The sequence below is a fragment of the Glossina fuscipes genome, unplaced genomic scaffold, assembly GCF_014805625.2.
Source record: "Glossina fuscipes isolate IAEA_lab_2018 unplaced genomic scaffold, Yale_Gfus_2 114, whole genome shotgun sequence".
NCBI classification, from domain to species: Eukaryota; Metazoa; Arthropoda; class Insecta; order Diptera; family Glossinidae; genus Glossina; species Glossina fuscipes.
In genome coordinates, this window is record NW_023998457.1 from 1 (window position 1) to 109814 (window position 109814).

At 33.5% G+C, this 109814-nt stretch overlaps 8 protein-coding genes across 9 annotated transcripts in view; 3 read left to right on the top strand and 5 right to left on the bottom strand.

Annotated features, from left to right (window-relative positions):
- The first annotated feature begins 2779 nt into the window (after window positions 1-2779).
- On the top strand, window positions 2780-18608 carry LOC119639926 (fatty acyl-CoA reductase wat-like). Its single transcript, XM_038037651.1, has 9 exons — window positions 2780-2818; window positions 13814-13955; window positions 15272-15387; window positions 15503-15897; window positions 16774-16883; window positions 16952-17147; window positions 17245-17520; window positions 18145-18402; window positions 18499-18608. The coding sequence occupies exons 2-9, from the start codon at window positions 13850-13852 to the stop codon at window positions 18584-18586; spliced, it is 1545 nt and encodes a 514-aa protein (XP_037893579.1). The 5' UTR covers window positions 2780-2818; window positions 13814-13849; the 3' UTR covers window positions 18587-18608.
- A 1735-nt stretch (window positions 18609-20343) lies between these two features.
- On the bottom strand, window positions 20344-22656 carry LOC119639871 (dnaJ homolog subfamily C member 3). The gene is made up of 4 exons (XM_038037558.1): window positions 22264-22656; window positions 22062-22175; window positions 21808-22007; window positions 20344-21742 (listed from the first exon to the last, which is right to left on the bottom strand). Exons 1-4 carry the CDS (start codon window positions 22358-22360, stop codon window positions 20657-20659), a joined length of 1497 nt encoding a protein of 498 aa, XP_037893486.1. The 5' UTR covers window positions 22361-22656; the 3' UTR covers window positions 20344-20656.
- A 3420-nt stretch (window positions 22657-26076) lies between these two features.
- Window positions 26077-35583, bottom strand: LOC119639957 (oocyte zinc finger protein XlCOF6-like). Its single transcript, XM_038037704.1, has 8 exons — window positions 35298-35583; window positions 34906-35191; window positions 32709-33566; window positions 32561-32647; window positions 30167-30476; window positions 28107-28267; window positions 27886-28035; window positions 26077-26211 (listed from the first exon to the last, which is right to left on the bottom strand). Exons 1-8 carry the CDS (start codon window positions 35427-35429, stop codon window positions 26093-26095), a joined length of 2103 nt encoding a protein of 700 aa, XP_037893632.1. The 5' UTR covers window positions 35430-35583; the 3' UTR covers window positions 26077-26092.
- Window positions 35584-39130: 3547 nt separating this feature from the next.
- Window positions 39131-42277, bottom strand: LOC119639956 (protein SON). Its single transcript, XM_038037703.1, has 2 exons — window positions 40152-42277; window positions 39131-40090 (listed from the first exon to the last, which is right to left on the bottom strand). The coding sequence occupies exons 1-2, from the start codon at window positions 42219-42221 to the stop codon at window positions 39437-39439; spliced, it is 2724 nt and encodes a 907-aa protein (XP_037893631.1). The 5' UTR covers window positions 42222-42277; the 3' UTR covers window positions 39131-39436.
- A 1239-nt stretch (window positions 42278-43516) lies between these two features.
- Window positions 43517-52318, top strand: LOC119639954 (myotubularin-related protein 13). Its single transcript, XM_038037701.1, has 10 exons — window positions 43517-44045; window positions 44115-44215; window positions 44277-44874; window positions 44960-45705; window positions 45769-46775; window positions 46838-49107; window positions 49172-50069; window positions 50137-50261; window positions 51766-51848; window positions 51914-52318. Exons 1-10 carry the CDS (start codon window positions 43991-43993, stop codon window positions 52004-52006), a joined length of 5976 nt encoding a protein of 1991 aa, XP_037893629.1. The 5' UTR covers window positions 43517-43990; the 3' UTR covers window positions 52007-52318.
- Window positions 52319-55337: 3019 nt separating this feature from the next.
- Window positions 55338-60223, bottom strand: LOC119639960 (glycine receptor subunit alpha-4). Of its 2 annotated transcripts, none has more exons than XM_038037707.1 (7): window positions 60109-60223; window positions 58547-58730; window positions 58235-58461; window positions 58065-58147; window positions 57872-58006; window positions 56048-56346; window positions 55338-55983 (listed from the first exon to the last, which is right to left on the bottom strand). In XM_038037707.1, the coding sequence occupies exons 1-7, from the start codon at window positions 60219-60221 to the stop codon at window positions 55834-55836; spliced, it is 1191 nt and encodes a 396-aa protein (XP_037893635.1). In that variant the 5' UTR covers window positions 60222-60223; the 3' UTR covers window positions 55338-55833. The 2 variants fall into 2 exon arrangements, with proteins under 2 accessions (XP_037893635.1, XP_037893634.1); XM_038037706.1 differs by having other exon boundaries at window positions 56048-56427.
- A 2610-nt stretch (window positions 60224-62833) lies between these two features.
- Window positions 62834-73127, top strand: LOC119639955. The gene is made up of 9 exons (XM_038037702.1): window positions 62834-63010; window positions 66155-67246; window positions 67311-68345; window positions 68436-69571; window positions 69634-70028; window positions 70089-70305; window positions 70375-70596; window positions 70655-71104; window positions 72504-73127. The coding sequence occupies exons 1-9, from the start codon at window positions 62986-62988 to the stop codon at window positions 72630-72632; spliced, it is 4701 nt and encodes a 1566-aa protein (XP_037893630.1). The 5' UTR covers window positions 62834-62985; the 3' UTR covers window positions 72633-73127.
- A 19384-nt stretch (window positions 73128-92511) lies between these two features.
- LOC119639959 (myb-like protein AA) overlaps window positions 92512-109814 on the bottom strand; it is a 23343-nt gene continuing 6040 nt past the window's right edge. Inside the window, exons 2-5 of the mRNA XM_038037705.1 lie at window positions 96830-96982; window positions 93233-94146; window positions 93081-93177; window positions 92512-93003 (exon numbers count right to left, since the gene is read on the bottom strand). Of these exons, the coding sequence (XP_037893633.1) occupies window positions 92858-93003; window positions 93081-93177; window positions 93233-94146; window positions 96830-96982 (1310 nt within the window). The 3' untranslated portion in view covers window positions 92512-92857. The remainder of the gene's footprint in view (window positions 93004-93080; window positions 93178-93232; window positions 94147-96829; window positions 96983-109814) is intronic.

Here is a 109814-nt window from a genome sequence, read left to right on the forward strand (position 1 = left end):
TAAATTTCTATTTCCATATGAAATGGAAATGAAACAAAAGCCCTTTTCAGGGCTACAAATTCTCTTTTGAAGAGATTAAATTTACATGCACATATATGCGAGAGAAAAGGTGCGCAATTTTATTTAAAGAAAAAAAAAATTACCGTCGGCGTAAAAAAGAAATCGAACAATACACAAACCAAATCTTTATTTATTCTTATTTTGTGTCTTCTTCTTCCAGATTGTTTTTTTATATTTCCTTCTTCTCTTTTATTTTTTTCATCAAAAAATGCATTCTATCTCTTTTAAGGTTGATTAGGTGGACCTTAGAAGGGCCGATCTTTATTTTCTTTTCAACTGTTCAAGTTCCTCTTTTTGAAAAGGAATACAATAAAATACAAGACGAAAGATGAAAGACCTCGTCGGTCTCGTTCTAAAGATTGTAAGGACTAAAGTCGCGGGACCTGGGACCGTTATTATGTCGTGCTATGTATTTAAAGCAAGATAAGTATATTTTATTTTCCACTCATTTTCCTTTATATTGCGAGCAGTTTGTTATTCTCTTGTGAGTGTTGTACGAAAGCTGTGGAATAATATCACATGCGCAATAAGTTAACTGGCATGCTTCGACTGTGATCAGGTAACAAATCGGCAAGTCCAATTCGATTTCGAATAGAGGAATAGTAGAGAAGAAGATTGTACATCCTTTCCCTTTTGGATCAAAGGGTCGAACTAGGTAATACACCGTCCGTCATTACCTGCTGGAACTACAGCCTACGGGTATCGAATTAGGGATATTTCGAAAGAAGACGGTCTAGTGCGTAAGTAACTTCCTTTATATCTTTCCTCGGAAAGTATTAAAACGTTTTGAAATTTTTAATAGCTTTTCGGTAATTATTCAGGGAAACAGAAATACCGGGGACGTTTCAACAATAGGCTCTGGAAATACGCGAGTTTAGCGCAACTTCGTTCCTAATCTCCAAGCTTACAATGGAAGAGGAATATTTAATGCATATGTTGGGTGAATGGAAACGATACTTGGCTTTGGTAACCAAAAGGCTAACAAAAGTAATGGAAAGTACCTCATCCGTTCCGTCCGATGGTCAGTGACAATAGATCATTTAAGTTAAGTGTAGCCATTTGAACTGTAATTTTTAGCCGCCAGGTTCGTTAAAAAAACGATTTTGTTTTATAACCTCACGAGATGTTAGGATTTTTATTCAGATCAAGGATAAAAATATTACATGTAAGGATACCTGGAATAGCCGCTGACGCATATTCTGGCAGCAGTAGGGAAAATAATGTTTCCAAATAGAAAAAACGACAATCCTGATAACAACATTGGTTTACATTAATACAGATTTTAAGTGCACTTTTTTAAATATTAACCTTCTGTCAAAACAGAAGAAGCATTACCTCCTCATCTTCTTATAAATATCCGTACACTAAATGTTCTTCTCGTCGCAAAACACTAATTATCACCAAAGCAGAAAGTTGGATTTATTAAAATGTGAAACTTGAAATTTCGGAAAAAATGTTGAAAGACACTCCACGCAACGCCTAAAGTCTAAGCCACAACACTGTGTCTCTGAGCAAAAAAAATTTGTGATTTTTTTGCTCATCACTCATGAGTTAAGCAGGACAGAAGGTTGAAATGCTTTATGGTTACGCTTTATGAAGAGACTCGACTATGCATGTGGAAAAATCGGCCATGCCCTCACAAAGCGATAAATGATCAAATTTTTGTCTTTTTTTCCTCACTTTTTTTAAGTTTTCTGTTTGTAACTCGTAAGACAAGCAAGAAGGAATAAGAAATTCGAGTAAAGATATATTCATTGTCTATCCAAAATAATTAATTTTAAAATAGATATGATGGACCCTATAGCTTTTTCTTAATAATACCAGCGATATGGGTATCAAATAAAAGGACTTGAAGAATAGATTGCGATAAGTTAAATGCGTTAAGTCGAAATTAAATATCGCTGACGTCACCACGTGATGGATTAATTTTTTTGCCATCAAAAAAAAGCATATGAATAGAAAATGGTTTTGTTTCTGCCCATAAAATACAACAAAACAGACGAGATAAAAAATCAGCCACGCCCACAGGATAGTGTGGAGTACAGAACTTTAAATTTTTCGCCTTTTTTCCTTTAAGTCCTTCCATAATGGATGTAAAAGACTCGAACGCTAATTAGAAATATTTATATATATATGTATATATATATACATAGTGTGTGAACGGTCATCAAAATTAAGTTTGTTAGACAAGTCGAAAGAAAGCTTCATATTTAAAATTATTTTTGCTTTGCTTACTGCATTATTTAGACTAAATTGATTTGTTTTTCATTTACTCTATCATTACTAGTATTTGTCATCAAGAGAATATATATAGCTAAGCGATCGATTTCTTTGAAATTTTTAATTGAATTAAACTCTTTAGCTGTTTGATTTTTAAACAAAGCCTATCTTACACACATGCATATAAGCTTGAACAGTCTTTCGCTTCTTAAATATCTCTTAATATATGAATGAGTAAATTTTTTACTCTCTCTCGCTCTCTTCGTAAACCTATCGGTCATTTAATAAACTTTCATTGATAAAAAAAAAAAAAAAAAAAAAAAAAAAAAATTGAAGAAATTTATTCAAGACTCTTAGCTGGCTAATAACCAGCTGGCTATCAATGATGGTAAATGTAATTTGTCCGCGCAAGCAGAAACAACAATTAAATTGAAATTGAAATCTCGGTCGTTCCTTATTTCTTATATTTTTCGTTCGTTAAATTTAAACGTAAATTAAAAAAAATTTCTTCTTTTTTTTGTTTTTAAATTTCGTACAAGTATGTAAACCGTTATAAAGCAAATCACATTTATATTTAATGAATAAAAACCATCATCAATAAATTCTTAAAAACGAGACAGAGAGAGAGAGAGAGAGAGAAGGCCAGAAGAAAAGTCTTTCTTTATGCATTATGGAATAAATATGAAATTAATTAATTCTTTGTGAAAAGTGAATTTAACATTAATTGTTTTTTTTTTTTTTTATTGAAAATGCATTCATTTTAATGTGAATTAATAAAGTTCATGTTAATGAAAAGTGTTTCACTGATATTTAATACAAAGTGTTTAAATATTCATAAATGCATTGACAAAGAATAAAAGAACAAAAATATTATTATTATAATTACCATCTTTTTTTTTTTATTTTTAATATGAGAAAAAAAATGTAAATGCATTAAATCGTAAAGTTTTTGAAATTTTTCAAGGTCAAAATCCACACTTAATGCATAATGAACTCAATACTTTTCTGTGTAAATGTGTAATGTAAAGAAATTAAATTTCATTACTTAGTGTAGTGATAATAACGGTTAAATAGTGACACATGACTTTTATAAGATACGTTAATGAAAGTGCTTCCCTTTCAACTTTGAAAATTTGTAAAAGTTCTTGCAACGATTTAAAAATCTCTCATCGACTCTTCATACCCCATACAAAATTGGGACGGCCGTACGTAACAGACAGAAGGGTTCAAGATAGACCCACCTCTTATTACACCGACTGATCCGTAATCGCAGTCTGAATTGATCTAAGCCTGTCTGTCCGTCTGTCCATGTAAATTTTTCATGTTCAAACTATTGTTTGCAATTTTCGAAATATTTTGATGAAATCCGGCGCACTTGTTTTGACCGAAGGGCGAACACTATTGAAAATGATTTAGATCGGTTCATTTTTTCGACCCCCCCCACATAAATCCCTATTTTGAAAAGTCATTATATGGAGAAAAATTGCTAGTTTCAATATTTGTTATTAAAAGTGGCTAAGTAGTAGTTTTTGGGGCACTTTAAATTGGTGTGGAAACTTTGGACCCGCTGGGACGATTTTCAAATCCCCTCTCATCTAACGAAAACTGAACTTCATACGAAAAAAAGATTTAATTTTTAATGCTTCATGAAGAAAATTATATCATAATAGTAATTTAAGGTAAAAAAAATAAATGTGCCAAATTTTGATCATCTCGGCCCATTTTTTGGGGCCCTAGCCAAATAAAGAAAAGTTCAAGTTTTAATATGTGATAATGAAAATTGACCCAAAATAGTAATTTCATACACAAATGAACTCTTCAAAATTTGAACCATCTACGCCTATTTTTGGGTCCTATCCTATGTAAGGATTAAACTTGTACTATATTACGTTCGTTTTAGGCATGTTTCCCCATAAATATGCACTTGAAAAATTTGCCGTTATTTAGGAATAGAATATAATTTTTGTGTTCTATAATACAAATAACAATTGTGTTAAACAATGTGGTGCAGTGCATTTAATGGTCGGCCTTGCCCGAGTCTAATATTCTTACTTGTTTTGAATATTTTTGATTTCCAAGACAAAGCTTACATTCAATATTCAACGCTGTTTTTATACTCTACACTATTGTTTACATTTGAAGAAAAACAGGAAAAAATACTATAGTGGGCGATGGCTAACCATTAAATACCTTACAGCATTCTATGGTTGTTCACTTTTCAATATGACCCATTATATATATGTATATATACGTTCAATGTATATATGACAGACAGACAAGCAGACACGTTTAGTTCGTATCAGAAATACTTTTTGAACCGGAGTCAAATTGATACAATAAAAGGTTGATCGCTTACAACCTTATGGGTGTTGTATACAACCGCACAGACTAAATATATCAGATACAAGTGGTGTAGGGTAACAAATAGCGATAATTTTCTATTCTCTGTTTGAGATTTGAGTTTTAAAGTTTTCTCCATTAAAGTTTGTGTACGCAACTCCAAGAACCCTTTGCATTGCCATATTGTCAAGTATTTCTTAATGAGCGGATAGGGAAAATATGGATCTTACCGATATATTCTGCCGTTATGATCGGTCAGTTATCATAAAAGAAAACAATACGTATTCTTGTTGTAATTGCTTTGATTTTGCATTCATTTTGTTGAAACTCACCTTACGCCGACAGTCGGGTTTGTCAAAGAGTCTAATACAAAAGCGAAATAAATTAAATACCCTACACCACGTATTGCTTAACACAATTCTTATTTTTATATGAATTCACTATTATGGGTCAATTTTCATCATCACCTATTAGAACTCAGACTTTTCTATTCTACAATGGATCAATTTTCGTGAAAATCCTTATAAGGGTAGGACTAAAAAAATAGGCTGAGATTCTCCAAATTTGACACAGTTGATTTTTTCATATTAAATTACTATTATGAAGTAATTTTGATAATGAAGCATTAAAAGTTATGTCTTTTTGTCGCATGAACCTCTGTTTTCGTTATATGAGCGATGATTCAAAAATTGCCTCAGCCGGTCCAAAGTATTCATACCAATTTAGAATGCCGAATTATAACTACTTAGCCACGTTTATCGAAAAATTTTGAGAATTGCATATTTTTTTCAGAATAAAGCTTTATATGAGGAGTGGTCGAAACAGTGAACCGATTTGAACCCATTTTCAACAGTGTTTGTAAAAAATTTAATCAAAATATCTCAAAAATTTGCGACGTGTAGTTTGAATACATTAGACGGACAAACGGTCAGATAGGCTTAGATTAATTCAGATTATAATTCTGAATCGATGGGTATAATAAAAGGAGGGTTTATCTTAAGCCCTTCTGCATGTTACATACATCTGCAATAACTTAATATACCCCGTACCATAAGTGGTGTAGGGTAGAAACAAGTTTGTTAACTCGCAAAGCTGTACAAGAAAAACGTATCTTGTGACTTTTGATGTTACTATCATGTTTCCCAAAATATGGTTATTCGACTAAAGCCATCATTTAACATCGTACCATTTGTATTCATCTTTACTTCCAATGGGTTTATATAATACATTATATTATTGTTTCTATGTCGAGGTCAAATTCCCTAAGCAAAAATGCTTATAAAATCCATCTCAAAAGTTGTTAAATGTATCGAAAGATAATACAAAACAAGTAAAAATTTTATAGTCAGGCAAGATCAAATAGTTATCCCATACCACTTTGCATAATACAGCCTTTAACTAACTTTCTTAATAATACATCAGAAAGTATACATTATTTTTGTGTCAATGCATTATTGCCATAAATGCCTTTATACTGGAGGGTACTCGAAATGTCAACCTAATCTAAATTTAGAGAACGAAATTTACTTGTTAAAAATTTTATTATATTCCAATTGCTTACGTCATAGCCAATCATAAATTAAAGCTTATCGTCAAAGATGGGCTTACTTTCACGAGAGTCCCTATATAGGGCTTGGTCTAAACAATACGATCTATGTGGCCTAAAATCGTTAAGGTTCTTTTTTATGTGAAATTATTATTATGGACGACTTTTCATCAAGAATGTTGAAAATTGATTGTATTTTCTACATAAAAATTCAGTTTGCCTAGGAACGGTTAATGTGAGAGAAGGTTTAAAACATTGCCCCAACCGAACCAAATGTTTTCTATCACTTTAGAATGTTGAACAACCGTTATATAGCGAGTCTTGTCGAGAAATTTTGATAATTGCAATTTTTTTCCATATAATGACTTTTCAAAACAAGGCATTGTATCGAAGGTAGTCAAAAGAATGGTCCGATCCGAGCCGTCTTTAATCGCGTCCTTGGCCCAAAACAAGTCAATGTACCAGATTGCATTACAAAGTACAACCTGAACACAAGAATGCGTGGACAGATATCACACGGACAGACGGACATACATGCTTAAATCAAATCAGAAAACGATTTTAAATGAGTGTTACCAAGTTTCATGAAAATATCTCAAAAATTATCATCTATGGCTTGAATATAAATTTATATGGGCAGAACGACAGATAAGCGATCAATAAACTAAAACGTAGATCTATCCTACGTCCTTCCATGGGCTATTCAAATCAATATTCTTTGTGCGTAGGGTATAAAGATTTAGCTAACAGGTATTACGAATTCTTTGACCGAAAAATCTAGATCTTATATTATTTAACCTAAAAATCGTAAAAATGATATTATTATGAGTGTTTTTTTTTTTATTTTTTTTTATTTCCTTCTTTTTATGGCTTGTTTAAGACGTTCAATACGTTTAGCTTGTTGAATAACTGTCTCAACTTGTTTTTGTTTTTGTAAATTTGTTACTACCATCTGTAAAAAGAAAAAGAAGAAAAAGACAAACTTGTTTCCTCATCTCAATTACATAACGTCGTAACGCTTTTCGTTTATTCTCTTTTCTCCATTTCAATAACCAAAGGTTTTATTTACGTTTTAAGATTTGTTTATAAAAAAAAAAAAAAAACAAAAAGATATTGATTAATGTCTGTGTGTAAATGCATTTACCATATAAGTGATATAATGAAGATGTAAAAGCGCTCTCCCATCATCCATATGCATGCAGTCGAACGAATAGGATGCTATTCTCATCGTTAATGCGATGTACATGTTTACCGTTAACTAATAAAGAGAAAATACAATAAGCGATAGTCATTTCATTGGGTTCAATCTATGTCCACAGTTAATATAAAAACAAATTTATATATTTATTTAATGGACGAAATTCCAAACGTTTTTTTTTTTTTTTTTTTTTTTTTTTTTTTTGATGATTTTATAGATTGATCGAGTTTATAGGTTGGTTGACTTCTTTGGACAAAATATTATAAATAATATGCAAGTGTTATTGTACGGTGTAATTAGCTGAACATGGTCAACTGATTCATCGCGCTATGACTAAAGATGACCCATTAAAATTATGTAAACTATGCAGAAAGAAAACTTGTTTTCTTGCTTCAATTACATAATAATCTTGTTGTTGTAGTTGTAGTTGTTGTTATTGTTGATTTTCTTTTTTTTGCGCTTTAATCAGTAGATATTTTAATAAATCATTAAAATTCAAACTCTTTCATTAATTTATTAATAGGTTAAGACAAACGCTTCGAGAAATATTTTTGGAAATTTTTTAATTTGTAATCATAAGTTACGCGTTTCTACATCTCAAGATCAATATATTTAGTATGTGGTATTGAGTATTTTGTAGGCATAGAAACAGACATTGGAGACCTTGGATATGTAGTTTGTATTATATCAAGACTTTTTCTTTTTATGACCAACGATTCGGGGAAAGTTTTCTATAAGTGGAATATGATGATGATTAGAAGGAAATAGGCAAACGGGGAGAGAAAGAGAGACCGGCAGAAAACGAGAGAGCGAGAGAGAGAGCCAGACAGACTGAAAGAGCGAGCGAGAGAGAGAGAGAGAGAGAGAAAGGGGTGAGCAATAGGGAGAGAAGTGGTAGGTAACGGGGCCGCATGGAAGATGGAGCCGCGCCTGACAAAAGTCTTGAGATCACAGAGTCAGAAGAGAGAGAGAGACAGAAAGAGTGTGAGAAAGGGAGAGAGAGAGAGATAGAGAGAGAAAAAAAAGGCTGAGCGGAGTGAAGTGGTTGGTACAGGAGCAGCCTCAAAGATGTGCGCCAAATTGTTGGCAAAAGTTACTTGAATTAAATTTCGCATTGCTGACCTACAAAACATACTCCCCACTTTTGGCCACTTCTTGGTCCAGCAAGTTTCGAAAGGGTGATTCAGAGAAGACGAATTTGAATCAAATCATCAAATTATTTCGAAAACTGAAATATATTTTAAAGACATTGACGAAACGTTTTATAGAAAGATTAGAAAAGTGCTTAACTTATTGCATCATTCTTGAAAGATGATTTATGTTGGTGAAGAAAACTGATGATTTTCTTCTTACATAACCCCCAGAATAGTGGAACCATGTACCATAGTACATATGTACAATTACTTCTTAAGCAGTAAATAATTGATGTGGATTAGAAGACGAGGCAAGGCATAAGCTTCAATTACATTTCCATCGTTAAGTAATGAGTAATCATTTCAAAGTCAGTTGAAATCGTCTTTTCATTGATATTGAATATCTACCTCTATTCACCACGTCTTGTCTCTTTGGTTTATCATTCGTTTTGCTGAATAGCGCCTAGAAACGTTGCTAGGTAAAAAAACAAGTAAAAACACTATAGTTGAGCATTGCTCACCATCGAATACCCTATATAGCCATAAATTATTTAGATATTGGTTGCTGAAAATATGCTGTAGGGAAAGTATTCGAAAGACTCGTCCGATCCGAACCGTTTTCAACAGCGTTTGTTCTTGAGTCAAAACATGACAATCTATCAAACGGTAACGATCAGACGTACAGACAAGTTTAAATCAAATCAGAAACTGGTTCTAAAACGATCGGTATAATAAGAGATGAATCTATCTCAAGTCCTTTTAGGTATTGCATACATATGCCCAAACTTAATGTACCCTTATGCCTGTGAGCGTACGTCTCTACTTATATTCGTAGCCCAAATTAAGTAAATTTCTTTCTCAAAATATCTTTACAAAGTTCAATAATTATATATAGATCAGTAGAGTCTTGCTAATCGAAAATCGTTAAAATATTTTATATGTTCCACCCGGTTTTTTGATCTCTTAATACATGCACCTAATTCCCTTTTCACACGATGGATACGTTTCCAAGAGATTCGTGTAAAAAAGTCGTGTAAAAAATTCGTGTGAAAAAAGGTATTAACTGAATTGAAAAATAGTAGATCGCTTTCAGACTTGAAAATGCAACTGAAAAGTACAGTAATAAACAATAAAAAATTCTTGCTAGATTTCACTTAAGAATTGATTTCGTTTTTACACATTTTAATTCATTAAATTTGTTATAAAAAATAAAATATACTTCGAAAAATCACTACGCAAACTAAATTATTTAAAAAAATGCATTACGTTCTTACTTTATGCATAATTAGCGGAATCCCGCTCATATAAGCGTCAAATATACATAATCTAATTGAATTGTGAAAAATGTAACGCAAAGATACAATGAATATTTGTAAGGAGTGAGAATGAAAAAATTCATGGAAGCATCCAAAAAAAAATCCATTAGAAAAATTCAATAAAAAAATACATAGAATATTGAAAATCGTGTTAAAAGAAAACAATTCGTGTAAAAAGCGAATTATTTTTTCTTTTTTTCTTTATTTATGATTTTTCCTCATTTTTAATTAAATTTCGTGTAAAAAAAATTCGCGTAGAAAAAATCGTGTAAAAAAAGATTCGTATAAAAAGAGGATTAGATGTACATTGTTTGCTTGTGGTGGGGAGAAAAGGAATTTGTCAATTAGAGTTATATGCAAATATTATTATTATTATTATTATAAATTTAGCCAGAGAATAAATTCTAAAGCTAAAGTCTTAAAGCACTAGCATCTAAGGCTTTCGGCTTTATATGCAAATAGATGGGCATAAATGTGTTAAATAACCTATATAACGTAGAAGGTGTCGAAAAACCCGATTAACTACAATTTAATGGGTTATTAACTTTATAACGGGCAGAGTTTGCATGCGCTTCCTTTGGTGAAGAGCATGCGATAATACATACGCGTATACATGCGAAAAGCTTTGACATAAATTTTATATATATATATTTTTTTTTTACACTTTCACTTTATGTACTTTTTCGGTCTCAATTTGTTTACCGACTCTACTAACACATCCATGCACGTAACTGTGGACGTTGTGTACGTTCCGTTTATTAATTCGTTCGCATTCATATTTTAAATAAAGAGCTAACAAATATGGTTCATTGGGTAAAATGTTTTTTAGAAATTAATATTTTGAAATCGCATTTAACGCTATTTCGTTAATAAATGTTTGACATATACGTAAAAGTTGGAATATTATTTCTATGATTAAAAAAGCAAAAAACAAAAAATTCAATGATTTACAGTTAGACATCTATACATTAACACTTGTACACACTTACATGCATATTTAATGAGTAAATATATCATACTTATGCACCCCAATCTATGGCGTAAATCCAAAATTTTTGCCTTCTCAATGTAATAATTATAACAAACAGACTTGAGCAGTCATTCATATTCATTCGATGATATTATCAATAAGCAATAATGTATGTAACTTAATGAATAAACTGAATTTCTGAATGGAGATTTTCTAACAGTGTTTCAACTTTTACTGTTTTTTTTTTTGACAGGGTTTTCACTTTCATTAGAAAATTTACAGTGCCGAGTAATTGTTTGGATACATTTATTTTTCAAAATTTGCAGTTCTCCAACCAATGTAATATTTTTCTTTTCTGAATTTTTTTTTATGAATTTTTTCAGTCTCACTGCTCATAAATATGCATTGTAACTTCACGTCATATTTTTAGGTTATGTCGATTGTATGCTTATATGAGTGGAATTCCTCCAATTATGCATAGAGTAAGGACGTAGTGTATTTTTTACGTAATTTAGTTTGTGTGGTCATTTTTCAAAGTATAACTTATTTTTTATTTTTGTGATATATTTAATGAATTAAAATGTATAAGAAAGAAGTAAATTCTTAACTGAACTCCAGCAAGAATTTTTTACTGTTTATTATTGTACGTTCCAGTTGCTTTTTTAGGTCTACTTTTTCATTTAGCCAGTATCTTTTTTTACACGGTTTAGTCTGCATCATATGCATCGTGTAAAAGGAGAATTAGGTACAAAATAATAAAGCAAAAAGTCAATAAATAAGAAACTTACGCCCGATTACGACCGAAACTTTTATACCCATCACCGTTATCCGGTAAAAGAATGAAAAAAAGGAAAAATGTAAATTTGCATATTCTATAATATTGGATGGATTTTTTCCATTTTTGTAGAACAATTTTTTGTAAATTTACATCCTGTAGCCAGGAGCAAAAGACTGCGAAAGCAAAGGTGTTCTCAATGTTGGGCGTTGCACAACCTTATTTATGAAGTCATTTAATGAAATATGCGCCTAATCACACATGCACAAAACGTAGTCGGAACGGATTCACTATTTTTGTAATAAATTTAAAGAGTTTCTATACACTGTACAACTTTGTAATTTGTAACGATAATTTGGCAAGCAATACTGAATTTTGATGAGAATCTGAAGAGAAGCATGAACGCTATGAGTTTGCGAAATCTACTAATATGGATGACCCTATATGAGATCATTCATAGAATATATTTGAATGCTGTTACTGGTGCCTCTGTTGCGGTTTAGGAATAATAAGCACCAATCTCCAAAAAGATATATTCGCCCTTTATGTTGCACTGTAGATCGATCTGAACAGTCTGCCTAAAAAAAGTTGTGATATTTTTGTCAAATCAGAAACCGCTATCTTCATTTCTGCAACCCTGTCAAGTACATAGACAAGCAAGGGAATTTTATACTGACATACTTTCCAGGGTCTTTGAAGCTATTTGGGTTGGCTATAGTTTTTGGAATTTGACTCTTATCAAGAATATATATATACTAGTATAGTCCTTGACTGAGTTGAATGAAAAGTGTGTATATATGCTACTTTTTAAACTATGTAACGCTTTTTCTGCGCGTTACAAACATTTTGCCAAAATGAATGTAAGGCATCTTCCGGTGATGGGCATAAAAAAAAGTGCCAAAGATAAGATATTCGGGTTACTTTAAAGGAAGTGTTGGTCTAACTACTTCCCGCTAGCAAACGCGACAATGTTAGAATTATTAGAAAATTGAAACACGTCGGCATGCAATTCTATCCATGTTCAATGCTGTGCTATGTAAAATATTTACGATATACAACTGTTACGATGCGATATACAATCGCGGTATTGAATGAGAATAATTCACTTACTCTATTTTCGTATATAAGCTAGTCATGGATAATTAAAAAATTCGATCGCGCAAACGACTTTTTATATATAAATTTCTTCTCTTCTTTAATGGGAGAATAAGTATCGATAAAATCTTCTAAGAAAAGTAAAAAAAGGTGTTTTTTTCTACACCTAAAAGAGGCAGGAGTTATTTTTTTTGCACAGTGTTGTATATAAGATTTAACGCATATTGTTTTATGCCTGATGTAAGCACACGTTTTGTTGTTTGTTCATTAGATATTGGGCTATTTATATGTATAAGTGGTAAGTTAGATTTAAATATGCCTGTTCGTGTGTGAGTTTACAAATAGTTGAAGAATACGTTATGCATTTTAATCAATATCGATATCATTTGCGCCATTGTCAAATAATTAAATTAACAAAATTTTCAAAAAAATTTAGTTTACCATATATTGATCACGGACTTCTAGATTACTGGAAGTGTTGTTATTCATTTTTTTTTTTTTTTGTTCCTTGCTAGGCCATGGCTGTAATAATCAACTATGCGTATGTGCCAAAAAAAGTTATAATTGCGTCCACGACATTTCCATGAGTTCTCGAAAAACATCGAATAACTTATAAATATCGTTTTTGTAATGATTTGCTAAAGTTGCGTGCATCATATTTTATTAGTTAGGAAAGGTGCGGATAAGCATTAGTGTTGACAATAAACAGGTCGAATTTGAAGTGAAACTTGAGAAAAGCAAATAAAAGTGCTATTCTGGGACGCGAACCACCATTAAGTATCCTGCACACACCCTATACTCGTTCATATAAGGGTTTTGAAAACAAGACGTTTTATGGGAAGTGGTTGAAAAAGTTCTTCGATCCAAACCAATGTCAATAGCATTCATTCTTGGGCCAAAACATGGCATTTGCGGTCTGTAGGTTAAACAGAAGAAAACAAAACGGACGGACTGATACACGGACCATCTTAAAAGTAAAAGCGATTCTGAATCGATCGGTATACGAAAAGGTGACTCTATCTCAAGTCCTTTTAACTTCTGTATACATCCGCAAATTACAAGTAGTGTGGGGTATAAAAATAAATGAAATAAACTAAGCTTATTTAACCGTTCTTCCTTAGTTTTTTTTTTCAAGTAGTTCTTTGCAATTGTTTTTACAGGCATTTTCTTCATAAGCCAAGACCGGTGTAATCATAATGTATATAGAAGATGTGCTTATAGATGAGAAACTCACCGCATTGCAAAACTTTTACTATGGACAAAATATCTTAATTACCGGCGGTACTGGATTCTTGGGGAAAAGTAAGTAATTTATTTTCAGATTTAATGTAAAATTTTAACTCCATTAGCATAGAACGAAACCAAATCAATCCAAGTCATTTCCAACAGAAATTCGTCCTTGAGGCGACTTATGCCAATGTAACCAATTTTATCAAAATATTCCAAAAATTGCCCTCTTTAGGTTAAACAGAATTTTATATGGACAGATAAATGTAAATCGTCTCAAAAAATTATATTAAATCAAACGATATGATAAAAGTTTGATGTGCCGTAAGACGTCCTAAGTACGTCCGAACAAATTTATTATATGCTGTATAATAAATGGCATATGGTATAAAAATTTGGTTATGTTCCCAAATATGTCTAGTATAAAAGTTAGGTTATATTTCCAAGTGCCTATCATACTCATATGAAGGCTTGACTTCGATGTTAACGAAGGCATATTGGACATCGATAGACGTTTGATTTCGCCGTCGACAACAGCTTGGCTCAACATCGTCAAAAGCTTGCCTGGAACATTAACAACGGCTCGATTCGACATCGATCGTGACTGGCCAAATAGAACAAAAAGCATTCAGGGGAAGAAACAAACTGAGTTATCCCTTACACGCGAAGTCGTGTAGGTTATGAAAGTTAGGTCAGGTTCTCAAATGTCAATCACAGTCAGATGAAGACTTCATTTCGACATCGTCAAGCTTGCACTCGATATCGATCGTGATTGTTCGAATAGAAAGAAAACCATTTAGAAGATGAAACAAGCTGAATATACGCTCCACGAGAATCGGTTTAGGTTATGAAAGTTAGGTTATATTCTCAAATATTGATCAAAGTCGAACCAAGACTTGACTTCAACGTCGACGACAAGGTGTTCGAGATCGAAAAGGCTTTATTCGACATGGACAACGGCATATTCGATATCGGCCGCGACTTACTGAACAAGAACAAAAAGTATTTAAAAAATCAAGTAAACCTAATATGCCATGTACAAGTGGTTTAAGTTCTGAAACCTAGATCATGTTCTCGAATGATAATCAAAGACAACCAAAAACGAATGCAGAGAAAGGTTTTGTTCGACATCGACATCCTATTTATAAGAATTTTCTTAACTAATTCGTGCAAAAGTTTTCCAACGCACTCTTTCGAATTTTGCCTAAGCAATGTTTCATTGTTTTTGAGTTTGTTGAAGAGCCTTGCTATTGAAATTGCCTTCATTGCCTTCATGATTAGAAAAGATATATTAAAAAGTTTTACAAAAACATTATCACTATTTACTTTTTTTACTTTACTTTAAATTCGTTCTAATAATATTTCACTTGTTTTTTTATTGTTTATTTTAGTTTTATTAAATAAATTGTTTACCGCTTGTCCTGGTATTGATCAGATTTATATGTTGGTGCGACAAAAGAAAAATTCAAATGTTACAAAACGCCTGGAAGAAATATTTAACGATCCTGTAAGTAGAAAATAACCGGGGAAAAACTTATTTCAGTGAATTACACAAAAAAAAAAGAAGAAGAAGAATTAAAAGTTCACTGACCATACTTAAAAGGATTTCTTTTTCTGTTTAGATATTCGATACAATGAAGATGATGAAACCAAAATTTCGTCATCATATAATAAGTATACCCGGTGATTGTATGCTGCCCGATTTAGGATTAAGTCATGAAGATCGTCGCATATTAATTGAGAATGTGAATATTGTTTTTCATATGGCTGCTACGGTGCGTTTCGATGAGAAACTTAAGATAGCAATGCAGATTAATGCCACAGCGGCACGTGACATTATGCTGTTATGCAATGAAATGAAAAATCTTAAAAGCTGCTTACATGTCTCAACAGCGTATAGTTATTGTCCGCAAGCTCGTATCGAAGAGAAATTTTACGCTGCGCCGCGTAATACGAAAAATCTAATACTTCTTACTGAGTGCGCGCCCGATAAACTACTCGATAGTATGACACCAGTGTAAATTGAGTTTTCAAAAGCTTTCAAACAAAAAAACTTTCTTATCAAAACTCTTTTTATACCCATCACCAAACAATGAGGGGTAGGGGGAAGCATCAGAGACGTGCATATATTCTTGATCTGCATCAAATCCTAAATTGATTTGTGTATGTCCCTCTGTTCGTCTGTGTAATGTCTGTTGTAAACTTTCCTCTGTCCTTCTTGAAGCTTCTGACTTTAAATTTGGTAGCAACGTTGGAAATTCTTGCGCGCAGGTTGGTACTGAAATGGGGCCAAATCGATCGAAGCACACGCTTACAGCACCATGTAAACTGAGAACACTGCTGTTAGTCAAAAAGAAAAACAATTGGTTTTTTGCTCACATGTACGGGCGATACTGTAGCAGGTGTAGAAAAATGGAAAAATGACCACGCCTATCCAATATTATAGCCTACCAAACTTGAATTTTTTTTTTCAATGCCTTTATAAAGCTCGAGAAAAAAGTTCGAAGACCGCACAAAGTAAACAAATTTTGGGCACCTAAACATGTCCGTCTGCCCGTTTGCGCAACTTTGTAGTATCTGTGGTAAACATTCTCCCGTTAGCAAATATGAAGGTATCGCCTAAAAATTTGCAAAAGAATTTGGAATTGACCTAAACTTTTCAAAGGACACGCCTACGATACCCACATACCTATACGAAAAAGTCTTTTATTTTGAAAACAGAAAAAATCAGAGGCGCGCACTCCATAATATATAGCATGAAAATTTAGTTCTTTTAACCGTTGTAGTTTTTTCTAGAATAATGCTGATGGGTATAAAAGATTCGGTCCCGACCGAATTTAATTTTCTTACTTGCTTCTTTATTTCTTTTATATCCTCATATATAATAACTTAGGCTATTAGGCGAATACCCCAACACGTACACGTTCACAAAAGCCGTGGCAGAGGATATAGTAAAAACGTTTGGTAAGAATTTACCGGTTGGAGTATTTCGTCCTGGCATAGGTAAGTTATTTCTTATATACATTTGAATTATTTAATCTCTTCATAGATGCAAATCTCTTTACACACAGTGATAAGTACGTATAATGAACCAATCTCGGGTTGGATAGATAATTTTTATGGGCCGACCGGGGTTATAGCGGGCGCCTCTACGGGCATAATACGTACTCTACGTTGTAATCCACATGCATTTGCCGACATGGTACCAGTTGATATGTGTGTTAATAGCATTATAGCCGCCTCTTGGGATATTGCTAAAAAATATAAGTATACCTACTTTGCTTACTATATCTATATCTGATGAACGAAAGACTTATTATCAGTTAATTTCTTTCCTTTTTTTCTCTTTTTTTTTTTTTGTTAGCTCCACGGTAACCTTAAAAGAAAATGGAGAAAAACTTATTCAGACTCCCAAAGTGTATAATTTTTGTTCGTCGAAAGAGAATAAAATTACTTGGGGCGATTTTACCAATAAAACGACCAAATACGGTCATATGTATCCAACAAAGAAAGCGATTTGGTATACCTGCTATGCGAATCGTCCAAACCGAATCATGCATTTGTTGTCCATCTTTTGTTTACACTATCTGCCAGCAACTATATTAGATTGTTTTTCGTTGATAATGGGAAAGAAACCGCGGTAAGTTTTTCGAAAACTAAAAGTTTTAGGTTAGGTTGAGGTTAAGGATTAGATTTACGGTGGCGAAAGGATCCCTATACAGTTTGTACGACACGAAATCAAATTGAATTTTTATAAGCTTTTTTTCCAGTTTATGGGCCCTAATTCCATAGCTTAATTGCACACAAAGTTGCAGCTTTCCTTCGCCATTTTATTAAAATTATGGGGGTAAGATTTCTAAAAAATCCAGATATTTTGTGTAATATATAGTTCCGTAGTGGTAAGTTCATATAAAAACAGTGTATAATTGTTGTAGTCTACGGCAAAAATAGGAAATGTGCTAGACAATGTAGTGTAGAGCATACAATAGTTGGCCTAGCCCGATTACAATATTTTCACTTGTTATCCCATATGCCACTCGCAATACGAGATATATCAAAAGCATTTAGGATGGAGGTAAGCTTGTCCGTCCATCTTTCCGTCCATGTATAATATTTTTACGTTTAACCATTGACGTGTATTCAAAATGGTTCGCATCGGAACATTTCGATCGAATACTCACTCTACAAAAGTATACGAGTTTATTTTATCAAAATAAATCAATTTACATTATTTTCTTTCACTTTATTGGTTTTACCGCTTCAGATTACTTAAAACTTATAAGAAGATACATCGCTTTATGCATGTGATTGAGTATTTCGCCATGCGTCAATGGGACTTTGGTATCGATAATGTGCAGGACCTTTGGAATAGTTTATCGGAACGTGATAAAGAATTATTTTACTTCGATATGGATCAGTTAGACTGGGATCGTTTTTTACAACAATACCTTCTTGGTGTACGTCAATATTTATTGAAAGATCCAATTGAAACAAGGTCGGAAGCCTTATCACGATGGAACAGGTATTAAGAAAAAGAATCGAGTATATTTGCTTCCTCTTCTTTTTTTTTGGTCCTTTTAAATTTTTTACAATATTTTATTATAAATATTCTTTTCAGACTCTACTGGATGCATCAAATAGCAAAATTTGCAGTTTTCATTGTACTGGCACAGACTGCATTTTTCATATTTCTAAAAATTTTCTAAATTCATCACTTAATTAATCGCGGGAAAATTTGCCAATAATATGTATATACACATGAATTATATGAAATTGTTAAGGTTTTTTTTTTTTTTTGTATTCTCATTTTTTTAAGTAAATAAAAAAAAAATATTCATTAAAATTTTAATTCCTCTTCCCCTTTAAGATTCATTAATGAAATCATTTTGTGGTTTCGTTATCGTATTTTTAAGAATTACATCTTAGTTAAACCATAGTAATAATGAAAAAAAATAAGTCTATACAATAATAATACAAGGGAGAGATCATTATAAAAAGAAAACAAGTCTAAACATTATATTCGGGTTACGCCGACTATTGAATACCTTATCCTACATTGTCTAACTCAATTCTTATTTTTCGTGTGGACCGCGAAAATTATTCCCCTGTTTATACTCTACTCCAGTCCTAGTACAGGGCATGTTAAGTTAGTGCGGACGTATATAACACCCAGAAGGGCTTAAGATATATATCCGCCTTTTATTATACCGATTGATTCAGACTCATATTTTAAAAACATCTAAGTTCACTCTAAAGCTTCCTCGTAAGTGTTACATACATTACGAAAAAAAAAAAAATTAGTACACTTTCATCCTTTAAAAATAAATAAAAAAGTATAAAACTTAAGTAAAATTGTCTTTAGCTCCACAAAGACTAGTCCGAAGGATCTGTACGAATCTCAGATGGGTGTCCATTTAAAAATATTCTCCAAGTAATCAATATAATGTTAGTTACGTGCAATTTCAGCTTTCTCTTCAAAAACTTAATTTATTAAATACTACAAAAACTTTTAATTTAATTTTCGTAAAACTTCTTTCTTTTCAAAAACTTAATTTATTAAATACTATAAATATTTTTTATATAATTTTCGTAAAATTTCTTTGCGCACTTGTAAAATGGCTTTGTTTTTTCGCTGAAATCCGTTAGCTGGTTTTTTTCTTTACGTCGTTTATAAAAATAACTATCATATATTGAGAGAGTACAGAGTTGTTTTCAATAAATTGCAACGCTTCGAATGCTGTTGAAGTGGTGGAAATTAGTGCCGTAAATCTATTAAAGCAAAATTTATAAAGGAAAAGTAACCATAAATCTGTTAAAGTGATAGAAATTGAAACCGATAAGTAGCCGCAAATCTATTAAGTCTATTAAAGTGGTGGAAACTAAAATCGAAAATAATCGTAAATCTGTTAAATTAGTCATTCATGTGTTTTAATCTCATTTATAATTAGCTTAAGCACTTTTTATCTTTAATTCATCTAAGTGCATTAGCGTATCTTCGTCGTCTACAAAACTATGAAGACTTTTAACCACAAATTATTTAATAACGTAACCTAAAATTGAAAATATTCCATGGGAATTATTACCAACACAAATATCTTCTCTTATATAGTTTAAGATCACGCTCTAAATAAAAAGCCGATAGACAAATATATATTAAAAAAAGAGGGCACCATCTACACTTCAATTATAGACATTTTTTTTTTTTGTTTATTTGCTTTTTTTTAAATTTTTTTGTGGTAAAAAAAAAAAAAGTTCATTATTTTTTTCAAATTTAAATTATATATGTTATATATTTAATGCGTAGCAATAATTTAAAACTGTTTCCTTAAAATTTAAACATTTGTGTATTGTTTGTGGTGAATTTACATTTTGAAACGATTAACCTAACTATTTACACAACAATATAATAAGAAAAGAAGAGGCAAAAGTAAAAAAAGGAAATTTTTCTATTGAATTTAATTAAAACATAATAAAAGTGAGAGCCCGTCAGAGTAGGATGGCACAAAAAAATTATTAAATTAAAAAAAATTTCTGAGAAGATATGCACTAATGGTTATTTCCACAATACTTCATTAATTTCCTTGCGCCAGAGTTATTTAAATTGAATTTTACATCATAGTAGTGGAGTTATAAAACATAAAGGAAGTGTATGTGATTGCGTGTGTGTGTGTGTGAGTAGACAAAGATTACTTTTTGGTATTCTATACCTACTTATTAAAAAGATTTTTGACTAAATATTAAAATATTATTAGTTAACTGGCAAAGTCTTCGGGAGGTTAATTAAAATGAAATTTGAACTGGAACGGTGACCCGTGGTGGAAATGTGCAAACGGTTGTCCACCATGTTGGAAGCCACCTTGCTGACCCTCGGGATCTAAAGGATCTTGACCGTTATCGAATTGTCGTCGTTTTTCCGGATCCGTTAGTACTTCTTTTGCCGCCGCTATATCAATGAATTTCTTTTCGGCGACCTTTTTCTCATCGCCTTGGAAATTATCTGGATGCCATTTTTGTGCAGCTTTGCGATACGCTTTATGAATTTCTTGTTTACTCGCATCACGTTTAACACCTAATATCGCATAATAATCACGACGTTCAGCTCTTTTTTGCTGTTTCTTTGCTCTATCTAATCCCTCTTTGGCACGCTGAAGATTCTCATCAATATTTAGAGCCTCTTGAAAATCATGTATGGCATCATCGTACATTTCCGCCCCAATATAAGCATCGCCTCGATCACAGTAAACTTGAGCATCGCGTAGGATAACTAAGGCGTCTTTGCAATGGCTTAAGGCCTTAGTGTATTGTTCGTCCTTTGTATAACAGGTACATAGCAAACGTTTAATTTCAAAGATAATCATAGGTTCATCGTTTTCGTGCTTTAAAGCTGTTAAGGCTGCGGTAATACATTGCTGGTATTGTTTTTCGTCTCGTGATTGTTCCGCCGACGTTAAGCCTTTTTCAACTTTTCGTAGACGTTTGTAGAACGGAAAGCAGTCTTTATGCTCAGGATCTAGTCTTAGGCACTCGCGAATTTCTTTTAAAGCATTAGTAGCGTGACCAACACGATATAATAGTTTAGCCAATTGATAGTAGCCTTCTGTACTGTCCTGCGAAAGTCTATTGACGGAACGTAAATCGGATATAGCAGACAATAAATCGTCGGTTAGGATGTAAGCATCGGAACGGGCTTGTCGAAATTTTATTGACCATGGAGCAATTTCCAGCAATTGAGTTAACAAAGGAATCGCATTGCGGTAATCGCCTTGCTCCAATAACTCCTGAACAATTTCCCATTGTTCGTGTGCAGGACCTAATCGGGACTGGCTTTCGATTACCACCTCATTGTAAGGCTCCAATTTAAGCTGAAAATTGCATAGTGTAATAGGTGAATAGCTAATTGCCGGAATATTCTGAATAAATCATTTACCACACATTCAAAATCTTGGGCCGCTTCAGTAAATTCACCGCTTTTCATGTAAACACTGCCCCGTTGTACACGAGCGGCTATGAAATCTGGCTTCAATTCTAACACTTGACTGAAATCCTGTATGGCGAAACGTGTTTTGGCCAAAGCCAAATAAATAGTTCCTCGCTTGAAAAGTGTCAAATAATTACTGGGATCGCCCTCTGCAGTTGAAACATACTTGAGTAAAATATAAATTTTATGTATTTAATCCTTACCAACAGCAGCATGATAATGTGTAAGAGCATCACTCAATTGATTGTTTGCAAGAAAACGTTTACCCAATTCAAGATGATTTTCGATGTCAGCTGAACTACTTTCAACCTCCGCACCTTTTTAGATAGCATTAACCGGGTTATACATCAAATATTTCAATCTGAATTTGTGTTATAGTTTCAAAAATCATATATATAAACTAACCTTCCAAAAATAACTCCAAAAGTAATAGTAACACGCAAGCTGTCAACTTCCTTTCTCCTCCTCCCAGCAATAATAGTTCAGGTAATGACAACACCATTTTTTTTCTATAGTGAACGTGTACGTGTGCGTTTCAGTTTTAAAAAAGAATGAAAATAACTCTTTTATGGTTTTTTTTGGAATTTTGCTTTTTATATTTCTTGTATGTAGCTTGTAGCGTGGCAGCCTTCAGCGCCTACTATACAATCGGACGTAATCTCTTCCTTGTTGTTGCTTACGTATTTTCCCTTCCCCACCACAGCTTATTTATTTTTAATAGATACGTACGTACTTGTTTTACTTCTGCTTCAATTGCAGTTTTCTTTGCTAATTTATCACCAGAAATTTTCTAATATATTTTTTTTACCTTCATTTATTATAAATATAATGAATTGGTGTTCGCATTGTTTGCCTTCAATCACACGTCAGTTTTAATCCAAAACGGCAGAGTTGTATTTAGTATGTGGTTATTTCTGATTGGTAGTTTTGGCATTTCTTATCAAGAAATGCATTCAAATGAAGTTTGCTTACACTTAAAGAGACAGAGTAATATGTTTCTTTCCAATTTGAAAGAAAGACTCAGCAAGTGAGAAATCTAGCTAAAAACCGCCCAGAAAGAGCAGCAAGCTTCTACAAAATGTCTAGGCATTGAATCATGGGTCAGAAGGTGACCTTGTGATCATTGTTGACATTGTTACAAGAGTTTGTTAATTCCTTAGACTTCTTCAGTCTGAACTTGTAAGTACATTCCTTTCTGGTGTTGGCCAAGATTTAGAAATTCAGATCAATGTAGTATGATTTTAGAATGAGTAATTTTCATTGCCTGGTGGTATAACTGAAAATTTCAACGTGTCATATTTAGTGCTTTCCAAATATGCAAATCGAATTCCATTACCTGATAAATCAGTAAGGTTTCATTAAATTTAAAATTAATCTTTCATTTTCGATTTTTTATTGTCAATCGTTTTTTTTTTTTAATTTTTTGTAAATTAAGAGTTGTTGATATTTTTGGAAAAAGTTTCTGTTAAAATTAAAAATTATAAAATTATCTTAAAATAATTTTTATCTTTAACAAAAACACTACTCCACTAATTGACTAACACTATCTATCCATTTAGGACTGCAAGATTTTTGTCATTGATTTATTTGAAACGACTTTACACGCGATTTTTTTCGAAGCAAATCAAACTTTTACGTTTTATATTTGGGTAGCCGAGTGGGCAAGAGTCTCGACTAGCAACTTAGTGGTCGTGGGTACACATCTCAAGTGCGGTAAAGTTTTTAATAAAACCGAAAGTCTTAGATGCTAGTGCTTTGAGACTTAGAAATTATTCTCTGGCAAAATTTATAATCATAATAGTAATAATAATAATAATATCGTTTATATTTAAAAATGTTCATTTCGCTCTTTTTTCGATGTTGAATAATATTCTCGTTTTTAATTTTTTGTTTTAGATGAACAGCTTCTAGCTTAAGCATAGTAATGCGTTATTCCCATTTTCGGGATGGGATTTCAATTTTGCCGACTTTTTTCGACTTTGTAGGAATTGATTATAGGAAGAAATCATGTGGTTTTGCATATATACACAGAAATTAAACAAAAAAAAAAACTCGTAAGTAGATACGACACTAACTTATTTTAAATTTAGAAGTTATTTATCTAATCTTCCTTTATTTTGTATTACCTTAATTCTTTTTTATGTTATACTATTTAAAATTTTCTTCTATATTCTATATTATTTTAGAAAAAATCCACCTGAGTGGCCGAAGGCAAAGAATTTCGATTAACAATTCAATCTCAATGAAATCTCAATAAATGCGATAGAATTAGATTAGATGCTAGTACTTCAAGACCTTAGTCTGAAAATTTATTTCTCTGGCTAAATCAATAATAATATTAATAATTAATTGACAAACAAGCAAGAAAGACGATTTATACCCAGTTTTATACAAAAACTATTGTAACAACATCTTACAAAATAAGCATTTTCTAAGCTAAAGTAAGCCTGTAATGTCATTACCATTTTTCTGGATTGACTTTCAATTTTTTTTTTTTTTTTTTGAGTTAAGAGTCGTTTTGTGAATTAATAAAACATTTCAAATTTTCCTTTCTTTAAATAAATGGCTCACCAAAAAGTGCGTTTGGTTTTCATTTAATTCGCGAATGGTTTCACATATATAGAAAGGGCAGCTTACTAAGTTCAATTTGATCCTTGCCTTTCGTGTGGTTATACATAGCCATTTTAAAAAGGCAAATAGGTCTGCGAACGCGATTGATAAACCAAGGAGTCTGTATTACGTTACATTTTTGGAATGCAAAATATATTACAAAGATAACAGCTACAGTGTTGTATATTCGCTTTTGTCAGAAGTGTACTCTACCGTAGACAGAAATTATAACAAGTAAGAGTCGGGCAAGGCCGGCCGGCAAGTTATTCACTCATTTTGGTGATAATACACCAAAAGTTACACATTATTTTAATGCAAAGACATATTTTTTATGCACGTCCACATATTGGAGGAATCCTTATATGCGATGATATTCAAAAAGTTGATCTACCTGGTCCAAATACGGTAGGGTTCATTTCTATGTTAACCGTTTACTATTATAAATTAATTTTCACCCCTTTTACCTACCTTTTCACTATATAAAGACTTAGTTTTCGGTTATAGGAGAGAGGTTTCAAAACATTGCCGCAGTCGAACCAAATTTTTCATAACAATTTAGAATGTGCAAATAACATTACACAGCAAGTTTTGCAAATATTTTTCCACATAACGACTTTTCAAAATAAGGTGTTGCATGGGGAATAGTCAAAAAAAGTGGATTAATCCAAATCATTTTCAATAGCGTTCGTCGTTTTTCAAAGCACGTCAGTATACCAAATTCATTAAAAGATCTGATAATTAGTCACCTATAGTTTGAACACAAATTTAGATGGACAGACAGACAGATGGACAGATAGACGATTGATATAATAAAAAGTGGGCCTATCTTAAATCCTTCTGGCTGTTCCGAACGTACGTTCGCCTAAACGTAATGTACCCTGTACCAGAAGTGGTGCAGAGTATAATTATGTACTGATGAATGCTAATATTACTTGGCTAAGTTGAACTTGGAGACGCATTTTTTTATAAAATTTCTACAAATTTTTTTTTAAGATTATGACCTTTTCGAAAACAATTATATGCAAGCGACTTATTATTTTCAATTCCCAGATAAGTGAAATTTTCAAGGGTATCGCAAAGGAATCATTATATAGTTGTTATAAGTTTCGGGATCGTCTGTTTATACCAATTTTTCTGTGTTAGTTAATAATACTAATTTTAATAATTTCATTTTTCGACGCGCATATGTATATAAAGATATGTATATATATATAACATAAATAGTTTTTAAATTGAATTTTAAAATTTTTATTTATTTATTTATTTCCGTAAGTTAGTATAGATTTAAAATTATTTAATTTATTCTAAAACAATTTAATTACCTAAATATAACACATTTTCAAATATATTTGTATCTTTTTTTAAACAAACATGTTTTCCCCGATCAGTTTTAATATTTAGGTAACTTTTATAAAAAAAAAAAAGAAAACAAAATCCATAAATGGAAGTAATTTTTAATGTAAAAAATTTAATATAATATTAAAAAAAGTAATTTTAAAATACATATATATATATATATATACATATATATCTATATATATATATTTTTTTTTAAATAGTTTTAGTAAATTTCGAATAGTCGAATACTTCAGTTTCCAAAAACACTGGTAAATATTCTTTCTTTTTAAGGAATCACAAAATTAACTAAGTCATCCAGCGGTAGCCCTTTTTCATAATTCGTATTGAAATTTATATTAGCAGTAGCGGATATTTCTTCTGCATCATGCATTTTGCTCATGTGCCCTTTAATACAGAAATCAAAACAAATTACAAATGAGAAAACATAATTAGCGAAAATAAAATCATTTTGTTTTTATACCCATCACCGAAGGGCATTGTGAGCGTATCCTTGGAAAAGTTTAAGTCGGTTCTAAATTCTTCTGCAAATTTTTAGGCGATATCTCCATTTTAGCTAAAATGTTTCGGGAGAATGTTTATCGCAAATAGACATTTGCGCAGGCAGATAAATGGAGAGGTGAGCAGACGGATATGCTTAGAAGCACTGCAACAATTTGAACTGGTCAAGAATTTATATACTTTATGATGTTTTTGAAAGTTGCTTCGGCACCTTACAAAGATATTGAAATAAAATTAGTCTTTCTTAGGCCTAGGATTCAAGATTTGAATCTTTCCAGTTTTTGCAAACGTTTGCAGAAAATGAATACACCCATCATTCTAAAGAAGCTTCCCAAAGGTGCTCTAATTTGCCTCGCTCTTGAAAGAGGACCATTTCACTTTCCAAGATAATGGACATAAGTTCACTTCACCAATCTATTCCGTTTTGCGCTAGAATAGAAAGAGAACAAAGGCCGAGGATCATCATTAAATATACTACACTACCCTATAACTATTCATATAACGACTTTTTAAAATAGGTTTTTATATGAGAAGTAATTGAAAAGATGGTCTGATCAGAATCATATTTAACAACGTTCGTCACTGGGACATAAGATATCAGTGTACGAAATTTCATCAGGATATCTCAAAGATATGCGGCCTGTAGGTTAAACGTAAAAAGCAAGATAGGCAGACGGGTAGACGGAAAGGCAGATACACAAGCTTAAATCGATCCAGAAAATGATTACGAACCGGTATAGCAAAAGGCTGGTGCAGACGTAGGAAGGAATGGGGGGTACATTAATTTTGTCAAAAGGTTTATAATGCCCGGAAGGAAGCGTCAAGGTATATATTCGCCACCAAATTCGGAATGGATTTAAGCATGTGTTCTTGTACGCAGGGTGGTATTGAAAATGGCTCAAATCGGTCAAAGGACATGACCACAGCACCGTAACACGAAAACTGGGAACACTTTTGTTTTTCAAAAGGAATAAAACTTGGTTTTTGCTCGCTACTCGCAAACTATAGCAAATAAATGTTTAAAAATTTGAATGCAAGTTCTATGAAAGCTGCTGTAGCATCAGTGGGAAAATGGAAAAATTGACCACGCCTACTCAACATTATAGTGTAACAAAATTAAAATGTTTTTTTCAATACCTTTATAAAGCACAGAAATAAGCTTCAACCCCTTTAAACCCCTGAAGTATATAAATCATTGCACAGTTTCATATTTGAAATGCACCTAAAGATATCCGTCTGTCCGTAAGTCTGCGCAACGGTGTAGTATCTGTGGTAGACATACTCCCATAAATGAAAATGAAGATATCGCTTACAAATTTTGCAAAGAAAATTGAAAATGACTTAAACATTTCCATGGACACGCCTTGGCGACAGGAACTTTTATTTTGCAAGTAGATAAAATCAACTGTGACCATTCGACATTATAGAGACTGAATATGTAGTTCTTTTACTCTTCTAATCTGTTTTAGGATAACGATGATGGGTAGAAAAGATTCAGTCGCGGCCAGATATAATTTTCTTATTTGTTTTTTTTTTTGGTTTTAGTTGCTGTCGACTTACATTTAAATTTGATATGAGTCACAAAATTGGCATTGCACAGATCGCATTTGTAGTAAGTTTTTCCAGTATGTATCCGCTCATGCAATCTCAACGATTTTTCAAATAAATATGAACGTCCACATATTGTGCAACTGAAATTCTTTTCCAAAACTATGCATACGTACGTATATATGTATACACATGAAATGTAATAAAGTATATGATTAAGAAGCATTTATTACCTTCGTGACTTCTACGATGTTGAGTTAAGACATACTTTAAAGCAAAACCTTTACCGCAAACATCACATATATTGGGTTTCTCTTCAGAATGAGTTTTTAAATGCCAGTTCATATCTTGCGAGCGTTTAAAACGTTTCGGACATTGAGGACAAGCATGAGGTCTGCAATAGATATTAAAGAACTTATATTTCATATATATATTCATAATTTCGACTAAAAGTTTCCATAAAAATCACTTACAAATACTTTAAAAAGGTGCAAAAGCGAAAACTATTCATAAAAATTCATTACATTTCGCAGAATTTCTTAGCAAAGTTATTAAATTGCAAAACTAATCGAAAACTACTATCGATGTCGAATAAAGTCGGCTTTAAATCATCTCTGATTGGTCGTTACGCTAACAGAAATCTCGTCCACAAAGCTCAACAACCAATCAGTTATTTCTAGGTATATACCTAAGGGCAGAAACAAGAAGCTTTCTCTCTTGCCGTAAGAATTTCACGAAACAATTCACGTTGATAGGTTCGTTGTAGTGAACGCTTAAGCAATAAAAACATCACATGTAACTCGGTGGTGGTCAAAAAGAAGTGGAAAAAAGAGAAAGCTCGGGCGTACGCCCGATCGATGTTATGCGTTTACCCACTGACCACTTAATATAGCTACGACACAAAATGGACCACCGCACTGAAATTTGAGCTCACGAAAATCGACTTGATACTCGCTGCTTTTATCTACTGGGCTATGTGGTTTGCGATCAGACCCACACTGCATCTCCCAACCTGTGGCACATCGTTTTCGTCTTCCTTCACTTATTTCTCTGTAGCCATCGCCTTGTATACGCGCAACCCGAGTAGGCACTCAAGAAAAAAGACATTTTTTTCTATTCTTACTCTTATTATTACAATTTATTTAAACTAAATCTTGAACTAAAAAGTACGAGGAACACTAGTAACTAAGTCTATCGATTTTCTTTTTTTCAAAGATAGGTAAATTGGTTAGTAAACTCGTTTTATTGACATTATCTCTTTCGGCTCCATAGTGTTAGACGTTTACTGGCAGTGAATGAATTGCGTACATTTACAAACCGTAGCGAAGCGATCGCGTACAACTTGTTTTACTCTTGAAGAAGATGATCTTCTATATTTGACGTGAACGGAGGAGCGTTTAAGCAACTGAGCAACCAAACGAAGACGAGCCTTTGTTCAACAAGAAAAAAGACGATAATCTTCCGTTTGTTAACGTTTCGGTAAAGGTCGTTGCGGCTTGGAGGGAACTCCTGTTACAATCATCAGAAAGCTGTTGGCTTCACCTACTTTGGAGCATTAAGAAGAATAAAGCATTTATTTCTTTGAAGAAGATCTAATGTCTGTTCAACACTCGAAGAAGGCAATTTTCTGTGATTGACGTGAGTGAAAAGTCGTCAAGGAAGGAGAATGAATAACGAACTAAATTAAGAGTTGCTAGTCATTGACAAAAAATAGCGAATTCTTTGAAGATGATTCTGAAGTGTGCTTAAGACCCGAAGAAGGTACTGTTCTGAGTTTGATATGACTGAAAGGTCGTTATCGAACACGCATCTACTAAGTAACTAAACTAAAAGCTGGTCTTCAGCGAGAAAATATGTAGAATTCTTTGAAGGAAATTCTTGAGTGTGCTTAAAATCCGAAGAATGTATTTTTCTGTATTTGACATGACTGCAAAATCATCTTCCAAGGAGCGTCTACTAAGCAAGTAAACTAAGACCAGCTACTGTTCAGTAAAAGAAAAAATTTCAACCCAAGACGATAATCTTTCTTTTCTTGAAATTTTATGCAAACGTCATTGCAACATTGAGGCAATTACTATTGTTACCAGACCGCTGCGGAACAACATGAATAATAAAAATTTTGAACGAAAACCTGTTTAAAAAACCATCATTATTCGAAAGTTTGAGCATTCCTATGAAAAAGGGATCATAAAGGTCATTAAGAAATGATAAAATTTCACTGAACCGGAGCGTTTGATTAAACTTTTTAGGTTACAAAAGTTTGCCATAAATTCTGCTTTCTTTAACTGCTTACCTTCCTTCGATCGAATGAACTGCCTGATGTCGTTCTAAAGCTGATTTCATATTAAAACGTTTATCACAAACTTCACATTGAAATAATCCGCTAAATTGCTTTTGTTTTTTATTCATTATCACTCGTTTGTTATTCGAAATTTTAATGGTACACTTCTCTTCGTTATGGTCTTCGAGCATATGCTTTTTCAAATCAATTTCATTTTCATATCTCTTATGGCACAACATGCACTCAGTTTTCTCCAACACTGTTAAATTATCTAAATGATAGTCCAGCATGTGTAAACGCTTTTTGGCATAGGAAGCAAATACTACATGTATAAAACAAAAACAAAAAAAGAAAATATATAATTTATTTGTTAATTAAATATAAATTAAATATTGGTTATATTAATTTTCTAATTAATTGCTTATAATTTGTGTATTTGTTTATTCATATGCATATACATATAATTGTGTCAAGAGAAGTGAATACAATCCGCATTCAAGTTGTCTCAAAGCAGTTGTAATATAATCCGAAAGTATTTATTTACTTAAAGCAAAGTTGAGGTTATGTCCGATATAATTTTCAAATGCCGCTCGAGACAATGAAAGTCTCGTCTCGTAATGTTGAGCTGTCTAAAGGAGAGGAATCACATATACTTTAAAAAGATCAAAATAAGTGAATATTTCCGCCCTTCTTTGCCAATCGTTTTCTAAGTAAACTTATCGTTTATTGAAGACATGGTTTCATACATTTTGTTCTGTCGACAACTCTACAAAAAAAAAGCACTACAGTAGACCACGGTTCACCATTAAATACCCCATATCATCGTAAAGTTGTTCATATAACGACTTGTCAAAACAAAGCATTGTATAGAAGGTGGTGAAAAATTGATCCGATCCGAGCCGTTTTCAATCGCATCCTTGGCCCAAAACAAGTCGATCTACCAGATTTCATCAATATACAACCCGAACATAAGAATGCATGGGCAGACATTATACGGACAGACGTACAGACATGCTTAAATTAAATCAGAAAATGATTTCGAAAGAGTGTATCAAGTTTCATGAAAATATCTCAAAAATTGATAACTGTAGCTTGAACGCTAAATTATGTGGGCAGACATTATATGGAAAGATAGACAGACGGACTGATAGGCGATCGGTATAATAAAATGCGAATCTATCTCATATCTTTCGAGGCGTACCTCCACACAAAGGTTTCACCCTTTTCAAAATTTCTATGAGATCCTAGCTTTTAATTTTCAGCTTATTTATTGAATATTTAAGTCGTATAGGAGCTTAAAAATAAATCCTAGCGATTTTGCTCGACATTTTTGAAATTGATTCGATATATAAAGCGTATCCTCGCGGTGTTAAAATAAATTGTTAGATCTCATATCACTCATGATACAGGGCGTATGGACTTACGTAACATTCAGAAGGACCCATCTTATATGATTCTGACGATCTGAACTTGTCTTTGCGTCTAATGTCTGTCCATGCCTTTATATGTTCAATTTACAGATCGGAATTTTTGAGATATTTTGATGAAATTTGGTACACCGACGTGTTTTGACCCAAGGACGAATGCTATTGAAAATGGCTTGGATCGGGCCACTTTTGCTTTTTTCTCTTTTTTTTGCTATAGATTTCAGACTTGTTTAATTTGTAGTAAGTGTAAAAGTTCTTAGAAGACTGTTGATCTAGCTCACTGGGGACCGAAACTATGCAATCCCTTTGGGTAAACATAGACGTAACGAAACCCTCATCTTTTTATGGTGTTCTCTATAAACATTGACTGTTGCTTCTTAAGGGTCACACTTTCGAGAGTTTCACAGTTCAACGGCAAAGAAAGGTTTAAAGGTATAGCTTGACGACGGGTTTTTTACTTGGACGCCTAAGAGTTGTATCGGAAGAGGACTTTTCTAATGAAAAGGGAGCATTTTTCTTCTCCTCTTTGGTTCTCTTCTATGTATATCATCAAACGCACGATGGTCAGCGTTATTTAAGAGTGGCACAGTTGGGTATGTGCTGTATGATGGCAACCTGAAAAGTATTCGTTCCTCGTGGTCTTCCGGGCCGTAAGTCATGAGTGTCGACGGGTGTGAGCTTGCCCAAAAAGTAAGATTGCTTCCGTTAGGAAGATGCAAGATCCATCTGACTGAGGGCCTCCTTCAATGGGGATTGCCTTATTCCTTGACGGTTCCTGCTATTGTTTGTCAAGACAACTCGTGCGCCACCGGTTGCCGTGAGGTTAGACCTTCAAGATAACAACCCACGCAAAACCATAAAAGAAATCTGTTAACCTACCCCACTATTCACCCCATTGGTCCACTTAATGATAATAATTGTATTAAAATGTGAGAAAATGTAAAAGTAAGCTAACAAGTTGATAACACCGTGCACTTACCCTCTGAACAGTTGCCGCATTTATATGGTTTTTCACCATCATGTTGACGATAGATATGCCAGCGTAATGTTTTCAGATGAATGAAACCTAAAATGAAAAACAAATTTCGATTTCGATTTTGTTTTACACAAATTTCCGTAGTACTTACATTTACCGCAAAATGAGCAGACTTCCTGATTTCTTAAACCCGTGTGAGTCTCTTCGTGACATTTCAAATGTCGCTGATTGATGAACAAACGTTCACAATAAGTGCATTTTAATTGATATTCAGGTTTATGCCATTTCATGTGATAATTGAGACTTTTACGCGATAGAAAACTCTTCTGACAGAGCGTGCAATCATAATCGATCTCTGTATGATATTTTTCAATGTGATTACGTAAATTAAAACGATCGGCGTACTTTTTACCGCACGTTTCACAGGTAAACATTTTCTGGCAATGTTGATCTTTCAGATGCATTGTCCTTGAGGCGGCATCTTGAAAACCCATCTCACAAAATGGACAATTATAGGGATTCTCAGAATTATGATAGACAGTTATATGCGTTAATAAATCCCGTTGAGTGTGAAACATTTCAACTGGCCGATGACGAGACTTATAACAGTATTTACATTCAAACGTTATGCTTATGTTATCGTTTGTCAAGTCATTTTCGTTGTGATGACTAGAAGAGCTCTTCTTCTTCTTCTTATCGTTATTTGAGTTGACATTATTAGTATAAATTTTACTTTCATTCGTATTCCAGTTAACGGATTTCACTGCATCATGAAACTCTTCGATAATTCCATTGTCACTCAAATCGTTCGTATCATCGATATGAACGCTTTTCCTATTGTTCGCATTATTCACAAAGATTGTAGGTATTATTATATTATTATTGCTATTACTGTTATTGTTATTAATAATTTCAGAGGAATTTTGGTTGTGGGTTTTTATAACGGCAGTGCGTGTTGTATAGGTTTTTATGGTTTTCTTTGAAACGTTGGCAGAAATCGTATTTTTTGCTTCATTAAATTATTCAAAAAAAAAAAAAAAGAAAAGAATAGTAATAACAATAACATTTAAGAAAATTACATAATATAAAGTAAGTAAGATTTATAAATTCTACTGCAAAAATGCCTAGAGAGAATGCATCAACTTCTCAATTTCTCGCTGTTCATTAACTATTCCAGAAGCGTTTCTTCTCTTCGCTGAATGAAACTGTCCGAAATGAAATTTCTCAGATTGTTTTTCGCTTTTTATACCCATCACCCAGGAATGAGGAGTATATTCATTTTTTCAAAGCGTCGAATCGATTTAAACATGTCCGTCTCTCCATCTGTCTAGTGGTCAACATTATCCTGGCCGCAAAAATAAAGCTGTCGACTTCAAATTTGACAGAAACTTGGAAAGCTCTTACATGCAGGTTCGTATTGAAAATGACTCAAATCGGTCCAAGGACACGCCCACAGTGTCACGTAAACTGAGAACAATTCTATCTGTCAAACGGAATAAAAAATTGGGATATATTCATTTTGTCAAAATGTTTACAACGCCTACAAGGAAGCTTTAGAGGGTCCATAAAGCAAATTCTAAACCGATGTAAAAATGTCCGTCTGTCCGTCCGTGTAGTGTTTCTCTTGTAAACATTCTCTCGGCTGTAAAAAAGAAATTGTCAACATCAATCCTGGCAGACGTACTGGAACTTCTTGCCCGCAGGCCGATCTTGCAAATGGGTAAAATCAATCGAACGACACGCCCACAATATTACGTAATGTGAAAACATCTCTGTTCTTCTGGAGAAATAAAAATTTAGTTTTTTGATTATAACTATCATAAACTGTAGCACACAAGTATACAAAAAATGTACCATATATTCTATGGGTAACGCTGTAGCATCCCGTACGAAAATGGAAAAAATCAACCGCGGCTACCCAATGTTATAGTTTATGAAAATTTAATTGTTTTTTTTCAATAACTTAATAAGGCACAGAACAAAGCTTGAAAATCCTAATAAAATATAAAAATTCGGAATGCACCTAAACATGTCCGTCTGTTCGTCTATCCAGTTGTCTGCCTGCGCAACTGTGTAACATATGCGATAAACATTCCCCCCTTTAGCGAAAATGGATTTAACAAACTGAAATTGGAAGTGACCTACATTTTTCACAGGACACGGCTACGCAACAAAAACTTTTATCATCTACGCCCAGTGCACATTATAAGGCATGAAAATGTAATTCATTTACCGTTTTAATCTTTTTTAAGATAACGGTGATGGATATATAAAAGATCTAGTCACGATCGAATATAATTTTCTTACTTGCTCTCCGTGCATTCTCTCTTTATTCTCTACGCTCTTACCATTATTTTCGTTGGTTTTAATTTCGGTGTGATTTTTAATTCTTGTTGATTGATGGACAATGACACCAACAGCAGTCGTATTAACTGTGCACTCATTATTTTCTCGTTCGGTAGTAAAATTATCAAAATTTTCATCGTCTTTTATGCTTTGATTATCGATTTTATCGAAAATATTATTTAGCTTAACTTGAGCCTCCGAGCATTGTAAACGAAATGAAGATATTGTAAGGAATTTATTAAAACAATCGTGACAAATTTTCTGCGGCAAGCCATCATTAGGTGAAATCTTGAAAATATAGAAAGTTACAAAAACATAAAAAAAAAAAAAACAAATGACTTTTTTCATATTTCAATTAAAATTGGGAAAAAAGAAAACAAAAAAAAACCGATACCTTCAATTTCCATATATTGAACTCAATGCGAATCGATTCTATTTCCGTTTGCCTATATTGCGGGTTGAATAAATCCATCCATTGGCTTTCATTATCAAAATCACACTTGGCACAGGTACGACAAGTTTCCATAGTTTTTGCCTTTCTTCGCTAATTTTCATTATTTTTAATTTTTTTTTAATTTAATTTAATTTTACATAATTATAAATTCTCGTAAGATCTTTCGCTTATCGAAACAAACTTCTTTGCTAAATGGCATTTATAAAAAAAAAAATTCTCTTTGCCTTTCCACACACATACACACGCGCGCACTTACATTATATGTTTTATAAGAAAAAAAATAAAAAATAAAAAGAACATGTCCTAGAAGAATTAAGCATCGTTAACAGCCCGTCATGAACTGAACTTAGCTGAGCTAAACTAAATCAAAAAAAAATTCATCAAATATTTCCTTAACACAGATTTTTCAGCTTCAACTTCTCGGTCAAACTAATTTTCCTTATCCGTGAGCATGTATATATATAAACATGTAGGCGTGTGTGTATGAGCGAAGGCATATCGAAGATTTTTTTCTCTATACTAAAGGAGAGTTGTATCCTGCAGGAGTAAATGTTCATATTTACCTTTGCACACTTATGTGTGCAAGCATTCCCCCCCATTTCATTCGTATTCGTATTCGGCTACAGACGACCTTCAAATAGTTTTCACATACAGTTATACGCTTGGCTTCCGGCAAATAATACAAGTGATTGTTGATATCGTTGGCTTTGCATTGCTTTTCAAAGCTAAAAGATTTAAGAAGTTGTCACCTCATCCTCACTTAACACCTCAGTTTATCGTCTACTATATGAACTTTTACTTGGATACCTGCTTTCATATTATTCCTGTATACGCATTTGTGCATCTGCTCTGGGACGAGAGAACTTCACCGATTAAAATAGCATCTGCGCATTTCATATCTAGGAAAATGAGCGCCAATATTGTTACATATAAGGATTTTCATATATTGGATGTGCACATGGCACATACACCACTTTTAGTACAGGGTATATTAAGTTTGTGGGCATATATGTAACACGCAGAAGGGCTTAAGATAGATCTACATTTTATTATACCAATCGCTTAACTGTCCATCTGTCTGTCTGCCTATCTAATGTTGCCCGGTGACGGCGTTTCTTTCCTTAGAGAGTCTTCCAGGATATCGGAGATCGTCTGCGTGCAAACTTTCTCACCAATGTAGTCAGCTACTCAGGAGGGCCAGTACAGTAGTTTGTAGAAAAGCTAACGATAATGTAGGGTGATGGGTGCCTTTGGAAAACTTTGGATCAGTAGAGGCGATCTTTTGAACCCCTTCTGAAGTGAAACTCATATAACAAAAAGGTCTAACTTTCAATGCTTTATGATGAAAATGAGATCAAAATAGTAATTTAAGATATATATAGAGAACCGTACCAAATTTGGGCCATGTCGTCCTATTTTTTGGATCCTGCCCTATATAACGATTTCCACGACAACGTTTGGTTTTAAGGCCGTTTGATAGAAGTAGTAACTGTGCTAAACTTTTGAACCCCTTGAGGGTTCCCAGTTTTACGGAAAATAAGCCTTTATGAGATATAATTCTTAATATACCGTTCTATAACAGCAAGTTCCTACAAAAACGAGGCGCAATTAAGAATTGTATTAGACAATGTAGTCGGCCTAGCCCAACTATATTTTCACTTCTTTTATTTATTCGTTTAGTTAAGTTAAGGAAGTTCGTTAAAGACCAGAATAACAATATTATGAAATTATTATTAATTTGACGATTCTTTCGTAAATTACACTATATCGGAGAAGTAGGCTGTCTGCAAAGGTTTAAAATTAATCAAAATTTTTATTTGCGTTAATAGTAAAACATTGGGAATCATTATAGAAAAAAATTTAATTATGATTGTGTGTGCATGACACATCTGTATTAAGTGCTCCTTCATTGCAGAAGAATATCGAGGAACTATATTTAGAGAAAAAAGCATTACAAAGCAAATGACAAGAAAATCCAATTTTTTTGGTAAAGCGTTATCAAACTCTGCCTTAGAGAAGGCTTAAAATTTTGTTTTCATTACAATTTTTTTTTCTTTGTATTTACTACACATTTAGAAGGTTTTCAATTGATACATTGATGACTCAAAATAATTTCCAACGAAGAGTTCTTTCTTAAACGAAGAGGGAGTAATTCAGATTTGCTTGTTACTGCAATTTTCTTTCAGAACGAAAAAATGTCCTTAGTTTCTATACGTACTTCATTCCCAGAAAAGTCGGCTAATCTTAATTTATATCTTATCGAACAAGCAGGTTTCAGCAGGATTTGGTCCACACCTGATATTATTCTAGATATTAATAAAACAGAAAACGTATACCTATTAAATATCTCTACCCTAATTATTCATATAAAGATTTTTCAAAATAAGATTTTATATGGAAACTAGTCAAAATAATGGTCCAATACGAACCCTTTTGCATCGTTGCCCCAAAGCAAGGCAGTTTACCAACTTTCCAAAAATTGTCGACGATATGTAGCTTTCACACAAGAAAACAAAATGGACAGAGGGAGAGACAAGCTTAAATAGATTCCAAAATCTCAAAAGAGGGGCACGTAATCTTAAATCGATTCAGAAAATCATGCTCAAAAATTACGATACATATAAAAACACAAAACGGACAGAGGGATAGACAAGCTTAAATCGATTCAGAAAATGATGCTCAAACATGTCAAAAATGACGATGTGTATGTTACACACAAAAAAAAAAAAAAACAAAGCGGACAAAGAGACAGGCAAGCGTAAACCGATGCAGAAAGTGATTTTAAGTCATTTGATATAATAAAAGGTGACATCAATTTTTCTCAAGCCTTTCTGGACATTGTATATATGTGCACAAATTTAATATGCCCCTGCGAGCATACAAGAATGTAGATAGGGCAGAAAAAAATTTTTCCTCGGAGTACGATTGTATAATTATTGAAAACCCTTGTTGAAAATGACATAAAAAAAATATGTATATATATATATATATATATGGGGTTTTTTACTGAAATGGAACTAGTATACCATTGTGTAATTTTCATGTTATGCCTTGTATTTGCATCTCTTCGACTAGCACTTACAATCACTTTGAGATATAGAAAATTTTCTTTCTAGAAAGCTTGGCGAACTAAATATTGAAAGTCTCCGAATCATAATTTACAGATATAAAAATTGTTTAAGTTACTTCAAGACATAAAACTTGAAATTTGTTCGATTTAATATTAAAATCATTTGAAAATATATAATTTTGAGATATAAGATTTGACTTTTTTTTTCAATAACTTTGTTATATTAATCGTATTAGTAGCGAACAAGAATAATTTAAAATTAGACGGATCATTAATTACGCTGACCGATTAAAAAACATTTTTCGAATCGATTTAAGCTGTACGTCTGTCTATCTGTCCATGTGCGTTTGCTGTCAAGGCATAATTTTCAATAATTAAAATATCTTGCAATTTTGAAATTTGCTACAACGATGTGTTTTGAATCATCGATTTTAGTGTTTTTACTTATCTTTACAGCATTATCCGTGTTTTTATAAAAGAATTCTATTTTCTTTGTTTTCTTGCCTCATTCGGAAACCGTATAGTGTAATCAAATTTACAAAAGTCATAAGTAATGGAGCGAACATTAAATATGAAAAAGAAGAGGTAAGAGATTCCGCGAGACACGTGAGAGGCAAACCGATTTAAAAGATTTTAGAAAACTTGTATTTTTTTGGGCGCAATTTATATCTATCCTAATAGACATATAAAAGCGTATTCAGCAAACACTTTCAAAGTTGAAGTGAAATACATTTGAAGTGAATGACAATTTAGACACGCTTTGCGTGTTACCTAAGAAGAGTGCATAAGCATAAAAGTAAATTTAGGGAAATCTATGGCGAGAGCAGTACATATGGACGCAAATTATCTGTTTTTTTACTAACTCAAAACTTACTATTTACATTTATTATAAAGTTAGACTTCAATTTCTCTTAGTTAATCCATTTAAATTAAATATTTTTACATGTTTAGCAAAACTAATTTCATTCAATTAAAAACTAATTCATCGAGCGCCTCCCCCCTTTCCCCTTCAATCGGCAGGCAATATGCCTATTTGTTGTAGGCAAAATTTAGCAGCCAAAAGTTTAGCTTCCTTTTTTGTATTACAAGCACGTTCCGGCGTAAACGTTTCTCCATTAACAGATACTGAAAACATAAACATTCTGCTATGAGATGGACCTTTCTGGTTTGTCAATGTGTACGTGGGTGGGGTCCATTTGCGTTTCGATGTGAGTTCATTGAGTAGACATACCGGATGTCTATCTTGGATATTTAATTGGGCTTGAGCTTTACCGCTGACAGGGCGCTTTTTTGGTGGGTTCAGTTTACGGCTCGCGAAACCATTGCAATCATCTTGCGCTACTAGGCCGCGTTTATCTAATTTCACGTCAAGCAGCAAAGGTTGCAAAGCTCCATTTTTGTCTCTACCCAAACCTTCACCGGGTTTCCAGCCCATTTTCTGTAATAACTGCATTCCTACGCCACCGGTTACCGGTTTGGATGAGGTCAATTGATCTCTTCGGGCCCATACTTGAGGACCCGAATTTAATTCGCTCGGTTTTAGTATGTTTGCACCAGTGCTTCCAGTAAACTGGCCAGGTAAATGTTTAGATGATGCCCAACTGGTCATTTCACGTTGCGAGCTGTACATCATCTTTAAGGCCTCCGAATCCATGGGATTTTCCTAGCAAATAAAAGTATAATTATACAAACAAGATATTACATAATACTAGGCCACTGCCAACCTGTAATCTTCTCATAGCATTAAGTCTTTTAGATATAATTGAGGACACATCTAAAGGTGGCCCTTCGTTTTGAGAGAATACGGTATCAGTACTGGAAGGAATGGGAACATCTGGTACAAAATCAACGCGTGGCGTTTCGACCGATGCTGTTGCAACGCCATTAATTGGCTCCGTTAAAACATCTTCAGTTTTAACAACGTTTACATCTGCACTTGTGACAGATTCTGCGGCCGTTGCCACTGTAGGTGGCACTGATTTAAAAGCCGGTTCTTGTTCTTCCTCGACAGGAAGTGATTTACCGAGAACATTTTTCGGCATTGTATTTTTGAATACATTTGCTGCGGGATTCGATGTTGACAATGCCGGCAATGACGCTAACTTATCTTTGGCCTCCACAAGTATCCAAGATTCCGTTAAACGATGCTGTTGTCCAGACGACACGGGGAACTGCATGGTTATGGCCTTGGTTTGATCGTCCGTTTTCACAACAACCGGCACGATTGGCTTGCAATTACGAATATGCATTACAATTGGTTCCCGTTCCTTGATCTGGAAGGGGTGGTGAAAAGCTTTCGCGTTACCGCTTTTATCCACATCGGAATCTTCATCAGAACTCAAATCTGATAGATGTTCACCATTCGAGATTTTTTTACAAAACTCTGTAAGATCTTCTACAGTTCGGCCTCCATAACGCATTTTGAGTAGCACCTTATCCTTGACCTCTTGCGTCATATTATCGCAACCGGGCAGATTGCCGCGTTTAAACATACTGATAGCATTCTTCCGGGCAATTTCTAATAAGCGTTTTTTATCAATGCCCAAATCGTGGTATCTGGAACGTGATCGTGTACGAGAACGTGAGCGTGAGCGTCGACTATAGCGACGACTATTAGAGGAATATTTACTACGTTCTCGTCCACGATCACGATATTTATCGCGACTGCGTGCGCAATCGCGATCACGGTCATCAACCCGATCTCTACTTCGAGTACGCTTTAAGCCAGCGTAAAAACTGTTATGAGATCGATTTTTACTATGATGAGGTGAACTAGTTTCTCTAACGGGTTCTCTTTCTCTGAGATAAGTCTCTTCATCAGAAAGTGTAGTGTCGCTGATTTCGCCTTCCGATTTCGATGAATCAGATGTTACTCTTTCTAAATTTTCTTTTTTTATTTTCAATTCCCGTCCACGACTACTGTGCTTTTTTCCCCGCTGGCTATCTTTATCCCTAAAGTCTTTGTAAAAATCGTTAAAAACTTCTGAACGCCTTTTCTTGGCATTATTTTCGTTCTCTGACTTATCGTGACGTCTCTTATGATCGGACGAGGTCTTGCAATCTTTGCTATTTTTATTCAAAGATAAATGTTTACTAACCTCTTTATGCTTAGGTCTATCTTGTTCTTTGCTTTTATCGCCTTCACGAATCTTTTTCTTTTCCATACTATCTCTATGAACGTCTTTAGTTTTACCCTTTTCCTTGTCTTTACCTTTACCCTTTTCCTTCACTTTATCACCATCTTTATGCTTATGTTTATGCTTCTTTTTTTTCTTATGTTTACGTTTTCCCTTGGAAATTCCAGATTCTGAATCGGACTGTTCGTCAGCGGACTTGTTTTTTTTATGTTTTTTCTTTTTATCTTTTTTATGTTTCTTAACTTTATTAATGAGATTTTTATCATCTAATAACTCATCTGGTGGGGCAACATTAAACACTTTAAACAGTTCAGTTAATATTTCATTAGAACTCTTTACGGGTTCGACACTTTTCTTATCATCGTCTTCATTCTGATGTTTCTCAGATGAGCTTTGAGTGTCTTGCGAAACATCATCATCATCATCATCATCATCGAGGGATTCATCCACATCAGAATTAGCATTATTAACGCGGCCATTATCATTAATATTATTATTAACTTTTACTATTCCATTATTGGAATCTAAAGGCTCTTCTTTAATTATTGCTGTTGCTGATGCCGCCGTTAATAACTGAATTCTTCTTTCTATTTCTGGATCTGATCTTTCTTCTTTAAATTTGACAACTTGGTTTGTTGGATCTATTGCATTCGCCATGACTTAGTTTTATTTTGATTTAATAATTTCCGATTATATTTTATAGATTTTATAACACTTATTTAATTTATTATTTATTTACATATAAATGAAAATTTTTCACTCGCGAAATTTTTAAGAAATTTTCATAGAGACAGACTTGTAAAACTGTCATAACATCGAAGATGTGTTTAATAGTAATTCTTAAAATAGCGTGTTGCCGCATTAAAGAATCAAGAATCAAATCATAACGAATATATATAAAAAAACTGTAACTATACTTATATAATATATTTCATAACATACAGAACCGAAGTTATTTTCTTTTCTTTGGTTTGTGAAAGAAGAATTGCTAAGACTTGTAAATTGAGAGCCCAATACATCGGTAACGTTTGTTGAGCGGCAAAGATGTACCGGTGATCAGTCAAATTCAGAATAAATTTCCCAGAAAAACAAGTTATAAGCTTAAGCTATTTATTTGTGTAATATAGTTTTTTTTTTTTTTTTTTGGTATGTTGAACGCAGATGGACTAAGCCAATAGATTTGTGGCTTACATGTTCAAAATAAAGATAGTAAGAGAAAAAGAGTTCAAAGGAAAAAGCAGCAGGTTTGTTAAAAGCAGTCAGCTGTTTATGATGTGTACAATTGCTAGCACGAAAAATTTCTTATAAGTTATTGTATAAGTAAAACAAAAGAAAACTTTGAACTTTCAAAATATTTGTCAAATGAAACGCGATTTGATCAATCAAACGTCCTTCATTCTATTCAATGGATCTCTTTTTCGTGAAATTAAAGTTACTATTAAAGGTACATGATCGGGGCTGAACGGTAACTGCACTAAAGCACCAAATATTTATCATCACAAAAACGGTAATGCATAATTTCTTTCCTCCAGAGCTTTTCTGTCCGTCCGCACATTGCATTTCTGCTTAATTGCTTGGCTAATAATAAGCAATATTTGGTTGAGACTGTTGTTTTATTGGTTAGCAATTGGAATAGATAATTTTTTCGCAAACGCAAGATATGGAAAATAATTTTCTTCAAGTATAGTAAGCAATCCTTAGTAACTTAACTTAGTTTTGCATTAAATATATTTGCAATTCTTAGATATGGCATTACTGGCAACATTGATGCAATTGTCAGTTGAGAACACTTGATAGCAGGTTTATTTTTTTATGGCAATTTTTTAGAAAAAGAACTTGAAGCTTATGATTAAAATTAATTAAAACTCTAGCCTTTTTTTTTTTGTTACAAACTTATGATAAATATAGTGTTTTATTAACTTGAAAAAATATATATATGCATTCATTCAACAAAGAGATGCTTGAAGCGACCACAAGAAATTTGAAACGGACAATTTTTGTAGGGGTGTGGTTGAAGTGTATATAGGTTGTATTGAATTGACTAAAAACTATCAAATTGCTTCGGTTTTTGTTTGATTTATATTGGGCCAGAAATATGCATACATAAATATAATAATTTATAATTTAATCATTCTAGTGTATAAAAGTCTTGGTTAAAAACGTGAATTGAATTAATCAATAAAATTTTATGCAAATTAATGGAGAAAACTACATTGCCAAATATTTGCGTAGATAATAATTTCATTGATCTAACAAAATGAGTTAATTAAAAAAAATTAAAAAAAGCAAATAAGTGAATAAAACATTGTTTCGTAATTGGGAAAGAATAAAAAGCATTCATTATACCTGATGTAATTCTATTAACGCGGATATGTAGGTCCCAGCTTTTGTCTAGCTGTAAATGCAAATTTTCTGGCTTATGAAACATGTCTCGGCTCGCTGATTATTTTGTTATTGTCGGTTATGATAATGATAAAGAAAGTAAGAATCGTTAATAATGATATAAGAAAACGTTGTGACAAATAATTAAAATAGTAATTATTATTTAAGAGATTCCAACGGAAAATGCCCCTTTGATGTGTGGGAAAATTATACAACGTTTTCCTGAAAAAGATTGGACTGATACACCTTTCATCGAGGGTATAGAATGGGTAAATTTATTGTAATTTCATGTTAATCATATTGAACTGAAATTCAATTAATTTTATGCAGTTTTGTCAACCGCTGGGATGGAATTTATCGTATGAAAAACATGAGCCGAAATTTTTTACTTCCGTCCTCACTGATATCGATGCTAACAAACACTACTGTGCTTGTCTCAGTTTTTATGAGACAATGGCGATTACACTCAATAAAAAAGTAGTTGACGAGGAAGATGAAACATCGGTTGTCGCAAACGCGGTAACATCTGCAAAATATCAAAATGGATCGCCTTTGGCCATTTGCAATAGCGTTGTAAATGGAACGGGAAACGGTTTTAATACTAACGGCAGTTCAATGCCATCATCCCTAATATCCCATCACACGGTTATGTATGCTCCAAAATGTTTAGTTCTAATATCGCGTTTAGACTATGCGGAAACGTTTAAGAATTGTTTAGGTACTATTTATACAGTATACATTGAGAATTTGCCATACGCTTTGGAAACGTTAATTGGTAATATATTGGGATGTATACAAGTGCCGCCGCCTGGTGGACCTCAGGTACGCTTTTCAATAGGAGCTGGTGACAAGCAATCCTTACAACCGCCGCAATCGCTAACCTTACCGATAACAGGCACAGCAGTCTATTTCATATTTAAACAATTAGGTAAGGAAAACATTCAATATATTTGCGTTTTTAATATTCCAAATTAAAATATTTTCACTTTCACCTCATCATCTATCTGTTTCAGGCATTAAAAATGTCTTAATTTTACTTTGTGCCGTAATGACTGAGAATAAAATTCTTGTCCATTCAAAGAGTTATTTTCATTTAACTGAAAGTTGTAAAGCCTTAGTGGCCCTTATGTATCCTTTCCGTTACACTCATGTATATATACCTATTTTACCGGCTCCACTTACCGAAGTGCTATCGACACCAACACCCTTCATAATGGGCATTCATAGTTCACTACAATCGGATATAACTGATTTGTTGGACGTTATTGTTGTAGACTTGGATGGTGGCCTAGTAACGATACCGCCTTCTCTCACTCCTCCGGTACCTGTACTACCATCACCATTGTGGGAACAAACACAGGAGCTATTGACAATGATTTTATTTCCGAATTTATCGCAAGCTGATTTGGCTTTTCCTACGCAGGAACGACCGACAAATTATCCAAAAACTGATGCCATCATTGACAAAGAATTGCGTGCAATTTTTATGCGTTTATTTGCGCAACTATTACAAGGTTATCGTTCTTGCTTAACGCTTATACGTATACATCCCAGACCAGTCATAACTTTTCATAAGGCGGGCTTTTTGGGTGCTCGTGACCTAATTGAAAGTGAATTTCTGTTTCGCGTACTGGATAGCATGTTCTTTACATCATTTGTTAACGAACGGGGGCCACCATGGCGTCCGTCAGACGCTTGGGATGAGCTATATAGTTCAATGAACGAATTGTTAAAATCGGAAGGAAATAATAAAACTTTGGTGAGTTAAAAAAATATAAAAACAACAACAAAATTTTATTAAGCCGCCTAATATTGCTTGCAGTTGCAAATCCACATAAGTGAGCTGGGTAAAGTGCTTTATGAAAATGAAATACCCAATCAGCAAATGTATGTGCAGAAAGTGTTGCGTCCTCCTGAAGGCGCTTCACATCGTATACATCAACCCGCCTTTCCCCGCATTCATAGCGATAAAGTTGAACTAATTATCAACGACGGTATGCGCAAAAATTGCATAACACAAAAATTGTGTTCACAACGTAATCAAAACCGCACCATTCCCATGGGTCCACGTCTCCCTGAGGTACTAGATGTAAGACCAAATCTTTTAAACTCTGCCAGACGTTTAGAAGTTTTACGAACCTGTGTCGCTTACATTTTTGAAAACAAAATAGCAGATGCTCGTAAGCTAGTACCGGCCGTTACACGCACACTAAAACATCGCGACGCTCGTCTTATATTATGCCGTGAATTATTCGGGTATGTTCATGGCAATAAAGCGGTATTGGATCATCAACAATTCGATTTGGTTATAAAATTTATGAACAAGACGTTACAAAACTCTACCGGAGTCGATGAATATACTGTGGCAGCTGCTTTGTTGCCTATGTCTAGTGTATTTTGTCGTAAACTCTCTACGGGTATAATACAATTTGCCTATACTTGCATACAAGACCATCCGATATGGAAAAATTTACAGTTTTGGGAATCAACTTTTTATCAGGATGTGCAAACACAGATCAAAGCTTTGTATATGCAACGTCGTAGACCTAATGATCATAATAAGGAATCGAATTGTGTCCTGGATGATGTTCCATTGGAAGAACCCACCGCTCTAGAAATAACTGCCGAACAAATGCGTAAATCTGTTACCATAGATGAAGATAAAAAACGAGAGTTAGCCCAATCGGAAGAGTCGACGCTTTATAGTCAGGCAATACACTACGCCAATCGAATGGTATCTTTGCTTATACCACCAGATGTCAATGTGCATGGTGGTCAGAAACCTAAGCAAGCTTTTCGTTTGGATGATAATCAAAGCGTGTCGAATAGGTAAGCTACGCAAGGGAAATAGCGGGGAAATGTGGCACGCATTTCTAATTTTTTCTTTCTAGTATATTGGGTTCACATAGCTTAAGCGACCACTCTGATGAAGGCTTCGAAGAGAATGATGCTCTAGAAGTTGGCGTAGCTGTCGGTAAAATTGTTTCACGTTTTATCGATCGGGTTTGTACCGAAGGTGGCGTAACCTCCGAACATATACGTAATTTGCACGATATGGTACCTGGAGTGGTGCACATGCATATTGAATCTCTTGAGTCGGTTTATCTCGAATCCAAGCGTCATCCCCACGTTCAAAAGCCGAAAATCCAAACACCTTGCTTGCTCCCGGGTGAGGAGATTGTAACCGAACATTTGCGTTGCTTTTTAATGCCTGACGGTCGCGAAGACGATACGCAATGTTTAATACCAGCCGAAGGAGCTTTATTTTTAACCAATTATCGTATAGTCTTTAAGGGAAATCCCTGCGACCCTTTGGCCTGTGAACAAACTATAATAAGAGCTTTCCCCATATCCTCCATGCTGAAGGAGAAAAAAATTTCAGTTTTATATTTAGTTCATTTAGATCAAACCTTGCCCGAGGGCTTACAACTACGTTCCAGTACATTTCAACTAATGAAAATAGCATTTGATGCGGAAGTTACACCTGAAATGATTGAAACATTTCGTAAGATATTAAGTAAAGCCCGTCATCCTATTGATGAATTTGAACACTTTGCATTTCAATCGTATGGCACAATTTTACACGGCGCGGCTCCTCTGAAAGCCAAAGAAAAATACTCCACTTTAAAGGGGTTCGCCAAAAAGACGTTAATGCGCACTGCCAAAAAAGCGGGCTTTAAGCAAAAAACTTCTGTCAAACGTAAGTTAGTTGCGTCTGGATTGGACTTTGATGCTATGGTAGCGTCGGCTGACGCTTTAGAAACACATTCCCTTAATGATGAATTGGAAGATGATGAATTTGAGACGAATGCGGAAACGTTGCCGCGTATAGCCACCGCCAAAGATGTGGAACGTATGCGTGAACGTAATTATGTGCGAGATTGGAAGCGTTTAGGTTTAGAAGACGCTCAGAATGGCTTTCGCATAACGACTGTTAACTCAAATTACAGCATGTGCCGTTCTTATCCTGCTATATTTGTAGCTCCCTTGAATGTTACTGATGCCGCTTTAACTCATTTGGGTCGTTGTTATAAAGGTCAACGAATACCGGTGCCCACTTGGCGTCATTGCAGCGGAGCTTTACTGATAAGAGGTGCTCTACCTCATAGTAAATCCGTTATAGGTATACTTAAAAATTCTGCCGGTTCAAATGCCGCTTCAAACGATGTAGCCAATTACCATGAGCAGGACAAATATTATATGGCTTTGATTGATACTATGCCTAAACTTAATATCTCGTTGGCTCAGTATAGTTTGTCAGGCATTAATTTGTCCATGAATTCACTTTTATTAAATACTGCGACCGGGGAAGAGCTGCACTACTTGAATCGAAATGAATTAACGGCATCATCCTTAACGCCGGAACTATCACGCAAACACAAAACGTCCGGCCTCACGGTTCACGATGGCAAAGCGAAAGGTAGCACTATAAAGAATAGCAACACTCCATCCACCAATGCGTATAGAAAAATGCGATTATATGTTTTAGGTGAAAAATCGCAGACAAAGTCTAGTATTAATGCCGATTTAGGAGCAGAATTTATTCCTGTCGATTACCCCGACAATCGGCACTCACGTATGGCATTTAAGAAACTAATGAGGGCCTGCTTACCATCGAACGCGACTAATGAAACCGATCAAACATTTGCTAAGGCTATTGAACAATCGGACTGGTTGCAACAAATCTCATCAATTTTGCAATTGTCCGGAGCTGTAGTAGATTTAATTGATTTACAAGAGGCCAGTGTAATGTTATCATTAGAGGATGGTTCAGATATTACAGCTCAGATATCAGCTTTAGCGCAGTTGTGTTTAGATCCGCATTATCGCACTATGGAGGGCTTTCGCGTTCTGATCGAAAAGGAATGGATAGCATTTGGTCATCGCTTCGCACATCGTAGTAATCTCAAGCCGGCTCATGCCAGTTCTAATTTAGCATTTGCTCCAACCTTTTTGCAGTTCCTCGATGCCGTCTATCAAATACACAAACAATTTCCTATGGCATTTGAATTCAACGAATTCTATATACGCTTTTTGGCCTATCATACAGTATCGTGTCGTTTTCGTACATTTCTCTTTGACTGCGAAGTTGAACGTTTCGATTTGGGAATAGCTTCTGTAGAGGATAAAAGAGGTTCTTTAAGCGCCAAACATTTTTTGGGTAAGGAATATCGGTTGAAAGTTGTTAGTCTCAATTTCTTAAAAGAAATTAATCTGAATTTCAGGTAATACCGGTTCAGATGACGAAAATAATGTGTATCCTGTTGATATACGCAACAAGACTTTGGTTAATTTCAATCGAATAGGTCATTCGATATTTGACTATATAGAGCGGCAGCACAGTAAGTCGCCGATATTTTATAATTTCATATATTGTCAGCAGGATGACGTTTTAAGGCCGCAAAGCTGTGTAGCCGCCTTAGATCTTTGGCCTTATTACACTAATGAGGAATTAGCCCAAGGTCCTCCGTACGATCTCGAAGTAACCAATGCCGACGATGAACTCGACTTATCCGAATTAAAGGGCAAACGCATAGTGATTAGTGCTGGCTACGATAATATTGAAAAATCGAATCCAAATGCGTTCATTTGCCTGCTGAGTGAAGTGAAGCAAGCTGAAACGGAGCGCGGTCATTTGCCGCCAAAATGGCAGCAAATATGGGCCAGTCTAGAGGTACCGAAAACTATTCGTCTCGAGCGTAAATCTTCGCTAAGCAGCATTTTCTATCATGGAAAATTGCAACATAAACGTTCCACATTGGAAATTATAATGAAGGGACGATTAACTGGCTATCAAGATAAATTTTTTCATCCTCATCGATTTGAGAAGCATCCTTACACAACACCCACCAATTGCAATCACTGTACAAAGCTGCTATGGGGTCCGGTCGGTTATCGTTGCATGGACTGCGGTAATTCGTATCACGAAAAATGTACTGAACTGTCATTGAAAAATTGTACGAAATATAAGGCTGTAGAAGGTGTGGCGCCGCCCAACGTCAATATATCACAAGGTGATACCTCAAGTATAGCTTCTAGCGCGGCAACAACAGCCCGCACATCCAGTCATCATTTTTACAATCAATTCAGTAGTAATGTGGCCGAGAATCGCACCCATGAGGGGTAAGAAGAAATAATAGATTTTGAGAATATTTGATTAAAAATTACTTTTTTAATTATATAATTTTAGGCATTTGTATAAACGCGGTGCATTATTGAAAAACTGGAAACAGCGTTGGTTTGTATTGGATTCCATTAAACATCAGCTGCGTTATTATGATTCCGTGGAAGATTCCACTTGTAAGGGCATTATAGGTAATGTAGATTCCTTATGGATAGTACTATTAATGGCAACTAATTCAAGCAGAGAAAACATTTTCAGGACATAGGCATTGTTGATCAAATTCAATTGACCAAACCCAGTGGACGATCATTTGAATCTGTAACTGTAAAACAAACCACGATTTTTTAAATCTGCCCCACGAAAATTTCAACAATTCTCGTTCATAGAAAAACATTCTTTAGACAAATAGATAGGATTGTTTCCATAGGTTATTTTCAGCAATTTTTGTTAATACCGATGGGGATATAGTCTTGGTTTTTTTTTTTTTTTCATAATATGTGTAACACCCAAAATGAACGTTTAGAGAACCAATATAGTATGTATATTCTCGGCGCCAAATTCTGAACTGATTAAGCCATATCTGTCCGTCTGTATGTCTCTGTAGTGCCTGTATTTGGCACACTCCTGGCTGTAGAAATGATGATATCAACTTTATATTTGGTAAAGATATTTACAGTTTTTGCACACAAAGATGATTGGAATGAAAATGGGCCAACGTTGTCAGAGCAGCAGACCACAGTGGAGCGTACACTGCACGCAACCCTGTTTTTCTTAACAAAAATTTTTGGCTTTTCGCTTGTTACTCAGAAATTGTGAAAGTTGGACGGCTCAAATGTTCCACACACACTTTACGAGGCATTCTAGCCTTTACGTGCAAAAGTGGGAAAAATCGGCTATGCCTGCACAAACTTACAAAAGTACTTAAAGTATATTTTTTCCTCATCTTTTTTGAGGTTTTATGCTTGTTTATCGTAAGGCAAACAAGACGGAATATTTAAAACTATTTTGGAAATTCCTCAAATGAATATATATCATCTGCCTAAAAATGGATTATTTCTAAAATAATTTTTTCCTAATAATGCCAGCGATGTGAGTATCAACTAGAAGAACTTGGAGAGTAGAAAGCATTCAGCCCCTGCCAAATATAATTTTCTTACTTATTTTATTGAAAAATTAATCTTTTCATTTAAAAATTCCCCAATTATATAAAAATCAATATTTTTTAAATATAGGAATTTAGATGAAATGATTTTCTGTTAATAAATAAAAAAAAAAAACTCATGGACCGTTGGCCTTTAACTGCCTTAGCATTCTTTAATATTTTTCTTAAAGCCATGCTTAATAACTAATAATATTGCTATTCTGCTTCCTATCCCAAAAATGGTGTCAAAAAAGCTCCTTTTCTTTAACATCTTTATTATACAACATTCCGTTGTTCTTTGTTGTAGTCAGTAGCAAAAAGCACAACGCTTTGCTGTGTATAATCGTAGCTAATAGACATTTAGACAATTTGAAGAAACGGTCAACAAGGGCGATAGCTTGACAATGATGTTGATTTTATATATATTTGTACCATTGCAGAATATATATTGTTAGATAGGTTCGATAGGTGGGAGATATTATATATATATATATATAAATAACATTTTAGCTTAAATAAAAAAGTTCATTTTATATTGAAATTTTAAATTTTAGATTTGGCTGAAGTGCAGTCCGTCACGGCTGCGCAACCCACGCAAATTGGCACAAAACGTGTAGATGAAAAGGGATTCTTCGATGTAAGTTGAAAACCTATATGTAATGATGTGAATTAAAAATTTAAAAATTTTAATATTTCCTACAGTTGAAGACTTGTCGTCGCACTTACAATCTCTATGCCATGAACGCAAATCTGGCACAAGAATGGATAGAAAAAATTCAAGCCTGCTTGCAATAAATGGATTTAAGAATCAAATGTTTTTTTTTGTTTTTTTTTTTTTTTGTTGGATTTTTTTCAACAATCAATTAAAAAATTAAATGCTATGCGAAATCATATCTGGTATAAAATGCTACAACCGCAGTATCATAATCTTTTGTAAAATTATTTGTGTGTATACGTCTGCCTGTATGTGTGTATATGTAATCTATATAAATGTAACGAAGCATTTCAATTGCAATATGCAAATCTTGTTTTTATATATCTGTATTTATACTTACAAAAAACCAGTATATTATAATATTTGTTTTTCGGTTTTTTTTATTTAATGTTAAGATTTTTTTTTTTTTTAATATTTCTTTCAATCATTTGCCCTTAACGACGACGATATTATTATTGTTATTTAACATAGGAGTTTATCTTGTTCTTTCATTTTTTCCTATTTTGTTTAATATTATCAATATTTGATTTTTACTTTCATTTGCTTTTAGTTCGGCTAAATATTAACAAAAAAAAAAAAAAAAAAAAAAAAAAAAAAAAAAGAAAACTTTTGATTCGATAACATATGTAAAAAAATTCCTAATAACTTACTTGTACTGAATAGTTTCACTGTTTTAAACAGAACTTTTTTTCTCTTTTTATACTCGATGTTATGCCAAAGAATCGTTTAATGTTTAACATAACTTTTCATTAAACTTTTTTTATTCGATTATTTACAGATATAGTTTTTTTTTAATTTTTTACTGTTTTTTTTTTTTTTTTTAATTTTAACAATACATCTATATTTAGAAATATGTACAGGCAAAGAATGAATGAAATAAATTTTTTTATTTAATGGCAAAATTATTTACACATTTCGAAAATTGTAGTTCTTTTGTATACAATTCACCAAAGGATTAATTTCTTTGCTATCGTTATATGACGTTAAGAAAAATTTTATAAATTGTTGATCAGTTTAATCATATCTTATTTTATTGAACTGCTAGTGCTCTTGAAAATGAATGAAGTAATCTGTAACTTAAACTGATGGCAACAGTTTCAATTCGTACCCTTTGCCCAGTAAGAAAAAATATTTTGGAGTCTTTCAATCTATTGCAGATCTTAATCGAAAAGAAACTTCAAGCTACAAAATGTGGGTAGAATGTTGGGTTATACCACAGCCACGCGAATAATTGCGTCCATTAAGGCACACCATGTTTGACGGCGAAAAGCACATTATCACGATTTATTGTGAATAAAAGTTTCATAACCAAATTTTCAAATATATCTTTACCTTTCTTTTAAATTCAGATGTTGGCTCCGCACAAAAAGAAGGAATTTAAGATACGTTCATTTTGCAAATATTGTGAAATCCAATGTATTTAAAGCGAAAAGCAACTTCTCTAAGATACGTTCAATGTCAGAGTTTAAAGCCGCCAATTGAGTAAGCAAACCAAGAAAACAAAAATGTCATACAATATTACGTATATGAAAGCTTGACGATGTAAATTCGAAGTTCGGTTGTTTACTTCTCGTTTAATTTGCCAAAATTTGAAGTTCATGCTTTGAATACATGCGCTTGGAATACAAATACAATAAGCCAGAAGGAGTAAGAAGGAGTAAGCTTGGGAAGGAGAATTTTTGTGAGCCCACCCAAGCTTTAGTTAATGGTGAGGGTAAAGTGTAACTTCATCCTCTTTTGGATTTGAGAAAATTTTTCTAAAAGCTTCGCCTGAATTCCGCACCGATGGTGGGCTTATCCCTATCATTGGGCTTGGTTGCCGCAAGCAAAAGTGCCATTTAGTGATGAAACCAAAGATCACGTACTCCCCAAATTAGGAGACATGAATTACGTCAAAGAGATTTGCACAAACTTATTCCATTTGTTTCAGCTAGACCGCGGTTTTGATAAACGTTTATTTAAACGACAAATGGCTGTGATGCGTGGGCAAATTTTAAATTTGACACAAGCCCTCAAAGAAGGTAAATCACCGGTGCAATTAGTGCAAATGCCGGCGAGTAGTTGATACCGAAGGAATGCACAATATCGGATAGATTAACTTGACCGAAATGGTCCCGTGAATTTAATTTAATTTTCTTATTTAGACAAATTTGGAAAACTTATAAATGATATATTAGGGAAAGTGGATTATCCATGCCTCCTGTTAATGCGCTGCCTGACGTCATTTCTATCTATTGAAAAACTTAGGACTGTTTAGGACTGTTTAAGACTGTTTAATAAAATTTTATATGCTTTCGATCTGAAATTTCGGTATTTTTTCAAATGTTACTGCAGTGGTAAAACGGGTACTGAGGCAAAGGCATATGCGTATTCTGTCAACCGGTGTGATTATTCGATTTACCCAAACGGTGTTGTAGGTTAAAAATGTAATTACAATATTTTTTTGAATCAATCGATTTTACGGCTACTTCAAATTCAGACACCGGATAAATCAACGATCAATTTCAATGTCCAGGAAACTCATTAACGGTTACGACTGATAACTACATTCAATTACCTGGAGTATCTAGTAAAACACCCGGAAGCAGCTCATCGAAATTGCATCCCCCTTTAGTAGAAGATTATGATCAATTGATGCAAGGTGTCCCATTGTGGGAGTTCAAAGAAATTTATATTGAAGCTTTTGCCAATATGGATTGGGATAGCACCACAATACAATAACGGCGAGTAATCTATGCACAAGTGCCTTGTGGAGCCCTTGCCGTATTTTAAGATACGTTTGGACCATATTGCAGGCAGTTTCTCTATCTCACTAAATCCAGATAAATTAGTACACACCACTTGTCAGTTGCCATAAAAACCTAGCGAGTTGTTAATTGCTTATTAGCGAAACTTTGATTTTCGATTATCGGATTTTTCGTTTGATATGATTATGCCTTTCATTCAACATATTGCGAAATTGGCAGTAACTCCCAAAACTAAATTGACTTTCGGTATATTATTGCAACGGGAACACTGGAAAGAAGATCAGGAGGCCGTGTGCAAAGTGGATTTGAATTGCGATCAAATGAAAGTCGAGTTCTCCAATCGTCAATTGATAGCTAGACTGCGTTTATTACAAGCCATCGTTGACCTCATGTCAACCTCATTTATTAAGCAATTTAAGCGGGTTAATGACTGAACCGTTCGAGCTGTCTGATGCAATGAAAATACACACTGTGTTTTAACGAAAATTATTGTAGTTCATCGACAATACCACACTTTCGATACGTCGAACATAGTTTTTGGCATATTGCATTCGGATGTGGTGTATGGTCGGTGTAGGGCCTTTCATGTTCAAAAATATAACATTATAAATACTAAATATCACTACTAAATATGAAAGTAAATGCCTTGAATGCCTTAAATTCAGGTATCGTCTGTGCGTTTCACACCCAAAAGTATTCAAAAAAAAGCCTGTAATGGAAATGGCTTTAGGTCTGTGGATTGAAAAATGCAATATAATTTTGGATAAACACTTAGCTGAATTCTTTTCTTTTAACGAACTGCACGAGAAATACTTATGAAGAAGTAAGATTTTTCATATTTTGTTGGGTTGAGTTTTTTTTTTTTTTCTTTTTTTATAGAAGATTCGTCTAGAGTTTAATTGGATGTTCAAAATTTTTTATCAATACAACCATTATATGCTGGTGAGTCGTCGACACACTCGTCTTCTCGTTCTTCATGCATAAAGATCAACGTTAACAAAAACTTGCAGTTGACGTAAGCAAATGTAACAAAATACTTTACAATTTTCATGCGTCTGATGGATGGGTATGATGAAAGATTTGCGCCAATACGAATATAATTTGCTTAATATGTTTTTCTTAAAAAAAATTTACAAAACCTAAGTAAAAGCAAATAAATTCTATAGAAATGTTGTCCAATAAACAATATTTAATATGAAAAACGAAAATGGGAAAAAGAAACGTGAAAACTTATCGATATATATTGCCGTGGCATGACCATGACAAAACGTATCATATTGTGGCTCAATAATGGACTCACGATGATGATTCTGTAAAGCATTCGCTTTGTTAATATTCTTTATATAAATTATAAGAATTTTCATTATATTTTACCTTTAAATCATCCAAATCATGTATATTTTCATCTGAATAGCCTTTCATAGCTTTGGTGGCTACCGGGCCCATGTAATTATTAACTACTGCAAATTCCATTAATGATAGGAATACAAATACCGAACACGATGACATCCAGACATCGATCGCCTTCACATAAGAGACCGGTGGCAGTGATTGTTGCGACTGCGTATTTTGTGTGGCCAAAGTTAACAATGATGTAACGCCTAATGTGACGCGGGCTGGTATTGCTTCTGGTTTTATCCAAAATGATATCCATGACATGACCACAATCAGGGCTGAAGGTATATAAGTATGAAAAAGATGATAACCCAAACGTCGCTTTAAGTTGAATACAATCGCCAAACAGGTGAAGTTACCTATCACATACAAATAAAAGGGATCAACTCACAAATTTCATAGTAATCGCCTGTACATTGATCATCGATCTATACACTAGTAATTTTTCGTAATTTTACGAGTTAGCTCTCGAATATTGCAATGACATTCCTTTAAGAATATATGTGATATTAAACTGAAAGCTTCAAAAGCTCTATAAGTTTGGGGCTATAATTTCAGTGATTTGTGATTTATTTTTATACCCGTTAGCGATGGATGAGAGTTATATTCATTTTGTCAAAACTTTTGCAACGCCCAGAAGAAAGCTCATAAACTACTGCAGGTAGGTATAGAGAGAATTGATTGTATGGGAATGCTATGGTACTTTTAAAAAATGGAAAGTATCGGCCATACCCCCTTAATTTTAGAGTGTGTCATACCGTCATTATACTCTTCACCAAAGAATCAGGATATATTCATTTTGTCAAATTCTTAGCCAGTTTCAAATTTGGAATACACCTAAGCATATCCGTCTTTTCGTTTGTCCATCTGTCTGTCGGTGCAAATGAACGGTATGTGTAGAAACCATTGAACCGTTAGTGAAAATGATGACATCGCCTAAAAAGTTGAAAAAAAAATTTGCAAATGACCTAAATTTTTCAACGCATACGCTTCGAACCGTAAAACGTTCGTAGTGCGCTGCCGGCCTGGTTAACAACCTTGAGATAGACAGTACAATAGCCGGATAGATAACAGACAATAGTAAGAAACGCGCTGGGAGGATTTAACCTATCTCTCCGAAGTAGTGCTCAACACACAGTGATCTTGCAGAAGAAGGAAATCGAAGAAGTGTGTTGGATGACAGATTTAATGGTATGGACCGGCTGCTATACCACAAAAAAAAAACAAGTTAAGACACTATAGCGGTCTACAGCCTGCCATTGAATAACCTAAACTATGTTACAGCCATTGGGGTACTGACTTTTGAAAATAATGCTTTATATGGGAAGTGGTCGAAAAAGTGTTCGGATCCGAACCATTTTCAATAACATTCGTCCTTGGACCAAAACTCTCCAGATTTTATCAAAATACCTCAAGCATTGTGGCCTTGTAGGTTGTGAAGACAAATATATCTGACGGATGGTCGGAAAGACAAGATGAGATCGACTCGGAATTTGATCGGTATAATAAGAGATGGATCCATCTTAAGTCCTTCTGGGTGTTGCATACATCCTCACAAATATTATATATCTTTGTACTCAAACTGGTATAGGGTATAAAAAAAGGATTGCGCACGTGCACACACACTTGCTGAAAATTAAAAAATTTTGCAAACATAATTTTAACTCAGAGACTACACCGAACGATCTAGACTAAGTTAAAGCTTATAGGTAAACAGATTCTTGTATCTCGATATCTCTTGTATACTCGACAGTACAAACTGTGGAGTAGAGTTAGCGCATATAGATAGATAGATTCTTGTACCTGTTGAATATTCGATAGTGCAATCTGTGGTATAATTATTTGATATATCCAATTGTGGCAGTTCAATTTCCGCATTCACAACTAACGGATCAGTCATATTCCATATGAAAACCAGATCTTGAACCGTATGCGATACTGAAATAAAATATTTATTCTTAATTATTTATAATTAGAATGAAAGCACTTTACTAACAACTTTCGATCATCATCGAACATATTTGCGTATCATGCGGATATGATTCAAATTTCATGGCACATGATAATACTAAAGTTAATCTAAAAAAAAAAAAGAAAAAAAGAAAAGAGCAACAAAAAAAACAAAGACAAAATTTGGAAATTTAATCGTAAACCGATATCGCTTACTTTGACATATACAGTAAAGTTTTGTCGTGATAAAGCCACAGATAGTGATTAGGTATACTCATCTCGTGAAAGGTGACCTTTTTTGCATTTTTGAAAAAACAATCCGGTCGCCATATGCTATGCAACCAATCAACATCAAGTATACGATATTGTTCACTCATATTTTCTGGTAATCTTAAGCGTGGATCGCGCCAACTTTGTGCTAGAAATATGTCTGTAACATAGGTCTGCATCAAAAAAATAAAAGACAAAGAAAAATAAATTGTCTCTTTTAGCAGTTTATAGTATAGCGAACTAACAATTTATAAATACCATGGACTCTTCATTTATGGAATCTAATGAAAGTACGGTGACGTGAAAATAAACCACTGTCGGTTGGCCAAGTAATTTTGGTGCACGATTTTTATCATAAGTCTTTGAAGGTATCGGTAGTATATCCGGCAATGACAAACTTGATTCATAATGTGATACTAATTCGGCACTTTCGGTATTATTTCTGAAATTAATATATATATATATATATATATATATACATGTATATTTGTATATATATATATATAGGATATCACAAAGTTTACTTAAGATTTGAATTTATTGCCTTTTGTGCGGTAAAGTGTTGGCGGTCCATAAAAAAAAACCGCTTTGACAACTAACGGTTCAAGGTTAGTAAAAATGGGACTTTAGAGGAAAGGATAACGCGTTTTAATAGGTAAATGATCTCTTAAAAGTAATCAAAGTTTGCCGGCCACACTTGAAAAGTCATGACTGTTACTGGTCCTCGATATTGCCCTATGTTAATTCACTTCTTGGATGATATTGATGTGCACGACATCAGGTTTCAACAAGACGATGTCATATCCCATGAAAGAATTCAACTACCGCATGAGACAATCCCTGGTCGTGAAATTAGAAATGACCGCCGAAATCATGCGATAGGACACTATTGGATTTCTTTTCATGATTTTATTTAAATTCGAAGGTTGTGCGTACCTATAACCTCATACATTATGATCCAATCACGATTAAAAACCAAGGAAAATATTTTTGTACCTAACACCGCTAAACAAAAAAGGTTAGAAAAATGGAAAAGAACTACAATTCTATACTCCCTAAAATTTGGTCGGGCATGGCCATATCTACAATTTTGCGAGAGAGAATGTTTACAACAGATACTACACAGTTGAACAAATGGACAGATGGACATGCTTAGAGACATTCTGAATTTGAAAGTGCCCAAGAATTTATGTATTTTATTGGGTTTTTGAAGCTGGTTTCTCCACGTTATAAAGATAATGCAAAAAAATATTAAGTTTGAATATAAGACGGACGTGGTCAATTTTTCCCATTTTTGTGCATGTACTACAGCATCGCTCATAGAATATATGTGACAATTTTTATACATTTATCTCTTTCAGTTTATGAGTAATGAGCAAAAAACCAATTTATTATATCTTTTGAAAAACAGTACGTGGTTTACGTGGTACTGTGGAGGTGTCCTTCAACCGATTTGACTCGTTTTCAATACCACTTTGAGTGCAAGAACGTCCAACGTTTTCGCCAAGTTTGGTTTTGCGGAGAATGTTTACTATAGCCATTACACAAACAGACAGACGGACATGCGTAAATCGATTCAGAATTTGGTACCGAAACTTCCTTCTGGACGTAGCAAACTTCTTGATAAACTGAATGTACCCCACGTGGTCTATAAAAATAATTCTGTTTTTTTATTTAATTCAAATCTTGCGTAAATTTTGCGATACGTTATGTTATGTCATCGTCATCTTTGATTATTAAAGACAAATAAAAATTTGTTGTTTTATTAAAATAATTTTATGTTATTATTTATAAATTAAATATGCATTCGTTATAATCACCTAAAGCCATGAACACAATTGCACAGCAATATTGATTTTTCCAAAAGGTAAGTATAAGCCGTTAATATTATAAAATATTTATAATGCGGAAGTTTTTGTGTAAATGTCCACATTATGAATTTTTTTTTTTTTTTTTTTTTTTTTTTTTTTTTTTTTTTTTTTTTTTTGATTTTTAATTTATTCAAGCTTCAACAACATTAAGATAAGATTTTTTTAGAAAAGCAATAACAATAACAACAACAAAAAATCTTCAATAGAAATAAACGTAAGAAGTTTGTTCACAATTTAAGTCATTATTAAGAAATTCTATTGTATTTGCGAATGTAACGGTTATTAAATTTTAATAAATTTCAAATATAACGCAATTTAATTATTTTATATAATATATTAATTTATTAAATTTGATATTAAAAAAGAAAATAAAAAAAAATTATTATTTGCGATACACGTTACGGTTTCTTATTTGGAGAGTAAGTTTACAAAATAAAAAGAAATTCATTTCTAAGGTTTCTTCAATTGCACATCTTCAACTAAAAATTTTACCATTCAAATGACACAATTGTTATAACGGAGAATAATGAATGACAAATAATGTAAATACAAAAACAAATCTTATGTCTTTTATTTTGTTTTCATTCCCGAGCAATTATGTCAAGACGGTTTTAAACTATGCTTCAAATATACAAATTATAAGCGTTCTTCATCGCTTATTAACTATTTTCTGCAAGGGTCGTTATTAAAAAAAAAAAAAAGAAGGGGTAATTATCCTTTTTATCGTATCGAAATGTTGCACTAAAATTTATGAACAGGATTCATACTTCATTTTTTTATATTCGGTATCGTATATTAAGAGAAAAAGAAGAAACCTTCTTGAGTGGCATTGTTGCGACATTTCATTGTCAAAAATCATTCGTATTGAAAATAGATCACTTGAACCAACGCTTAAATTTGAGTTTACTAATCATATTAATCCCATCTTATAGAACATAATTAGCTTAAAATAGTGTACCGTTTCAAGATTTTGAAAATTTCTCCCAGCAACTGATGTAGCTTTGGCAAATCAACTAAGATCTCGATATGCTTGACATCAATAATGATTAGTGTCGCCAACTTAAGTCCTTACATAGCTTCGCAGAAGGGGATATTCAAATTTAAGCCTAGATTTTGATAAGAACATCAAGAGACCTTCTTCAATTGCATTGTTGCGGCATTTAATTGTAAAAAATTATTCCCACTGAAAATAGTTCACTTAAGTCACCACTTTAACTTGAGTTTATTAATCATATCTTATAGAACATAATTGGCTTAGACTAGTCTACCGTTTCAAGATTTTGAAAATTCCTCCCAGCAACTGATGTGGCTTTGGCGGACCAACTAAGATCTCGATATGCTTAACATCAATAATGATTGGTCTCCTCAACTTAAGTTGATATAATTAACTTCTATAGTGATTGGTCGGCCAGAATGACAAGCATTTTCAGATTTAAAGTTTTGCGCAATCTAAGACCAACCACAATTTTCTAAAACGGGATTTTCAAATTTTCTGTATTATCTTCGGCGCAAAACTTAACTTTCGTAGCTCGTTCCCGAAATAAAAGGACGCAGTTATTTTGCTCTTCAAATGATTTTGCTTTCGAGCCATATTTTTGTAGACAATCTGGTTGTTAATATCTTCATTTACATCCTTCAAATTTGGCTTTTTGTTGTGCAACCTTTTGCAAGCCACAACTGAGGGTTTTTAAAATCGAAAATTTTTTTGTTGTTCACAAAAATAAATATTTCAATTTAGACGCTATGTTGTAAACTTTTTTTTTTGACTAGTCCCTTGGCGAGTGGAAGGATTATAGGGAAGGAGGAAAGAGAAATCTATGTCATTTTTAGAAAGTGATGAGTCTCAAACGATTAAATTTCGTAGCAAACTATCATTAAAAATCAGCTTTGGATTGATTGTCCACGTTTTCGCATCTAAAATAGCAATTTGTCGGTGGTTTGATCATTTCAAATGGGATTGCAGAGAAATCGATGATACTTCCGTCGGATTAAGGTTCTCGTTATCAGCCCACCAACTATAAACATTCGAACTACACTAGTCCATGAATTCAGTAGACATACGAGCGAAGAAATCATTAAAAACAAAAATGATAATTATTCCCAAAGCGAACGATTTATTTAGGCACAAGGACGGACGTGGGTTCAATTCTAAAGTACGGTACAGTTTTCAACAAAGCTGATAGCCTGTTAGTGCCTTAAGACGTTAGTCTTTCTCTGCTTAAATTAATACTTATAATGACAATAATAATAATAATAATATAAGAAACTCTAAATAATCCGATAAGCTTAGGCCGAGTTAAAATCAATTAATTTCAAGCCAAAATTATCATATTAGATAAAGACAATAAAGGCTATAAAATTCCTATTGCCTATAGTTAAAGAAATAAATTTTCTAATGTGAAGTGAAGCTTCCTAATAAGAAACATTGTTGTTTCATTCATTACACTTTTTTACTGAACACAATTATAATGAAATGCTTTGTAAAGCACTTCTCAACTGAAGACAAACTTTTTCTTATCATGTGTAATATAAATAGATCAAAAAAGGTTGATCTCCTTCTAAAAAAATTTTGATTACAATATTTATTCGTCTTGTTCTTCTTCTTCTTTGCGAAATAATACCATTTTACGACAACGCTGATTGTTATTGATGTGAAAATCTTAAGCAAATAATATCAGTTGGTCAGAGAGAGCTCGCAGCAAAAAAAACAGAAAAAAAAAACTTTTATAAAGCGAAATATAATAATGTGTGCATAATATTGGTTAATAAATTCATGTAGTACAAAATATATAATAAAGCAAGTAAAAACAATCATTAAAATGTGTCATGGATTTTCCACAACAGATTGAAGGTAAATAGAATACAAAATAGAAAAAAAAATATATTCTACGAAAAGGAAAATTCTCTTCCAAGATTTCTTCTATGAAAAAAATCAATTTTCTTTGGGTGCACAACGCACTACTTAAGAGGTAATAATGGAAGTTGGAGACGGGTAAACGGAGGAGGTGGCGGTGTAAATGATTTTAAATTGCAGTTAACTAGTATTTATTAGTGCATAAAAAAAACGCATTTAATACAATATTTTTGAATAGTTTTTTGACTTAAAAAAAGCGATGCCTCTACCTCTTTCCCGTAAAGTATTGTTAGCTAACTTGTATTAGTTTCTAATGGTATTTAGGGGGATTTAAACAAAGTTAAATATTAATAAGTTTCAAGCCGGTACTTTTCACCATATATAAACCACATTTACAGTTTAGTTTTCTATCCTTTCGTTGCATTATACTATTTATTGATTTTTTACTCTTGATGATATGCGCTTATACACTCTGTGACAAAGATGTGTAGTAATGCAGTAGCTGTTAGGTTTTTATTAAAAATAAAAGGAAAAAAGTTACAGGCTTTTAATAAAATGCGTATTATTTGTCGACATCATTCGCAAGGGAACTGCACTCCCCTAAAAAATTTTATGATAAAGTATTTTTTATATTTTAGTTTATTATTAATTATTAAATTAAGCTGAACCAATAATAATAATACAATAATAATAATTGAAAAGCCAATAAGACTATGGAGTCTCTTTTGGTGTAGCCATGGACAATAGCAACGCTGGACATATAGTTAGTATAACAATATCGCACTATAAAAGATATAAAGCCAAGATTTAGGTGCGTTTTATAGGTTATCAAACACCTTTATAGCTACTTTAGATCTATTTGGGTAAAAAAGCATAAATATTGTATGCGATATCACCGAAATTGTTCGAACGGGCGCTTTCTTCCCTAATCGCATATTAATCTCTTTCTCGCTGTGTAATACTCTTTGTTCTTCTTAATACTTACGTAATTGAAAAATGCAATTATAAAAAATTCTCATTTGATCTGTGTAAACAGAGCTTAGAGAGGGCATTTGTCTTCTCTAAAACATTTATTGTATGTTACAATTACGATAAATTAAAGATTTATTCCAATATTTATTTTACCGGATATTTATCTTACTTTTTTTCATAACATATCCTTAACGATTTGTTAAACTTAATAAGTCAATTGCGCTGACGTTTTTTATTTAGTTATTACCCATATATTTTGTAAATAAATTGACCAAATATGATTAAAAGGCGCCGGATTGCTGGATCATATAAGTACCGAAAGGTGTTCTGAGGTTAAAAAGTTAAGCATGTATTTAGTTAAAGGAGTAGAGAAAAAAGTACAAATTGAAAAAAGAAGGCAACTATTTACACATATGCATGATCGTCGGTTCAAATGTCGAAGGCGGTGGAGTTCTCAACAAAACCGATAGCCTTTTATGATAGCTTATAATTCTTTTCGACTTTATTTTTATTATTATTATAAATTTTAGTCGGAGAATAAATTCTAAGACTAAAGTCTTAAAGCGCTAGCATCTAAGGCTTTCGACTTTATTAAAAACTCTACCGCACTTGAGATTTGAACCCACGACCATTGTGTTGCGAATCGAGATTCCTCGTCTTCGGCCACACAGGCGGATGACTTTATTTTTAGAATTGATATCTCTCAATAAATTAATAACAACCATAATAATACATGTACATACATAGCATAACTGGAGAAATATGAAATGATCAAGTATCAAGAGCCTAGTGTTCTCGAACAGAAAAGCGATTTTTCGGAATTGTTTCTGTTTTTGAACAGCCAAGCATGTCCCCAAGGAGAATCGTCTTCTTTTTGGCCTAAGGCGGGGTAAGAAAATGCGTTCAACGCTGATAAAGAGGCTATTTTTGTCGGGTCTGGTAATTAAAAGGTTGGTTGATCCTAGAAACATCAGAATGACTCCAACGAGCAAGATTAATAGCAGCTCTAATGCAGTTATCCGGTGAAGTGATTGCCTGAAGGAAAAGACAAAGCAATTTAGATACATGAGACTGAAGTTTTTTTAGATTTTAAGTGAAAAACATTTGTCGAGACTCTTAATCTTTATGAATAATATTTGGGCAATGGCTCTGACTTTTTAGGAGAAAAATGATAAATGGTTGTCAAGACCCTTAATCTTAATGAATAAGATTTTTCAACATGATAGTGCAAGAAAATATTATTATTATTATTATAACTTATTTAAATTGAATATAACATGTGATATCACGAACGAATCTACCATATTTGAAATATATTTAGAAAATCTTCCAGCTCTTCATAAGTAATATTTACAAACAATTTCCTGATAATTGTAAGCAACTTCTTGGAGAAATCCATTAATCGTTATTTTTGAAAAAGTTACAAGCGTTTGTGAAACAAGGAAGGTTTTTTAATTGATTTTACAGAATATATGTAGCAATATATATACGATAAGGAATATATACACATATACAATTTGGGGGATCTCTTAAGCTTATTTCCAAAATTAAAAAAGTTTTAGATTAATTTTTGAGCTCAATCTGGCGAGATTAAAAAATGGACAGACAGCCTATGTTTCGCAGCACATAAGCCTGCTGTCCTAAAGGGAGCTATGTAACTGCTACATGGTAACTGCAATGCCTAGTTGTATGTATTGTAAAACCTACACAAATCGAACATAATTTTTGAGGATGTCGTGACTAAGAAACCGTAGAATTTGTTTGAGCTTGGTTTTCTTGATCTTCTTTCTAGTTCTTTCTAGCAAAGCTTTTGAACGTTTTTAGATTTATTTCGATTGATATATATCTTACAAATCAATGACTTATAATTTTTATATTAAAAATTATTTGCCTTTATTATTTATGCGAAAATTTTAATTCTTTTTATTTTGACTTCTATTCTTAAGAGTTTTATCAACCATCACATGCCTTAACAACACATCAAATAATTGGCTGCACATAAAAAAAAAAAAAAAAATTTTAATCCTGCATTACACCAACAGAAAAAGCTTAATTCCATTAAAAATAATTATAACAATAATAATAAAACCAAAGACGATCTTGCTTTCTTTAAAAATAAAATACAAAAATTTATTTACTCTTCAATAATATAAAATAACGACAAAGCAGAAACCCTTGCTGAACGACAGCCGACTGCTTATGATGTCGTAATGGAATCACCGCTCTTTGCGGCCAAGAGCATGGAATCAAAATTATCAACAACGCCGGGGTCCTTGAAGAGAGTGGATTTGAATACTTCGATTAGTGCAGCGAATGTAAACAATGCCGACAAAATGTCTGCCAGCATTCAGAGCGGCACTTTAGATGATACCACTCCCAGCGATTCGGGTGTACAAATGTTGGATTCAGAGTCAAGCGAATTGATGATAGATTCAATAACTTCGCAGACGGGCTTTGAATTTGAGGATGCAAAGTGCATCACAATAGCTATTGAGAAAACTAAATCATCTTCGATTGTTGGTGCACCGGAAGAGGCCGCCGTTGTCGATTCAAATTTTAATGTGACCGCAATATCGGCAGTATCGGCGGGAGTTGAAGAGGCCATGACCACCAGTCAAATTTCGACTTTTGGCGATACCACGGAAAATATAGTTTATCGGCGAAAAGTGCGTAAAACGCCAGCGGTTGCCAAGGCTCCGAAAAAGCGTGTCTCGTTTCACGAAGATATTCTGAAGAATACTCGTACAGATAATATACATATAGAGCACGGGTTCATTACTTACAAGGCCGGTATACGGAAAATGAATCAACAGGTCAGTGGCGCCGGACGTTACTCTTGGTGTTCAGAGGGTGATAAGACAGAACCTACCGAACTCCCTCAAAACGGTGATGAAGACACTCAAGGCGGCGACGCGGCTAATGGTCGGCGACGTATTGTTTATCGTAATGCTTGTTCCGATGTATTGGACTATGGGAACTCGGACGTCTACGATATGAACGATGATAATTGTTTGCAATATGATAATTCGGGAGTTTTTGAATACACTACAGCGACAGATAACAACGTGGCAAAGCTGGCTACTGCTTTAAATGCAAAGAAAAATCTTAATCCAGAGCTTTACAAATGTTCTTGTTCCAGCTCCAATTCCAGCTTGGATTCCGATGAAAATGACAAAAATTCCAATTGCCATCAATATGAGCAAGCTAAAAGCAGTTCTTGTGATTGTATTGGCGTAAGCAACAACAACAATAATTTTATAGGTAAAAAAAAAAAAAAATTAAAAATTATATTTAAATGATTACTAATGTGTTTAACATTTTTTAGGCGAAAATTGCTACTACTCAGAACCCAATATTGGTTCAAATAATAGCCCTCCACGTCAAAAATCTGTCTGGAATAAGGAGAAAAAACCGAAATCAAGTTGTTTGAAGAAAACGAAATTTCATACTGATGTTATACAGGAACAAGATCTTAGTAATAAAGTGAAAAAATTTAATGTTCACGATGTGAATCAATTATTGGACAATAGCAGCAAAATGATATTTGGCTCATTGAAAAGTATTTTTACTATGCCGTTGCCTGAGCGTGGCGTTCCTGAAGGTTCGGAGGATTTACAAGCTGTTATTGAATGTGTGCCCGAACCTGAGCAGACACCCGAACATCAAAAAAATGAATTCAATGCTAAGCAAATTCCCGACTCTCCGCCCTTGAAAACGAAACCATTTCTCAGCAAAAGCTTAGATGGTTCTAAGCAGCAACAACCCGTTAAAAAATTTGTGCACAATGTTGACGAACAATTGAGACGCAGAAATGAAGAAGAAATGTATGCGCCAACCCGAGACAATAGCAGCGAAAGTCAACTGAAGGAAACTGAACATAGTAACACCCCACAACTGAAGAGGCAAAATGAATTTGATAATGATAATGATAATGATATGAGCTCGCTGGTCACTGACAGTTTAGCTGCCGTTGAGCCCGACAATACACCATTTCGTAATAAATTCATTATAAATTGTGAGAGCACTGTATTCGAACATACAGGCGTTTCGTATAGTTACGAATCATCATCGTCATCATTTAACGATCTTATTTGCATGGAGGACTCGTGTGGTAACATTGCTGACTTAATTGAGAAAGATACACCATTTGCCCAGCCAGAACCCGACCAGTTACGTAATGCTTTCATGTCGGCTCCTATAGCTAAGACATTTTCCAATTTCTTTCGCAGTTTTAAGGATACGGGAAAAGATAAAAGTAGTGCCAAAGGCATAAAACCTAATAATCGTGAGACGGAAGCAAAACATAAAATTCAAGATCAAGAGGCAAAAGAATGGCAAGAAGCTACCGATAATTATTTTGGTATGTTAATTGAGTTCATTTCTAAATTATCCTAACTAGCTTGATAGTTTCGCGAACTTTCTAAACATTTTGCTTTTTATATTTTCTTAGCTCTTAAAATGCCGCGAAAATGGGAAACAAATGCACAATCGCTTTCTACCAGCACGCCCTATAAAGTTCCGAAAATTTCTTCTACTATTTCGGATATTTCGAGTATCATGGATAATACTTCTTCCACTAATATGGCTCAACTGGTGCAGCAGACAACTAAATCAAATTCTTCCTTAACCAGTGGCATAGCCAGTGGTAGCGTAAGTACTTCAGGTTCTTGTAATCAACGTGAAAGCCTCGCCATTGGATGCGATTTACGGGTTAATTTGGAGAAACAATCGCGTCATATACCATCGCCTCTCAAAAAACGCTTAAGTGCATCAGGTTCTAATCTTATTCAACAAAATGCACCTCAGCGTTATGGGGTGAGTGCACCGCAACCGGATCCAACACTTTTGTCACCCGATCTTTTCAGCCATTATAATATCGCTCGCGGCGGTAGTGGCCGTGACTCTAAAAGCACTATCCTAAGTGAAGAATTCGATGATATTCTGACCGTAACGACGGACACCGATAAGAATGAAAGTGATATTATCATTGTTGATTATCCAGAAGTCAGCGATAGACAATCGAGCGCTGATTATGCTAATCTTTTAAAACCTCCTCAGCCGCCGGCCAAAACATCGCTAATAAATCGTTTTTTGCGAAATGTTACACAAAAGAAAATACTGGAATCATCTATTAAACGTAACAATTTTTTTGCGCACAAACTGAAAACTGGACAAAAATTATTTACCGGCAATTTGTATGTAAAAGGTGCTCGACCTCGCAACATAGAATTAATCGAAGATTTAAATGCCGAGATAGCGATGGAAATAGAAATGTCTGGTGTGAATTCTCCTCGACGCGAACTCACTAATTTGGAATCTGATTTACCCGGAGACTTGTCACGTTTCGAATTAGGCATTGGCGAAATATCGGTCGACGTTTTTATTGGCAGCAATTTAAATTTTCTTCTAAATGCATCGGAAATATTAATGAAAGCTTTTAAACTTTATACCGGCTATAGCAAAGAAGGCTACATGACACCGGTATTAGTCTTTTTAACGGACAAAACTTTATATGTTACAGATTTGGTGCGTAATCGATTGTGCTCAAAATTTATCCTGGCTTATAAGGATTTAGATGTCATACTTGTTAGTTATAATCATGAAATTAAAGGGTGAACTATTTTTACATAATATTTTACCATTTATAGACTGGTCCTTATGGCAATACGGTACTGCTTTCGAATAGCACCCGCGATATGCAACAAGTTTTATTGGCAGGCGGACCTTATTCAGCAGACAGTTTGGTAGCTAATCTAGAATTGTGTGCTCGGCGTCATGGCTCCATATTGCCAGCTGTCGGTCAATTGACTTTAAATCATTTGGTACCCTTGCAGGACTTTGTGCGCGCAAATTCATGTGTAGGTAAAAGTGATAGCTGGATGTATTACGCGGTTGTTAATATGCCAGGTTCTTCATTGGGCGAGGGCGGTGAACAAGAACCTTTAGGACCGCATGCTAAAGGTTTCTTAATGCATCGGCGTACGAGAGATCACATCAGTACGTCGAAGCATCAACTGTGGAACCCGGGCTATTTTTTGTTAAAGTAAGTTTGCAAAAATGTGATGAGGAAGAATGTTTTTATTTTTCCTTTATTTTTATATAGGGCTGGTGTTTTATATATGTTTAATGATTCCACACAAAAAATACCCAGTTGGGCAATGGCTTTGGCTGAATGTCAAGGTGCTAGACGAGCAGTGAAAGCGGGAAGACCTCATTGCTTTGAAATTATGCTCAAGGATAAAATGCTTTTGCAGTTAGCTGCTCCGGATGAGTACGTTGCTTCAGAGTGGTTGCAGGCTTTACTACAATCGGCTAGTGGGGTAAATTATTCGACATGTTGTTTGTTGTTATGTTGTTACACAAGTAAAAATTTCTTTAATGATTTGCAGCTTTTTGAGATGCAGGAAAAACACAAGACACTGGGTTGCACATTGGTGGTGACACAAAATCATTTAATAACACTGCGAGAAGATTTCTCGGCACCCCTTAAACAATTTAATAAGAAAATTGAATCGATTGCTCATGAGGGCATAATGAACAGTGCTGCTGCTATAACTAACACAAAATTTGAAGAGGAACTGCCGCATTTTATGCCGGATACCGGAAGTTTGGTAATTCATTTAATAAATAGTAATCTTACAACCGATTACATTTGATTAATTCTTCCAGTTAAGTTCGGCCATGAGCACACCAACACGTGGTACTTTGCGATCCTGTTCTTCGATCAATTCTACGCCCACTAAATTATCACAATTTTCACGCTCGACCACAACGTATAACACTACCTTAGGATCATCTTTGGCCAGTAATGCTACAACTAATTCCACAATATCGACAGCAACATTTTCGAAGCAGGCGCAAGTCGAAACGAAAGAAGGGCAAATTTCAATGAATAGCGTTTACGGTAAAAATTCAGGTTTAGAAATTTTAACATGCGCCGATATTAAAGAAATGATTGGCATTAAAATACCATCTCATAATGATACGTGGTGGTGTGTTTTGGAATTCTCATGCCAAGAAGTTCGTGAATGCTCAGATGATTTAGTGATATTCTTCGCAAGTAGCGCTGAAATGCAACGATTCCTGCGCCTTTTGGAGCAATTGTGGCAAGCAAAAAATGTAAGCAAAAATGAGAAATAAGAAATAAATTCGGTTTCGATCGAATTTGCATTTTGTGGTCATTCATCACGTATGAGGTATATATCGTTCGTGTAACTGCTATGAGCGAACGTACCATTTACCTACTTTTTTCTATACGTTCAATATTAATCTAACAAAAGATATATATGAAAAATCAATCGGATCGGAAGACGTCAATTTCCTAGTTTTTTTTTTATTATACTATACTCCCTACTATCGTACAGTTAAGAATAATCAGACAAGAAACTGATTACACATTAGCACTAGTTTTGTCAAATTACTTTCAAATTTGTTTTACGATCGAAAACGCACAAAAAAAGACGGTCAAACACAGGTTTGAGTGTAGCTATAAAAAAAAAATAGGTTTCGCACGCAACATGCAAATTTAAAGGTATTTGTTTTTATGCGGTAACTAGCGACTCCCATAAACGCACAAAAAAAGACCACACAAAAGCAGGTTTGAGTGTATTGTATTTATGCATAAATGCAAGCGAAGAAAAGGAAGATATTTAAAGTGGAAAAAGATTTTAAGTTAACAGTGTTTTTATAATTCTTCTAATCTTCAAAAGTTATAATGCTTTGGCTCGCAATGAATCGTTATATTCCGTTATACTTGACGTGAATTCTGGTAGACCTAACGTCTAATGTCCGTCCAAGCCTTTGTGTGTTCCTCGTAAAGATCGCTATTTTCCCGAGATTATGATGAAATCTCCTCGATTGACATATTTGACATCAAGAATGAAAGCTAACGGCAAAGGATAACATCTAAGGCCAACCTCATCATAAAGTTCTATCCTGAAAAAGTTATTATTTTAAAAGCAATTTTTCATTTTTATTAGATGTCAACCAAAATCGTTGAAACGTAGCATTTTACCGTACGAAATGGATTCTAGAGTCACAACCATCTATACATGGGTGCAAGAAAAAGTCTGTAGATAACAAGAAAACGTACCGTTGAATATTTTATGATGGAAATTAGTTTATGAACTTAGCTTGAACTAACTTTCCTTACTTGCTGAATCACCTTTCATACAACCTCTTCCATGGGAAATGGTTGTCGCACGGCAATAAGTTTTAATTATTAATTTTCTATAATGAAAATTAGTACAAAGTAAGGAATTGATGTACAAACTGACTATGATAAGTTTCGGTTACATAAATTTAGATTAGATAGGATTTTCAGGCAAAATAATTTTTCACATAGCAACTAAACCTAATTTTTGATAATTTCTCACGAACTTGGATAAAGACTTTGACTAGGCATGTGTGTGATGTGAAATATTTTGTAGTCAGACTTGGTGACTTTAAATTTCTTTTCCCATAAACTTACACATTAAGGATTTAATAAAAATTATTCTCTTTGTTTTTTTTTCAATAGAATGATTTGTTCCCGATAACCGTTTTAGATGAAGATGATTTAGTTGCTGAACAATGTACAACATTATATATGGAAATAAATCGTTCTTGGGAACCTTTACTGTCGGCAGCGTTAGGTTATCCACTGTGAAGGAAGAAAAATTATGATAAATAATTAAATATTAACCCTAAATATAGCGTGAAATGGAAGAGCCTAAGAAAATTATATTATATTTGAAAAAATAATCAATCTTTACACATAAAAGGGAATGCTTTTCACAGTGATATTAAAAACATAACGATATTAAAACAAAAAAAAAAAAACAACAAAAAAATGCATGTACATGTGTTTAATAAATTAAATGATTGGAAATGTATTCACACAATACTACGATAAGAGGAGAAAATAATGTCATATACACGCAAATATATAAATGTGTAATGCAAAGAAATATTTTTCATTTCATTTGCTATTAATCTCTTATCACAATAATCAATAAGTATTTGTTTTTTTGTTTTTTTTTTTTTTTGTTTTTGAATAGTTTAAGCATATACATCTCAGAGAGCCGAAAACATTATTCATTCATTTGTAACAGAAAAATGTGATATTTATTTTTTACAATATTTTATTTTAAATATATATTTATTTTATAATTATTAAGTTTGCGTATGTATATTCCCTTTTTGGATTTTATATTTTGTAAAAAAATAATTATTTGAAAAGAATTTGTTTTTGTTCGTCAATGTTATGTTCTCTCGTATGTGTTGTCAAAATGTTAAAAATAATTGCATATTGTAATATTTTCAGGTTTTTTTACACTTTTTCATATTATTTTTAATAATTAAATTATTCAATTCTAGAATTACTTTACACGCCACACTATACTTTACTTTGTAAAATATTACAAAAAATCCGAAGAAATTTCTTAAAAATGCTATAAATTTCATTTAAAAAAAATTTTTCAAAACTGTTACATACATATGTATAAATCCATGGGAAAAAATTGCAAACATTCCTAAAGAACTTATTATTATATTCTAAAAAAGTTGATTATTGCTTATGCCTGATCTCTAAAGTCATCAAATGTCTTAAAGCTTGCTTTGTTCGATGTAAATAGTGAAGGTAGATTAAATCGTGCATAACTTAAGATACAAATTTTTGAAATTCTTCAAGTTAGTTTGTGTGACTTTAAGCATTAATTCTACAAACAAAGTGAAACGTGGTTACCTTTTAAGAAATGAAAAAGATCTTGCAAAACAAAGTCTTTGCCTTTTTATCCCTACGTAAGACTCATGCTCTTTCGATCGTATTAAAAATAAGAGGATCTAATTGATCAACTTTGATTACAGTGTAATATTTAGTCTTTAAATGTTTGAATCTTCGAGACGATGGGCCGATCAAATGTCGGTAAAGGGCATTTTGGAGATTCAACTCTCTGCATACCGAAATTTCACACAACCAATGGCTTATAGCATTTGAGCTATGAAGCTAAAAAGCAATCAAAATAAAGTATTCAAAGTACAAAATGAGTTTGATTCGGTTCGGTAAGGGAGATTGCAATTATATTACTGTAGGGTAGAAGATAAAATTGTGACTTCTTTATTTGAATACATTGTATCAATTTCTTTGAATGAAGCTTCGAAGTTACATAAGAAGTTCTGTACAATTATTCATACACACACACATAAGTTGATTATTATTAACCAAAGGCAGCGTTTATCTTAGCCTTCCACGGTACCTGCTTTTGCCTGGTAAAAGGTAAAATTATTACTGCTCGAGAGATATGCGGCCAAAACTGGCTGAAATCAATAGTTCATAATTTCACTGATTTTTTCTGGATTTAGTTCAGAAAGGCTAGGTCGAGTCATAAGTAACTTTCCTTTGTTTTCATTAAGTAACAAAATTTTATTAAGTTAAGTCAAACTTTTCGCTATACCTCTTGTTAATTGGCATGGATTTTGCTCCAATATTGCCTTTAAAAGGTCGTCATCAAAATCGGAAGGACGTGCCGTCACGTAATTTTCCAAATCAATTTCTAACTGCCCGATCAGCTATCAGTCCTTCACCGTATACGGTGCATATTTGTTCACTTATCGCCTTAGCGCTGTTGCCTTGTTTAATTTTCCAAATCATTATATATCGAATTTTGACTTTCCATTCCGGAGGTGAAGAAAAACATACATGCACCACATACAACAGTTGACAAAGGACTAACTAACTAATTAACTAACTCATCTATATAGTGAAAAGAAAAGCTCGTTTGTTTCGGTGACTTATATTGGGAAAATATGGCCAATAGCACTTCCACGTAGCTCTATCGAAAATTAGTTATGAATCGACTTTATATTTAAGTTCTGAATAATTTTCCTTAATTTTTTCAAAAAACTATGGAAAAAATGTATAAAATATATTAGATAATATGGCATACATAGTTTCAAAGCGGAAAGGAAAGTAAATTTCAATTGAAAATTATTTTGAAAAATTTGACAGTTAATGTGAGGTTATATCCGATTTTCCGTAAGCGTCAAATGAATGCTTCGATTTGGTGAACCATTAAAATTCTTTCGACTACATAAAAAAGCATCTTGGAGTAGTCCTCTATAATACCCTACTCGATATGTTAAGCGAAACCTTTCGATTTTCATTAATTTTACCTTTACAAACATAAAAAAGCCTGAATTACCTCTAAAGAACACATTGAAGGACGTAATTGCATTCGACTTTAACTTTGAAAAATTGAGTAGATAAGGCGACATTTTTTTGGGAGTTTCTTCGGTAAAAATTTTTTCTTCAACTACGTTGTCAACCGGTGGTCAGGCTCGGTACAAAGGGTATACATTCTTAATCAGCACAAGATTACCACAATTTGCGATAAGGTGATGGAAAACTGAAGTGCGGCGGATACATGTTAACAGCCACAGCCACAGAAAATTTGTAACGTGTCTTAGGCGCCTAGTGTAGAACAAAATAAAAAGGGGGGTAACTTTCTAGATTTTTTTTTTTCCCGATATATTCATATACATATAGCACCAATAATTATATGGAAGACTGTAGTCTAATACCTTCTTAAAGAGTCGGCATAGGTCAGCTTTATCTTAAAGTCCGTATTTTTGACGTAAAAGGAATTGCGAACAAATCTTGGAATTTCGCGTTGAAGCTATGTACGAAAAGCAGTAAAATCCGAATATTATTTCAAACTTAATTAATTTAATCGTAACTTAATAAAAATAAAACAGCATAATTATGTAATTTACTTTCTACACATATACATATATATGTAGACGTATATATATATATATATATATATATATATATATATAAATATAGATGTATTCAATATATATACGCATGTATGTATGTATATATATGGGTATATATAAATGTATGCACATATACACATATACATATATTTCCTTATACATATATATATATATATATTAGTGCATATAGACATATACATACACATATATATGTGTATATATATGCTACATACATTTATTTAAGTCCATCCAGATATGACTTAATTATACACCTTTTCGGTTTCCCTTTCTTCTTTTCAAAAATAATTTCTTAAAAAAAATTATTTTAAATTTAATCAAGAAAACTATACAAATTTTTCTTTAATTTTGTTAAACAAATAGAGATTAAAAAAATTAAAATCTTAAGTGTTTGCCATCACATTACTAACCACACATACATATTTGTTAAAATAAAAGATATGTTCATTAATTCTGCGCTTCTATTCTTATAAAAGTATGAAAAAGACTAGAAAATCTTTTGGAAAAAGATATTTAAGAGTAAAGCAAATTTCTCTTAAAAACAAAAAAAAAAAAAAGAAGAAAATAAAAATAAATACATAATAATATAATGTTTAAAAAATGCATAAAAAATTTAGGGATCTTAAGATCATTTTTTTTTTTTTTTTCAATTTCTTACACAAACCAGCGGTAAGTGGGATATTTTTATATAAAGTCATTGTTCGATATTTGAATTGGCATCAGAAAAGTCCCCTTTCGTGTCCGAGGATAAAAACTTATGCTACGACCGGCATTGTTACCAGATATTTGGTAAGGTTGCAGATAACTGCTGTTAAAACGGTGCCTAGTTTTAAAGCAAGTTCGCGGCTTTCGTTCTTAGGAATGCGAAGAAGCATTAGTCTTTATTATACCCATTATCGAAGGATTGAGTAGGAGGGATATATTCAGTTTGTCGAAATGTTTGTAACGACCAGAAAAGGACTTCAGAGACTCGAAAATCTCTAAATATTCTTGATCACCATCAAATTCTAGATGGATTTAAGCATGTCCATCTGTCCGTCTGTATGATGTCTGTTGTGAACGTTCTCCTGGCCCCAAAAATGAAGATAAATCTAAAAAAGTCTAGAAGAATATTCTTTGGGCGATGTTACAATATCTGTACAAATTTTATAATAATCGGCTATACCTGTCCAATTTTCAAAAACCCCCATAAAGTATATAAATTCTTGGCCAATATCAATTTCGGAACGTACTTAAGAATATCCATCCATCCAGTCGTCCGTCCGTCCATCTACTCATCTGTCCATCTGCTGAACTGTGTAGTATCAATGGTATACATACACCCATACACCCATGCATGCAACAAAATTTGAGAAAAACTTCGCTTTCCTTGTTTCCATGGCCAACAGGCAAGAGGTGATGTATATCCGCACTTTTATTGTAAAAAGGAAAGAGAGAGAGAGTCGGCCGCGCTCACCTAATGTTGTGGAGTATGGAAATTTAATTTTTTCATGATTACAAGAGATTCGATCGCGGCAGAATATAATTCTCTTACATATTATGCTCATTTTTCTTAACCAATATCCGCGAATAATTGGCCAGTGTAGATCGTATTCCATTTTTTGCTCAAACATTTTGAATATCATGGATAGGATTTGCGCCAACAGCATTCTAATAAACCGTTCATTGACAAGCATTGCATTATATTTTAAGTTGAATATGAATTGGGTCAAGCAATTCCATCGTTATTACGTTAAGTATGGTAATATTTCCTTAAACAATACAAAGTTGGTTCAATAAACCAAAGCTACCCTTTCCGCTGTTTTTCTAATATTGAAGGTAGATGGACTCGGCTCATAACCTGTAGGTATAACTTAGCTAAGCATAGAGTCATTTTTTTTTCATGTCTTTTTATAGTCAGATTATAAAAATCATTAAAGTGAATCAAGGAGCCCGGGTATACATAATTCCTTGTAATTAAATTTTGACATTTTTCTTTTTATATATTTATCACTGAAGGATGAGCGATGTATTTATTTTGTGAAAATGTTTGCAACATGCAGGAGAAAGCATCAGAGACTCCACAAAGTATATATATGTTCTTATTCAGCATCAAATTCTAAATCCATTTAAGTCTGTCCGACTGTCCACGTATGTAAAGATTATTGTGAATATTTTCCTGGCAGCAAAAATGCATGAAATTAGGCAGCAACATTGGAAGTTCCTGCACGTTCGCGTGCTGGCCAAATAGATCGAAGGACACAAACACAGTATCACATAAGGAGAGTACACCTCTATTTTTCAAAAGGAATAAAAAATTGTTTTTTGGTCATTTTTCGTAAACTATAACAGATAAATGAATAAAAATTTGAAGATATACCGATGCTACAGTAATGGAAAAATTTAACCCCTAACTCCTACCCAATACTATGGTGTATCAAATTTCAATCATTTTTTTCAATGCCTTCATAAAGCGCCGAAGCAAGCTTCAAAAACGCCATAAGATATAGAAATGCGTAGCCAGTTTCAAATTTGGAATGTCTGTCCATATGTCTGTCTGCGCAATTTTCAAATATTTGTGATAAACATTCTGTCGTTAGCGAAAATGAAGATATCGCCTACAAATTTGCAAAACAATTTGGAAGTGACTTAAACTTTTGCAAGGCCACGCCTACAATGCTCGCACGTCTATGCGACGAAAACTTTCATTTTGAAAACAGGTAAAGTCACCTGCGCCCATTGTGGAGCATGGAAACTTAGTTCTTTTACTTTTTTTGTTATGTAGACTTTGCCACGACCGAATATAATTTTCCTACCCGTTATCAATTACGAACTGTTACCAATTGAGATAAAAATTATATCTACGATTCTTCATTATTCAAAATCTAAGACCGGATATTATTTTTGTTTTTCTTCTTTTTGTTCTATGACTAATCACACATGGTGTGTTCTCTACACGTGCGGGCAAGGCAATAGTGTTTATGAAGACTCGATTGAAAATGGCGACAACAACATTGAAATATAAATAATTTCCGCTTTATCGTTTATAAGTACAATATGAAAACTTACCTTACGTTGCATGGCTTGGCGAAAAGTCACTGCGGGTATCTGCTCAAATTTCGGTATGAATTTCACGATAAACGTCCAAAAAAAAAAAAAAAAACAAAAGAATGAGGAGGAGGAAGGAAATTCACTTAAAGAACTTTTGCCATTTAAGCGAGAAAATAAACGAAAATTAATGAATTAATTTCTTTTACGAATTTTTTTTTTCTCATAGATATTACTTTATTATTAATAATTATTGAATTTTAAATGATTATATATTGAATTTTTTATATCAATTCTTAGATTACACTTTATTGGTATGATTGATTGTTTAAATGTAAATTAACTTAATAATAATATAATGCAAGTTCAGTTTATAATCGCTTAAGGTCTACGATTTTAAATGTTATTTAATTAAATTTAATTTATATTATTTGAGTGCAATGTTGAATATACTCACAAGAGTTTTTACTTATTTTTCTTCTTGTTTTTTTTTTTTAAATAAATTTCGCTTTAATTTAAGGTTTATTCTATATACCTATATACAAATATATATATATATATATATATATGTGTATATAATTTTTCATTGTGTGTGTATGTGTATGTGTCTGTATGTGTGTGTTTGTTTGTGTGCGTTTGTGTTTATGTACATAAGTGTATAAGAAATGTATACTCATTAAGTTTTGTCTCTTTACTTATTTTTCATAAAACTTCTTAATGTATGAAAAATGTAAGCGCAATTAAATAAATTTAAACAAAAATATGATTTTTTCTTGTAATTGAAATAATTTATCTTTAATTCTTTTTTTTCAAAATTTTTATTTAATAAAAAAAAATATTTCGAGATTTTGGACCTTATAGTTCCATTTAACAAGAATACAGTGAGTTTACGGAGAAATGTGATAAGAAAATTTTGAACAGTTCAACCGTTTTAATATATAGCGTGTGACAGTATTAAAAAAATCTTTTTTTATAAATATTTTATGATTTTAAATTTCTTTGTCGTCTTTTTTTTTATCTCTTCATACTTTCTTTTAAAAAGGAAATGAAAACAATTCACGATAAAACAATTATAATTAGACCCTACACCGCTTGTGGTACAGGAGAGCTGATGTATGTAACCCTCGGAAAGGCTTACGATAGACCCACTTTTTATTACACTGGTCGATCAAGAAGACGATTCTAAGCCAGTTTGTCCGTCTGTCCTCTTGTTGTTTGTTAATGTATTTTTTGTGTTCAAGCTGCAGGTTGCAATTCTTGAGATATTTCGATGAAATTTGATTTATAAACGGTTCGATCCAATTTTTCGACCATTTCCCATATGACGTCCCATTCTGAAAAGTTGTTATACGGAAAAAAATTGCAAAATTTCTCCGCAAAAGTATCTAAATAGTAGCGCTTCAGCATTCCACATTAGTGTAAAAACTTTGGATCGGCTGGGGCAATTTTTTGAATCCATTCTCTTGAAATTGTACGTACGGAAACCGAAGTTTTATTTAGTAAAAAGGTTGAATTTCTAATATTTCACAGTGAACATTGCCTCATAATAGTAAATTGACAAAGAAATCTATCTTAGCGAATTTGGATCACGTAGGTCTATTCTTTGGATACCACTGCATATAAAAATTCTTTTTTTTTTATTTTCCTGTTAATTTGTTCATGATAGTAATTAAGTAAAAAAATTAAGTGGACCTAATTTAAATCACATGGGTCTATTTCTGGCCTTCCGCTATATAAAATATCTCAAAAGATATCTCTTTCCCTTTGGAAAAGCAAAAAATTAACGGCAAGTAATTTCGTTCACATAGGTTCATTTTTTTTGGACCCCAACCTTTTTAATTTCTCTGCAGAGCACTTGCCATGGTTGTACCTGTGCACAGCTCACACCAAGCTGATATTAGCATATTATAAGCATCTGAGCTTTACGCTGTACGTGTGGAGTGCCTTTCGCACCTACGTCCTTGACTGTGTCTTTTGGCACATCGAATATTGGTTTGTGTTCTCATGCCCAAGGGTTGCCGAGTCTGCTACAGGGACTTTTTTTTACTTTTCCTGTGCATGTGTCCGTGTGTGTGCGATATATGTGTATATTTGCTAGGTCCGTATTTCATACTTACAGTAAAAAAAAAAAAGTGCCAAATAAACGTCAAGAGAATATGCGCATATTTGTGGAAACTTATTCATAACCGGAATGGAGAGAACTTTCCGATAGAACTAATATATCGAATGGATTTTGGTCTGACTACACAATAAAAAATATCAGCTAGGGAAAGCATAATATTTTTCGAGTTCATATAAGAAATTCTTTTGCAAAGCAACAATTCCAAAGTATCAGTGCAGACTATTATCGAAGAAAATAATTGTGTCTTAACACATAAGGTTTAGATCAGGCAGGGGTAACCGGCGGCCCGTGGGGTGGTCTACGTTTAAAATTTCAAACAATTCAATTTGCTCGCACACAACAATGCTGTAAAGGAATTGTACACGATTTCGAGATCGGCTCTGCTGCGCGTGTTATCGAGTGTGGAATCAGCTCAGGTGTTTGTTTCTGTTTATTAGGCCATAAAGTGAGCAATTTAAAAAACAAAAAAGGATAATTGATGTACAATGCATTTTTAATAACAATTGGACTTTGTGTTGGCCGCCATGACAATATGAACACTAAAATTGGCCCGTTGATGAAAAAAGTTTGCCACCATTGGTTTAGACTTTGGTTACTCTTTAATTTGAAAAAATCCGAAATTACAAGGGGTTTTGTCGTGAATTGATGATCATTTGTCTATAACTTACATAAAAAAACAAAAAATAATACCTTTTTTTTTTTTTTATTAAAAAAAAAAAAAAAAAACCCCCCCCATTATTTTTTTTTTTTTTTTTTTTATTAAAAAAAAAAACAAAAAAAAAAAAAAAAAACAAAGGGAAAGAAAACAAGAAATCTTATTTTTTAGTTATTTTAGCCTTAATTTTAAAATTTTGCTTTGATTTTTTTTGTTTTGTTTTTTTTTTCGTTTTCTTTTTTAAAGTATTTCATGTTTTTATTGTTTTCTTTTGTTTTGGAGGCTTCATCCCTGAGTTTTAAATTTTACGTGTTTTGTATGTTAAAATTTCTTTTATTTTTTTTTTTTTTTTTATATAAATATTTCATTCATTTTATTTAGTGATGTTTATACTTGTTAATTAATTATTTTTATTAATTAAAAAAAATTTTTTAATTAAAAATCATTATTAATTACTTTTCCTTTTTGAATACCTGAAATGTATAAAAAAATATTTCAACGCGGGGGGTAAAGTGAGATTTATTTGTTCTTTGTATTTATGTTTTGTATGAATGTATGTTATGTATGTAAGTACGCATAAATATTTTCTTTGTGAAAATCATTTGGATCATATTTCTATATATAGTATTGTTTTCTTTTTTCTTCTTTCTTGCGTCTCCTCTCTATATTTATTTTCTTTATTTTTTTTTATTTTCATTTTGTATATTTTAAGTAAAGTTTTTATTTCTCTTTTTCTTAATAAAACTGTTAAAAATTGTATTGATTTAGGTTTTTTTTTTTTGTTTATTTAAAAAATTTGTTGTTGTTGTTCTTGTTGTAGCTGTTTTGCATTATTTTTCAATATATTGAAAGATTTGTACTTTCTGCAAGTATTTTGTTCTATTTTTGTTGTTTTTTCTTTTTCTTCCTCTTTTCCCTCTCATATTTTGGTTTGTTTAAACTGTTAATAAATATTAATTTACTTCTTTTTTTTTTCTTTTACTATGGCAATCAGCTAAATACACACTTTTACACCCACCACAAGACAAGCATATAAAATTTATCATTTAACATTTGTGGCGAAATGAATTTTTGAAGAGGTAACGACCAATGTAAGCATTGATCGTTTGTTTCTGTCTAATAAAATCATGCTTAAATCATCAAACTTTATTCTCATTTCTGAATACAATTTTCATGTTAATTTTATCGGACCAACGATTTACTTGCATATATCAAAAAACCATATGTTTGTAATCTTTTTTGACACGTTTTTTTTACCCGATTTTGAAATAGCACGATTCATTGATATAAAATCCTACCCGTTTTTATTTCAGAGAAGCTCGTTTAATGTATACCCAACTCCTTTCTTACACGGTCTTTTCTTTGTCCCTTTTTGAAATAACACGGTTCATTGACATAAAATCCTCCTCGTTTTTACTTCAGGGAATCTCGTTTAATTTATAGTCCTTTTTTATGCTGTTTTTTTGCTCGTTCTTAAAATATCACGGTTCACCGAGGAGAACGAATGAACTTGTTTAAGCGAATTATCTGTTCCAGAACGAAAAGATTTTTTGTTTTTAATTCTAATTGCGACAGACTCTCAGAGAAACTTAGGTGCATGGCAAGAAAATACAGTTATGAAAATACCGTTATCAGAATTTATTAATTTCAATAAAGTTCTGAAAGTGGATGTTCAGTTTAAAGTATTTTTTTAATCGATCGCGAAATTTCAAGGTGGATTTCATAACTACTTTTTTTGCACGGTTTTTTGGGAAGACATTTGAAAATTTTTCATTTTACACGATTTTTTAAAATTGTGGAGCTTATCTCCAAGCTTCCAACATGGCGCATGTGCTTTATTCGAATGATTTTTTTTTGCTCGATTTTCTAAGGAAGGTATCTGCCGTGTAAAAAAGAACTTTTGGTGTATACGATATGATTCGACTATGATGCAATATAGGACAACCATACGAAGGATAGTATATGACCAAATATTGTGGAGTAGTGGGTACTAAGAGATTCGGCTTTTGAGCCGAATAAAATTTGTTTATTAATTCTTAGTGAATCATTATTGTTTTTATAATAGTTATTATTATTGCAAATGCATTTAACCAATTAACTGTATGTATGACGAAAAGTAGAAAATTTTGTCTTATGACGAATACAGGGTCGGTCAATCCATCTTTGTCGGATTTTCTCACCAAATTTTATCATTATCACTATGTACTTGTCATAATAATACATTTGAAAATGTTTGTATGTCATTCGTATCATTACAACTTAATTTCATATTATGCAAACTACCTGTATGACGAGTACTCGTCATTGCTACATTTTTGCGACGCAATTGAAATGCCTCTTTTTCAAAGAGATCGACACAGTTAACTAGTTAATCGTAAAGTATTGGTTTAAATTAGATTATGTTGACTATTAGGTTAGAAGTAAAAAAAGAAAATATTTCTGGTTTTGGTTTTTTATTCTATTATGAAGCAAATTAATTATTGTAAAGATTTTATTGCAGTTGTTCTTGTAATTGCACGTCTATGTTTATAATATCATTAAAAGATTTCTTATGAAGCTGGATCAAGAATTAACATATGTAACACTAAAGGAAAATATAGTCGTTAAAAAGTTCAGTTAATACTATTATCAAAATTTTATGCAAAACTTTATTTTACTTATGCGCATATAACACTTTGTAGTAACTATCCGGCAGGCGTTTTTGTATTTGAAATACACCCAACCCTTATCCTCGCATCGTTAGTTCATACTGTACAGATACGATCTTTCAAATAATGACGTGCAAGTCAACTTAAGCAACAAGTTCAGTAACGGAATTATTGCTTAAATGTGCCTAAGTGAGAATGTCGGTTCCATTTAAAAGTTTAATGAATACTGACTGCGAGATTATCATGCATGTCTTTCAAGTTTGAAATCCATCTATCGTTTGATTTACATAACAAATACGAAATTAAAAAAAAAATCATTTGACATAAGATGCGATAAAACATTGCAACTGTAAGCCATATCAATCGAGCTAGGGAGCAAAGGGAATAGTCGAGAAATTCTTTCTTAAAATCTATGACACCCACAAGGACTTGAGATATACCCACCTGTTATTATATCGATCGATTCAGAATCGCTTTCCGCATCGGTCTAAACTAGTTTATCCGTAAGACTATCTGTTTGTTTCGATCTAAAGGCGAACGCTATTGAAAAGGGTTCAGATCGAATCTCGTTTCCAACCGACATTTCACGAGCTAAGTTAATCGCAGCGGTCCAGGGTATTTAATGATCGGCCGCGTTCCACTATAGTATTTTTAATTGTTTTGACTCGGATTCTTAATCAGAAGAAGAAGTTTTTTTTTGGAATTTCGACTTATTGTCTTCATTTTTGCAATTCTGAGGCAATTCCACAAGAAAACCGGATGGGAAAACTGACAAAGTTTTCAGATCCATCTAAGGCCTTCACTAAAGACGAATATGCCGCCATGCTATAACTTTTTATCTTAGTATTTGGGACTTTGAATGTTCGTACTATAGAATGACGCATAGATGGACTGGCAGAGGGAAATATATTCGCTATAGAAACATAATAATATTTTTCCTTTACATCGTTATCACACTTCGAAAATCACAATTTTCTCGTCTGTTTTCGGAATTTAATCATCAGTGTAACCATCAGTTAAGTATATGCCAGATCGTAGTTTTCCATAAAATATGATGGTGTTCTAATAAAGAATGATAAAGGAACTAACCGTTAAGCGTATCGCCTATCCAGACCAAGCTGAACGGGCCCAATATCTTATAGTGGAAATGTGGTTATAAAAGATAACCTTTTCGACTCGAGTTTGTCGACGGAAAATCTGCCGAAATCAAATGACGGACAGACGACCAAAGCTGAATTGGAAAAGAATCTTAAGCTGGTAAAGAGTGAGCGCACAAATAGGCAAATTTCGTCGCGATGGGGGTGAAAAGAAACTATGTCCATATATTGAAATGAAATTAAATTAAAGTAATGGTTGCTCTGGACCTTTAAACTGATTTCACGTGTTATCTAAAAGCTTGAAACATGCGTTAATCATTAATTTAATAAAAATTTCGTTTAGTTACAGCTATTCCCAACCCTTATCACTGACAATAAGGGTAATCCCTATATGCAGAGTGTCGTTGAGTGCGATAATAGTCTTGCTTTTGATCGATAAAAGCCCTATTATTGGTTTTGGTGTGCAGCAATGTCCTTTCCCTACAGGAAATCCCATCATAAGGACATTCGATAAATGTTTATCCAAAATCGTCTTTGCAAAGGCTTTTAGTGAATTCATTTGCCTCATAAATCGAGAAACGTGTGTAGAGAAGCCCTTTTCCTACAGGAAATCAAGTCTTAAGGATATTCGATAAATATGTATATTCAGGATCGTCTTCGCAAGAGCTTTTGGCGAATTCATTTGCCTTTTAAATAAAGGATAGTGTACAGCAATGCCCTTTCCCTATAGGGAATAACGTCTTAAGAATATTCGAACTGCATATAAATATATATCCAGAAATAACTTCTCAAGTTCTCTTAACGAATTCATTTGACACGTAATTCGAGAATGTGTCCTTCTCCTATAGGAAATAACATCTTAAGGATATTCGGTAAATATATATATTCAGGATCGTCCTCGCAAGAGCTTTTAGCGAATTTATTTGCCTTGTTGAATCGAGAATTAATCTACCGTACCGGAAGTAATTAGAAATAGTGTTATATAGCGCACCCTGTGATTATTAGATCGAAAAGTCATTTTGTAATAGAAAGTTTCATTGAGTAAAACGAAATGTATCTAAAAATGTACATTCAGCTAATTGTTAGGATAGAGTTTGATGTAAGAAGCTATTGCGTTCAAATAGGTTAAACTGAATCTATTGTAATTGATATCAAATTGTATTGTAAGAGAAGCTTGATTACGATTTATCGATAACTATGTAATAGTGGATGTATTAGTAGAGCAGTAATAATAGGTAATGATAGGTAGGTTGGTAGCTAATTATATGGATTATTTATTACTATGTATATATATACTATACATATATATATATATATATATGTAAGTATATAACTATGGCATTAAAATTTCTAAAATATGTGTACTAAGATACTATTTCAAATTGTAGTGTTTTTGAAATATAAAAATTTTTTTTCTTTTCTTTCTTTTTTTCAAGTATTCTTCTAAAATACAATAAATACATTGTCGTGCATAGTAGAGCAAGTGTTAATTTTTATTTTCTTTTCATTTAATTTTTATTTATTTATTTTTTATTTTTGTTTGGTTTTCCGCTTTAATTCATTATAGACGATGTATAAAACATTGACAAATGTTTGAACAAATCGATTGGATCACTTGAAAAAGTGTTTGAACTTTTTAGTTTTCATTGGGTTGTTGTTGTTGATTGTTGGTTGTTGTTGGTTGCTTTTTTTTTCCTTTTCTATGTGAGAGTTAATATATTTTTATTATTTTATTTTTATTTACTACTTTCACTTATTTATTATTGAATTTTTTCTTTTTTTGCGTTTGTTTTTATTTATTTATTTATTTATTTATTTTTTTTTTTTTTTGTAAGAAAAATACAATTTGTGTTCGTTTTTGAAAGTCAAGTGTATAGTTCGGACTTTTTTTCTTTTTTTTTTTTTGTCTTTTACTCTTAGTTTTGATGAATTTATGTTTTTGTTTCTGTTTTCTGGCATGAATTTGTTATGAAAATTAAAAATTTGTTTTTCGTTTTTCTTTTTTGAACATTTGTTGCATACATTATAACTTTTGTTATTAATATTATTATGATTATTGTTTTTATTATTATTATTATTATTATTATTATTATAACTACTATTATGTATTATGTATTGTTTGTGTAATTTGTATTTCTGTTGCTTTTATAAATCGATTTGAGGTTTGTTTTGTTTTGTTTGTTTGTTTATTTTGTTTTTCTTTTGCTCATATACTTAAATCGTATCGTATATGTCTATATAGTGGTATGGTTTTCTTTCTGATCTGTTTGTGAAAAATGAAAACAAATCAAGCCTTCTTTTATAAAATAATTAGTTGTTATATCCAAATGTTGAAAACTGGATAATATAAATACATACGAGCCGTTTGATTTCCGTTTCAAGCATTAAAAAGAAGCTATAGCCTAAGAGCGATGACGTAACAGTAACGTTTGGAATTATTGAAAGCATAATAAGAATAAGAAAATTTATATATTGGCCTGAGGTCCTAAATTGTGGGTATTCAGGTTTAACTTTCATTTAATTCGGTTATGTGTTACCTAACCGATTGATGAAGATAATAACATTTAAGTGTGTGTTTATTGTGAACAGATCTAATATTCGGGTGTGCTGATTGAGTGCATTATTGACAATTGTATTGACGGACATAGGGACAGTTTAGCACCTACAAAAACGGATGTATTGAAAGGCATTTGAACAGAGGGATTATACGAGCGAATTGTTAAAGTATTCACACATAAGGATAGATAGATTGATGAACATGCGGACGGACGGATTGTTCAGCGAACATAAAGGGCAACCGCTTGATTCGCTTATTAGCAGATGGAATGGTGAGCATATTGGCGGATGATTTACCACTCATGGACGCGTATATACTGACGAGCATATGAACAGAGAGAATAAATTCGTAGCGGTGAACTAAGTGGGAACATATGGAGGAATGATTTTACAAGCATCAGAACAGATTGATTGATGAACATCTGGACGAAAGATGTTGATAGATACAAAGACGGATTGGCCGACAAACACAAAGATTAACCGTTTGGCTCGGATAGGAGCGGGTGGAATGGCGAACATCTGAGCGGACGATTTTCCGCACGTATGGACGGAAAGATTGATGAGCGGCCGGGCAATTTGGTCAATAGAGGTAGATAAACTAATATATGCATGGACGGACAGATTGCCAGATGTAAAGCTGGATTGACCGACAAACACAAGGATCAACCGCTTGGCCCGAATAGGAAGGGATGGAATGGTGAACATATGGACTCATATATGGTCGGATGCATTGACAAGCACTTGGACGGGCAATTTGATATACATAGGGGTAGATAGATTGATGTATGTGTGAACGGAAGGACCAACGATTCACCACACGTCAGAAGGAATAGATTGCTGAGCACTCGAACTGGCAGGTTTTGGAAATCTAAGGATATATTGGTTGACGAACATGTAATCAGACAGTGTGACTGGAGAAGGTAGGGATGGACAGAAAGCACTACAAGATGCTTGAGGGCTGAAGAGATTAATGTACTTATGGAGCAACGGTGTGATGCGCATAACGATGAATGATTTGACCAATATATTAACCATCAATCAAATATATTAACCAGACGAGCATATGAGCAGGTAGACTAACGGTGCATCGGTGCATCGTTAAATCGGCTTCGAATTTTGTTCTTGTAAAGACTGCATATAGTTTTCGGAAGTTTCTGAAACGGAAATACTAGGTTTTATGGTCATATCCTTCAACAGTGGATATAAGAATCTTTTTGATTGCGAAAAGCGCTTTTTCATTCAAAGAGACTTATTAACTTAACCTAAAAACTAATATAGTTAAAGAGAGTTGATTTTTTATAATACCTTAACTCACAATAAAAATTATTCAAATCGACTCGTCACCATATGACAATTGAAAAATAAAAAAAAAAAAGTAAAAGGAAAATGATGACATCAATACGAAAGAATGTTTATATTTCTCACAGAAAATAAAAGGTAAAACTATTTTCTATCTTAGAAAAATTAATAAAACTAAACAACAAAAACATATATATTAAGACCGCTGGATGTGAATTTGAAAATAAATTTATGTAAATTGCACGTGAGTATAATACGAGTGTATAAATATATAAATTTCTTATGTTACAATTTTTAAATAAATTTTGGTTTTCATAAACGGCCAGCGAAAAACATCACAAGTCATATTTTCGAGGTAATGTTAAGGACAGATAGCCGTTACACTCTTTCTTCTTCTTTTGGTCTATTTTAAATTCCATAAAAAACTAAATAAACCGAATAATGAGAAGATATTCCAGTATTATAAAGCACAAAAATCCTTCACCACGAAAACGAGAGCAACATGAACTCGTACCTTCACATTTTATTAATTTGTTTGCCCACTTTCTAATCTGAGCATTTTCGTTTAGTTAGTGAGGGAAGGTATGGTTTACCTTAAGGTATGACCATTAAGGAGGCAAAAAAATGTGTCTGTGTTCTTTATCCAAAGGAAAAGGAGAATCGATCATTCATTTTTGCCAAGCATTATGATATTTTTTTGATGCACTACATCAACTGAGACATATTAAATTCCTGCGGACGGTTGTAACACCTAGAAAGACTTGAGATATTCCCACTTATTATTTTAGCGATTCATTAAGAATCATTTTCTGACTCGATTAAAGCTTGTCTGTCCGGATGTCCGTTCTTCTAATATCTGTCCCAGTATAAGTTACAATTTTCGAGCTGCTTTGATAATAGACCTATTATTATTCCCTTCCATTCAGAATTGTTTTCTTAATCGATTAAAACTTGTTCGTCTTTCCGTTCATTTAATATCTGTCCATGTATTTCTATGTTCATCCTATAGATCACAATTTTCGAGATGCTTTCATGAAACTTGGTGCAGTAATGTGTTTGCTGAATTTGGACCATATAGGCCAATGGATCCATGTAGCCATTTGGATCCAAACCTATGCAAGGATTCTAATGAAAAATAAGGCTTTATTCGCCAAAAGAGTCTAATCTTAAATATTTCATGATGAAAACTTGTCCTTAGTAAATTAATCGCAGGAAATTTCGATCACATTGATCTATTGGTTAGAAAGCGCCATATATAGCGGCTCACATGACAGCAAGCCCATCCATGTCGAGAAAGCCTAATTCGTGGTTCATTATAACGTAAGCATTTGCAAAATAATGAAGTCCTTGGTAAATGGATTAAGTTTGCTAAATTTAGAGCACACTGGCCTTTGGGTGTCCTCCCATACAAAACCTTGTTTTAAAATGGTCTTTTTTTATATGGATATAAATTGAAATTTTTAATGTTTTTAAAAAAAAGTTGTTGAAATAGATTTGCTTTTTCAAACTTTTCCCTTCTTCTTCTATATAGAATAATAACTCCTTATATGGTGACAAAGTGTAACTTTTCGTGGGTTGTCATGGGGAAATGGGTTTGCCCTGTCAAATAAGTGATAGAACCATACTTCCAAACTTGTCCCTTCTTAATTTTCTTGTATATAAAACATTAAGCTTTTATAAGGCAATAAAGTATAATTTCTCATGCTGATAACTGTTGTGAAATGTTTTATACTTAGTGTTTATGCTAAGTTTTCTCACAAATTATTGCTTATAAAAGGCTTCTTATGAAAAGTAAGCCATTTTACGGCAACAAGATCTATTTTCTACCTTTTTTTTTTTAAGAGTAATAAATTTTTTTTTTAAAAGCTAAATTCGTTAGGTTAGCTGATGACTTCGGATTCAAGTCGGTTGGTCCCGAAACGTTTTCCAAACAAGGTCTATATGTCAAATTTGGCATGGAATAGGACCAAATCATTTCGACTCCCAAACAGGGAAAATGTAGCACCAGTGCCAGCTAAACTTTTGCTTGCCGCTTTTGCTTTACGTTTTGAAAGGATCTTTTGCCTCCGCCTTCGAATAATTTTCTTAATTGTCTTAATGGCAAATTTTGCATCGAAATTGTTCAAATCGTATTCACCAACGTATGTATGTCGCCTACCTTGATTGCGACGCCTATGTCGCTTTCTTGTTCTTGATACGCCACTACTTCTTTGATTCCTTTCGGTGACCGTACGTCTAGTTTTTGTCGTAGTAGTTGTCGTTGTTGTCGTAGCTCTTAACCGAACTATTCGCGAGAACTGCGAAGAAGTTCTTGTAGCTACATTCATTTCTAATTGAGAATTATTAGCCCTTGTACGTCTTAGAACAGCTACTTTAATTCTTTCGTCGCTTTTCTATTCTTTCTCAATTGTAAACAAATTCAAGCTCGCTCATTTAATTACTCTCAGATGCTTCCAAATTCAGAGTCGCTTTTTCTTTCTGAATTGTAAACAATATCAAGCTCACTCATTTAATTACTCTTAGATGCTTTCAAATTCTTTCATTTTGATGCGTACATATGTATGAAAAATAATCCCTTATAGTGAGAAATAATTGCGTATGCCTGAGTAATAATCCCTGGTAGTGAGAAATAATCCCTGGTAGTGAAAAATAATTGGAATTTTTGAAATTTTTTTTACCTTCTTCGTTGAGCTTTTGTGGCATCAGCGATTTAAAAAGTTTTATTTCACTGTTACTGTTTTTTTGTTTAATATCTAATAACTTTCTCTACAATATTAGTATTCGTAGTAGTGGGCAAAATCTTCCTCTACCATGAAAAATATTCCCCGACATGGAAACTATTTCATACTATTTCATCGTAAATTTCCTCTATGAAGTGCTGGCAGTTTGTATCAAAACAATATCAAATATTGCATATTGGGAGGTGAATAAATAAATCGCATGAGATCAATGTGATATATTATTGTTTCCATGCAAGTAAAATTTTCTGTCCAAAGTGTATATAATTTTTTCCTTATTGCATGCGTTTAAAATTTTGATTTAAAAAAAAAAAAAAATTTGAAAAATACGTTTTTTTTATGAAAAATGCTTTAAAGAAAAAAAAAACCTTCTCTATCATTGACTTGTGTTAATTTTAGCTGGTATTTATGAATGGCATACGGTTATGGTATTATGCAACTTGTTGGCATGTATTGCTTTTGTAGTAAACCCACAACATTTGATTCATATCGAAATTATTATTATTATTATTATTTAGTTGCATTTCACTTTTTGTACATTATAATTGCTATACCTTTTCAAATTTTAATGTAATGTTTCATTTCATTGAATAACTTTTTACATGTGTGTGTTTGTGTGTGTGTGTGTGAAAATTACATTAAAATAAAAATACATCATTTTGTGCGATTTAGTATGTGAGAGAGAGATAGACAGAAAAATTAATTAAAAAAAAAAAATATGCGTATATAATAAACTAAATAAAGTAAATAATTCTTAAGGAGACACGCTTAACAGGACCTCTAATAAATTTTTATAAAATTTCATAAATCCTTTTCCAACATTTTAAATAGATTAAGTTGCGAATTATTAATGCAAGAACAACCGTATTTTTTCTCTTAATCGTATTTAAGACATTTGAAAAGATTTCTATTATTGAAATTTTTTAATAATTTACCAAAAGTCCTTGTACGAACCTCAGGAGCCGTGCAAATTGTTAGTTTGACCGCCAGTATTATTGGCATTACCGCTCCCAGTAACATTTTGTGCTGACACTTCCGATTTTACACGCCTTGCTATATGAGATCGTGTATGTTTGCGTAAGTGATCTTTACGATAGAATCCTGAAAACAGAAAAAAGAAAAAAAAACAAAAAAAAAAAGGTTTTGAATTCATTCATTGATTCATTCATTCATTATACCTTTGCCACATTCAATGCAGACATGTTTCTTCTCGCCCGAATGTATCACGATGTGTAAAGTTAATTGCTCCTTACGCTTAAACGATTTCATACAAATCTAAGCGACAAATTTTTATTATATAGTTTATATATATATTTTTTCTGTTACTTACATTACAAACATGCGGCCGATCGGGTATATGAGACAATTTATGTCGAGTTAAGTGATCTTTGCGCTTTAAAGCCGCATTGCAAATATCGCAAACAAAACGCCTTTCGACGGCATGCGAGACGACATGTTGTTCGATTAGGCTGCGATCGGGATATGCCATCTGACATTCGGGGCAACAGAATAGCGTCGAACCATCCAGGGCTTTTGTTTCACGTATCTCGCCCGGTTTGGGTCGTGGTTTCTTCTCTTTCGGAGGTTTCTTCTTCTTACCTTTTTTCCCAGTAGTACTAGTTGCGTTACCAGCACCAGTACTAATAGTGGCCGCCGATGCTGTACTGGTAACGGTAGGCGTTCCATTCGCTACTCCCCCCGCGTTATTTGTACCATTCACATTATTGGCTGCATTTTGCTGTTGCTGTTGTTGTTGCTGCTGTTGTTGCTGCTGTTGCTGTTGTTGTTGTTGTTGTTGTTGTTGCTGTTGTACCAATTGTCCCGCATTGGCGTCAGTTAAACTTGTCAAATGCGCTGTATGATCCATGCCCAATAAACCGGCTCCTAACGGACCAACGCCCCCATTATGAGTATGATGATTCCCGTTGGCATTGTTTGTCGGTGCCAAAGCCACTCCGCCCAGCGCCAAACTAGCCAAATTGGTGCCATTCTTTAGCACGTCGCCTTTAATATTGAATCCGGATGAGGTATCTAAATTGCTTAAATTCAAATTCCCTGAGTTGATTTGCGAGCCCACAATACCTGAGGATTCTTTTTTTATTGTTTCAGAATATTTGAGAAAATGTTGTATGGAGATTGGCAGTGTAGCGGAGAGCAAATGCGATGAATAGTCGACGGTATTGGCAGTATTGGCCAACGTTTGCCATGATTGATTAACATTTTGTAAAATTTGTTGATTGAGTACTGTGATCATTTCCGGAAAAAAGAAGTTGGGGTTTTGTTCATTTAATTTTCGCTTTTAGGAAAATCCTTTAAAACGAAAAATGTTTAACGAAAAACAAAATTAAGAAAATAAAATCATAAATCATAAGTTAAAAAAGTAAAAAATTTAAAGCAAAAACTTCTGATATGATTCTTAAGACCCACAAAAAATTATAGAAGAAAATACATTAGGTAAAGTGGTTGAGAAAGTTTTTAGTGTTATTAGAACACTAAAAGCTATTCTAATTAGAACTGTTGCATTACCATTGTCCTGATAATACTAAAAACACTAAAAACTGTTTTAGTGTTCTAATAACACTAAAAACTTTCTCAACCACGTTACGCTTTTGAGGTCCTGTAAATCCTTGATTACCCTATCATTGTGGACTGACTTAAGTTCTTCTGCCTGTTTGTCAATCGTTGTTCATAGAGCCTATAGGTTCTTTTTGAGGGCTACGTAGTGACTATAACAAGGAAGTATTATAACTGGCTTTTCCTCCAGGGATACGCTTTAAAGATCCAGTTCACCGTAAGATTCTGAACAGATTTAAGCCCAGTTCATCTGTATCCCAGTCGTTCCTTGCTGGGTTGCTGGTCATCACAAAAATTGTGACAGAAAACTTACTCTCTTACTATTGTTACACATAGCTAATGCCTGTGCTCGAGTCAAAAAATAGACGAGATGTCTTTGCTCTCACTTTTATAGAAGACAAAAAACTGTAACGTACAGTTGGTAACTGGTATCGGCTTGATACTCAGTAGAAACATTTACAGGGAGTATAAAAATCTTTATAGTCGATCAGCCCGCCGAACTAGGGTAAAAACTTTAGCCAATTATCTCTAAGGTTTAGTGATCCAACACTTGTTCGAATAATGGCGAAGTAAAGAAGAATAAATATGTGAGGGCTTAATGAGGACTTTTTGCTTGCCCTTTAATGTAACATGAATTATAAGAAAAATGGCAGCTTAACATCCCGTTTGCCTCAGAAGTCTTAATATTGCACTCGTGATTCCAAGGGGTGTTCTGGAAAATAAATTGTTTCCTTGTAAGCGTAACTTGACTTGTAACGTAAATGGTACTTTGAGAACATATTTCATGCTTCCATGTGCCTTGGCAGTCTAGAAAAAAAGAACGTGACTGCTGCTCTGATGAATGGTAAATGGAATAAGTCTTTTCGGTTGCTTATGTTGGTCAAGAATATCATTTCACAAGGTATTTGTTATCTAATTCTAAACGTGTACAAAGCTTTGATTAATTCACCCCTTTTATGAAGCGTGAAAGGAACGAAAAAAAGCAAGGATAAAATAAACAAGTGAAAAATAAAAAGGGTAAAGAATAATAGGACGAATCTCTCAGTAAACAGACAACAGCATAAAATGTCACAAAGCATAAGAAATTCTTACAATAAAACAACAAGATAAGGGTCTCTTCGCTGTTGTTTTCTTTCTATCCTTTTCTTTTCTTATTATTTTTATTATAATTCGGTATATGTCCTTGAACTTTTTTTTTGCTTTCCTTCTAAAGGATTATAGCTAAAGCACACATGTATGTAAACGTTTTTTTGTAAATTTCTATGATGTGTCTAATGGTTACTAAATTTATTAAAGCTGAATTAAAGAATATTTTTGGAATGACAAGGTCATCAGAATTATTATATAGGGAAGAGGAAGTATGACAGGAGAAGAGCAATGGAGAAGTGTTTCTCATCGAAGGATGAGGGTTATATTCATTTTATCAAAACGTTTGCAAAGCCCAGAAAAAATCTTCAGCACCAAATTTTGAATCGATTCAAGCATGTCCGTCTGTCTGTCCGGCTATAGTAATGGCTATAGTAAACATTCTCAGCAAAAATAATCTTTCGACTTCAAATTTGGTAAAAACGTTAGACGTTCTCGCAGGGAGGGTGGCATTGAAAATGGGACAAATCGATCGAAGGGCACACCCGTAGCACCGCTTAAACTGAGAACAACTCTGTTTTTCAAAGGGAATTAAAAATTGTGTTTTTGCTCATTGTCCGCTGTAGCATTTGCACAAAAGTCGAAAAAGTTGATCACGCCTATACAATATTACAGTGTATCAAAATTTAATATTTTTTTCAATACCTTTATAAGTAGTACAAACAAGGTTTAAGAACCCCATAAAGTATAGAAATTCTTAGCCAGTTTCAAATTTGGAATGCGCCTAAATATATTCGTCTGTCGGTCTGCATAACTGTATAATATTTGCGGTAAACATTGCGCCATTAGCGAAAATGAAGTTATCGCCTACGAATTTGCAAACGAATTTGGAAGTGACGTAAACTTTTTTAAGGATATGCCTACAACGCCCGCACGTCTATACGAGAAAAGCTTTTATATTGAAAATAGACTATGAGAATGTAGTTCTTTTGCTTCTTTTCTTTTTTTTCAGATAACGGCGATCAACATATATATACATATATATAAAAGTCCTCTCAAGATCGAGTATAATTTTCTTACTTGTTCAATTTTTTCTTTCTTCTTAAACAAAGGAATATTATTCTAACAATTTTCGTGGTAGTTTTAATAGCCACAACGGATGCTAAAAACACTTTTTTTTTTTTGGAAATTCTTTTTACATTTACCTTGAAATAATATTTTTTGCTGTGCATTAAAACAAAAATGATTATTATATAGGGTAACTTACCTTCTTCACGGTCACGTTCAATTTTTGGATGTATTTTTCCCTTATGATCAACGCCAGCAGCGGCAGCATTTAAAAAATTCAAATCAGTTTGCGGTTGAGAATACGGTATTGATATATTTTGTCCATATTGCATAGCATTATTAGCAACGGATACTGTAATGTAAAAAAAGAAAAAAATTAACTTTTACAAGTTTGTTTGCATAATATTTGTTCACCTCATTCTATATTGTTTATTGGTTGGCCTTAACCTTGCATAACTTAAAGAAGAGCAAACGCTTCCTACGTGTAGGAAAGTAAGAAAACAAAGGTACCTGCACCCGTAGACACCACCGCACGTCGACTGAATAACAATTGCACTTTCGGGGTTGTCTTTGCACAGCTTCTTACCGCTAACTAGCACCAGGAAAGATATTTCTTTTATCCTCCTCGACGATATTGCGGAAAATTTTGCCATATTTCAAGTACTTGTCACCTACACCTTGTCAGGGGCGGACAAAAACAATTGGTAAAAATTTCCTACACTTCATACACTATGTAGCCTATACTAAGTACATTATGGTATATCAAGTTAATGTTAATGCATGTGCAACATCTAGATGGACTTAAGATAGACGTAACGTTTACTTCGTTATTATGTCAATCAATTTAGAATTCCACCGCGTTTGGTGGAGTAAGTTTGCTCGGGCATGTTACACGCAGAAGGGCTTAAGATAGACCCTTCAAATGAGAATCATTTCCTGAATTTAACTCGTCTGTCTATCAGACGTATGTCCATGTAAATTTGTGGTCAACCACACAGATTGCAATTTTTGAGATATTTTGGTGAAATTTGCTACATTGACGTATTTTGACCGAAAGACAACCGATATTAAAAATGGTGTAGATCGGTCAACTTTTCCGACAACTTCTCGGCAAACGTGACTAAGCAGTAGTACTTGGGCTCGTCAAAAAACAAGTCACAACATTACAGTCGGGCTACATGAACTCTTGCATACCCTACACCACTTCGCCTAACATAGTTATTCACACGTTTTGATAATAGTGCACCAAAATGTACAGACCTACTCCCCATATAAGAGTTTGCGTTTCGTAATGGCGTCTATATATGTTGGCGTCCATAGAAAATAGACGTAATTCAAATTCCCTGCCGTTAACTATTTGCTCAAACGCTTCTATGAATTAATTTTCCTAATAAATTATTGAAAATGAAGCCTTTTTCCGAGTGGAGCCAATAAACAGACCCATGTGCTTCAACTTAGGCCTTTTATTTAATTTTTCTTAATTACTATCATGAAAAAAATTTCATAACACTTACGCATTTTTGCTATTTAAATATCTACGTTCCCAGAGAATCTTTACATGCGTGGTGATCCAAATTCGGTAAGATTGATTTTTTTCTCAGTTTTCTATTATGAGTCAAAAAAAGTGAACATTCGAAATTTTCATCAAGTAAAGATTCAATTTTCGTAAGAATGGTTATATGAGAGGGACTCAAAAACTCTCCCCAGCCGGTCGAAAGTTTTCACACTAATTCGGAATGTCGAAATAGTCCTATTTAGCCACTTTTGTCGAAAAGGTATGGAAAATTGCAATTTGTTTCCATGTAGCGAGTTTGCAGAATGAGGCATTGTAAGTGGTCCGATCCAAATCATTTACAATAATGTTCGTCTTTGGGTATTTCCTTAAAAATTGCCACCTGTAGCTGGAAAGTCAATTTACATGAATCCACATCTGACGGACAGACGGACAGACAGGCTTAGAATTACTCAGAATCATTTTCTACAATAAAAAGCGGGCCTTAAGCCCTTCTTGGTATTACATACATCCGCACTAACTTCAAATACCCTATACCATATAATATACCCTGCAGAGTACAATAAGAGTATACTTGAGTTTTTGGTAAAGAAAAACACTAAAAAGTCTTTCTCTTAGTTAATATGAATGGATGCAATTCTAAGGTTGAATTCTTGGAAAGCTTTACGTTTTTCGATTATATCATGCACGCGATACATATTAAGCGAACAAAAAAAATATGAACACTAACTAATATAATATATGATAACATCAACAAATCATTGTATATATATATATTTTCATTATCACTAAGTGATTGGGAACCGGATAGAAGAGCGAAACTAAAAACATTATTTTCAGTAAGGATTACACTATTGTTTACTTGACCACAGTGAAACAATTGTTTTCACTTTTAACATCACTTTCACATATATACATATATACATATATACATATATACATATATATACATATATACATATATATATATATATATATATATATATAGGAAAAGAATCAACATAATTACCTTCACTAACCAAACAAACATATTAAGTTTCTCGGTATCAGTAATATTCATAGATATGTAAAAATGTGAGTAAGTGGTGGATAAGTAAAAAACAGAATATGTTCAGAGAGAGAAACTCGAAAAATAATGTTTGCATTCTCATCGGAAAATGAACTAAAGAAATTTCTACGCGGGCGTATGGGAGCAGCGTGTGTGGAGAACGAAGAAATGTGGATTGTATTGAGTTGAGTCTAATGGTGGCTGATAAACTGGAGCAAAGCATGCTTAGTGTGCTAAAGATAAAAAATGAAATATATAAGTTAATGGGAAAACTCTGGCTGTCGGGCACATATTTCATGACAATAAAGTCAAACCCGAACCGCCCGAACATTGTACTGTATTGTTGCTTACTAATGCAGCATGGTGTTTATGAGTATTTATACTCATGCCGATGGAATTGACCAAGTATTAAGCGAAAAATTAAGAGAATGATGGAATAAAAAACAATGAGAGTTCGAGTGATAAAATGAAGAGAAAGGAATGAGCTGAACTTGATACATACACTTATACACTAGTATAGTAGTGTCAGCTGCCTGGGAATGTATATGGTGGAAAGGATAAACAGAGTTATAAAGCCGCGATAGTCTCGGGATGACTAATGGAATGATGGAAATGAAATTTTTGTAGAAGGGAGAAAAATAAATAAAAACACATGCTTACAAGATGAATGTATGCGTACATACATATATATATATATATATATATAATGAAAAGTCTGAGAAAATTGCATTCTTCTTATGGCGAATCTTGGATACCCATCATATATTTGATTGAGGTATATATATATATATATATATATGTTGATTGCTCGGAATAAATTCGCGAGATTTTTAATCATTAATAAATGAACATTCTTATGAACATTCGAGTATAAGATGACGTGTATAACGAAAAATAGACTATAAAAGGAAATAAATTGTGAGAAATGTCTCACATGTAATTCTGATAATGAAAAAATAAATTTTAGTTTCACTTAACCTAAAATGAAAGTGGGCAAATATTTTCTACATAACATCTGAACGAAAATGTACATATGTAATTGGGAATGGAATTGTCGACTTACAACGAAAAGCAAATAGTCCGGAAAATCCTACTGCGAAGCAATCTTCATAGAGATGTGCATCTCTGCGTAGTGCAAACGGAATGACAATTTTAGAATACCCCCATCTACGGTTGAGTGAATTGAAAAAAGTATGAGAGTAACTGTATATGAGTTAATATAACGATGTACGTATATGTAATAATACCAGCAACACCACAAGTGTACACATATAAGTGTTTGTATATACATATGTTAGTACATATATAATGCGTAATATAGTCTGAAGTTAGAGTATGTGTTATACTCACTCCTGTCATTTACTAACACATTTAAATATCACTATATATACATATATATGTATATAAACACAAACGTTTATATATATGTATGTATGAATGTATATATAAATATATATATATATATATATATATATATATAAATAGCATTGGGGGATAGTCATCGTCGTTGATGATTGTAAGGGTTGGAAAATCGCTGGCGCATTTTAAAGCTTTAAAATATTCCTATGACCAGAAAACAAGTGCAACAATAAAATTGCTGAAAACACAACTTTAAGATTGACCAGGCGAACGAAGACATTAAGTAAATAAAGCACGTGCATATAATCCAGTGGATAATGCTGTCAAATGCTTGCATATCTCATGAAATTCTTTTTATTTTACTTTTTTTTTTTATAATTTCTAATAAAAAAAAAAAAGTAGTCAAAAGTTAATCTATTACAATTGTCCCAACATCAATAGCATACCAAAGAAGATTCATTTCAAACCCCATAATTTTTCATTACAATTTTTTAATAAAAAAAAAAATTTTGTTTTATTTTGTAAAATTCATTTTTTGTTAAGCGGATTTATTTTGCTATACTGATACCCCACGAGTATAGCACATTGGCTTAATCTGCTAAATCGGGTAGAAATATGCGTCGACAACTTCATGAAGTACACATGCTCACTCACTATGAAATAAAATGATAATTTTGCTGATCCTTGTGAGTGAAACGATTTTGCTAATTTCCGATCTTAATCTAGAAGGATTGGTAAGAACAATTTTGGGATCAACTTTTTCTTTCCAACCAAGTTTTTTGGTCACAATCGTAATTGCATTAATTGGACAGATTGACAGACATGCAAAGATCCATCTCGGTAATCCCGTAAACGAGCAAAATAATCATTTGATTGGAATTGATGTTCCAATCAACATCAATTATTAGGCGAAATTTTCAAGTCTAACTACGAGCCGACGGCCGATGTAAATGATTTTCCTTATCCAATAAATTTCCGCTTTCGAAGATATTGTCACTTGAGTCTTACTTGAGTTCCTACCGTAAAGGCCTAACCCTACAGCGCCCGATAGGACAATCCTCATTGAAGGAGGTTCTACTATTCGTGAGGTAACAAAATAGACAATGGTTGGCAGCCAGTTTCGCCCTTATTGATATGGGTCGAGGCCTATCTAAACATCTCCTGGACAGTTTCTCATGAAACTTCGGGGTATCTAGAGCCACCATGATTCTTCCCGAAAATCCGTACTTAGCAGTCAGCTAAGTCAGCATTTATCCCGATAATTAGATGAGTAGTGCATCATCGTACTAGGAGCAATCCTACTTTTGGGCAAGCTGACCTCCGTGGACACCCATTAACTTCTTGACTTATCGTTCTATTACAGAAGCTCATCAGACAGTAGATGTCTGTAGATGTTTAATGTGGATACCTGCCGTGAAGGTTTAATCCCTTCCTAAACGCACACTCAGCGCCCCGAGGATATCCTTGAGTTCCAGTGGAGATACGTATAGGCGTGAATCTTTCCCCTGGTAAGGGCGAGGCACTAGTTTTCTTTCTTTGGGTCAGTCGTCCGTTTGTTATGCAACTCCATACCAAACTTAGGCTCTTGCCGCGATTTGGGCCAACTACACCTACCACGAATCTCGTGCAATCGGACAGAAATTTGACCACACACACAGGCTTTCAAACTTCTACAGAAAAACAAAAATGAAGTAAGCACAGCAAAAAAAAGTTTGATGAAAGGCGCCAGACCCATAACATACATTAATTACTTTTATAAAGCCCCTAGAAATAAGCAAGAAAAAAAGTAGATATGACAATATGGACAGTCTCGCTGCTCTCCAATGATGAGCATTATAGTGATTTCACATAATATGTATTTTGCTCAATAATCTTCAACAAATTATAATTTAAAAATTTGTAAGCTTATGATGTTTTTCTCCAATGTGTTGAAAATATAAATTTCTTGAGCGAATACAAATTAGAAATTAAAGGCTTAGCTTGAATTGAAGCAAATCCTATAAATGTGTTCTACGTAAGAATTTTAATGGTGTCATAGCGTTTTTGCTGGCTATAAATCCGACAATGCATGCATACGCATGTACACTTTCAAAGGTAAATATTTTTTGCTTATTCTTATTCTTTCTATAATAAAACAAAGTTTCCTTTATTCATACAATAAAAGGTTTTAAATAAAATAAACTCCAGATTGAAACGGTATTGTTGTACAAGTTTACCTGAATGCTTTCAACAAGAATTACATCTACATTTATACACATGTTTTATATACGCAAAAAGGTGTGGGGATAAGTGCGCTTTCAATATAAGAAAATTGTTACACTTGACTTGGGCCGCGTTTTGAAAAATATATTAAAACGCTCGCCTCTGGCTTATGTGCTACATTTGATGGCGCGAGAGAACGATCATTAGCGCAAAGGAAATATCACATGCATGGGTAGCGACCATATATTTCTCATATCGTAAATATCCTTTATATTATAGTTTCATACAATCCCACAACACTTCGTGGACTTTGACGCAAACGAGACAATTTACATGTTCAATGAAAAGAAACCGTTCCGCAAACGTAGAGAGATAGTACGTTGACGCAGAATTTCGACGGAATAAATTCAATTGACAAGTGAATGTGCGCCGTTGTCAAGGGAGAGAATTTGCGTCAAACCAGGGTTTTCCAAAAAGGTTTTGTTTACCACGGTACCGTGATCTGCTGTATTTGCCCGCACCCCAAACCGTCCAGTTTTAGGGTACTTATGAACCCCGCCAGCTTCTTGCATTTGGAGCGCCATACCGTGTCCGATGTTGTAAAGTGCTCGCCAAACACTTGGTGTCTGGTGAATCAGCAGACGGACTCACATTCACATAGAATATGACGGGACGCGTCATTTGCCTTTTGGCAGAATATGCATGAATCAGTATCGGATATATATATTTTTTTCAGATGATCTCCGAGGTAATTATGACCCGTGTTGAAGTCTGTGACGAAGCGTAGGTCAGTTCTTCTTAGTTCCAGTAGTTTGTGTGCTATACCGGAAGATTTTATGAATCTTTTTGTTTGCCACTGTCTTGTGCATTGCTTCCAATAGCAAGCCTATTTTCTCCGTGTCCGTTGCTCGTGTTGATTGGGAAGCCACACAAAGGCTCAGGACCTAACATGGTCCCTCGGACCCTCCTCTTAGCTAGTCAATCCGGCCTTTCATCGCGCTCAAACCCGAATGACCAGACGGTCCTCTTAGCTAGACAGTCAGTCCTTTCGCAGCCCCCAACTTCCGAATGGCCAGGCACCCATATTAAGCGCACGTCATTGTGCTTGCCTAATTCATTCAATATTTGAAGACACTGGAAGACAAGCCTGGGACTCCAATGTTATCTTTACGGAGTCTCAGAACGGTACTCTACACTATCGGCCTTCAAAATGCCTGAACAGTCAATTTCTGACTCGGTCATCAGAAATTGGCCCCAACGCAACGTTTGTTTATGAGCTGATAATTATTTACCAGCAATTCTAAGCATTTCGGACGCTCGATTATTGTTTGTGACAATCGTTTGCGAAAATATGCTTTCGGGCTGTCATGACATCCTTATTTTCAAAAGGCAACACACCCACATTATTTAAAGACATGGCGTGTACGACTATGAATTTTTGGGTAGTTGAATTGAAATATTCCCGTATCAGATTAATATCGGGACGGCTATAAACTATAAACATTGGCGAAAACATCGCTAAAGTTCATCAAATGGTGCTGGAGAAACAGTGAATTTAGATGAGGGAGATAGCAGACATTACGGACACACGTGTTTGCCATATATTGAATCAAAATCTAGGCTTTAGAAAGTCGGTGAACTGTGTTCTTTAAATGTGGCCGACAATTGTCTGTTTTCAAATACCAAAGCTCCAGGCGTTGCGGTAAAAGCAACTTATTTTACAGACCGTCGCTAACCGTTATCTAAAACAGATATCGAAACGTTACAAAACAATTGGACCGATTGTATTTTGCACCTTGAAGGCGGCTGTATTAATGAATATACACTAATTTTGGGAAGAAAGTTTCTTATTAGGTTGCAAGCTTATCATCTGTCGTTCGTGTAATTTTTTGCATATTGCGGACATAAGTCCAAGGTGACAACATCTATTTTCAAGAACCTGAACTCTAGGATTATCAAGTATGCCAAGTTCCAGCTTTCGGTCCCATAGCTGGCGTTCATTAACACCCCAGACAGACCGACAAGCCTAAATCATCTCATAATTATACCCTATAACACTTGTGGTACAGGATATATTAAGTTAAGTAAGTGCGGATATACATAACTTGCAGAAGGACTTAGATAGATTTTCTGAATTCATCGAAGCTTGTCTGTTCGTCTGATTTCTATCCATGAAAACTTGTGTTCAAGCTATTGGTCATAGTTTTTGAGATATTTTAATAAAATTTCGTACACTGGCATGCTTTGACCCAATCAAAATGGTTCGATTCGATCCATTTTCTCAACCTTCGCCACATAATGTCGTGATAAGCAATTATAAGAAAAAATATTGTAATTTTTACGATTTCGTGCCAAAAAGTAATAGTATTTCGGGATTTTGAATTGGGGTGAAAACTTTGAATTGGACGTGTAAAATTTTTGAACTCCTTGCTATATAACCATTCTTACGGAAACTGAATGCTATTATGGTAAACAAGCCTAATTTTCAATACTTCTTGATAAAAGTTCGTTCACAATAGTAACTTGACAAGAAGGTTAACTTTACCGAATTTGGACTACGTAGATCTATTTTACGGATCCCCAGCCATATAAGACGAAAGATTTAATTTTTAATATTTTATGACCAAAACTTGTGCTTAGTAAGTCAAGCATAGAGAATTTGGACCACCTATATTTTAGACCGCATCACGTACAGGAGCTCCCATGAATACAAATCCTTTCTGCGACATCGTCGAGTGCTTGGCTTTTTGTAACGAATGCATTTGGAAAATAGTAAAGTCTTCGACAAGTGGATTCGATTTGTTAAATTAAGACCAATCTGGCATTTGAACATCCTCCGATATAAAGGCCTTCAAGAAAATTACGCATTTACATATAAGTAACGTCTAATTTTCAGTATATTATTAATTAAACCCAGTAGTGCAGGGTATCTATGATAGACCTTGTCCGAAAATAGCATTCCTATTTGTTTTCACAACAAAAGATTGTTATCAATCATTATGAATCAAAATAGATCAATTTACCTGTAGACTAATGAGTTTGCAATTAAAATTTTTTTTTTTTTTTTGCATTAATAGGAGATAAATTTAAAATCCCAACCGCATAGTTTTCATTATACTCGGTTTTCATTTACGTTCTGGGAAAACGCAATTCATTCATACTAATTACAATTTTCACGTACCTTGGTGGAGTAATCAACCAATTGTGTAATATTCACGATGACAATCATTGGAGAAAAAAAGAAATGTATATATATATGTATAACAATTATCAGAGAGATTATCTGTGTATTTTTTTCACAAGCTAGAGGTTAACATGATTCATATAAATATTACCATAACGATAAGCTATGAAAGAAGATATAAAAAAAAATAATGATTTGAAAATGATAGACGAAAGTATTCGCAAAATGTATTCAGTTATGGCTTTTCTTTATAAAATTTTATACCAAAAAATGAAGAGTTCGGTTCAGTTAGGCTGAATACTTAAACGTGTGTTATTATCTTTTCTCAGACAGAATATTAGAACCACTAGTATATTGACGGGCTATAGTTAACAACCCTGAATGGATCAAGTAGCAATTCATTTAAGTTTTAATTACCAAGCACTCAGGGGATGCTACTCATACATGTATGCATTAAGCCTTGGGCAGAGAGAAGTAGCGACAGATAGGATATTAACGGAGTCTTCAAGGTATAAGCCAAGGTAGGTTAGCGCTGTCGAGCTACGAACCGAGCTTTCAATATAGTTGCGGTTACATGCTAGTTGCATTTAAAGTATGCTCGATCCCAATGGGAACTGAACGCAGACTCGAGAATCGCGCATTTTTCTAGTAGGCTACGCGGTAGGATGCCGATGAAGCGAGAGTCTGCCAAGAACCATCAGAGATTTCATAATTAAATCCCGAATAGTGGCTTTCAACACCAGTCGCAATTAAAATACGCTCGACAACATTGAAAATCGAACTCCGAAGTCACGAATCACATTATGTAGGCTATGCGGTAAGATGGGCTAGGTTCTATCGGCAACTACTAGGGATTTCAAAATCAACTATCGAATGGTGACTTTTGCCTTCATCAACCGGACATTCAGTATAGTTGCCGCCATAAGCCAGATGCAGTATGCTCGATCCCAATAGCGCTGTTATGCAGATACGATAGCCGCACTAGGCCACGCAATAAGATGCCGACGAAGCTGGGATCTACCAGAGAATTCAATATCGCGCCTTTTATCTATTGGGCTACGCGCTAGTACGCTGATGAAGATATGATCAACCCAGAACTACCTTAGACTTAAACATCAACTCCCCATTGGTGACTTTCCCTCTACCAACCGCGCATTCAGTACAGCTGCGACCATATGCCAGTCGCTGTTAAAGTATATTCGACCACATCGGAAATTGAACTCGAATATGAAGATCCAATAGTCGTGCCTTTATCTACTGGGCTAGGCGGTAGGATGCCGATGAATATAGGATCTACCAAAAACTACTAAAGGTTTCAAAATCAACTCCCCAATGGTGGCTTTTGTAAACGCTATGTCTCTACCGACCAAACATTCGGTAGAACTGCAGCCACCAGCCAGTCGCAGTTAAAGTATTATTAACCTCAAGGCGAATGAGCTCGGGTATGAAAATTCAATAGTCACGCCTTTTATCTACGTAGTCTACGTAGTAGACCACCACCGAAATCTCAAAATCAACTCCCGAACTCGCCGAAAGGCGAACAGCCCAAACTGACATTCGAATAATTTATAAACGAAGCATTTTCATATATATATGATTATGCATATTGACACATGTTGTAGACACAATTGTCTTTAATTGTAATTTCACACACGCCAAGCTATTATTAATTTTTTGTATCAAACCAATAATAGAAAATTAAATCGTTTGATCTCCGCACGCGCATTTGTCACTCAATCTTCAATAAAGTCGCAATTAATGTAAACGCAATTTGGTGTAAACTTTCTTCGCTTCAATACAAATACTAAAAAAAATTGATTTAAACCGAATGTAAGCACTCTTTAGAAATTTTTGACGGTTGGTTTTATGCGCAAAGGAAAATTTCTCCCTTCATTTGGAGTGGAATGAAAAAGCAAAGAACGCTGCATGAATTGGAAACCATTGTGGAACAGGCTACAAGTGAATACATCTGAGTGTTACAAACGAAATAATAAAACTAATATACGATAATTGATATCGAGTTTCAGTTTTCAGATAGTTTATCAGATATGAGAATATAAATGAATCGATTGGATAACTTATATCGTAAAGAATATATTGCACACCCCCATCTACGCAAGTCTTACATAGTACTTGACACGCGTCGTAACTTTTTTTTTTCCTTTTATTTACGAAATGAATTCAAGCTTTATTTAAAGGACAAATATTTTCAATTGTCGTAGGGGTGGAAATATGGACCATAGTTATTACAGGTCAATGCTTGATTTAGGTAAAAAAAAAAAGGAGAAAATAAATAAATAAATAAAAGGGAAACTTCTCTAATTTTGTTGAATTTTAATTTATACCTGACGTCACCAATTTTATTCATTCGTTCTCGTCGTCTTTACAATAACCAGCCACTGACCAGCTCCAGTAACCAAGTTAAGGGCGACTTGTCAAGGCATTTAATTAATTCAGACGATGCAGGGTAATTCGCTTTAATCTATATCTAGCCGTCACTGTGGGCACACATATATATATATAGAACACCATCGTATTAAAAAAAAGGAATAAATAATATTTATTGAATATTATTTGAGCGTGTCCAAGCGTGATCGGTATGATTGCCTTTCTCCCTGTCTGAGCTTTCTTTAACACGACACTTCTACTTATCTAAAAGCTTGCGTAAGAGATAACTTAAGACTTTCGATGTGACAAGCAAAACAATGAGATATACATGAGACATAGCACTATGAATTCACACTATTCCGGTGCTTCGGGGATCTTCTTACGCATATGATGAAAACTTTAAAACAAACGAATATGGAAGGCTTAATAATATTTACATAAGAAGCATTCATGGTTTGTAACTTCCTAACTGACCGGAATACAGAGAGAAAAAAGAAGGAAAGAAGGAGAGAAGCAGAGGGAGAAAAAGAGAGGGTGAAAACGAAAGAGTGGTATAAGGTAAAAACACTTAGTTTTATGTGTATATGTATGCGAAAGTGCACTTATTTGAATGCGTATGTGCGTATGTTTTGTGCTTGAAATATTAAAACAATGCCTGATTAATGCCTGATATATAATTCATTCTATTGTTTTTTTTTTTTTTGTTTTTTTTTTTTAAAGCTTATGTACTACAACTGTACTATTACATGATGGTGTATGTATGTGTGTGCGAGGTAGTGTCAGTTGCTGATATTATTTTTCTAAAATGCAAAAAGAGTTGTAATAATAATAACAATAAAAAAAACAACAACAACAATAATAACGTCAGCCCAACCAAAAGCACAGCAGCAGAGTTCATTGCATTTTGATAGCAACAACAACGTTATAAAAAAATAATAAAAGCAGTAAAATAATAATAAAAACAACAACAACAACAATCAACCAACCAACTTTGTGAGCTTTTCTCCCCTCTATTAATAAGGGTGGCTGGCGAATGGTGAGATATGAAGTTTCCAATTAGTAAATGTATGCGCGTATGTATGTACATACGTATATGTAGATGTATGCATGCGGTAACGGCATATAGTCAAGTTTTGACGAGGTTTTTAATCCTGTTACATACTTACATGCGAACATGTATATCTATATACACATATATATATATATGAGTATGTATATATGCATATGTAAATATATTATGTGATGATGTTAAAAAGCTACGCCAGGGTATGATAAATGTATACTGGTAGTGGCGCTGTAGTACGTTCTCATAGCATTAGTAGTAGTAGAGGTAGTAATAGTAGTAGTAGCAGTAGTCGTAGTAGTAGTAGTAGTAGTAGTAGTAGTAGTAGTAGAAACGGTGGGGGTGGTAAAGGTAACGTGAATTAAATACATATGTATGCTTACATACATACATACATACATATATACATACATACATACATACATAT

Coding starts and splice junctions, on each gene's coding strand:
- LOC119639957 (XM_038037704.1), bottom strand. CDS start 35,429: ATGGAAACTTGTCGTACCTGTGCCAAGTGTGATTTTGATAATGAAAGC. Junction 33,567..34,905: donor TAAAACCAACGAAAATAATG/GTAAGAGCGTAG, acceptor AATTTAATGAAG/CAAAAAATACGATTTCTGCC. Junction 32,648..32,708: donor CTGCTCATTTTGCGGTAAAT/GTAAGTACTACG, acceptor TTTTCATTTTAG/GTTTCATTCATCTGAAAACA.
- LOC119639955 (XM_038037702.1), top strand. CDS start 62,986: ATGGATTTTCCACAACAGATTGAAG. Junction 63,011..66,154: donor TTTTCCACAACAGATTGAAG/GTAAATAGAATA, acceptor ACGACAAAGCAG/AAACCCTTGCTGAACGACAG. Junction 68,346..68,435: donor AGCTACCGATAATTATTTTG/GTATGTTAATTG, acceptor ATATTTTCTTAG/CTCTTAAAATGCCGCGAAAA.
- LOC119639960 (XM_038037706.1), bottom strand. CDS start 60,221: ATGTGGACATTTACACAAAAACTTCCGCATTATAAATATTTTATAATA. Junction 58,731..60,108: donor AATTGTGTTCATGGCTTTAG/GTGATTATAACG, acceptor TATTAATTTCAG/AAATAATACCGAAAGTGCCG. Junction 55,984..56,047: donor ATGATTTGGATGATTTAAAG/GTAAAATATAAT, acceptor AATGCTTTACAG/AATCATCATCGTGAGTCCAT.
- LOC119639954 (XM_038037701.1), top strand. CDS start 43,991: ATGTCTCGGCTCGCTGATTATTTTGTTATTGTCGGTTATGATAATGAT. Junction 44,875..44,959: donor TTTCATATTTAAACAATTAG/GTAAGGAAAACA, acceptor TATCTGTTTCAG/GCATTAAAAATGTCTTAATT. Junction 45,706..45,768: donor AAGGAAATAATAAAACTTTG/GTGAGTTAAAAA, acceptor TATTGCTTGCAG/TTGCAAATCCACATAAGTGA.
- LOC119639956 (XM_038037703.1), bottom strand. CDS start 42,221: ATGGCGAATGCAATAGATCCAACAAACCAAGTTGTCAAATTTAAAGAA. Junction 40,091..40,151: donor ATGCTATGAGAAGATTACAG/GTTGGCAGTGGC, acceptor TTTATTTGCTAG/GAAAATCCCATGGATTCGGA.
- LOC119639926 (XM_038037651.1), top strand. CDS start 13,850: ATGTATATAGAAGATGTGCTTATAGATGAGAAACTCACCGCATTGCAA. Junction 15,898..16,773: donor CTCGATAGTATGACACCAGT/GTAAATTGAGTT, acceptor ATAATAACTTAG/GCTATTAGGCGAATACCCCA. Junction 17,521..18,144: donor ATAATGGGAAAGAAACCGCG/GTAAGTTTTTCG, acceptor TTACCGCTTCAG/ATTACTTAAAACTTATAAGA.
- LOC119639871 (XM_038037558.1), bottom strand. CDS start 22,360: ATGGTGTTGTCATTACCTGAACTATTATTGCTGGGAGGAGGAGAAAGG. Junction 22,008..22,061: donor ACATTATCATGCTGCTGTTG/GTAAGGATTAAA, acceptor TTTCAACTGCAG/AGGGCGATCCCAGTAATTAT. Junction 21,743..21,807: donor CCCAAGATTTTGAATGTGTG/GTAAATGATTTA, acceptor TGCAATTTTCAG/CTTAAATTGGAGCCTTACAA.